Source organism: Pleurodeles waltl, chromosome 8 (genome assembly GCF_031143425.1).
Source record: "Pleurodeles waltl isolate 20211129_DDA chromosome 8, aPleWal1.hap1.20221129, whole genome shotgun sequence".
Classification (NCBI taxonomy): domain Eukaryota; kingdom Metazoa; phylum Chordata; class Amphibia; order Caudata; family Salamandridae; genus Pleurodeles; species Pleurodeles waltl.
Window position 1 is genome coordinate 478,062,206 of NC_090447.1, and position 144,179 is coordinate 478,206,384.

Genomic DNA, 144,179 nt, shown 5'->3' on the forward strand with positions numbered 1-144,179 from the left:
AGATGGGCTGTAAACAGGAGACACATGTTTTAGTCTGCAATTATGCAAGAGGTGGTGAAGGGCATGGAGAGTTTTTTAGTTAGAATTTGACATGTGTCCCAATCCCCATATCAAGGGATTCATCTAACGCTTGGCTAAGAGGCTCTCTTAAGAATCTGACAGTAGCCTGGAATAGAAAGGAGAGAGAGCAGACCGTGTAGTTGGAGGAGAAGATTGGCAGTTTAGAGGTGGTGCTGAAAATAACCTTAGTTGGGGGATAACAGAAGAGAATTAGAGGAGACACTAGAGGCCCTGCAACTGAAGTTTAGATTGAAAATAAAATAAAAAGTAATGCAGCAGTGGGAAGCAAGCAAGGTCAAAGAATCTGGTCGGGCAAAGAGCTGTGGGAAGTTGCTAGCTTGGAAAGTTAGACTTTATAGGAATAGGAACTTCTTTCAGGAGTAGTGGATAAGGTAACAACTTGAGAGTCCAAGACAGTAGTGGTATAGAACTGGCTTTTAATACATTTTGTCAGAAGCTCTATTCCAATAAGTTACAAATGATGAAAACTTGGATGAATGGCTGAGGGCTAAGCAACTACCCAGTCTCACTGTAGAATATCTAGAATCGCTGAGTAGTGAAGTAACAGAGAGGACATTCAGACTGAAATGAATACACAAGAGAGGGAAACCAGGAAGCCTAGATGTGATCCCAAATTAACTCTATATATTACTGGCAGAGAAGGTGATCCTAATCTGGATTAAGTTGTTCAATTCCATTTTATTTGAGGGTTTGCCCATTCCAGAGGCATAAAACAAGTCAGTTACCTCACTGATTCTGAAGCCAGGTAAGAATCCAATACAGGGTCAGTCATGACGCCCAATATCACTGCTCAACTGTGACTACAAGATATTCGCCAGCATTTTAGCTTAACAACTAAGTAAAGTTGTAAGTAGTTTGATAAATGAAGATCAAAAGAGTTTCTTGCCCGGGAAATATATGTGTGAGCTGACACACCCAGTAGTAGGCTCAGTTGACTTAGCAACTACATAAGAGGCTCTGCTGACAATAGCAACATTAGCTGCAGCTAAGACGTTTGACTGTGTTAATTGGAAATACTTCAAGACTGTATTAAGACATTTTGAGATGGATTGATTGTACTAAGACAGAATTACATCTCACCAACTGCTCAAGGTTTGGCCAACAATAATCTCACTGCACAGGTGAAAATAGAAAGGGGGAGCAGGCAAGGCTGCCCTTTCTCACCCATTCTGTTTGGCTCAAAGTTTGAGATTGAATAAGTAAATATTGCCTTTTATGGTAGGCGCACTTTGCTGAAAAATAGTGCTGTATGCGGACGAGCTGATGCTTTACATCTCAGATGATGTGAGCACTTTGGGGACTTCTCAGGATATGAAGTAAACAAGTCCAAGACAGAAGTTATGATGTGGAATTAAGGTTGTAAAGATGTGCAAGATAAGGGAGAGATAAGGTACGTGGGGTTGAAAACATTGCAGGACCTAGAGAAAATCCAATGGTTAACTTGGAGAGGGAGATAAAATAATGAAGAAGTGGCTGCACTTGTCCCTCACCATATAGGGTCACAGAAATTTGGTTAAGTTGTCCATCTTACCCTGATTCACCTATTTGTTTGATAACATCCCCCTAAACGTTTACAAGGAAGCTCTCGCAAAAATAAAGGGGGAAATTAGCTCCTTTATGTGGGTGAGTAAGGTGGTCTTGGAAAACTCTGAGGAGAAGGGTGGAGAAAGGGGGTCTAGTGCTCCCTGATTTAAAGCTGTACTGCTGGGCTTTTCAGCTAAAATATAACAGGATACTCCTACCCTGCACAATTGGCTCAGTTTAGGAGTTAATGTACAATACGCTGCTGTCAGGTTTACCAGAGGAGGGCACCTCTTATAAATTTGGGGTCCCTAAATATTTTAGGAAAGTATGATTAAAGGGTTTACAGGCAGCTATCAAAGGGTGGTATGGTATCAGGTTGCTCTTAAGAATTCAGTATGACGTAAGACCAACTAAGATTATATTTGCCTTGGGACAATAGGAGGAGGGTGAGTTTCCCTTTCAAGTAAAGCAATTGAAACTGATTTTCTACTTCATTGATTTGGTTAGGAGGGTGTTCTGTACAAAAATTGTCCCATCCTCTACCCCCATCCAGGTGTGATTGGTGGAAATCTGAGAAATACTTCAATGAGTTAGACAAGAAAAGCTGGACCAATACAGGAGAAGAAGTGTTCTGGGATCTGTTAAAAATGGATTGGGCAATTTGTGTCCCACGATTATACCTCTCAACTCATCACTGACTGTGGAGGAAATGACATGGAGCAACATCCCAGATAATTGACTGCAATGAACCTGTTATAGGGCTCAAGGGCAGTATAAGACACTGAGGCCCGCATTATAAGCGCACTTTTTTAGCGCCACATTTGCGCCGCTTTTTGAGGCAAAAACGGAGCAAACTTACAAAAAACAATCGTATTTTGTAAGTTTGCGCCGATTGTGCGTCAAAAAACGACGCAAATGTGGCGCTAAAAAAGTATAAATATGGGCCTGAGTGCCTGATTTATTCTTTTTCAGCACCACATTTTCGTAATTTTTCTGATGCAAAAAGTGTCACTCACTTAAAAAATATAATTGAATTTTGTAAGTTTGCACCATTTTGCATCAAAAAATGGCGCAAATGCTGCGCTAAAAAAGTATAAATCAGGCCTAGAGTGTGTTCAACAGAGGTGATATGAGGGCAAAAAAGAGTAAAGAGCTGCTAATAGATCCCAGAAATTAGCATTCAAAAGAGAGGCATGGACCCAAGCCAGTGCACTAAGGCATGGTTACTTTTTCTCGGAAATAGTAAACAGCCATATTTTTAACCCGAGAGTAAGGAGTCAGTCAATACACATATTACCTCATAAAGTTGGATCGCTCTCCTTGAGCAGATCTATGGATCGCCAGGAGTTGGCTCTTTGAGTTTTGCTTTTGAGGACATGTCGGGCTCTTCTATAATTGAATTTTGTCTTGAGAAAGTTACTGATGTCATTGTGTGCCTTGTTACAGGCCGATCTCCCTAACTGACTCTGGCATTAAGGTGATTGAGAGTGTGGTGCTTTTGAGGTTCACAGCCTGGGCAGAAAAATAGGAATATAGTATCTGACTTACAATTCGGTTCAATATGGTTTTCTACCAGGTCTAAGCATGTTAGATCTGTACCTAAAACTACATCTGATCACAGGTAAATGCACTATGGCCAGGCGTGACTCCCTCCATATGGCTTTTATGAATGTAACATCTGCTTTTGGCTGATTCAATAGGAACAATCTATAGACCATATTGCTTAGCTTGGGAGTCAACGTTGAAATTGTTCATTTCCTTCAAGATTTGCACAGGGTCATGCCAGCAGTAGTTAGATATGGCATGGAAGGCAGATGTTCGGACCCATTCTAGCTCAAAGGTAGAATAAGATAAGGTTGCATTCTCTCCCCTTCCTTGTTTACCCTGCACATCAGTCATCTGGAAGTAGAGAGGGTCAGGTTATGCCACAGATTGGAATCCGATCTATCCCTGCCCTGTTATATGTTGATGATATGGTTTTATCAATTCTTTAGATCTGACTGCTACCTATAAGAACTCCAATATCATGATAATGTGTCAAAAGTCTACTAAATCCAGGAGTGTTTTGTCAAGGGTAACAAGATTGCTAGAGTTTAGCCATTCTCCTATTCAGGGAGTTTGTTTCTTCTTAAGGGTACCTGTCCCCTCTTATTACTAGCAACAATATTTGATCTAGATTAACTTTGGCAGTCCTAGATTTTGCAACAAAGCTGAGGAACAGACCAATTCAAGCATTAATTCAATTTCTATTAGATGAAGTGCATTCCGGCAAGCTTCTATGAATGTGATATGTGGGGGTATATAGACACCTCAGATCAAGTGGTGAAATAAATCTTTTAAGAGGATTGTCATTGCTATCCCAGAGAGTTTTAACCTTCATTGTGCATAAAGAATGTGTGTTGGGTTACATCATAAACACTCTTGCGTTGCACCCATTATGGCGGTGGCTTAATATCTGGCTAAGGAAGGAGTTGGAGTTCAAGCGCTCCATGTTAGGATATTGTTTAAGCAAAGTTACCTTGGACAAAAAAATTATTTAAGTTGTTTGCTCAAGGCGAAAGAGAAAGGAGTGATCTGGGTCAATCGATGGTGGACCCAGACTCTCTTTTGAGAGCCAACTTCTTCATGGAAATGTATTTATCTTTTGTAACTGTTGCAAAACATTGTCATTTGCTAAGTAGATTTAGATAGAGGGCCTGATTTAAAGTTTGGCTGACAGGGTTACTCTGCCACAAACAAGACGGACATTTTGTCTGCCGTATTAGAATTTAATTACAGCCTAGGGAATTCCTTATATGGCTGACTTGATAGCCAGCACATTTGTGACGGAGGGACCCATCCAAAAAACGTTATTCTAGGCACTAAATCTGTTCCATTGTTTCTAAGAGAGCCGGAGTGGTTAGTACTCTATGGAAGATTTTAGGACCATGTCATTGTGATTCATTTTCAGATCAAATGCCATTCATTTTGAACTGCTTTGTGGTTTTTATGATGACTTACTCTCCAAATCTATTCTTCTATTGATAAATGGCTTGAAATATATATTCAGGCTAGGCAAGCACTGCATTGTTTGTAGTTGCTTGCCAAAGATTGTGTCTATTTTAACATTGCTTGTTTTTTAAGTGGTCCTATAAGGAAAAAGCCTATATTTAGTTTTTAACTGTTATCTTTTGTTTTTATGATAGAAAAGATTTTAGGTCTGTACTTTTGTGTTTTTTATTGCAAAGCTGAAAAAATATTCTTTGATGCTATTGATGTATCCCATTCAATTATTCCCACCGCATGTATCTTCATTAATTTTAACCTTTTGAAACATAGCCACATATGAAAATTATCTGACAATCATTGTTCCAAAATTAGTAGCAATGCAAAAAAATAATTTTCAAAGGCAAGTGAGTCTTACCCAGAAGTCCCTCATGCATGAAATGGTGGATGACCTCAAGGAGATGGGCAAGCATCAAACCTCCTTCACAAAAAACTTCAGAAACTCACTGAAAGAACACAGAAAGAAATCCATTGAAAAATTATAGTTAAAGTATTATTACAGTTCTACTCCAAAATCATAAAAGCCCTGAAATTGACCATTTATGGTCTACTGCACAAATCCTCACTCATGTCCAAGCCACCATAACAATAACCCCTTTAAATCTTAATTTCCTAGTCATCCAGTGCATAATTGTGATGACACCGGTGGATTGGTGAAATCTGTTGTGTTCTGATTGGCTAGTGATCACAGATACAGTACTGTTGCAGCTGCCTTTACCCAACACAGTGCAACTGCAATGAGCATTGTATGGAGAAAAAGAAAAGGGGCATAACGGTGTAGGGTAAACTTGCCCCGATCCCTGGCACATGTTGAAAGGTTTTCCAAATAGAAATCTACAGCAATAATAAATGACCTACTAAAATAATTTTGTTGCTGGATTCATACATTCTGGACCATCCCTGGACCTGCTGACCCTTCTGAATCTAAGGATTCACAAATTTAAAATAGGATCCAGAGATCATGTGGACACAAAGAAAAAAATAATTAATTCTATGAATGCTGCACTTGCCCTTTGATCGCACATGATCATGTGTGTGCAGAGGCTGGCATCCGCTCAGCTCCTATGGTCAAAACTCAACCATGTACAGTCAAAGGTCATGTGCAGTGGAGGATGGCCACCCTGGGAAAGTCTGGTGCAGGTGTGGTATAGAATAAACCCTAAAACTTCACAGAATTACAAAGGTTAAACTGAATTTATGGTTACTAATTAGAACTGGAAAATAAATTAAATTCACAAGTTAATGTTAGAACCATAATGCATAACTGAAACAATTGCCATGTGAACCATAATGTTTATGACATTACAATACTTATGCTGATAAATAACATTACCTAAAAGCAAAATATCATTAAACAACAAATAATCAAACTAATAAATGTTATTATATTCATATTCATCTCTGTAACAAGACCTCTGTGACTCCCTAGCCACCTTCTACCACAAAATCACAGACATCCTTGACAGCTTTAGCAGTCAGACCCCTTCAACCACCGACACCACAGACTCACCACCCATCAGCCTCCTGCTCTCCTGGACCCAAGTCAATGACAACAACACCATTGAAATCATGAACACCATCCACTTTGGCTCACCATCCGACCCCTGCCCTCACCACATCTTCAACAAAGCTAGCTCTGTCATCGCACCCCAACTCCAGAAGATCATTAACAGTTCCTTTGAGACCGCCTCCTTCCCAGAGAGCTGGAAACACGCCAATATCAATGCCCTCCTTAAGAAACTCAAGGCAGACCCAAAGGACCTCAAGAACTTCCGGCCCATCTCTCTCCTCCCCTTCCCAGCAAACGTCATAGAGAAATTTGTCAACAAACAACTGACCTGTTTCCTCGAGGAGAACAAACTCTGGACCCATCCCAATCCAGATTCCACAGCAACCACAGCACCAAAACCACCTTCATCACCGCCACCGACGACATCAGGACCATACTGGACAACGGCGAAGCCGCATCCCTCATCCTCCTAGACCTCTCAGCTGTGTTTGACACTGACTGCCACCACACCCTACACACATGCCTCAACAACAATGAAATCCATAACAGATCCCTGGACTGGGTCACCTCCTTCCTCACCGGCAGAACTCAGAGAGTCCACCTCCCTCCATTCCACTTTGAAGTCACCAAAATCATCTGCGCCATTCCCAAGGGATCGTCCCTCAGCCCGACCCTCTTCAACCCTACATGGCTCCGCTCGCTAACATCGCCCGATCTCACAACCTCAACATCATCCCATATGCCCATATGCCGATGACACGCAGCTGATCCTCTCCCTCACCAAGGACCCTGCCAACGCAAGACCAACCTCCATGAAGGAATGAAGGCCATCGTTGAATGGATGAAAAACAGCTGCCTGAAACTGAATTCTGACAATACTGAGGTCCTCATCTTCGTCTCCACCCTCTCCACATGGGACGACTTCTGGTGGCCTGCCACACTGGGAACCGCACCGACATCCACCGACCATGCATGCAACCTGGGATTCATCCTGGACTCTTCACTATCTATGACCCAGCAAGTCAACACCATCTCCTCCTCCTGCTTCAACACCCTCCACATGCTTTGGAAAATCTACCAATGGATCCCCACTAAAAGCAGTCACCCAAGCCCTCATAAGCAGCAAAGTGGAATACAGCAAAGCCCTCTATGCAGGAACCATAGCCAAACTCCAGCAAAGACTGTAACACATCTAGAACACCTCTACACGTCTCATCCTGGTCATCCCTGCCACTGCCACATCACAACCCACCTGAGAGACCTAGACTGGCTCCCCGTCAACAAGAGAATCACGTTCAAACTCCTCACCCACACTCACAAGGCACTGCACAACACCGGACCAGAATACCTCTCCTTCTACACCCCGACCCCACAGCTTTGCTCCACCGACCTTGCCCTCGTCACCGTCCCACACATCCGCAGAACAATCGCAGGTGGCAGATCTTTCTACCTCCAAAAGGTGGAACACTCTTCCCACCCACCTGCGTCAGACTAAGGACCTACTTACCTTCCGAAGACTTCTCAAGACATGACTGTTCGAGCAGTAGCAACCCACCTCAGCGCCTTGAGACCCTCACGAGTGAGTAGTGCGCTTTAAAAATTCTATGACTGAATAATTTACAGCATTTTTAATAGCATTTGTTTCAGTGAGGATGAGCTCGTAAGCACAATTATAGTTAGCATGTTTCAGTATTTTTTCAGATTTAGGGCTATATTTATATCTTGGCAGATGAGATACTCCATCACAGTGATGATGGGTATCCCATCCGCAGAAATGTAAATCCCTTTGGATATAATTGGATTTATATTTCCTCAGATGGGAAGTCTGTTACTATTGCTACTATTGTGACGGAGTAACTAATCTGCCGAGATCTAACTCAGGCCCTAAATTTGCAGCCATTAATGCACTACAACTGTGTTTGATGGACAGATAGCTAGATAGGTAGATAAATAGATAGATCTCAATTCTTTTTTCCAATCTTTATCACAGCGTATGAGAAATGTACTTTGTATTTCCAATCTAGGCTAATGTTCCTCAGTCCCAAAAATACAACCCATTACTTTCAAAGATCTTTTTAAATGGCTGTTCATCTTGTTTTTTGCCTTCTACTCTGAAAGAATTTTCTTAACCAGCTTAGGCGAGCAGAGCGGATGAATGTCACCTCTCTCCTTCTTCCCCTAGTCCGTGTTGCACGCTTCTTCTTTTTGATTGACAGCTATTAATAACCTTCCTGCCCTAAGTGCCATGGAGACACTTTATTAGGACAAACAGCCAAGGAAATCTAGGAAGGAAGCCAAGTCTACAGTGAGTTATTATCCGGCCTGTATTTATCTCAGCTTTGTAATTTTTTCAGTGATATGCAAATCCTGAAATAGATCTTCTGTTGAAGGACAGGTCCCTCTGTTAATTGATCCACTGAGATTCAGCCTAACCTCTCGCAGCTATCATCCGGGGAAACATGGTACATAAAAGACGCTCAGCACTGTGTACAGCGCACATAAATTCAATGTGCGTTCTACAGGGAGAGCTTCCAAACACGAAATACAGACTTGGTTCACGGACGCCGAACACAAGCCGGTGCTATTTGCATAGCTTCATAAACATGCACTGCCTTCCGCACTTTTATAATTTTGCAGTATTTAAGAAAACTAACAAATGCCATTTTTGATTAGCCATATTTTTTAAAATACCCTGACATCAACTAGTGTATCTTTTTCTATTCATTACAACACATTCATTTGAAAGAATGTTTTGTACATTAAGAGTCTGCACACGTTCTAAATGTTTTAAATTTGGCTTTGTAAGAACTGCTCAAGACATACTGGGTAGACAGCACTGCTAGCTTTAAACATGACTAATTTGTGTGGCTATAGAAGGTCAATCGGCCGACGAAGTGAGTTTTTTTGGTATGAACCTGAAACAAGATTAATAGATTCTTTAGATGCACAAATTGGTGATTCTGGCCCTGCCATTTCTACTGTTTAGCAGTTGCTAGGTATTTTCATTGCGGGACTTTAGGGCTAGCAGTACAAACGTCAGGGACTGCAGAGTTCCTCCATCAATTTCTCATTCATTTAAATATTCTTACCAACTTCCTACCATACGATCCCAGCTATCAAACTCTGGCGCCCACTCATGCAGCTCTTTTTACATTTGGGTATTTGGGGGCACATTTATCAAGAAATCACTCAGCGCAGCACAGCACAGCGCAGCACGCTGTCTTGCTGCGCTGCGTGATGGAGAAGGGCAGGAAGCACTGTATTTTACATTATACTTTGCATTCCTGTCTTTCCCCCTGCTGGTGCATGATGTGCAGCCAAGTGCCAATGAAGGCACCCTTGCACCACGGTGTAGGGGTGCCTGTGTTGCAGACACGACTGCTTTTGTGCAGGAAGGGACACATTCCTTCTTAAATACAATCCTCTGAGGCTTTTTTCTCTTTCTATGTGTGTTGCAGAATGTAGCACAGATAGAGAGAGGAAAAAATGGAGGAGAAGTAAGCATATTTCTCCTCTTCACACCTCCCCTGGGGAGGCGTAGCATTCTGACAAATTTCCAGGACTTCTAGTAATGGTAAATCTAGAAATATGACAAAATACATGAGCTGATGTATGGGAACACCCACACTCCACCCATGAAACACCTCCCTGGGGCCCAGTGACGCAACACAGTCATTTCTGCTGCATTGTGGTACTCTGGATTTATCAAGCTGTGCAGGGCCAGGCAAGATGGCCTTGCACAGCTTGATAAACCCGACTTACTTGTGTGGCACAAGGGGGATGCAAAACCTACACAAATTTGCTCCTTAGTTCAAATCATGTCTGAAAATCCTTGGATTTTTTAACAGAGTTCTAAATTCACAATACACAGAAACAGGATTGCTTATTTTTTACACTTGTTTTCGCCCAATGATGTGAGGCTGAATATTCAGATTAGCACCATTAATGGTACAAATGTGAACAGGGTGTTGTTCATAGTGGAACAGAAACTAGAAACCATTAATTCAAAAACCTTTCCAAATATGCTTCCTTCCCAAATTGCACACTTTAAGTTAATGCCAGAAAGTGTGTAAGTCAATAAATTGAAGGTGCAAGAATTTTAAACACTGTCACATTTTATGAGGGTGTATGGAAAGGTTTTCATTTGGTAACATGTTCGTCTGTCAAAAATGGACAAAAAAAGTTCAACTGCATTTGAACCTGGGATATTCATGCTAAGGCCCATATTTATACTCAGTTGGTGCCGGATTTGCGTAATTTCTTTTGCGGAAATCCAGTGCAAACTTAACTCCATATTTATATTTTGGTGCTAAACATGTCTAACACCAAAATATTGAAGCTAACAACATTTTTTGCCTGTGGAAAACTACCTTGCATCAATGAGATGCAAGGTAGGCGTTCCCTGGCAAAAACTGCCTCAAATGCCCTAGTGCCTTATTTATCCTCCCGTGAAAAAATCACGCACGGGAGGAGGAGGAACCTAAATAATGGTGCTAAGCCTGCTTAGCGCCAATATTTAATGCCTGGTTATGGGCAGTAGTAAGGGGACCTGTAGGCAGATTTCCGTGGTCAGTGACCATGGAAATTGCCCACAGGTGCCCTTCCCCATCCTCATGGACACCCCCACCCACCCCTACCCACACCAGGAGGTCACCTACAGATGAGATGGGGGACCCATCCGAAGGTAAGTCCAGGTAGGTATTTTATTTTTCTATCCAACCCCGCTCGGGGCCCTGACTTGGGGCCCCCTGCATGGCGCTGGCCCCATTGGCCATGCCCAGAGGACATCTGTCCTCTGGGCATGGCATTTAGGGTGGTGGGCATGGCTCCTGTCTTTACTAAGACAGGAGCCATGTCCATGGGGCATGGGCACCAGAAAAGTGTAGCGCCATAATGTGGTGTACAAGCCCTGATTCCCCCTACGCCTCCCAAGCCCTGTTTGCTTCCTTTCAAAGAACGCTAACAGGGCCTTAGCGCCAGCTAGCACCATTCCTTAAAAATGGTGCACAGCCGGCGTCTAGGAATGGAGCTAGCCGGCACTATCCTTTTTGCTCAAAAGTATAAATCTGTCCCTAAATTCACCTAATTTCTGCTGCTGTGATTTCAGGTGGGGTAGGGTTAAACATGTATAGTATTCGATAATTTTACAATATTTAAGTGCAGAGGTTGAGGAATGCTTTGAATCACATAAAACGAGTACAAAATCTTTTGCATGAACCTATAAATCATAGCGTTATTATTTCCTCCTAAATTGGCCACGGGTAGCTCAGTTATTCTGCATTTCTCAGATTCATACAAAACCACGGTCAAAGCCTTAATCCAACATATGAAGAAGAAAGATAACATAGATGCTTCTATACCAATTTAACATCGAGATAGCATTGTTTATTAACATCAGTGTATGATTAAAAATGTGAGAATTACTCACATCTACATCATGGGTGTCAGTTCGCCAACATGACAGGGGTAGAGGAAGTGACATCACACACTCTTTGACATTCACTTTCACATGCACATATATTCACAAAACAATGTGAATGGCACCAGTACCGGATTAAACCATGTGGAGGCCCATGGGCAGTCAAAATTGCGGAGCCTCCACTGCAAATTATCGCATAAGTGTTTTTAGTTTCACCAATCAACGATTTAAAAAATATATATATCACACAAAACTAAACATTAACAATTATTTTTATTATTGTTATTAAACCAAAAATCTGGTTAATTTTAATGAACCAACAAAATGTTAAATATCCACTTATCTCTATTTGGTTGAGGTGAAATCTTTCAGGATATTTTAAGTCTATCTTTTGCAAGACGTTATATTCAGTTGCCATAATGGCGAGTGAGTTCAGTCATTCTTGTTTAATTGAAGATCAATGATAACTTCGAAAAGGTTTGTTCATCAGTAGCGTTCCTGATCTTGAGACACCTATAAATTCATAATGCTGTCATAATACACAATGGCGGTCATTCTGACCGCGGCGGGTGGCGGTCGCCGCCCGCCATGCGGTTACCGCCGAATGACCGCCCCGCGGTCAAAAGACCACGGCGGTCATTCCAACTTTCCCGCTGGGCCGGCGGGCCACCGCCAAAAGGCCGTCCGCCGGCCCAGCGGGAAAGCCCCTGCAACGAGGAAGCCGGCTCCGAATGGAGCCGGCGGAGTTGCAGGGGTGCGACGGGTGCAGTGGCACCAGTCGCGATTTTCACTGTCTGCTAAGCAGACAGTGAAAATCTGTATGGGGCCCTGTGAGGGGGCCCCACAACACCCGTTCCCGCCATACTGGTTCTGGCGGTGAAGACCACCAGAAACAGGCTGGCGGGAAGGGGGTCGGAATCCCTGTGGAGGATTCCCTGGGCCAGGGGAAAACCGGCGGGAAACCGCCGGTTCCCCTTTTCTGACCGCGGCTTTACCGCCGCGGTCAGAATAGCCCAGGAAGCACCGCCAGCCTGTTGGCGGTGCTTCCGCTGCCCTCCGCCCTGGCGGTCATGGACCGCCAGGGTCGGAATGACCCCCAATGTGTTTTTCCTTTAAGCAATAGAGTTTTCTGCATGTTATATTTTTTCCATAATCCTTACCACACCTGTTACAACATTACAAGTTTTTTTTTTTTTTTCCAACAATGGTTTATTGACATTTTTTGATAAAATATATGGATATTCCACATTAGAATTAGGCACATTGTGGTAAAAAGTACTAGAAATTCATGAAGTATTATTTAGACTATATCAAAATAGACAATGTGAGAGGCACGTTTTCATATTGGTGATGAGAATATGACTGAATTAGAATACAGAACATTAGCAGAAGAAGCATGCAAAGATGAAAGAAAAAAAGCAGTTGCAATGTTACATTGTAGCCCAGTAGATCAGGATTAGATGAGGCCTGATAAATGACAATTTTCCTAGCTCTGAATTCATCGAGTAAATGATGTAATTAAAAAAGTTCACTGACTTCAAGATACACTACACCATTTCATGCACTACTAAAGCAAGGTTACCAACACTATATTGCATCATCTGAATCACAGGTGTTGGAAACCTTTGGAGAACTAGGGTAGCATAATCTGGATTTAACTGGGACAATGGGTTTATGACCCAAGTCCATAGCGGATCTATCCTGGAGGTTCCTGTCCCCTACACGGAGTCAATATTTTCTCAAAGTTTGGTACTTTATGCCGTAATGCAGTGGATTGTATATCCATACGTCAAGAGTGGGTAAAGTAAATGAGAAGACTTCCAAAATTGATCCAGAGTCACTTGGGCTGCAACCAATAAGTAAGTGATAAATTTGTCACTCAAGGTGCTTAATGGATATTCTAATTACTCACCCATATCTCCCAATATGATGAGTAGGGGATCCAGTGGCAAATCTAGACTAATGATATCTTTAACTATGCAATTACTACATTCTAGAATGTCTGCATTGTCACATCCCCACTACATGTGATTCATTGTATATTTTTCTGTTTTATATCTCCAGCATTTTGGGGAGGAACTACGCATCACTGCAAGTGGGCAGGAGTGAGTCACCACCTCATAGTCTTTTTTACTATTACCTTTGTATGGTGTGCAAATTGACACTGTATCAATGCTTTCTCAAATATGAAGCCAGGATGCATTGTCTTTCCCAATACAATTCCTTTTCCCACTTAAAGGTGTAGCAAGATTTAGCAGTAGTAGGAGCTCCCACCAAAAATTGGTTTAAATGTGTAATCCCTTTCAGTGTCATGTACTGACAGTAGGGATTCTGTTGGCATCAGGCCATGGACAGCAGCCTGCTTACAATGTCCAAAAGTTAACCAGTGAATTAGTTGTGCATATCAGAAGGAGTCATGGCATACTGATGGATATTGTGAGAGCAGTGTGTCCAATGTGATTACCTGTTCCTTAACAAACATATTTTAATGTGATTTTGGTGTATGTGAACCACAAACAAAAAGCAACATCCTTATCTAAGGCCCTCAAAAGGAAGTTGGAGTCATTCAGTATTGCAGTCATTAGTAATGGGTATATAGAGATCCATCCCAACAAGCTATGGTGCTCAAATGTTCCAATATGGTTTGGGTGATGGAAGTAGGATCCTCATTCTCGGAGGGAGCCATGGAATTATACAGAATGATTTTGAGGAGAAAGACGTCTTGGGCAGCATCAGTAATTTGGGGTGCAGTGTGTTGTGGGTTCTAATTTTAATGGTCATAGTTAGGCAGCTCAGCATATCTTTCTATTTTGGGAAATCTCAAACCTCCCTCATATTTTCCACGATATAGGGCTTTTCTAGATCTGCAAGGTTTATTTGCCCTTCCAAGTAAAGACTAATAACTTTTTCTGGACAGAATGGAGTGTTCCCATAGGAAAGAGAAGCAGTGAAGACGGCACAGTATATAATAGTCTTGGTGTGAAGTTCATTTTGATGATGATATTTTTCCAAGCCATGATATTTCCAATTTTCCCTTACTCTAGAGATCCTTCAAGAGATCATCAATAAGGGAGTGGATATTGGCTTCATATACATTTTGGTGGTGGGCTGTAATTTTGACTCCTAGGTAATCTATGGCTTCCACTGCTATTTGAATATTAGCCTTTTGCAGTGTGTTTCTCCCTATCACCTGTAGCTGTGGAATATCCAGTGCTACAGGCTTAATGTAGTTCATTTCAAAACCAGAAATATTAGACAATTTTTCAATTACATGGTCTAGAGCTGAGAGAGAGCATAGTGGACTGGTGAGAAAGTACAAAATCTCATCCGCAAACAAGGCTATTCTGTATGTTATATTGTTGATACTCATGCCCTCTATCAGTGGATGATAGCATATTTGAATATTAGCCTTTTGCAGTGTGTTTCTCCCTATCACCTGTAGCTGTGGCATATCCAGTGCTACAGGCTTAATGTAGTTCATTTCAAAACCAGAAATCTTAGACAATTTTTCAATTACGTGGTCTAGAGCTGAGAGAGAGCATAGTGGACTGGTGGAAAGTACAAAATCTCATCCGCAAACAAGGCTATTCTGTATGTTATATTGTTGATACTCATGCCCTCTATCAGTGGATGATAGCATATATTTTTACCCAAAGGCTCCAATCCAGGCCAAAATATGCTAGAAAAAAGGGAGCAGCTGTGCCTCATGCCTCTACTTGAATGTATTTGTTTTCTGTGAGTGGTTTGGATCCTAAGAGTGGTGGGAGGTTGAGCAGAATTCACCTTGATGAAACATTTAGTACTGGACCTAAGCCTGTTTTATCCAACAGCTTGAACATACATTGCTAATCTATTTGGTTGAATGCCTTTTTAACATCAAGAGAGAGGAGATGGCCTGCATGCTATGAAACCTAAACCTAGTCATATGTTGATGCATGCTTGGCTCCCTGCCATAAAAACTGGATTGTGGCTGATGCAACAGTATTGGGCAGATCCTATCCAACTATGTGAGAAGTATTTTGGTGTGTATTTTAACATGAGTATTTAGTAGGCCTATGGACCTATAAGAACAACATAATTCAGATTTTTGGGGGTTTGAGAATAAATCATTCCATGCTGAGGATGGCATGGAGCCGTCCTCGGCCATGGTGGGCATGTGCAGAGGACTGCTGCAAGTCATCCTAGCACCCACCCTTTGAGGAAGCTCTTTTGCCCCCCTGTGGCCCTCCTTGTCACATGCCTCCACCAGGGATGGCAGAAAATGCATTTCTGCTGCCACCCTTGACTCCCCTTCTGGCAACCCGATGACATCAGTGGACACACCGCTGTCCGACATCATCAAAACACACTGGGGATGGGCTAAAAGACATTGGCTCCCTGCATGTCCAGGAGGAAGGTACATTTTCCTTCCTGGGAAGAATTGGGGAGGGCAAAGAGGCACTGGGGAAAGGAAAAAGTTGGTGTTTTCCACCTGGTGTCTCTCTACAGTGCATTCCTGCTGCAGGATTGGGGGACCGTGATCGTGCAGCTGGAATGCACAAACTAGCCACAAGTGATTTTCTTCCCTTGTAAGGAGCGGCCCCTTGGATGATGGTCACTTCCTGTTACTGGGGCAATATTTTGGCCATTTTTTGCCCCCTGGGGGCAGAACAGTCATATTTAGGCCGATCTGTCCTGAGGGAGGCAAAAAACAACTACACACAAGGGATTATGTTACTTCTATGCCGGGGAGGGTCAGTTTGAGGAAGTGTCACTACCCATAATCGGGACAATATTTTGGCCATTTTCTAACCCCCCTGAGGAGGATTGACCACATATTTAGGCCGATCTGCCCCCAAGGGGGGGGCGGTGGGAGAAAAGAGCTAGAACCAACTGGTTATAAAAATATGTGAGATGTCAAGGAATGGCCGCTTGAGCAAGGGTGACTGCCCATTATTAGGGCATAATTTTGGCCATTTTCTGCCCTCCCTGGGGGCAGGACTGTCATATTTTTAGGTACATTAGCCCCCAAAAGTAGCAGAAAACCACTAGGCACCAGGGATAAAATTACTTAAGATGTCAGCAAGTGACCCCTTAGGCAACGGTCGCTGCCCATTATTGGGACATTTATTTTGGTCATTTTCTGCCCCCTTAGGGGCAGAGTGGTATTATGTCTAGCCCTATCTGCCCCCACAGTGGCAGAATACTACTAGACAATAAATTATTTTACTTAGATGTCAGGGACTTGGCCCTTGGGCAAGAGCCATTCCCAATTATTGAGGGAGTGTTTTTACCATTTTGTGACATTCTGGGGACATATCAGCCATATTCTTAGGCCCATCTGTCCCCAAGGGGGCAGAAAATCACTAGACACCATGGATTATTTTATTTAGATGTCAGGGAGCAGCCCCTTGGGCAAGAGCCACATCCATTGATTGGGAAAGTGCTTTGATAATTTTCTACCCCCCAACTTGCGGCAGATCAGCCATTTTTAGCCCAATCTGCTCCCAAGTGGGACCGAAAACCAGTAGACACCATGGAATGAGTTGCTGTGTGTGTGAACTTGATGGTCTGCTTGTACTTGCATTTGGCTGGCTATTTGTGTTCTGGCATTTGGCTGGTGGTATGTGTTTGAACTGGGGATTTTGCTGGCAGCATTTGTGGACTGTCTTCTAGCTGGCAATGGGTTTTGCTGGGTTTTAGATTGTGGTGTGTGTGAAGTGGTGTTTGGATAGGGTAAGGGTCACTCCCCTCTAGAGTGTCAATTTCTTGCCTTTGCTTTCTGCTCCCCCTTGGGATAGATCAGATGTTTGTGATGCTGAACTGCTCCTAAAGGGCAGACTTCTTAGTATTTTATATTGTTAACTTATTTAATTATTGTCATTATTTGCATGTGTGATCTCAATGTTTTATTTCTCCTTTTTATTCTAGTGCAAACCTTTCATTTCCTTGGTTGAGACTCCTACTTGTGGTTTCGGTGCTGGTAGTTTTGCAGTTTGTGTAGTTGCAGGTATTTGTTAGGAAACATTTGTTTGTACTGTTTACTTCAAATGAGTATCGTTTCCCTGTATAAAAGTTTTTTTTTTTAAACGGTCTAATAATTACAGCATATTTCGCTTCTGTTTTATTGTGTTTCAAATTCGCTTTTGATTTGTGCAAGATGTAGATTGCTGTTGTCTTGGGTGTAATTTTCTTTAGTTTTTCCTATTTATTTGAATATCCTTGGTGGTTTTCTGTGTCTGTGCAATGTAGGTAGAGGTGATCTTCAGTTTAGTTGTCTCTGACTGAATGGTAGCAGTTTTGAGTATATAGGTCTTTGGGTGCTTTGTATAGACTGAAATTGTCCTCCTAATTACTATATGGCATTAGTTGTACTTTCTGTTTGATAAAGTCACAGTTTGTTTATTACTTATTTTACATAGTGTTGGTTATTGTTGAATTATTTGTTATGTTACTTTTATTGGCAATGATTATGGATAACTACAGGTTGACTACTCAGCAGGTTGTTGGTTTGATTTTTGAATCTTTCTCTGACCATGGTTCTGAGACTGACTCTGTATCTGAGTTAGAGAACAAAGTCCAAGATTCTGGCAACACATTTTCTGTCCAAGAGGAACCATCTGATAATAAAGGCACTGTCAGTGTGCAGGAAGTGCCTCCTCTAGAGGTAGATACAGATATGTCAATAGTGCAGCAAGATGAATCTCGATTGCAGCCTGGGGCTGGAAGGCTTCCCAATGGGAGTGCTGAACTCTGGCTTTCCCCGAACATGGTCAGCCTGTGTTGCCTGTCCTTAGTGATGTCTCAGGGTGTAGGATCAATACTGAACTTTTTTTACCATAAATTTCTCATAGTTGTTTGTGGATGATGTATTTGTGAATGAGATTTATGACCAGACTAATGTTTATGCTGAGCAGTATTTAAGGGAAAACAATGCCAGACTCAAGCCCAACTCTAGAGCTAGCTGATTGACTCCCACAAACCTGGATGAGGTGATGAAGTTCTGTTCTGAGGTTTGACGTTGTTGATGGCATTGATTGGGAAGCTGTCTTCATGTTGGTCTACTAGTCCTTTGATGGCAACTGCTATATTTCCTGCAACCATGAGTCATGACTAGTATTTGCTTCTGCTTCACTGCTGTACTTTGTTGCTAATGCTTCAGCATTGCCATGGGATCAGCCTTATTGTGACTGGCTCTTAAAGATTTGGCCTGTCCTTTATCATTTTGGAGATTGCTTTTCAGAAATCTATGTTTCAGGAAAAGAAATAGCTTTGGATGAGTCTTTGGTCCTCTTCGAGGAATGTTTGGTTTTTAGGCAGTACATTCCTAGCAAGAGGGTATGCTATGGAATTAAGATGTGTATGCTGCCTGAGAGTAGTACTTGATATGTCTATAATTTCAGGGAGTACACCAGTATGGATTCTTATAGTGACCCCCCCTGTTTGTCCATCCACTTTTAGGAGTCAGTGAGAAAATTGTGTGGGGCCTTGGTAAAGGACTATTTAACCAAGGTTGCCATTTATATGTAGATAACTTTTACATTGGTTTACAATTATTCAAGGTATCGTTCAAAGAGGACACTATTGCATGTGGCACAATCCACTCTAACCATAAGGGTTATCCTAAAGATGTTGCATGTAAAAAACTTCAGAGGGGACAGTGCAGTGACTTGAACAGAGCTGCACTTCTAGCTGTGAGATTTTCAGATAGGAAAGATGTCCACATGCTGACAACCATTCATGATGAAAGTAATTCACCTATGACTGTCCCAAGTCAGGTTGCAGACGTGTGCAAACTTGTGTGCATTTTAAACTCCAATAAACACATGGGTGGTGTTCATAGAGTAGATCAGAAATTGGAGCCTTACAGTGCTGTTCGTAAGTCAAACATTTGTCTTAAGGAGTTGGCTGTTCATTTTTTTTCTTTTGGCAACCTTCAATGCTTTTCTTGTATTCCAGGATTGTTCTACTGATTAAAAGATTACTTTTTTTCAGTTGTATTAAACTGCAATAGACAGCCTGGTTGTAGTGGAGCAGGCAAGTGTTCCTATAGTTTAAGTGATGTAAGATGTGGCTACATTGAAAGATCACTACAAACTGTGATGGCAGTGTGTGTGGACAGGTGCTTGGCTGGCATTATGTGTGGACTGGTGCTTGCCTGGCAGTGATTGTGGACTGGTGCCTGGTTGATGTGTGTGTGGACTGGTACTTGGTTGGCAGTGTGTGGACTGGCACTTGACTGGCGGTGGCCCTGGACTGGCGCTTGGCTGGCAGTGTGCATGAACTGGCGCTTGCCTGGTGGTGCGTATGAGCTTGCATTTGGTTTCATTGCACAAACATTGCCAGTCAAATGCCAGTCCACACACTCCATCAGCTGCCAGGTACTATGATTGCAGTGTCAGTCCTGTCGGCATATGACAGTGATGAGCCCTTGAATGGCTCTGTTTGTTGATGTGAGTGTTGTAATGATATGCCCGCGGCTGGCATTATGAACAGTTTTGTGTGTGTCACACGTGAAAGGTATGTGAATGCCTTGTAAAGCGGTTGGTTCCTTGTTGTGGCTTTGTAGCTCACAAGCTGTGAGTCATTGGTTCAGCAATTCTGAACTTTCAATTATTAACAATGAGTTTCATTTTTGTAAAATATTTTATGAATAAAATATACATTTTGAACTTTCTGCTCACCTGAGTGCTAAGTTCAACCAGTATTTGTGGGTATTTGAGGAGTAGTTTCTGTCTTTCTCTGCCAGGGTGTAAACTGTCTCTAGGGAAAGCCTAGAGACTCTAGATATTTTCATGAACTAGATACCAGGGGGACTCCAGGGTGGCTTGCTGGGATCCCTCAAAGTACTGAAATCTGCCAGGAGTCTCAAACATCCTGCCACCCAGAGTCCTGACATTTCTCTTTATAAAAATGGTACTCAGCTGTTTGGGTGGGCCTAGTGTCCATAAAAGTACAGGGTCCAAAATGCAATTTGGCAACATCAAGAAAAGGGAGAGCTGCATTTTTTGAGCTTGGGTTGAGCAGCCGCCCAAGAAATCCTATCAAACTCATACATTTCAGAAAACTAGACTCCCGGGGCACAATAGGATGGTGCGCATCTTGTGGAACCCATACAGCTTTGTTAACCACAATGTCCTGAAAACCTTGAAATTTGATTACAATCACACATTATTCCTGCATTTCTGTACCATATTCTTCCACAACCAAAATAAATCCACATAATTGCTAACAAACAATGTTTCCTCAGCTATCCCAATAAAAATGCTGTACCATTTGTGTGGATGGGACTAGCATCCACAACTGGAACAGATCAAACTAACATCAATGGGAGTCCTTGAAAAGGGACACTAATTGAACTAGGTGTGATCTTTTCCTTTCATGAGCACTTGGCTCAGCCACATGAGTGGGGCAGAATTTGTACAGAGATAAGTGAGAGAATGCTGGATGGAAAGAATTGTGTGGATTCACGCTGATTCCAGAACTTTCCAATACAGAAATGTGAGGAACATGTGTTTTATTATTTAAAGTTTGAGGTTTGCAAAGGCTTCTGGGAAGGAAAGCCTGGAGGGAGCGACACTGGTCATCCCTTACGGCATTTTCATAGGTGTTTAGCTTTAAAAAATGTGCAGGTTTCTTAGGTTTTGCTTGTTACTGGCAGAGCTAGGTCCCAAAATCTACAGACAGCCACATTGTGAAAAAAGGATAATTTTTCCATGGAAAAATATGGTGTGTCCATGTTGCATTTTGGTGCCTTTCGTGTTGCGTCCACTTGATCTACCCACACAAGTGAGGTACCATTGTTATTGAGAGACATGGTAAAATGGTAGTTAGTAGGAAATTAGTTCCCTGCAGATTCCTGAACTTTCCAATACAGGAAATGTGAGGAAAATGTGTTTTTCAGTCAAAGCTTGAGGTTTGCAAGGGCTTCTGGGTACGAAAACCTGGTGAGAGCCATGCAAGTCACTCCATCCTGGATTCCCCCAGGTTTCTACCTCTCAAAATGTACAGGATTGCTAGGTTTCCCTCAGTGCCGACTGAGTAGGGACCAAAATCTACAGCTAGGGATATTGCAAAAAAATGTCAATTTTCAGTGGAAAAATGTGCTGTGTCCCTGTAGGTTCCATTTCTGTCACCACCACTAGCCCCACTCACACAAGTGATGTACCATTTGTATCGGGAGACTTGGGGAATGGTAGGTGGTAGGAAATGAGTAGATCCCTGCAGATTCCAGAACTTTCTATCATAGAAATGTGAGGAAAATGTGTTTTTTCTGTCAGAGTTGGAGGTTTGCAGAGGCATCTGGGTAGGAAAACCTGGTGGAAGTCATGCAAGTCACTCCACCCTGGAGTTGCCTGGGTGTCTAGTTTTTAAAAATGTACAGGTTTGCTAGGTTTCCTTAGGTGCCGGCTGAGCTAGGGCCCAAAATATACAGCTAGGCACATTCCAAAAAGGGTCAATTTTCAATGGGAAAATGTGCTGTGTCCATGGTGGTTTTTGGCAAATTTCATTTCGCGGCCACTAGCCCTACCCACACAAGTGAGGTACTATTACTGGGTGATACTGAAGGGAACACAGAATAGTAGAACAAGAGTTATTACCATTTTTAGTTCTTTATGTTTCTGCCTTCCAAATTTAAGCCAGTATATAAAAAAGAAGACAGTTTGAGAAAGTCCTCTAATTTACATGCTAGTATGGGTACCCACAAATTCAGAGGTGTGCAAGGTACCATTGCACCTAAACTCCATATCTTGTGTCCATTTCATAAATACATAGGTTTCATTGTTCACCCTGGTATAAAATGGAAAACAATTACAAGTTGTTGCTCACATATTGTCTCTTGAAACCTCCAGTACTTGTAAAACCTACAAACCCAATATGTCCCCACAACAGAAAGGATATAGCAGATGTTTTGGTGTAATGCTTTGGTGAATTGGACATTGTGTCAAAAAGTTACAAATGAAAACGTTGACACAAATAGCCATTTTCTTCCTACTAATTTTTCAATATTTTTTATTTCAACGCTTACGTTTTTTTAGAAAACCTTGAAGGATTAACACAAAAGACACCTTGCTGACTTCAAAATGATGTCTAGATTTAAAATATGTATAGCTTTCCACAATCCACCACAGGTTTCATACCCATTTCTACCACAAACTGGAAAGGGGTTTAAAGCACAAAAAATAGGAAAAATGGGCTCACAGTAAAATGATGAAAATGTGTTTTTCTAAATCAAGTCTGCCAGTTCCTGAAAGCTGTGAAGATAGTGATTTTAGTACTCTAGACCTTCTGGCTCAATCATCGGCCAAAAGGGATACCTGTAACTGCCCCACCCCCCAACTAATCAACTAATGAACCCTTTGAGTGTAGTCACAGGCCAAGGAGCCGTGTCCCCCTTGAGCTGCAAGACCAAAAGAGAACAAAAGAGGTACTCAGCAGACCACAAGAGGATGGGACCTCCACCATCTCCTGCTGTGGAGACTCATATTGTAGTACCCATTAAACAGTCACAGAAATACTTCACCAGCTGGATGACCATCACCCCAATCAGCAAGCCCGGGGAATATAGTATATGCAGCATTTAGGCAAGTATACCTCATTTCAACATTTCAACTTGAGTGTGGGCAAAGCACCCTCCTCACCTTACCAGGATATTTTGCCTACCTGTGTGTCAAGGTCCACATTACATTCACAACATTATTTGATTACGTTCATCCCAGTACCCTCTGGCTGGGAGGACAGGCATCTTCAGTCAGACCACCAGAACTGGACTCGTCCCCTTAACAGAGCCCAAGGTGTCTAGCCTGCATCCGTACTGTCACTCATTTTGTCCGGCACTAGTCTGATTTGTGAAAAAGCGATTTGCTCCAGTGGCCCTGGCACTTCACGGCTCAAAGTTCTGTTCAGGCACAGGATGCAATCTCTGTCACGAGTCCTTGATCTCCACTGGTCCCCAGTGGCACCCATCTGTTCCTGTCAGATCATGTCACTGGACGGGCATGGGTCTCCTTCTGTCTGGGCATATCAGTAGCACATTTCTGACCCAGAGTGTGAAGCCAGTCCAAGACCTCCTAGTGGGATTCATAGAAGTGTACACAGAAATCATGTTGAATTCTTAGCTTGGCGGGGAACAGTGAACTATACTTGATATTATGATACCTCAATGTTTTCTTAATGGGCAGAAAGCTTTTGAATAAGTCTTGGACCCTACGGGTATAGTCAGCATATATATATATTTCCTTATCCTCCAATCTAGGGGAGCTATGCATGCATATGCATTACAGGATGGTATCATGGTTGCAGTGATTGAAAAGTAGAGTTATGAATGCCATAGGCACAGAACTCCCACCAATGCACTATGGGCCCTCTCAATTGTAAAAAAGTTAGACATGTGGGGGTTTGAGTGTGTTCATGATCCAATCCTCCATAAAGAGTTCCACCAAGGTGCCCTCTGCGTGCTCCGGGAATCCTACAAGGTGCATGCTCTCAATGATTTCACTTCCTGTTTCAGGGCATCCACATCATCTTCAACAGCTGTGGCATGATACACCACCTTCCGTAGATCCATTTGCAAGTCATTTATCTTGATAGCCATCAAATCCATTTTTCTCTCCACTATAAATTGGAACCCTGGATGGCCTCCAGGAGCTCTGCTGTAGTGGGTGCAGAACATCAGACCTCTGCATGTTGATTGTTCCTGAACATGGTTCAGGACTGGTGTCTTGGACCTCAAGACTGTGCAGTGATCACCAATTTTGCCCCCTTATCTTCACCTATAGTGGCAGTTCTGTGACAGGCTGGGGTGTCAGTCACCAGCAGGCAGATAAGTTTGCTGTTATGTGGGTTGTGACTGTATTGCCTTCTATTTCCCCAACACCAGGTATAAGAGCCTTAGGGCAGTCAGACCCTGGGATACGCAGATTGGGCGGCACACAGAGTGGTGTCTGGTGCCCTTTCTTCTCTGAATGAACAGTCACTGAAACTCAGGGACACTTCCAGGGAAACCAGGGTCCCCCCACACACTGTCTGGGCAACCCAGCACCTGCCCTCATCTCAGCGAGTCTTAGTGTTATTGCCGTCTGGTAATCCTTTCATAGGGCCTCCAGGATTTAGGCATCCATAACTTCATATTCTGTGTAGATCTGCCACTTTACAATTCCCAGCAGGGATCAGCAGTCCTTCAGTTCATTGCCAGGAGCCAGTCGCCACTGTCACCTTGGTTCTGACTAGGCCCCTAGCTACTGCAGCCACTGGTCAATGCCACTGGGGCCCCACACTCAATCACCAGGTAATTAGCAGATCAATGCTGCCCCCCTCACTGTACGGCAGGATGTTTCTTCCAGTGCCAAAGGCTCCAGCATCTGCTCCTGCATCACCTAGATCCTTGCCGGCACTTCAACTATAATGAAGAATGCAGCCTATTCAGTGATGCGTCGAAATGTCAGTTGGGCCACTGCGCTCCTGCCAGGCCATCTGCCAGATCAGGCCTCTCTGCTGCAAAGCCTCAGGGTTCATACACCACCTGGCCCCCTGGTTTCTGCACAGCAGTGTGGATCCGCTCAATCCTTTGTATTGTGGCTGTTGTGCAGCAGTTCGCAGGTGCAGCTCCATTGGCTCTTCCCTGCAGCCTCACCAGCTATGCAAGCCAGTGTACGACTCGTATCCATCATTACATGCTGCCAGCGGCTTCTGGGTGACTCTGCTACCCTCCTGGCAAATGAAGCCTTGTAGGGTATGCAGGCTGCAGGAGGTTTTTAGGCTCCATAGTGGGAGCAGCCAGGAGTCCCGTCTAGGTGCTCATTTTGACTAGCCACACTTTCAAGAACCCTCAACTTTGCAACCATTGTAAAAAGAACATGTCAAACTTCCAAAATAAAATATTATAACAAGAAGTATGATACAAACCCAAGACAAGGGGGGAAGCATCCGAGCACTCCCCAGGACTGGATCTTCCCAGGATTTGCTTAGAGGAGCAATAAAGATAATAAAAGAGGATCTCCAGCATGGCAATGGGCAAATCAGCACACACATATGGTAATACTTTACATCATCTAACAGGAGAGAAACAACCTTTACAGTCTTTCAAGTTAGGGGGAAACCAAGCCCCTGCTCCCCAGGGGCAACAGGTAATAGCAGTGCTAAGGTGGTTCATAAAGAGCAGGAGGAACTGCAAACAAATTTAAAGGGAGGATAGACAGAGTATGCATATCATGTAATGAGATCAAAGCCTGGGAACTTGAAGAAGCCAGTTGAGGCATTCTGAGTCAAATGGGAACCCAGCAATCAGTCATCTTCTGAATGTGCACTAGTCTGAGGCCAGTCTTTTGATTTTAAAGGTGTCATGGTAACTGATGATTCCATGAGGTTCTTTGAAGTCACTAGGGCTTCCCCTTTTTTGTCATCCGATCAAGGTCCTCCTGAGTAGCAATTTCATTGGGTTTCCCCAATTGCCTGATCAATGCGGCTTCTTCTAGTGGGTTGACCTGCTGCCATTGCTGTAAAAAAAGAAGCACAAGCAGAAAGGGACACCCCAATGATGTGGTGTTTTTTGTTCTCTGAGCTAGGTTGGGATATGCTTGTTAGGGTATAAGAGAAAGTGTCTTGAAATATTAAAACATCATCTGCCTCAAATTGTATTTTGTCCATTTTGCTATAGATGAAGAAGATCTCCTCCTTTTGATGGAAAAGTGAATGTGTGTGAGGATATCTGAAGTCAAAGTCCTATTCTTTTTCAATTCAGAATACACATGATGTATCATTCTATCCAACACAAATCTATTCTCTGTGGGAGGGCTCCCAGTATCACGTAAAATAATTTTTGGACATGTGTTTTGAGTTGAGCGTTTGGGATAGCAGGATCCACACCCCTAATCTGTAGATTATTCCTTCTGGATCGATTTTCCCCATTGTTTACTTTCTTCAGGAGGGTGTCATGTTCCTGATCTCATTCAATAGCAGACCCATCAAATTGTTCGATAAACTCCTCAAGTTTATTCACATGGTGGTCCAGTTTGCTGATAGACTTATTGATGTCTATTTTAATGGTACACAGTGCTTTGTGAAATTCCTGCATTAGTTGATGAAAATCACTCTTCATGATGGGGGGGACATTTCCTGTGAGGGCAGTAGGGGGCAATTCCCAGACGGTTGTTGCTAAGTGAATGACTTTTCTTGTTTTTGACTTAGAAAACTTTCTTCTATTGAGGGTTACTTAGCCGTCTTTTCCTTTACGGATGTCATGGCCCAGTGCCGGGTTTAACCCTGCGGCGGCCCCTAGACATTCAAAATATCTGGGCCCCCCTCACAAATGATCTCCTAATGTATTTTTAATTTTACCAAAACACAATTTTAATAAACACATTCTATTACATCAACAAATATTGATATTAAACAAAACATTTTTTTAATTTTAATAAACCAACAAAACTTTAGATATTTACTTTCCTCAATTTGTTTGTGTGACGTCTTTCAACATATCCTGGAAGTCTACCTTTTGCAAGACGTTGTATACAGTGGCCAAAACGGCAAGTGAGTTCAGTCGTTCTTGTGTCATTAAAGATTGGTGACAATTTTTAAGCCGTTTTATCTTTGAAAAGGTTTTTTCACCAGTAGCGTTTGTTATCACAACACACCTATAAATTCTTTACACTGTCATAACATTTGGGAATGTTGACTGCACCATATTTTCAAAAGTGAGTTTGTACAATTGCGATCCTGCCACTGTTTCATCAGAATCTTCTAACTATGATATGAAATACTTGAAATGAACCATTTCATCTGCAAACTCCAACTTGATGCCCTCAGGATGATTCTCTCTAAATCTTCAGGATGCTTCTTTAATTTTGGCATCTGTCTTTGATAGGAACTCAACAAGGAACCCAAATAGAGAATAAACTGTGTTACATGCTTCCATACAATGGGAAAGCTCTGCACGTTATTTATCCAATATAACTTCATTATAACTCAGAAAAGCGAACTAACTAATGCAGATGAGACGTCGGGTATATACTCATCAGTGTTCTCAAAGCTTCTACTTGTGATTATTCTACTAGAGTCTGGAATCGGCAGGAACTTGCGACACACTAACTCACAGAAGGTTTCATTTCTGGAGGTTAGAGTCACTATATTTTACAGAGTACTACAAACAAGGTCCTAATGTGTAAGATAGAGAGGGAATAATTTTTGACCCAATATGGTGTTGTGAAAATATCTAATTGTGATACCAATTAAAAATGAAATTGTTTAACAATACATTTTAATTCACGTTTAAGGTCCTCTGTAAAATGTAGTGACTCCACTGAAGGTTTTTCATGCATTTGCTCTAGTGGGATACAACCTTGAATTAAGTAGTGTCCACATCGGTCACTAGATGGAGATATCTGACCATCACTACTGTACATTACATTACAGGTACGTAGTTTGCAACAAATATTTTTACAAACTGACAGCTGACAGAAGTTGAGCTTTTAAGAGACAAAGGTTTATGTGAATCTGATGTCTACGGTTTATGTACTTTTAGTTGTTGATGGGTACATTACATTAACACAGTATATCCTTCTACAGAGTCTTTAATGTAAAGTGTTTTTTTCTTTGAGTTGATTCATTTTTTTTATCATTTAGAAGCAATTTAAGACAGCTTAATTGTGATTTTATTTCAATATCAAATCAATATTATTTTGATCCATTGTCGTGGGGTCCCTTAAAGGAATAGGGCCCATTGGCTGGTGCCTATTTTTCCTGTCTGGTAATCCGAAACTGCCATGGCCAGTTAGCATTAGTTACAATAATAATAGGAGGAGGATATTAGGGCTTCATAAATGGTGTAGGATGTCTGTAAGATGAATCTGTGGAGGCAGCAGGAAACAGAGGCCACACTTAGGCCGAAATATAGCTCTATGCAGTATTGGGAGCCTCAGGTGTTAGAAAGCGCAGTCACCTCCTTAGCAGTGGAGTCTTGTAGCCCAGAACTCCCTATCCTCTATGGCAGCCTATGGTGATGAGATCTGCTGGGGGATGGGAGCACCCAAGCATTTTTTGAGTGTGCATACTGCATCTCAGAGCCAGTGACCCCTCTGCTCACAACCTCGGTCAGGTGTTGCACAGCTAAATAACATCTACCAAAATCAGTTGCAGTCACTGTGGCTCACATTACCAAGCTCAGTGCTCCACCAGGAAGGTTGTTCTGCAGGAAAATTCAGTTGGCCATCTTGGGCAAATATTTACTAGAAAATTACACAGCGTAGTGCCGCAAGCCAGCTTGCTGCACTGCACCATTAGGAAAGTGCAGGGATGTGTCATATTTACACCAATATGACGCATCTCTGTACTTTCCTCTGCACTGGTGCACAACTAGCAGCCTAGCACCAACGCAGGCAACATTGCACCCTGGTGCAAGGGTGCCTGCATTGTGTGCAGGAATGGAGACATTCCTGCACATAAACAGTCAATAATGGTGTTTTCCTCCTTCTGTGTGTACTGCAGAAAGCAGCACAGGAAAAATAAAGTTATTTTTCCTTGATTCACCACTTTTACACCACCCTTGCTTTGGCGTAGGAATCTGATGCACTTCCAGATTTACAAAATCTTGTAAATCGGGGAATGCATCAGACACCATGGGTGTTGTGTGGAAACACCCACATCAACACCCATGGAATGCCCCTTTCACGCGAAGTTATGTATTAAAGTGGGCCTTATTTACAAGACCATAAAAAAGACTCAAGTTGCTTTACATGGCCTTGTAAATATGTGCGGGCACACTGCGTCACTGGAGCGTCATGCCCGACTGCTGGTCAAATGACTAGGAGCAGCCCTCCACACTACGGGCTCCAAAAGTAAGTATTTTCAATCAACATTTGCTACTTGAAGGATGCAACTGGGGACCTCTTCAACCCCTGTCCTGATTTAGGATTCTTCCGTTACAACATTATGGATATCCTGACTGCATTATAACAAGTTATAACATATGAAAATTGTAATAAGGCAGAGGAGATAGCTGTCATGCTTGTGCCAGAGTATCCATTCAACAAACTAAAATTCAGGAACTCCGTATGTGATTTAACTGAATCATTTGGACCTTCAGACTGTTCAGGGATCATGTCCTTTCTCCAAATATCCCCTCATCCCTTCATAGAGCTCTGAAGTGACTGAATTGTGGCTCCCAGAGCTTTAAGAAAAAAAAATGTAATTAGTATGAAGTGTGCTCATTTAAAAATGCCGCCCAAAGCTTCAATACAGTAGAGTATCAAAGAGCCTTGTTAAATATTTTTTGCACTGCCATTAACTAAGGCTAAAATTATCATCAGTGTTTTAGAATGCACGCAATGGTGTTTGTCTTGATGCATTTACATGCACCCCAGGCCATGGCTGGCCATTTTAAGATGGCTGCAAAGAGATATGCAGGCATCTGTATGTGCTGTAATTAACCCATGGTCACTTTGTCATGTTTAATTTACATTTTCAGCCTGGCAGATAGTAAACTAAAAGTAAAAAAGTAAACAAGAAAGTAAGAAAAAGAACAACAAAAAATAAACAGGAAAAACTGAAAGTAGGGACAATGACAGGGAATTTCGAGAAATGCGGAGGGGACAAATATAATGCGAGCAGGGAGGTCTTGGGATGTTAAGAGGAACAAATGGGGTATGGTTAATGATAAGATAAGCGCTTGCATGGAATGGTGAAAGGAACAACAAAAAAGAGTCTCCTGAAGTCATTTTAGGAGAAATAAAATGTATCCAGTTATTACACAGTGAAGCTGAAATTCTCCTGAGCAGGACAAATACAAGAACAGATGAGATCTAAAAATAGAACCTAGGTTGTGGGGCAATAAACTGTAAGGACTGAGATTGTTTCCCCTCCGATGTCAAGAATAAGTTGACTTTATCAACCATAATTAGCAGATAAATCAATAAAGACAGACCAGTGATGCTACTTTGTGAGTTATAAAGAATGCCTTTTACAATTACATTTCTAATAGCAAAGACATAAAGAAAGATCAATCATCTACATATACCTGTTATGCTATGACACTATAAAGAAAAGATAGATAGGAAAGAAATGGGTAGGAAGGGGGATAACCTCTCTCTTCATACAACATAAATAGGCAAGGAAACATGGGGCCAAGGAGGACAGAAAGGTCACCCTAACAATGTATAGCCTTTTCACATCCTTAGCTACATCAGAAACTCCAAACCTCTATGGCCTTACAGAGCAAGTATTTCCGTGCCACTAGAGCAAACGTCAGACATTTGGAAGGTCCATGGCCATGGGGTAGTTTTTATCGAAATAGAATATCAAGTTAGTTGGTTTAGAAAAGTGTTCCTCATTCAATTAAAGCTGGTGCTTATTGTTCCTTGGTTAGCCAAACCATTTTGATATACCAGAACTATGAAATGTGGTTGTAAGACATTGAATTCCATTGTGAGGTGTACTGTTTTCAATTAAAAAATCACTATGAAGATTGTTAAAGTGAAACCCAGTCCACAGGGTGATAATGATCATACAGTGAAGGCAGGCTGTGTAATAGTTAAGATCCTATTTTTATTAGATAACAATTCAAAAGGGTAGGGTGAGATTTAATTTATAGACAATGTAAACAAATGTCGTAGTAGCAAATATTTGGCTTCCCTCAAGAAAACGAGGAATCTAATAAAGTGTAGAACAAGTAATCAACCTTTTAGTGCATTCCAAAAAGGAACACATTTGGGCCAAATTTGTACTTTTTTGATGAAAAAGCGTTGCAAACGTACAAAATACAATTGTCTTTCGTAAGTTTGTGCCGATTTGCATAAAAAAGCAGCGCAAATGCAGCGCTAAAAAAAAGTATGAATATGGGCCTTAGAATGGCAGTATGTGTAAATAAATGGCCCGGCTTATGGTTGTCAAAGAGACTGCTGATTAAATGGTGCTCAAGGTGATGCATGGCATTGCCTACCTTGTCTGTTTTCCTCGTCTCAGTCCTTACCCTGGAGCAGTTTGTGTCACACATGCAGAGTTCACCGAGAGATAAAAATAAACAAAATTTGTCCCAATCAATACCAGGAACTTAATCAGCCATGACCTTTAAAGGAGAGGTTAAAGAGAACTCACTTCTTGTTTTATCAAGCAAAAAACACATTTTTTCATTCTTCCCAATCCCCATGGAAAGAAGGTGGGAACCCAGGACTGGGATGAGGAAGACTATGACTCAGAGTAATGAAGATTGCCAGTTAGTAATCAAATCATGCCTTTTCCCTCACACACACAATTTCTGATTTTTGGAAATGGTGCTGCTTATTGGGTATTTTAAGTTATTTTAACTACTGACACAATTTTAAATGTCAACTTTACATTTTAAGGGCAAGAGGCCAATTAATCTACAGTTTGCACAAGATGTTTTTATCCTTCCTCCCACTGCAAATGCTGTAGTTTTTCCTAAGTCTACTGTTAGCTAGTGAATAGGTATTAATCATGTATTAGACACTTACTTGCTTGTTGAAAATAAATACCTTTTTATGTCAAACTTCAATAATTTAGATTTGGGATATTCATTTGTGGAACACCTTGCTGCTTACCCTCCATTCTTTTGGGATTCTAACTAATGTGCAGCTTTATCTCATTTTGGAATATCAACTTTTTGATTAATTTAATCAATATTAATAATGACTAGATTTTGAAATACCTACTGGACAAATGATTGATTTGAACCCTTTAAACTCGTACTAAATCTCTTTGTGAATTCCTGTGAATAGTAGTTGAAGTAAATGATAGCTCCTTATCACTTCTCCTTGCTGACTAACAAAGGTCCATACAACCAATGGCAGGGGTTATTTGATAATCATACTCAACAATGAAGCTAAAAGAATACCCTTTCTGGCAGACTCATAGAAGCGGTTACTAACAACAGATCATATTACTCAAACAAGTGTGTGAAGGATATGCCTGTGTCCTGGGTGCTGTTATGTGGCCATAAGTAGCCTTACACCTCTTGGGCTTCACAGTAAAATTTACCACAAATGTTTATCACAAAAACTCATTGAATCAAGAAGATAGACAAGTTGAATTTTTGGATGCATACTAAAAAATCAATACACATTTATACAATGTGTCTGAAATATAAATGTTTCATTGCCTCATAACTTTTTATTTTTGCATAAATCTAAATTTATGTGTTTTCCACCTTCAGCTTATCAATATTTATTCAGTATCTATTATGCAAATGTATGTGTTCCTTGTTGCTGTCTTTTAAACTACTTTTGTAAAAGACAGAGGTGAGATGCCATGGAAATAGATAATCAGACAAGCCATATTGGGGTGGGGACCCTAGAGTGGGATAGGGAAGCCCGAGACTATGGTGGGGCAGACGAATTAGATAGAAATTAGGAAGAGATTCTGTGGTAAGGTATACTCTACAATGGATTGCTATAATCCAAATAAAAAAGAGTTCCCTGGCATCAGCAGTTTATGGATACAACTCATTCAGTCAAAGCACTGGGAGGCCTAAATGCTCAAGGACGTAGAAATGTTCAGCGATCAAAGGCACCACACGATTCTCGCCAGTGAGGAACCCTCCTTTGGTGCAACATCCAAATTTCTCCAACTCAGCGTTATCCTATAAAAAGTAGATGGTTTCAACAGGAAGTCATCCAGGGGCTATCTGGAATCATGTCGCCCTCTTAGGCCACAGCCTTCTGGCATGCTCTACTGAGAATTTTTGCCTTCCATATTAGAGACTAAGGGCCTGATTATGACCTTGGCAGATGGGATACACCCTCACAAAAACGTGACAGATATCCCATCCAACGTTTTACAAGTTCCATAGGATATAATGGAACTTGTAATATGGTGGACAGGAATATCCATCACACTTGTGGCAGAGTATCCCATCTTTCAAGGTTGTAATCACGCCCTAAGGATCTCATTATGAGGTTGGTGGTATGACCATTGGACTCCCAAGCTCCTGGGGTGAGGCTGCCATCATACCAGCGGCCTCACCCTCAGTCATAATATGATGTGTCTAATGGGCTAACCAGAGGAAACATCGTATTAATACATTTCTGCTGGTCAGCCTGGGAGAAACAGTGCCACAGCATTGGCTCCTTTAAGGGAGTCGAGGCCAATGCCATTGCACAAAAGTACCCTTGGAATGCGCACTGTCTTCAAGGCAGACAGTGCACATTCTAAGGGTGCTGGCAGGGGGCCCCTCCACTGCCCATGGAGATTAACTGTACCACTAATCTATTTTTTATCTTCTTTATTTCTTACATCAGCACCAAAAGGCAAGAAGAGGGGCACCACAGAGGCAGGTCTGGCAGGAGCTGCAGAGGTGCCGACCACCAGTGCCGATGCTGCAGGCTATGCTCATCTCAATAAATCCTATTATTTAATGTTATTATTATTTCCCTAACTTTTAATTCTGCCCACTACTATACTACTTTTAATTTTGCCCTGTTTACTTTTTTTATACAGTCTCCTTTTTTTCAACTCCCCTATCCAATTTTTGTTTAATTCCTGCTTTACCTTTTTTTCAGTCTGTTTATGCCTATTTTTATTTCTAATTTTCATTGCACCTAGATGATTCTGAATTATCATCATCATCATCATCATCATTATCATAGAATATAGCTCTGCCCCTCCATTACATAAAGTTTTTGGCTGGCTTGACTACCTGGCTTCTCTAACATTGTGAACCAACAAAATGCCCAGAATAATATTTTGATGGGCGATATGGCAGTGCTAACCCGACTGCAATGTGTATTGCAGTTGCATTTTTAAAAAATTTTATTTAAAAAAATTATGGGGAGGTATACCTTGCATCTAAAAACTGTATGATTTTTTTTTCTAGCCACAACAACCACCAGTGAAGCCGGCTCAAGTCCAGCTGCAGGACCAGATGGCGTATGGGGAGAAGCGGTGGCAGGGATGGGCAGTGGTGAGTCACATTGCTTGCTTATTCACAATTGCTATTACTCACTAGCTTCAAGGCCGTTGTCATGATCGTGAACCCCCTACTTTACAGCTACAGTGGTGGCTGGGTTTCTTATGGCCTCTTCTATGTGCAACTCAGCAAAAACACACATAATGTACACTAAAAATGATGGTTTGATGGAAATGGGAAAACAACAGAACGTTAAAAGAAAGGATGGGTGAAATGAGCAAAAAGAAAGGATGCAAGGGTGAGTGAAAGGGTGTGTGGGTGAATATTGGGTTAATGGATGGATGGGTGAAAGGATGATTGAAAGAAAGGGTGGATAGTAGATGCTAAATGGGTGGATATGCATTGTGTTTTGCTGACAGGCTGGATGAGAGAAAGTAAAGCTTACATCATGGTGGCTATGGGTGAATAATATAGTGGGGAGAATTAAAGGTTGATTGAATAATTGTTTGGATGAATAAACAATGGAGATCTGTCGAGGTGTATGCTGCTCATCTACTTCACTTACTTGATATTTTATGGTTATCAAAACTATGGTTCAAAGTGTAGAGTAATTTAATTTGTGTTCTAATACCTTGACTCACTGTATTTGTTAATTGAGGCAGATAAGTATTCCACCCATCAACATCATTTGTCAACCCTCTCCCTGCCCAGGGCATGTTGCCACCCATGACAGAAAAAGTGCACTATGGTTCATTTTGTGCCTGCAGTGTTTGCTGTGCAATGTCATTCTGCTTCAGTTAATGCAGCATTTCCAAAGTTTTGAAGGCATTGCAAACGAAACACACAAGGGGTGCTGTTTTCCCTTCGCTCAATCACCTCTTAGTACTTCATTCCTTTATTCTTTCCTAAGTTCTTCATCCCAGCCTACCAAACAAATTGGAAACTCCATTCTAGGCATGTGCCACATTTTTATGGCTAAGTGAAGTGTTTCCAAAATATATTTCATGGTTTCCCATGGTAGATTTATTTTATGTCTGTTCAGATTTTTCCCTTTAGACTTCTGTCTTCAAAGTAAATGAATAAGCCAACGCTTAGGCACATGATGAATTGATGATCATTGACACCCCTCTATTCTATAGCAAAAGAAATGCCTACCCACCTAATCTCTTTCCCTTACAGCTGTATTAGAGTAAGTTACGTTGCCTTTCCTTAATGCCCAGCACATGAATTTGTTGGAAGGAATTTGTGGTGGTGGGTGAGGCCAGTGTGTAAAGTGGGATTAGTAAGTACATGGTTTGATTTCAGGTTTGGTGTAAGGGATACTCTTTCTAATGGGGACTTTGGTTGGAAGTCAGGTTACCCCCTGTCCAAGCAATGACCCTCACTCTGGTCATGGTAAAGGAGAATCACCCTTAGCTAATCCCCGCTCACCCTCTTGGTAGCTTGGCACAAGCAGGCAGGCTTAACTTCAGAGTCTAGGTGTAAAGTATTTGTAACAACACACAGAGTAACTCAGTGAAAACACTGCAAAATGACACGACACAGAAAAGTAGGTAATATTTATCTAAACAATACAAGACCAAAACGATAAAAATCCAACATACGCAAGTCAAGTTATGAATTACTAAGCAAAAAGAGTCTCAAATCCTTTAGTAAACAGTGCTAACACTGTTTTGCATGAAAATTTACCTGGGTTGCATCAAAATAACACCACACGGGTAAGTGTGCGTCGGAAAAGGCCAGCGATGCGTTAATTTCTCACTCGCAAATGAGACCATGCGTCGTTGTTCCTCCTCTGATCGGGTCGTTGTGTGTCAAAAACCCGGTTGCACGGTATCAGAAAAACGCGCTATGTGTGGTTGTGATGTTATCAGCCTCCGTTAGCGGGTGTTGCGTGTCCTTTCTCCAGCCGTGTGCATTGATCTTCCAGCCACAATGCAGGTGGAGCATTGGTTTCAGCCGCGAAGCCGGCAGCGCATTGTTTCTCAGCGGCGTCTCGGAAGCTGCATCGAAAATTTCCTGCATGGTGGTCTGTGCGTGGATTTTCAGTCTTTGTCTGCCAGCTTCACCTTTCAAGGGCCCAGGAAAAGGATAGAGCATTACTTGGCAGGACAGGAGTCTCAGCAGAGAGTCCAGGTGCTGGCAGTGGAAGTCTTTGATGGCCCTGAAACTTCAACAACAGGAGGCAAGCTCAGGTCAAGCCCTTGGAGATTTCTTCACAAACAGGAATGCACAACAAAGTCCAATCTTTGTCCCCTTTCACAGGCAGAAGCAGCAACTGCAGGATAGCTCCACAAAGCACAGTCACAGGCAGGGCAGCACTTCTCAGCTCTCCAGCTATTCACCTTGGCAGAGGTTCCTCTTGATTTCCAGAACTGATCTAATTTTTCAGGGGTTTTGGTGTTCTTCTTATATCAATTTTGGCCTTTGAAGTAGGCCTACTTCAAAGGAAAGCCTTTCTTGTTTCTGAGATCCTGCCCCAGATGCACACCAGGGGGTTGGAGAATGCAATGTGTGTGAGCAGACACAGCCCTTTCAGGTGTAAGTGACCACTCCTCCCCTCCCTCTTAGCACAGATGGTTTATAAGGATATGCAGGCTACACCCCAGCTCCCTTTGTGTCACGGTCTAGAGAGAGGTGCAAACAGCCCAACTGTCAAACTAACCCATATATGGAATCCACAAACAGGCAGAGTCACAGAATGGTTTAAGCAAGAAAATGCCTACTTTCTAAAAGTGGCATTTTCAAACACACTATCTCAAAACCAACTTTACCAAAAGATGTATGTTTAAATTGTGAGTTCAGAGACCCCAAACTCAATATCTCCATCTGCTCCCAAAGGGAATCTACAATTTAATCATATTTAAACATAGCCCCCATGTTAACCTATGATGAATACAGGCCTTGCAACAGTGAAAAAACACATTTTGCAGTATTTCACTGTCACGACATTTAAAACAAATAAGTGCATGTCCCACCTTTAACATACACTGCACCCTGCCCATGGGGCTACCTAGGGCCTACATTAGGGGTGTCTTACATGTAAGAAAAGGGAAGGTTTACACCTGGCAAGTGGGTACTCTTGCCAAGTCAAATTAGCAGTAAAACACTGCACACACAGACACTGCAGTGGCAGGTCTGAGCCATGTTACAGGACTACTAATGTGGGTGGCACAACCAGTGCTGCAGGCCCACTAGTAGCATTTGATTTACAGGCCCTGGGCACCTCCAGTGACCTGTACTAGGGACTTACCAGTAAATCAAATATGCCAATCATGGAAATCCAATTACACATATATTTTACATGGGAGCACTTACACTTTAGCACTGGGTAGCAGTGGTAAAGTACCCAGAGTAACAAAAACAGCAAAAACAGAGTCCAGCACACATCAACAACCTGGGACACAGAGGCAAAAAGTTAGGGGAGACCACCCCAAGGATGTCAAGTCTAACACGTGTCCCCCCAGCTGCAAGTGGGGAGCAACTACCCAAGCTCATGTGAGTTCTCATCACTAAGGTGGAGGAATCTGTACAGACCATCAGCATTGGGGTGTTCTGTACCAGGACGGTGTTCCACCGTAATGTCCATCTCCTGTAGGGAAATGGACCACCTCAACAGTTTTGGATTCTCACCCCTCATCTGCATTAACCATCTGAGGGTCCTGTGGTTGGTCTGAACCCGGAAGTGAGTCCCAAACAAGTAGGGTCTTAGCTTCTTCAGCGCCTAGACCACAGCAAAAGATTCATGCTCTATGGCACTCCACCTAAGTTCCCTGGGAAGTAATCTCCCGCTAATGAAGTCTACAGCTTGATCTAGGCCCTCTTCATTAAGCTGTGAGAGTACTGCTCCTATGCCATGCTCTGAGGCATCTGTGTGCACAACAAACTACTTGGAATAGTCAGGTGCTCTCAGCACAGGTGCTGTGCACATGTCAGCCTTCAGGGCATCAAAAGTGGTCTGGCAAGCCTCAGTCCAGATCACCTTCTTTGGTTGCTTCTTGAAAGTCAACTTAGTCAAGGGGGTAACCATGATGCCATACCCCTTGACAAACCTCCTGTAGTAGCCAGTGAGGCCTAAAAAGGCTCTCACTTCAGTCTGGGTCTTGGTAGGCTCCCAAGCCGGAATCTTATCAATCTTTGGCTGTAGGGGTGTCACCTGGCCACTCCCCACCTGGTGTCCCAAATACACCAAAGAACCCTGCCCTATTTGGCACTTGCTTGCCTTAATAGTGAGGCCTGCATTTTTCAGGGACTCCAACACTTTGCAGAGGGGTTGCAAATGCTCCTCCCATGTGGAATTAAAGACAGCAATGTCATCCAGGTAGGTGGCACTGAATTTATCCATCCCAGCCAACACCTGATTGACCTACTTCTGAAAGGTGGCAGGGGCATTTTTAATCCCAAATGGCATCCCTTTAAACTGAAAGTGCCCATCTGGGGTAGAAAATGCAGACCTCTCCTTGGCCCCCTCAGTCAAGGCAATCTGCCAGTACCCAGACGTTAAATCAAACGTGCTCAGGTATTTGGCAGCTCCCAACCAATCTATGAGCTTATAAGCTCGGGGGATGGGGTGCGCATCAATCTTACTGACTGCATTGAGTCCCCGGTAGTCCACGCACAATCGGAGTTCTGGAGTGGCACCAGGTGTAGCGGCCTTATGGACCAAAACCACAGAGCTGGCCCAGGGACTGATGGAATGCTCAATAACCCTTAGGGTTAACATCATGGATACCTCATCCTTGATGCTAAACCTGACCCCATCAGTCACCCTGTAAACATTTTGTTTAATGGGTGTACTGTCCCTAGTGTCCACATCATGTGTGCACAAGTGTGTGACCCCAGGAATCAAGGAGAACAGTGAGGCAAACTGTACCAGCACCTGGCGACAGTTCCTCTGCTACTATGCAGTCAGGGAGGGGGATAGGTTCACTCCCTCCTAAGACCCATCTTTCTCTCCTGCACACAGGAGGTCAGGAAGAGGCTCACTCTCCTCCTCCACCCCATCATCTGCCACTAGGAGCATGGGCAATTCAGTCCGCTCAAAGTGTGGCTTGAGTCAGTTCACTTGAAGGACCCTCAAAGGGTTACTGGGAATCCGCAAGTCTATAGGGTAGGTGACTTCACTCTTGCGTTCTACTACCTCAAATGGCCCAGTCCACTTGTCCTGGAGCACTCTAGGCTCCACTGGTTCCATCACCCACACTTTCTGACAAGGTTCAAACTCGGCCAGAATGCCATTCTGATCATACCAGCGTTTCGTATCGTCTTGGCTTGTTTCTAAGTTCTCCTGTGCGAGACCCCTGAAGTGGGCAGTCTGGTTTCTCAAAGCCAGCATGTAACTGAATACAACCTGGGGTTTAGTAGGAGCTTTTTCCAAAGCCTCCTTCACCAGTCTCAGAGGTCCCCTCACAGCGTGGCCATAGATCAACTCAAAAGGACTAAAGCCAAGTCCCTTTTGAGGCATCTCCTTATAAGCCAACAGAAGGCATGGCAAGAGGATGTCCCACTTCTGCCTCAAGGGCTCTGACAGGCCCATTATCATACCCTTTAAGGTGAGGTTGAATCTCTCAACCAGACCATTGCTTTGGGGGTGGTAAGGTGTGGTGAACGTATACGTTACCCCACACACCTTCCACAGAGACTTCATATAAGTAGATATCAAGTTGGTACCCTTATCAGATACCACTTCCTTGGGGAACCCCATGCGGGTAAAAACCCCATCTAGGGCCGACCCACCACAGGGTAAGTGATTGACCTTAGAGGAGTGGCTTCTGGGTACCGGTTGGCATGGTCTACCAAGACCAGGATGAACCTGTTGCCCGTGCCTGTCTTGGGATCCAGAGGCCCCACAATGTCAATACCAACCCTTTCAAAGGGGGTACTAACTACAGGAAAAGGTTGGAGGGGAGCTGTACATTTACCCCCACTCTTGCCGCTTGCCTGACAAGTTTGGCAAGACCTACAAGGAGCATCTGAATGCCTGCACATTAGGGGCCAGTTGAAGTGGGTGACAAGCCATTTAAAGGTCTTGTCCTGCCCCAAACATCCTGCTAAAGGGACATCATGAGCCAACCCCAGTTGGAAGGCCCTGAGCACTGGGGTACCACCAGCACATGGGCTGACCCAGGCTCAGGAACCTTAGGCTCACTATACAGGAGGTTGTCCTCCCAGTAGATAAGGTGAGATCCTGGCTCCTTACCAGCTGCCTGGTCTGCAGCCTGCTGCTGCAAATCCTCTAGAGTAGGGCATGTCTTCTGTGCCTCGCAGAATACCTCCCTGGTAAGTCCCCCTTTCTGCTGCTACTGTGACAGTTCAGGGACCTCAATCCAGCTCAGCCACCTGTTTCCCTGTAGGCTCTGAGGTATCACCCTCAGGCTCCACCTCCTCCCGAACAGCGGGAACTTCTGGAGACGGTTTCCCATGCCCCCTGCCCTTCCTCTTTTTGGCAGTTCCCTGGGCCACTGTTTCACGCTCCAGTGGCTCTTGACCACCCTAACGTGCTGCTATTGACCTGGTGGATATGTATACCCTCCAAGGAAGACCCAACACCTCCAAGTGTGACCTGTGTTCCACCCCCTTCCAAGAGGAATCCTACAGGCCATTGCCAAACAAACAATCTACAGGCATGATTGGACTCACAGCTACCTTCAAGGAACCTGAGACCCCCCTCATTCAAAGGGAACCTGCACCACTCTGCACAGGCGCTCTGAGTTTTCCACTGCAACTACTTGGTGAAGAACCTGGTGATCTATCTGCTCTTACGACACCAGGTGACTCCTCATACTAGTCACACTGGCTCCTGTGTCTCTCAGAGCCTCCACCTTCTGTCCATTGATGGTCACCCAATGCCTGTACTTCTTAGTGTTCTCAGGCACTAGGGTTCTCTGGACCATCTCACTGTCGCCTAGTGAGACAAGGTGTAGGAAAGTACCATCTTGTCTGGCATGTTACCCCCACTTTTACATGTATGTCAGTTTGTTTTTGCCTGTCTCACCAGGATCCTGCTAGCCAGGACCCCAGTGCTCATAGTTTGTGGCCCGAATGTGTGTCCCTGTTTAGTGACTAACTGTGTCACTGAGGCTCTGCTAATCAGAACCTCGTTGCTTATGCTCTCTCTCCCTTTAAAATTGTCACTATAGGCTAGTGACCATTTTCACCAAGTCTAATTGGCACACTGGAACACCCTTATAATTCCCTAGTATATGGTACCTAGGTACGCAGGGTATTGGGGTTCCAGGAGATCCCTATGGGCTGCAGCATTTCTTTTGCCACCCATAGGGAGCTCAGACAAATCTTACACAGGACTGCCACTGCAGCCTGAGTGAAATAACATCCACGTTATTTCACAGCCATTTTACACTGCACTTAAGTTACTTATAAGTCACCTATATGTCTAACACTCCCTTAGTGAAGTTTAGTAAAGGTTAGGTGCAAAGTTACTAAGTGTGAGGGCACCCTGGCACTAGCCAAGATGCCCCCACATAGTTCAGGGCAATTTCCCCTCGGGAACTGCCAAACCAGCTCTCTGGGGTTTACTCTGCAGTTACCGCTGCTGCCAACCCACAGACAGGCTTCTGCCCTCCTGGGGTCTGGGCAGCCCAGTCCCTGGAAGGCAGAACAAAGAATTTCCTCTGAGAGAGGGTGTTACACCCTCTTCCTTTGGAAATAGGTGCTAAGGCCTGGGAAGGAGTAGCCTCCCCCAGCCTCTGGAGATGCTTTGAAGGGCACAGATGGTGCCCTCCTTGCATAAGCCAGACTACACCAGTTCAGGGAACCCCCAGTCCCTGCTCTGGCACGAAACTGGACAAAGGAAAGGGGAGTGACCACTCCCCTGTCCATCACCACCCCAGGGGTGGTGCCAAGAGCTCCTCCTATGGATCTCAGACCTCTACCATCTTGAATTCAGAGGTGTGCTGGCACAATGGAGGCCTCTGAGTGGCCAGTGCCAGCAGGTGACATCAGAGATCCATCCTGATAGGCGTTTACCTCTCTAGGTGGCCAATCCTCCTCTGAGGGCTATATAGGGTCTCTCCTGTGGGCGTTTCCTCAGATAACAACTTGCAAGAGTTCACCAGAGTTCCTCTGCATCTCCATCTTCAACTTCTGCCAAGGATCGACCGCTGACTGCTCAAGTACGCCTGCGAAACTGAAACAAAGTAGCAAGAAGACTAAGAGCGACATTGTAGCGCCTATTCCTGCTGGCTTTCTCGACTGTTTCCATGTGGTGCATGCTCTGGGGGCTGTCTGCCTTCACCCTGCACTGGAAGCCAAGAAGAAATCTCACTTGGGTCGACAGAATCTTCCCCCTGCTCCTGCAGGCACCAAACTTCAGCGCCACCGGTACTCTGGGACCTCTCTCATCCTAATGAGTGTGGCCCCTGGAACACAGGTGGTGGACCCTAGTGACCCATTCTCCAGTGGTCCAACTGTCCAAATTTAGAGGAGGTAAGTCCTTGCCTTCCCTCTCCAGACAATAATCCTGTGCACTGCGTGAACTGCAGCTGCTAGGGCTTCTGTGCACTTTTGCAAGGAATCCTTTGTGCACAGCCTAGCCCAGGTCTGCAGCACTCCGTCCTGCATTGCTCAACTCGCTGAGTTGACCACCAGCTTCGTGGGACCCTCCTTTGTAGTGTTGAGATGACTGCCATTCTCAGTTTTCTTGAACCTGTGGTCAAGTACTTCTGTGGGTGCTACCTTGTTCTGCATGGGCTCTCTGTGTCGGTGAGGACCCCCTCTGTCTCCTTTTCCAAGTGGTAACCTCCTGGTCCTTCCTGGGCCCGGGCAGCACCCTTTTTCTTCAACTGTGATCTTTGCAGCCAGCAAGGCTTGTTTGCAGTCTTTCTCCAAAGAAACAACTCTGCTTCCTCTAGCACTCCGTGGGACACCTTCTGTGCAAAGAAGAAGTTCCTGGCATATTCTGTTGTTGCTGAATCTTTAGCTTCTTCCACCCAGAGGCAGCCATTTTGCACCTTCATCTGGGGTTGAGTGGGCTCCTGCCCCCCCCTGAACACTTCCGTGACTCTTGGACTTGGTCCGCCTTCCTTTACATGTCCTCAGGTCCAGGAATCCGTCTTCAGTGCTTTGCAGTCTGTTGTGGTCTTTGCAGAATCTCCTATCACGACTTTAGTGTGTTTCTGGGAAAGTAGTATCATTTTACTCCTACTTTTCAGGGTCTTGGGGTGGGGTATCTTGGATGCCCTTAGTGTTTTCTGACACTCCCAGTGACCCTCTACACACAACACTAGGCCAGGGGTCCCTTAGTGGTTTGTATTCCACTTCCTTAGTATATGGTTTGTGTTGTCCGTAGGCCTATTGCATCCTATTGTATTCTACAGTGTTTGCACTACTTTTCTAACTATTTACTTACCTGATTTTGGTTTGTGAGTATATTTTGTGTATTTTACTTACCTTACCTCCTTGTCAGTAAAATAAAGTACCTTTATTTTTAGTAACTCTGAGTATTTTATTTCTTATAATATAAGATATCAGTGGTATAGTAGGAGCTTTGCATGTCTCCTAGTTCAGCCTCAGCTGCTCTGCTATAGCTACCTCTATCAGCCTAAGCTTCTAGAACAGTACTAATCTACTAATAAGGGATACTTGGACCTGGCACAAGGTGTGAGTACCATCAGGTACCCACTATAAGCCAGGCCAGCCTCCTACACAAGGGTCATCTAAGCTGGCTCCCACCCACCTGGAACCAACTCCTCCCCACGTACTATACTAGCCAGACCCTGGGACTGCGCACCAGTGGGTGCCGGTGTACCCTCGGGGCTTTTGGGGTCCCCCTCACATGACCCACCTGGTCACATCCAAAACACTTATGTAAGTGACCCCCTTCCACAGGTCTCCCTTTGGAGAACCATGGCTTCTTTTCACTGGGGGGTTGGGAATCCTTATCCTGGGAAATAGGTTAGGGCCCTTTAGAGAACTCCCCCTGTTTACCCTTACCTCTCCTTTCTTCTGAGAGGGAACCTGCCCACCCTTGGCGTGCTCTCCCCATACCTCTTCTGGACCCTGGTGCTCTCCCAGCAGTCCGCTTCTTGCGTAAGCTTCCTGGGGTCAGTCAGCTTGCTCTCAATTAGGTGCTGGCGCAGCTCTGGAAAACATAAACTGTACAAGTGCTCCCAAGCAATCAAATTATGAAACGCCTCATACATTGTCACCTTACAGCCCTTCACCCAACGATCCAGTGACCTGCAGAATAAATCAACACATTCCAACCATGTTTGGGATTCCTTCATCTTATAGGACCTGAACTTTTCTTTATACTGCTAAGGGCTGAGACGATAGCTTGTGAGTTTTGCTTCCTTCATGCTAGAGTGGGTGAGTCCCTAAGGATCCCCTAAGGATGTCAGAGTATACCTCCCCTCTACATCAAAGTGCTTCCACAGCCCCAGCCCCCAATGAGCTTCAGGGACCAAGTTCATATGGAGAGCAGATTCATACCCCTTGAACCACAAGACTAAGTCATCCTCCTTTTTGTAATCCTTCACAAGATCCTTAGGAATGTACACTCCCCTCTCAGGCTGCTCTGTGATATTGCTGGCACCGCCTCTCCTAGACTGGCTCCTCTGATCTAGCTCCCTCAAGCAAAGCTCATGAGCCAGCAGTATCTTCATTTCCTTAATGGCCAACTTTCTCTCTTCCCTCTCCCTCTCCATCTTGAACTTGAGCTTCTCCAGCTCCAATTGGAAGACCGTTGGAGGACACGCTGCTACCTGCCCTGGAGACTCTCTCCCTGGACATAACAGGCCCACCAGCTAGACCACTGTGAATGGATTGCACCTCCTCCTCCTCCTCATCATCATCATCCTCCTCCTCTGTGAGCTTCCTTGGCTGTTACCCAGGCCCTCAGTGCCTTCTGCAGCTCCTCATTCCTGGTGGAGCATTTAATGGGACAAGCAAGGTTTTTGAAGAACTGCTTTAACTGGGCAACTGTATAGCTCTCCAGTTTCTCTAAATCCAAAGCAGCTCCAGCTGATGCATCTCCAGACTGAGATATGATGAAGAGTTAAGAATGCAAAGTTCCAAAGGCAAAAAAAAACAAGTTCCCAAATGAAGTAAAAAAAAAGTCAATCATGGGATCAGAAAAATAATGAAGTAGAACAAAAAGAGTCCCAAAAGAGAAAAAGCAAAAATCACAAGACAAGTAATATGTGGTCACATAGTGGTCTGCACTAAAAACAGTAGTGTACACTTAGGCGGTCATTCTGACCCTGGTGGTCATAGACCGCCAGGGCCGGGGACCGCGGATGCACCGCCAACAGGCTGGCGGTGCATCCAGGCCAATTCTGACCGCGGCGGTAAAGCCGCGGTCAGAAAAGGGAAGCCGGCGGTTTCCCGCCGGTTTTCCCCTGGCCTGAAGAATCCTCCATGGCGGTGCTGCAGGCAGCGCCGCTATGGGGATTCCGACCCCCTTCCCGCCAGCCTGGTTCTGGCGGTTTTGACCGCGAGAACCTGGCTGGCGGGAATGGGTGTCGAGGGGCCCCCTAACAGGGCCCCACAAAGATTTTCAGTGTCTGCATAGCAGACACTGAAAATCGCGACGGGTGCAACTGCACCCGTCGCACCCTTTCCACTCCGCCGGCTCCATTCGGAGCCGGCATCCCTGTGGAAGGGGGTTTCCCGCTGGGCGGGCAGGCGGCCTTCTGGCGGTCGCCCGCAAGCCCAGCGGGAAACTCAGAATGACCGCTGCGGTCTTTTGACCGCGGTACGGTCTTCTGACGGTTCCCGCTTGGCGGGCGGCGGGTAATCACTGTATGTCAAGTACAAGTACATGTCCAATCCCAACCGCTGATCACCAATATTAGAAATGGGGTCTTTGGTTGTCAGTCAGGTTACCCCCTGTCCAAGCAAGGACCCTCACTCTAGTCAGGGTAAAGGAGAATCACCCTTAGCTAACCCCCGCTCACCACCTTGGTAGATTGGCAGGAGCAGACAGGCTTAACTTCAAAGTCTAGGTGTGAAGTATTTGTACCAACACTCACAGCAACTCTGTGAAAACACTCCAAAATGACACAACACAGGTTTAGAAAAACAGATAATTTTTATCTAAACAAAACAAGACCAAAGTGACAAAAATCCAACATACACAAGTCAAGTTACGAATTAAAAAGCAAAAATTCTTAAATCCTTTACAAAACAGTGCTAACACTGTTAAAGTGAAAAGGTACCTGGGTTGTGGCAAAATAACACCGTACAGATGAGTGTACATCGGAAAAGGTCAGTGATGCTTTGATTTCTTACTCGCAAGTGAGACCATGCATCGTTCCTCCTCCGGTTGGGTCTAAGTGCTTCGTTTTTCCTCTCTGCAGGAGAGAGATGCATCGATCTGGACAGGCACTTCGGGCCCGGGCAGGCTTTAAGTTGGTTTTCCATGTCCAGCGAGGTTTGCGTCGAAAATCCAGTTGTACGGTATCAGAAAACCGCGCTATGTGGGGTTGCGACGTTATCAGCCTCCTTTATCAGGTGTTGCACATCGTTTCTCCAGCCACGTGCGTCTATCTTCCAGCCACGATGCAGGTGGAGCGTTGATTTCAGCCGTGAAGCTGGCAGCGCACGTTGTTTCTCAGCCAGGTCTCGGAAGGTGTGTCAAAAATGTCCCTGCACGGTGGTCTGAGCGTGGATTTTCAGTTTTTGTCTTCCAGCTTCACCTTTCAAGGGCCCAGGAACAAGATAAGGCACCACTTGGCACGGCAGGAGTCTTAGCAGAGAGTCCAGGTGCTGGCAGGGGAAGTCTTTGATGGCACTGAGACTTCAACGACAGGAGGCAAGCTCAGGTCAAGCCCTTGGAGATTTCTTAACAAGCAGGAATGCAACAACAAAGTCCAATCTTTGTCCCCTTTCACAGGCAGAAGCAGCAACTACAGGATAGCTCCACAGAGCACAGTCACAGGCAGGACAGCACTTCTCAGCTCTTCTCCTTGGCAGAGGTTCCTCTTGATTTCCAGAACTGATCTAATTTTTCAGAGGTTTGGGTGCTCTTCTTATCCCCATTTTGGCCGTTGAAGTAGGCCTACTTCAAAGGAAAATCTCTCTTGTTTGTGAGATCCTGCCTTGCCCAGGGCAGGCCTCAGACACATATCACTGGGTTGGAGACTGCATTGTGTGAGGGCAGGCACAGCCCTTTCAGGTATAAGTGACCACTTCTCCCCTCCCTCCTAGCACAGATGGCTCATGAAGATATGCAGGCTACACCCCAGCTCCCTTTGTGTCACTGTCTAGAGAGAGGTGCAAACAGCCCAACTGTCAAACAAACCCAGACTGGGAATCCACAAACAGGCAGAGTCACAGAATGGTTTAAGGAAGAAAATGCCTACTTTCTAAAAGCACACAATCTCAAAACCAACTTTACTAAAAGATGTATTTTTAAATTGTGAGTTCAGAGACCCCAAACTCCACATGTCCATCTGCGCCCAAAGGGAATCTACGCTTTAATCATATTTAAAGGTAGCCCCCATGTTAACCTGTGAGAGGTATAGGCCTTGCAGCAGTGAAAAAACACATTTGTCAGTATTTCACTGTCAGGACATATAAAACACATAAGTACATGTCCCACCTTTAACATACACTGCACCCTACCCATGGGACTACCTAGGGCCTACCTTAGGGGTGTCTTACATGTAAGAAATGTGAAGGTTTAGGCCTGGCAAGTGGGTACACTTGCCAAGTCAAATAGGCAGTTAAAAACTGCACACACAGACACTGCAGTGGCAGGTCTGAGCCATGCTACAGGACTACTAATGTGGGTGGTACAACCAGTGCTGCAGGCCCACTAGTAGCATTTGATTTACAGGCCCTTGGCACCTCTAGTGCACTGTACTAGGGATTTACCAGTATATCAAATATGCCAATCATGGAAACCCAATTACACATATATTTTATATAGGAACACTTGCACTTTAGCATTGGGTAGCAGTTGTAAAGTACCCAGAGTAACAACAATAGCAAAAACAGTGTCCAGCACACATCAACAACCTGGGAAACAGAGGCAAAAAGTTAGGGGAGACCACACCAAGGATGCCAAGTGTAACAGATTCTCTGTGACGAATGTGCCAAATACAATCTACAGTAAATAACTCATTCCTTTTCCTGTAGTGCAGTGCATTGTTCACCCCACTGTCTACTTATGGCAGATAGGATACATAATATATCCATGTTTTATACATGACTGTGTGATGTATCTTTTTTATTCATCTGCTTCTATGAAGTTAGGGTAGAAACTAAGTGAAATGCATTTGGGGAGGGCAAAGCCATTGGAACTAAAGATAGATAATTGTCAACCACTGCTGCCCTACCTGCAGACAGTAGTAAAGTACCTGAAGTGCTGGCTATCATGCTTCCATTAGTTCGACATGACAACTTTTACTCCATAGTGCATAATGCCTCACCCTTAACCTAGATATATGTTATTCAGCTCCATTTTATTATAGTTACAGTAACCACTTTTGCGGTCTTGTTTTATTTTCTATTTATCTAACTATTTTTGCCTAGGCCAGCACTCTGTTCTCAAACAAGACATTCCTGATCACTCTCTGCTTCCAAGGCTACAGCACGGTACATTGCCGGTGAACGTGGTAGAAGTTTAGTCTCCAACATTCGTAGAAAACGCACATCCTTATGTAGGGACATTTTACCAGAACATCAGCTGTGTTGTTATAAAAACACTTCCTTGTCCCTTACACTTTAGAGGGAGATTCCAGCCAGAGAACCACGACTGTATGCTGATTGCTGAATGCGTCGCTACAGATGCTAACGCAGACTATAGGTCTTTGCTCAGGCATGGGGGATGATGTCTTCCCAGGGGAACCTGAAGGGCAGAATTAGAGCTTAACATGCTGTGCTCTATCATGGCTTAGGGAGGAGATAGTCTATTGGCAATAGTGACAGTATGATAAGGTTGTTTTTATGCTTCACTCTTTTCGCCACAATTTTAATATTGTCATGTTGTGTTGTCCTGGTTATTGTAGCTCACGCTTTGCTATCTAAGATGCAGTTCTTTTATTAAATTCATTACTAAAACATATACTACCTCTGTTTGTCGTTTATATATGAGACTAAATGTAATTGAGAGAAACGGATGAGACCTGAGTGACCACGTTTCCCTGAGAATCCAATTATGTTAGGCGCTCGGCTGCCCAATTATTCATATCCTTGGGTAGAAATGAGGCACTGCTAGTTAACCGGAGCACAACCTGCGACAGGTGTCACCCGCAGTGGATTAGACTTAGTCTCCCACACGCGGGTGATTCTGCCACTCAAAATCCAGTAGTCTCATTAGAATAATGAGAGCCTACATGGCACCAGCAATGTCGTGCTACTATGCCACTCCCTACCTACTTTTGAAAAAGTGTTTGTTCAAAGCATTGTTGACAAATTGTATTTTTAGTTTTTAATTTTCTCGACATAGCAACTCCTGCTCGTCATTCACCAACCAGGCAGGAGGTAGTAGCCCATCTTTGGTAGCAGAGGCTGGAAAACATCCAGGCCAAATATTGGTGGCTGGTGGTCCTGAAGGAGGATGAGTATGAAATAATTGTCTCAGATCCAGGACCATGCTAAGCAGTACGCCGGCTCCAGCCTCTAGCCTACCAGCCACTACATCACTGGTGCTGCCGCCAGCTGTCAGGGTCACTAACTGCCACTGCTGCCACCCCTCTTGCTAAGACAATATAATCCAGGTTTGTGTCCTGCAGTGGCTCAACTGCATTGAAAGCTGGCTAGGGAGCATAGAGCAGAGCCTGGACCAGCTCCAGACCCATATGGACAATGCCCTCTACTAAGAACTTTTTTACATTTTTGTTTTGGTGCGAGGGACTTGCTGTGGGTGGAGAGGATGGGAAGGGAGTTGTGACCGTATTTCACTTTGGACTTTTGTTGAACTTTTCGGGAAGGGGGATATTTCTTTGGGGAGAGGACTTCCCCTGTTTTGGGTGGAAATAGTGGGTTTTTGTATTTATCAAAAATAAAAAGGTGATGATTTATTTTACTTGATTTATGCCTTAAATGTTTATTTTGGTGTTTTGATTTACCCTGCAGTCTTTTAGTGTAGCCTGTTTTTTAAATGTGGTAAAAAAGTGTATGTCTTTTACTTATACCCTTGCACTACTGACCTCTGGAAATATATTGAACACTAGGGAATGATTGTAATTGCCTATTTTGCCTACATAATCCTATATACACACAGAGGTCTTCTTCAGTATGTGTAAATTACTAACTAAACCAGTTAACTTCATACCATAGTCCTATTGGCTGAATTGATAAAGGGGGGAGTCTTCTTACTGTAGGGATTTCCCAAGGTGGCATCCTAAGGGGGCAGTAGATAGTGCTAGTAGCAGGCTAGTGCATTAAAAGGGAAGAAATAACGTGTCACTCCTACCCAGGTTATCTCCAACTGCATGATTAATCACAGGGTTATCTATCACTAACAACTACATTGAAAGAAAACAGAGAGCTAGTGGGTCATATGATATCATAACCTTAAGAAGACTGACACCAGCCTACCACAATGACAGTATTTGACACACACCAAAAAATACCTGATAGGATAATAAAAACTAGCAATATCAACTTTCTCTGAGCAATAGTGGGAGCTAGTATTTAAAATCTAAACTTAGGAAATGAAATCATGAAGTCAGGAGAAGTTGGCTTGGAGTCAAGAGTTGATGGACAAGGCTAAGCATTTATACAACACACAACACACAGGCCTCAATTACGATGTTTATCGGGCCAGTGTGGAATATTGCTCAGGTAAGAGAAGATCATGGAGTACGTTTGTTTCGCTTTCAGCACATCTGCCCCAGTAAGTGTGTGATCCATTTATGGTGTAAAATTAAGTGACACTTCAATAAGTCACACAGTGCTGGCGAATAGGGGTAAGTGGCTCGATAAATGGATGGGTAAGAAGATTTGGTGAAAGGTGTGACAAAGACAAACACTACACAAAAGAAACCATAGCAATATTTATCGGGGCTCAGAGCAGCATAACATCATCAAACTGATGTGGAAAGAAACGGTAAGGAGATAAGTATGGCACAGTTCAGTTAAATGCATTGCAAACAGTCCTCCTGCCCCAGAGAGACCCACAATAGTATAACTATAAATGTTATCTCTTTAGGTTTGAAAAATACACATTATGAAGGTTTGAAATTAACCCACACACTTGTAAAAATTATGATTGTTAAAAGAAAAATTATATTGTATTGCCAAATTGAGGGGTATATCTCCAATCTTCTTGGAATGTCTGTTACTCTTGGGTGCCTGGTTGAAACTGACCAGTAGGAAAGCTGATGTTGAGCTTTCTCCAAGTTTTGTTTGCGCAGGAGAGGACTAGGAGAAGGCCTATGTATTGAAAAAAATAGTAACTGTATTATAGAGTAGAGGAGAATTACAAAAATAAGCAAGTTAAGTTTCATGAGGAGTCAGGAGTGTACCAAGAATACCCAGAGGCAGAACAAGAACATAAAGAGGAGTTTCCCGTTTCAGTCAGCAATGCATCCTACACACAGTCAGCAGCATTTCCCAAATCAACACACGTCTTTCTTTGCCACAGAGATGAGTGAACACTAGGCCTTAGAGTCTATGGCATAATCATGGTTTCTCTTTGAAGTCAATAACTTTTTCCTTCTAGCTGTTGAGGTAGCCCTATCCTGAGTCTTTGCATCTTCCTCCTCCTGTTTTGGAGGAACTCCTTCCCAGTCCCAAACTGAGCGAGGTATACCTGTGTAGTCAAGTGCACTGCTGTTGAAGAACAAATAGACAAACAGAACTGGAGTATTTTATGTAGATTTGTGTTTGGTAACTAAAGTAACTAGACTGGTCTGAGGAACCAGAAAAAAGGAGTGGACCCTGCAGGTAAATTTATTGGTGGCAAGTAGCAACTCATTTGAATTTAGCATTAGCAATCTTTTAATCAAAAATCTTCTGGGGCAGCTCTGCTTGGTGATATAAAAAGAGGATATACAATGGCATATGAGGAAGGCCGGCATCATCTCCAATGTCCAAGAAAGAAAGAAAGAAAGAAAGAAAGAAAGAAAGAAAGAAAGAAAGAAAGAAAGAAAGAAAGAAAGGAAGAAAGAAAGAGAGAAAGAAGAAAGGAAGGAAGAAAGAAAGTCCAATGAGGAATATTTAAGAAGTTCTATGGCGGCACTAGCATACTTAGTCTGGGAAGTAGAGTTCGTCCTCAGACTCAGGTGGTTCACCCCAAAGTCGGTCAGCTAACACACTTGATTCTGACCAATCCTCCTCCTCCTATCCTTTGGTGTTTAGGGAATAGTGTAATTAGGTATATATAATGCTGGTTCATTTTGATCATGGTTAATCTCTCCATGATTTGAGGTGAAAGACTGGTCCTTCTCACTGTAACAACTGCACCAGCTGCACTGAACACACATTCAGATGACACACTGGCTACAGGACAAGCCAGGTGCTTTATTGCTAGCCTGCTGAGCTCTGGCCATTGGAGGATCTTCCAATACCAATACACCAAAGGGTTTTAATCCACCACACCTCTTCTGGGTCATCCAAATATTCCTGGAACATCCCCTGAAGTGTCATGGGTGCTGCCACTTGTTCACCCTCTTTTGCTTCATTTCTTCACTGAACTTAAGACCTGCCACTTGAAACCAAGCCAATGCAGAGGTTGGGTCCAATTCTTCTGATGCTATTTCTGCCAGTGTTCTTGTTGCTAGTGTTGGTAGCTGTGAGACAAGACTGCCCTCTCTGGAAGTTTAAGGCAGCACCCCAGAACTGGGAAGTGAGACTCTAAGTTCCAGTCATTCTTCCAGTTCTCTGGCTTGCTCAACAATTCACAGGTTGTATTTTGAAACATCCCCTTCAGAATAAGGAGTGAGGGAGAAAACATTTTTTTGTAGTGATCATCAAGTAGGGTGGCACATATGTACTCTTTAGACAAGAAGATCTCATTTTGCAGCCCTGCATTATAAGTCAAGTGATAGGCTCTCGACCAAGGCATGCACTTCTGGGTTTTTGTTCACACCTCAGAGTGCAAACCTTTCAGATGCATCCTTTATTTGGTCCTATAACAGATGCAACAACGGGATACCTTCGTCCATCAAACTGTCCTTCCTGCTAACTTCCCACAGGAAAATCTCAAAAGGGAGCAGCATCTGTGCCAGGCATTTGACTATGCCCCAATTGTCCACATCCATGACCATAGCTTTCCGAACTACATTCCCTCCTCTTAGAATGAGAAAGTCACTGATCTGTTTGTACTACTCAAACAGATGTGGCACATATAATAGGCTGAGTTCCAACATGTTGGCACCTCCTGTTTCAGTGCTTTAACTGGTACTCTGTTACCATGCTGAATAATCTGGAACCGTTTCTGGGCTTTAAATAAAAAAATGGATGAAATGAGTGCAGATTTGTCTGCAGGTGATCAGTATGTTGCTGACTATGTCTTCTTTTTTTTAGAAAGTCTTGCACAACAAGGCTGATACTGTGTTCCAAACACTGGGCCCTGAAATAGTCACCATCCGCCATGGCCTTGACTGTATTACTGCCATTGTCCATGGCAACAGATCCAATTCGAAAACCTCTGGGTCACAGCCATTCAGACACCTTGCTACTACATTCATCCAAGATGTTTGCAGCTGTGTGAGATGTTTCCATGGTGAACAAGCCACCAAACACTCTTCAGGGCCAAGACCTGTAGATAGCTTCTGCTCTACCCAAACAAAGAGATCTAGTGTGCAGTGATGCACATATAATCCGTTGCCTGACAAGTGGTCAACATGTCTGTCATCAGGTGGCTAGTGTGGACAACACTTTGCTGCAATGCTAGTCTAACCAATTACAGCGCATCATGATGCAGCACTGGAACAGCAACTCTGACAAAAAAGATCCGACTTAGTACCTTCCATTTCAAGCAGATGGCTGCAACAAATTCTAAGAATTCCACTCCTTCCACCAAAGAAAAGGGTAGGAGGGCCAGCTCTAACATTTTTGCCAGCTTCCCATTTTACAAATGTGCCATTGGGTTGTTGCAGTCGTAGGGCCCCTCCTGCCTTTACCTGCCCATAATTTCAGTCTGGAATTTCTTCTTTTGTGGGACCACTGACACAGGTGCCTTTTGAGATGTAGGTGTTGGTAGACTCACTCTGCTTTGTAATGCAGTCACCGTATGCCACGGTATCTCCATCTGACTCTGAGGCCTCGTGTGCCATTGTGAGGTTGCTGGGGTGGGTGATTCTGGTGCACTGCTCGGGACAGGGCTGCTTTGCGTGAGGATGTCACCCTCTTCTTTCTCACCTTCCACCGTGAATTGACCAGTTGTAGCTGATGTTTCACAGCTCTCCTCACCTTCACCACTGCAACCACATTCAGCAATTTGTTTAAGGTGCTCTTCCCACCAGATTGCGCAATGTTTTTTCATATTAGTCACCTGGCTTCCAGTACTATAATGTGAACCAGGCTTACCTCAATGAACATTTGTGTGGCAAATGGAGTATATCCCAATGTTCTCCTCCTGTTTACTAATCATAAGAAAGTCACAAACTGAAGAGGAGTAGTTTCTTATTGGGCCAATGCCTGAAGAAGAACTGGAGGAAGGTGGGTGTGTTGATTGCCTCTCTGCAGTGCATACTTCTACTGAGGTACGGGTTGGTGCAGGTCTCTGTTGGGGCCTTTTACTTATGGGAGCTGGTGGTGCTGCCTTTTTAAAATCCCTTAGGTTGGATAGTAATGTTGTACTCCTCTGTGCCAGTGTCCACAATGACTAACTTATCATCACCCCCCTCCATCATTCTAAGGCTTTCTTGAACTTTTCCATTCCCTTGCCTCTCCTGGCATCTCCCGGATTCTACAGGGGTCCACTCCATGACCCTATCATCATCATCATCAGAAGTAGTGCTTGGAGAAGATGGTGGTTAGCACCCTTCCTTTCTCTTGCTGGAGATCTAGTAGCCACTGATTCCAAAAGAGGAAGTTCTTGCTCGGCAGGAAGCTCAATTTCCTGTTGTGCTCCAACTTTGGGAAGATATACAATTGGTGGCTGTGCCTGTTGTCCACTTTGCTCTTTTTGGTAAACTGATTGGGCATTACTTTCTGAAAGGGACAAATCCATTTCAATAGCACTGCTCATTGGTGATGCCACGATTGCAGTGGGTGCCTCGCTGACAGGTATGGTTTTGGGGTTATGTTGGGGCTTATGTTGGGGTGGTGCTGTTGATACAGGAGTACTGCTTCCAGGTTACTCCCAGGAGGCCGGTGTGGCATGTACACATCTCCCATAAAAGGTTGCAGTTGGCAAGCCACTGGTGGAAAGCTGATTTTTCTGGCCAGTTTCTTTAGAGCAACTTTCTTTTGGGCCATCTTAAGCTTTATGTTAAAAGTAACACTAAGATGCACAAGTGGAAGAGTTTGGAGGACCAAATTAACTGTAATGCCTTCTCTTTTGTAGTACTGTGGGTGATGTGAGGTCTCTTCTATTGTGCACCTAAAAGCAAACAAGCAAGAAAAATATGTAGTTAATGAAATGTGGCATTGTTGCAGATTGAAATAGTAAAGACAAGTGCAATCTTAGTGGGGTTGGTTACCAATGTGATTAACACCAATTTAATCAAACATTTTAAAGTCACACCACCACACAATAACATTTCATTTTAAATAAGACAGTGTAACATGCAGATATAGCTCTTTGTTTTCTCTTCATCTGCTTTCAAGAGGACACCTGGGGTAGTCAGAGAGAGGTGCATGGGTAAATGGAATAATCCTTCAAAAAAACAATGGCAGTAGGGTGGTCATGGGGAAATGGAATAATCATGAAAAAAATTAATTATGCTGCTGATTTGTCTGCAGTGCCCCACAGCCAGGGTTTCAAGGAGGAAATGTTATACACCTAAAGAAACAGAATGCTGTAGGGCAGTTGTGTGTCATTGGTGGATGGATGGAGGAATGGATGTGGATTTATGTATCAAGTAAAAATGCAGAATTAAATAAAATAGAAATTAAAAAAATATATAAAATATTTAAAAAACTCAAATAATCATTATAACAAAATAATGAAAAATTGAAAAAATAAAATAAAATAAAAACAAAAAAATGTAAAATATAAAAAAGAAAAAGAAAAAAAGAAAAAATTAAATAAACAATTTAATTAAAAAAATAATAGAAGAAAAAAAATAGAAAATGCTAATAAAAAATTAACATAGAAACTTAAAATAAATGAATTTTTAATAATTAACAATGTTTGTATGTAACCAAAGACTCATTGGCTGGATGCACAAAATGGTTGCCAGTCACATGGTCAAAGAATAACAAGGAGCAAGGAGGCATGGCACACAAAGAACAGATGCAAGCATATGGCAAAAGACACTGACTGCATGCACAAAATGGCCACCAGCCACATGGTCAAACATCAACAACAAGAAGCAAGGCGGCATGGCAAACAAAGACCACATGGAAGCCTATGGCAAAGGGGCACTGGGTGGGTGGACAAAATGGCCACTAGCCGTATTGTCAAATAACAACAACAAGGAACAAGGAAGCATGGAGAACAAAGAAAGAACACATGTAAGCCTACGGCAAAGTAACACAGGCTGTCAGCAGAAAATGGCTGCCAACCACATGGTCAAACAACAAGGAGCAACAAAGAAGGAACTCATGCAAGCCTATGGCAAAGGAACACTGACTGCATGCACAAAAGGGCTGCCGGCCACCTGGTCAAACAGCAGCAACAAGGAGCAAGAAGAACAAGGCGAACAATGCAAGCCTTTGACATAGACACACTGGTGGGATGCAGAAAATGGCTGCCAGGCCATAATAAAACAATAACTGCAAACAAGGAGGCATGAAGAACAAAGAACACATGCAAACCAAATTACATAGACTGCACAAAAAGGCCCCTGGCAACACAGCATGGAAAAAAAAGACAAATGGTGGACAATGACAACACACACACACACACACTGGCCATAATTAGGAGGCAGGGTAATAACACTGAAGAAGACACTACCATTAATTCAGCAATACAAAACACAAAAATTAATTGAGCTATAAAAAATTTACAACAGCACACACATCCTCTTATGCTATCACACATTACCACACAACATATAAACTTTTTGGAAAAAAATGAAATGCAAAACATTTCCAACATTTTTTATTTTATCGGATGCCATCCCTGCCCCAAATGAAGTTTTAAAAACATATTCCATTGAAATATTTTTTTCATGCACTGATGACAACTAATACTGGGCCTACTGGCTAGATGGCCGTTTGCAAATCCAGGCCACATATTAAAATAATATTGCAAATGTTACAAACCAGTAGAAAAAGTAAGGTACTGAGATCTGCAACAATTTTCCTTCACAAAAGATGAAAAATCTGTGAAATGCAAAAGAAATAGTGACTAGGCACACACTTAAACTCAAGGCCACCCACCACTATAATTTATTTTATTCTGATTAAAGTACAAAGACATACTGGTACATGCCCAAGCAAACAAACAACACCCTTATTCAATAGTTTTTTAACTTACTTGTGCGATTTCACAACATCAAAGGGGCTCAATACAAGTTTGGCGGTCGGAAGAGCCGACCACCAAACTCACAGGGATAAGGCGGCCTTTAACCCGGCTGCCTCAACCCCACCATTTTACGAAGTTTCCACCGGGTTGACCGGCGGGAACATCGTATTGCGATATTCCTTCTGGTGAGCCTGGCGGAAACAGTGCTATGGTATAGGTCTCGGCTTCCTTAAGGGAGCTAAGACTAGCACCTCAGCACAACAGCACCCTTGGAATGCACACTGTCTGCAAAGCAGACAGTGTGCATTCAGAGGGCACTCGGCAGGGGGGCCTTTGCACTGCCCTGGGGTGCCCCTGCTCCTCACTCTCGGATGCCACAGGCATAAGCAGTGCAAGGGCCCCCCAGTAGCCACCAGCACTGTATTTCCGCCAGCCTTTCGTTGGCTAGGTCACCTACATGGCAAGGGAAGGGGAAACTGGAGTTGTGGCTGAGCCCGAGTCTGACTGCCGTTAGCCCGTCAGCAACCATGTTCCCCATGGTGACAATGGTATCCTGGTGTCCATCTGCTAGGGTCGTAATATGGTGGTTGGACCACCTGGAGTGCGGTGGTCCAACTCTCCACCATGAGTTTGGCAATCATTGGACCACAAGACTTGTGATAAGGCTCAAAGTCCATAAATCAAAAGGTATATCCAGCAGAGAAAGAGAATAATCCTTCCACCTCAAAATCCAAGTGAAAAGTGACCAGGATATGCACAAAGCTCTGAGAGCAGCCTACTGGACAACAACAGTAAATTGGAGTCGCTGGTGGTGCTTCCTTCCTGTTTTCAGAAAAAGTCTTCTCAATCTAAAAAGCAACTTGAAGGGTCAACTGGAGATGAAAATTCACTCAAAAATCACTTTTTGACTAGATTTAGATGCATCTGGAGTAGAAACTCTACTCCAGGTGCATTTGTGCTTGCTGGCGAGACTGTTTTGTCTGCTTTTGTAGCCAGAAGCAGCGTGAGTAAATGCAAAGTCCAACACGCGCAGCCAGAAACAGTGTAATCAAACATAAAGTCTTGTGTGAGCTCGCTAGTGGCTCAGCAGTATCTTGGTGCTCACAAGAGAGCGCCAAAAAACAACCTCCTGCATGCTGACAAACTCCGCTACACACAGGATTACAGAATTATTGACCTCCGCACTACTCCACATAGCCCCAGGGTGCTGAATTCTGCAAACTCCACAGGTGGAGCAGATTTCTATGATCGAGCCTAGTGGTTATATTTTTGGCAAGTATTTTAGTATCAATGTTTTTTAATGAAAGTGATCTATATGATGATGATTGGTAGACCTGTTTGCCTTGTTTAATCAACATAATAATTAATGTTTATCGTAGGTTCTGAGGTAGCATTCCACTATCATGTGCCTCCTCAAATCATTTAGGCCCATAGGAGTCAAAAGTCTTTATATACTTTGCAAAATTATGCTGTGATGCCATTGGTGCCTGGAGATATAACACCAATCAGGCAGTTTGCAACTCCTCTCACCTGAAAAGAATATGCAACCTGCATGACCGCATGCATGACAGGTCTGTCTGATGCATGTGTAAATGTTTTACACCCTTCTAAGGAAGCACACAGGATCCTAGCACAATTCTGATGTGTAACATGTCTGGTTGCTGAAGGACCCTGCTTTCGTCCTACCAGACATCTTTCTCTGGGCTGGTTGGTGGTAAAGTGCAGGATTCAAACTTGATTTTAGTGTTTGATATGGGCGGGTACTAGGATTATCCTAGTACACTCCCAGCACACACACACAGTTCTCAGAGCCCAAGTTTAGTGTTGCTAAAGACATCCACTATCTTGAAAATGCTCTGACACATGACATTTTGACCCTGTGTGCAGTAAGGCATACAAGAACTACTGCAAAAGTAGGAAGGTCAGGACCAGAGAAACTTTACATCATTGGTCAAAAGGAGCTAGGAGTGTCTTAGGATATCCCCTACTGACAGACTGGTAAACCCCTCAAAGCTGGACCCTCACCCAACCTTCATCAGAACACTGCTGAACTTATAAACGGATAGCAGGCAGAGTAAACCTGCTGCATCAGGCATCTGTGACCTATGAGAAGGACCTGAGGAGGTTATCCTCTCCCACTTTTATTTCAATGACAGAAATATATCCAAGAATCATAAAGGTGTTCCCTGGGTGGTTCCAGGAACCTAGGAAAGCTGAAAAGGACATCTCTGTGAAGGATCCCAGCTGACCACGGGCATTTGAAATTAGATTAGACTTTGCTGTCGCCCTCTACTTGACACCTGAAGAGTCTCTAAGTGTGCCACATGGGGTTCTGGGTGCTTTGTAATTGAACTCCTGTGGTTGTTTGGGCACCAAAGAAAATTTGGGAACTTTTTCAAAAGTTTTGCTCAAAAGCTCTGAGGTTTAAGTGGACTGAACAAGAAAAATATCCAACTGGCAATTCCATGGTATTCAATTAAATCTCATGCTGGTTTTGTCCCTCTTAAGCCTGGGACTTAAAAACGTTTTTGAACTTCCCTAATTTCACGCCCGGGCTGGAGTGGGGGCAATCTACTGGTTCTATCTGGCCCAAACTCCATTGTGGTTGTCCTTGAATCACAACTAGGTTCTGATCTACTGACAGCATTGACCACAATTAGCACTTTGTGCTTCTTGGTGCTATTTTCTCTTAAGACTTCATCAAGCATTGGCAAAGCCAATAGGACGATTAAAAAAATAGCTTTTTAAGATTTTTAGGCACTCATCAAAACATATTTCAGCTGTTTCGTGCGAAGGTTATAGCATAATCCCATATTGTTTAGCATCATGCAGTCTTGAATAATAGGAAAATAGGTATAATAAAAGTAAAATATTTTTCAAATAGTGGGCCTGAAAATATGCCTTACTTGGCGCACAAGTCCTTAAAATGAGACTAGAGAAGGAAGGAGAAAGCAAGAGATAGGAGGTAAAGAATAAAGGAGAGAGTAGAAGGGAACAAAAGGAAAGCAGGGGTGATAGATGGGAATGCCAGAACAAAAATGGTATCAGTTTTGACTAGTCATCTGTACCAGAAAAGGAAGCACAAAATGAGGTTTAAGTAGGAATGTCACATGTCAACGTTTCCCAAATTTGAGAGAATGTCTGACTTTCAGTAACCAGGTAGTAAAATCAATATAATTGATGCACGCTTCACTGTGTATGAGATTGTGTTATGTTCTATACACAACATGGACAGATGCAGTCTGTCTTTCTAACTTTATTCATGACTTAAAAATAACAAACTGTGCCTGAACAGCCAGAGCTCCTTCCTGCAGCTGTCCAGCTCCTAGCAATCCAGATTTTCTAAATATTCTTCAACAACATACTTACTTTCAGCAATTCATGACAAACACAACATTAAAATGTAAAGGTGAACACAAGATGTGTATGTGGTATAAATGCAAATACTAGCTACATAAATGTATACCAAGAAAGGAACATGGGGCCAGATGTATCATGAAATGGCCTTGCGAATCGCAAATAGCTATTTTTAAGAAATCGCTATTTCAGAGTCACAATAGGCCATGTATCATAAGTGCGAATCGGAATTAGCGATTTCTTAAAAATCCCTATTTGTGGTTTGGGAGGCCAAAATACTGAGTCACAATTTGCATTTTCACAAATTGCGATTCGGTAATTGAAAATCGCAAATTGCGAGAACGCACACCTGGAGGAGCCTGATGACATCACAAGCAGGAAGTGAGTCATCCCAGGCAGTTTGCAGGTGCCACCCCCAAACCAGCACTCAGAGAGAGTCGGCCCAGCCACACTGAGCAAGTCTCTGAAGAAGGCAGCACAGCAGAACCAACATGGACACCTCTGACCAGGGAAAGGAGAAGGGAGAAAGGAAGCGCAAGCTGAAGTTTAGTGAGCAAGAACTGGAGGCGCTCACAGAGGAGGTGGTCAGGAGCCATGACCGGTTGTTCGGCAAAAGCTCACTCCAGGTGCCTGACGCAGACTCTGGGCAGATATTCAGACAAAGATCTGCACTGTTGGAGTGGTGCAGTGCTCTGTTGAAGAAGTCAAGAAGAGGTGGTATGACCTGCGGTCCCGTGCCAAGGAGAGGGTGGCAAGAAGACTGCAGGAGGCCAGGAGCACAGGAGACGGACCACCCACAGAGACACCCTCCACCCCGATAGAAGACTTAGTGGAGTCCACACTCCTCCCAGAAGCAGTCAGTGGGATCACTGACATTGACACATCCGGCACACCAATTACAAGTAAAGGTAAGTGCAATATTGAAATGTAACCCCATATGTGTATGCACAAAAGCCCCTTAGGAATTAGCAAGTAATTTAAAACATTGTGAGAAATAGTCCATTCCACATCTTAGAAGCAGCACAACAATGCCTTATGGGAGTTGTAGTCCACAACCCAGAGCTGAAAGTAGCACATACAATGCAATAGGCAGAGCGACACACAGAAGAACACAACACCCACAACATAGTGATGAGAAGTAACTGTACCTTTATTACCATTGTGTGACATTTATTGTAACATACATAACTGACATGCTGCATATTGTCGATGCAGGTGGCCCAGGCCCTGCAGCTACAGCATGTGCCATTGCAGGGGAGACAGACACACATCCTGCTTCAGACTCCAATACGAGTGAGTAACAGAACATTGCGCCACTCTGACGCAGGCCTAGGGCACTGCCACTGCCAGAACTGAGTCAGGACTCTGATGAGCAGCAGGAAGACTCACAAACACCATCCCCAACTGGCAGATGCACACAGATGCAGGAGCCCCATTCACAGCAGAGCACAGCACCCCGTAGGATACCTACATATGCAGGCACACAGGCTTTTGAGGCAGGTGAGAGAACATCGTTATTTGGTGGCCTGGAATCGGCTATGTTAAAGCAGCAGCGCCTGCAAAATAAAAAAATCAAAGCATTACAAAGGCAGATGCAGCAACGTAATGCAAACATGGGGGGCCTGCATCGCCAGCTGGAGTGTCTCAATGCCAACATTGACAGGTCCAAGCATCGCAGGATACGAGGGAGCTGACTACTGCTGTGAGGGAACTGTGTCAGGAGCTGCGCCACAACAGGGTAACCCACCGCAGGCAGGAGCGATGCCTCATGAGCACGTTTGGAGGTTTCTGTCACTCTGTAACTAGGCTGACAAATTCTACAGCCCTAATATTACATTGTGCTGTGGCGGCACAGGTTGAGGCAGCACACAGCAGCAGGGATGTGGCCCAAGGACTGGTAAAGATCACAAATGTGATTGACAATATAATGGGTAAAAGGTCAGCCACACCTAGTGAACTTGGACTGGGGGACACGGAGGACACATCGAGCCTCAGCAGCCTAGCTGTGCCCACAATGGACACCAGACGTCGCAGTGCCAGGCATAGCACTGCCACAGAGGCAGACACTTGAGGTGCCAGTGAGGCAACTGCACACTCGAGTGGCATGAGTGGCCGAAAGAAGTGAGTGTAGTGGTCACAGGGGACTGTATATACTTCTGGCATGAGGACACTATGAAGGAATATTGCTTCACTATTAACTCCTTTTGTTTTTTGTCACAATTACTTTTGTTGGTACTCGTGGAACTCATATTACCTGACATTAAGGTAATAAATTTACTTACTACAGGTACATTTGTCAGTGGATTTATGTTGTTCATACTTACCTCTGAAATGGTTGTGTGTGATGTCAGCACACCTTTGCCTGCCCTCTGTTGCACTGGTCCTGTCTGCTGGCAGTAGGGGTGGTATGGGATCATCATCCTCATCTGATTCAGAATCAGATAATTCCACAGGTATGCCCCTGGTGGTAGCTATATTGTGCAAGATTGCACAAGTTGCCACTATTCTACGTGTTGTCTCTGGGCTGTACAGTAGTGCCCCTCCACTTTTGTGGAGACACCAGAAGCAACTCTTCAGCAGGCCAAAGGTGCACTCCACCACATTGTGGGTCGCCCTGTGTGCTGCATTGTATCTCCATTCAGCAGGTGTATTTGGATTTAGGTAGGGTGTCATCATGTAGGTGCGCACTGCGTGGGCACTGTCTCCTGGAAGGAACAGATGGTATAATGAGTAACTGAGCCATATGACGTCACACTGCCATCAATGCACCAGTGTACAGAGGGACAATACCAAGTAGATATCCTTCACCAAACTCCCCAGCTAGCAGTCTTGTGTGAATGCCGCTGTGGCGAAAAATGCATGAATCATGGGTGTCTCTGGGTACCTGGCCACGAGATCAGTTATGATGTATGAGGCATTGTAAATCACCTGTATATTCATGGAATGTTGGTATTTCTGGTTGTGGTACACATACTCTGTGGCTGATGGTGGACAGATTGCAACATTTGTCCCATCTATGGCACGTAGGACATGGGGGAACTGTGCTATCTGGTACAAATCTATTTTTGTCTGCTGTAGTTCCTGTGGGGTGTGGGGGAATCGGATGTACTGGTGTATTCTGCTCAGCATGGCGGTGATAAATGCATTGAAAAATCTAGAGAGGGTACTCTGTGAGACCCCTCCAGCTGCTGCTATGACCCCTTGATAGCTCCCTGAGGCGAGTAGGTGGAGGGATCATAATACCTGCACATGGGTGGGGATGCTATGAGTCCTATGTGTTGTGCGCTGCAGTATGGGTCGTAGCTCAGCTATCAGGTCGAGTATCATGGCAGAGTTCAACCTGTACCTCTCAAATATTTCCTCCTCTGGTCAAAAAGTGTAATGCGCACTCTTAAAATGCGCTCCTGTCTCCTCCTCCCTCTCCTCAAACCTGCCAAGATCCTCATCCTCCTCGCCATGACTTAGAGTGCAGCCATTGTGGAAAAGAGTCAGAGGAAATCTGGGCCTCTTTATATAGGTTGCACCTGGTTACCACCTGCTTTCACTTAGTGGTATTTTGCATGTGTAAAATGCCATTCTGCGAAAAATCGCAATTTGCGATTTTTTGATGCATCGAATTGCGACTTGGTTTTGTGAGTCGTATTTTGCGCCTCGCAATTTCCTACTCAAAATACCGAATCGCAAAATGCGACTTGCAAAACCAGGTCACAATGCAAAAAATCCCAATTTTTTTTATTTTTTATTTTTGGTCTGCGAATGCCTTTCGTGCATTGCAGACCCCGTTTTTGCATTCGCAAATGGCCAAATTTTGCATTTTTCACTGTTTGTGAATGCAAAAACTTTTGCTACATCTGGCCCATAATGATCAAATCAGCAAGTGGCTGTGCAAAACTAGTTTAGAACAGTAAATCGCACAGACACTTGAAACTAACAAGCGAGAGCAGACACAAATCACATGCTGCTAAGACTGTCCATGGGGTTATCTCAGCAGGAAACAATCACTTACCTAGCGCATTACATAATCAACTTGTGAGAACGGCTATCACTAGAGTCAGGATTTGGTCGAGATCAAAGAGGTACACAGTCTTCACCCAGAGAGAAGAAAAATAATTCAGTATGTGAAATTGAACCTGGAGGTACGCCAGGATAACGCTGCATGTATTAGCAAATTCTTTAGCAAAAAATTACGTTTTACAACACGTGGGGCCAGATGTAGGAAACTCCCAAATTGCGACTTGCAATTTGCGAGTCCCTGCAACTTGCAAATTGCAAGTTGCAATTTGGGATGCAGAAAGGTGTCTCAGACACCTTCTGCGAGTCGCTATGGGGTCGCAAAGACCCACCTCATTAATATTGATGAGGTGGGTCGCAATTTGCGACCCCATAGCGACTCAGGGCACTCACGGGGATGGAGGCCTGCTGGGAACAGCAGACCTCCATGTCCGTGACTGCTTTTAAATAAAGCAGTTTTTTTTTTTTCAAAGTGCAACCCGTTTTCCTTAAAGGAAAACGAGCTACACTTTGAAAAAAAGGAAAACGAGCTACACTTTGAAAAATAAACCGAAACCTTTTGTTTCGGTATTTTTCAGGGCAGGTAGTGGTCCATTGGACCACTGCCTGCTCTGAAAAATTATTATTAGGTCCAGTCACAAAGGGGAAGGGGTTCTATGGGGACCCCTTCCCGTTTGCGAGTGGGTTACCATCCACTTCAAGTGGATGGTAACTGCAAGTCCATTTGCGACTGCTTTCGCGGTCGCAAATGGAATTGCATACCACTGCGACTCGCAAATAGGAAGGGAACACCCCTTCCTATTTGCGAGTCGGAAATGCATTTTGCGAGTCGCTTCCGACTCGCTAAACGCATTTCTACAAACCAGATGGGGTTTAGCGACTCGCAAACGGCTTTTTTCGCCGTTTGCGAGTCGCTAAACCTTTCCTACATCTGGCCCTTAGTTCTATCTTTTCAAGCATTCTGCAGTACCAACAAGAACATTCAATAGTTTAGCATAGGTGTCAGTGCCACCCCCCAACAAAAATCGAACCACTGCATCAGAGAAAGAACACACCCAAAACCTGCTTCTCTTGGAGGAGCTTCACTGAAAAACAGTGATGTGTTGAAAGCCTTACTTAATATCAACCAATGCATTCCATAATTGTTGACCGTGGTGATTGCTGAAAGGGGTTCCCTGTTCAGCTAGGCAAGATAATTGGAATTCGTGACATATACTTTCTCAGTTGCAGTAAATGATCCTGTGCTATCTAAAAACTGCTTTGCATAGTCTGCCTTATCACTGCTCTACTTAAAGTTAACACCTTTTGAACATTGTCCTGTGAGCCAATGTTATTGAACATGCATGTTAGGTACTCAAGCAAAGCCTGTGTTATGCAAACTGATAGGCTACTGGTTAGGAATGGTTTAATTGCAAAATGTATGTACTGTGATGTCTATTCCTACAGTCCCTTGATTGCGTCAACCCATATGTGTGCTGCAATGCCTACTGGGACAAAGAAACACCCAGCGATCTAACTTTTTGACTCACATACAGCAGACAAGTTAAGTGGAGAAGTGAACACTCATCACGGTTGTTGCATAAACCCTTATTTTATTTCTCCAAGAGGCAGTACAGAGACATATAAAGGTAGGCATGTATTGTTACTAACTTTACACAGGGCTTTTTTTTAAAGTCCAGGGTTTATACAAAAGTGCAGATTTTGGTATTTAAAAAGCATAAACCACACATTGGGCCTTATTACAACTTTGGAGGAGGTGTTAATCTGTCCCAAAAGTGACAGTAAAGTGACGGATATACCACCAGCCGTATTACGAGTCCATTATATCCTATGGAACTCGTAATACGGCTGGTGGTATATCCGTCACTTTACCGTCACTTTTGGGACGGATTAACACCTCCTCCAAAGTTGTAATCAGGCCCATAGTGTGCATTTGATTCTGCATCAGAATTGCCACAGTTCAGAAGATACAGGGATATGAGGGTGCATTTGGGGGACAAGAAACTAGTGTGGAAGGGGGAGGAAGAAAAAGGAATGGAGTGGGGAGAAGTTATAAAATGCATCTAGCGCTGACTGCATCATATTGTTTAAAAAAAAAGATATAGTATTTGCATCACAGCATGAGAAGCAGATGGCCATTTGAGGGACACCTAATTACAAGTAATTAATGTGGGCTTCCCCCTTAATGCCACCAACATTGAATGCAGTGATGTATGCGAAGTGCTATCCAATTAGAAAGTAGCAAAGAAGAGTAACTACAATGCAAATTAATGGTTAGCAATGGACAGACCCCAAGCCCATTATAGTACACAAGAGTCTAGCAAGTAAGGGCGCTTGCACTAGCACATGCTGTCGAAGGCTTGACCTAAAACACATATCTCTGGATTTCCTCATTAGATTTTTGTTGTTTTCATATCAATTGTTTCATTAAACAAAAGATTATTTTTATAAATTGGAATGGGATTTTTATTGTGCTGTGTTTCTGAATTTTTACAGGTTGTGATACTTTTCACGTAGTCTCTTTGTTAAGCTGTTTTCTATGTGTCAAAGCTACCAGGGTTTGCAATCAGGTGTAAATTACTGAAATCCTTGACTGGACTAAACAAGATAGTGACGTTATTGCTTGTTGAAGACACTTCTCACATTAGTAAGTTATATTTAAAACATTAACATTGGTGGGAGAAAACCTATATATTCAACCTTAATTATTGTCCTTCTATATTATTTGAGTCATCGTATTTTAGCCACAATTATACAGTTAAACAATAGTTTGGGAATTAATATTTAGGAGCCATGGCTAGTGACACCTGTACATGTGAAGCAGAATGAGTTCATATGAGGCATTAGTAAATGTGAGTAGCTGCTGAGAATGAAAGGGTAATATTTGGTGTTTAGTCTCATCCATATATTAACAAGAGAGCTGCCAACTGAGGACAAAAAATGTTTATAGACCTTAGATTAGTTGTAATAAATTAAAAGATTTTTGGTGGAGGCATAATTGTTGTCACGATATGGCGACTCGTGGATGAGACAACTCTAATATGAGTAGTACTACTACTCTTCTACTTTAATGGGCAATTACATTGCCAGTTAAAGTAGTGGGCTGAGTTAATTGTGTGAGTTTGGTCCCACTGAAATGGTAATTGCCATCTCTCTCTATTTCAGAAAGGAGGAATTTAGCTGACAAGAATCACACTAGTACTGGCCAAGACCTCTTAAAAGTATTATGCTTGAAAAACTGAAGTTGAGACTCATTGATTTACATCTGAAAAGTTCATAAATCAAGGACTAGACTAGCCCAGGGGATTCTTTGGGTGCTATAACGGACAATCGAAAGACATTAAGAGGGTGGCTCGTTCATGTTCGGCAGGAGTGATTTAAACTATGCAAGTGGGCTTTACAAAATTGAGGGCTCCACACTTTTGTTTAATCCTCTAATAGGCTGTAAACAATACCATTATAAAAAATAATGTATTCTAGTACAAAAATTTTAAATATTTTAGAAATACTTTTTAACTGACATTAGCAAAATATTTGTGCCTCAGCATTTCCAAATGATGGTGTATTTTTTGGTTGATTTGGCACTCCTATTTATTTGTTCTATTTCATGTTTCTGAAAATGGCGATGTTTGATTAGATAACCCAATGAGGAGAGCCCCTTTCTGAGTGTTGTATTATTAGCACGCAGGCCTTATTAAGTAAACTTGCAAGGGAGATGCGTACACTTTTTTGACTCGCTTTGAGGTTTTCCCATCATATATCCAATACCAATACAGATCAATAACATCTACAATCAATAACATCAATAATAATTAAGAGTCAGTAATTTCCACTCACCATGACCTCTCAGCCATGAATAACCACACCTTTATGTAGAAGTTAGAATGTTTATTGCCCTATATAAACAATGCTAATGTCACATAACTCAACCTCAAAATCAATTGATAAACATACAGAAATAAAACTGGCTGTCCAAAGCAGCGAAAGAATCGCAATCTAGTCAAAGCTTGAGCTACTACACATTCTAATGCTACAGTACAAATTGATAGCAAGAATAACCATGGAAATGATATTGCATACATTTAGATTCGGCAAAGAAAAGGCATCAGCTGTTATTACATGTAGCGATCTTCATCAGTGAGAACCCTAACTAACATCAGATTAGCATAGAATGTTTGGCCTTCATGCAAAACAACTTAGTCACACAAATTTGGAAAACATCTAACTATGTCTCTATCAAAATAAGCGGTTGGTACCTAGAAACAAAAGCAAGTAGAAATAGCACTTAGTAATGTCAGTCTATACCTGTCCTCAATAGGGTTCAGCAAGCTGTGAGTCTTCATCCGCAGGACTTCAGTTTGGTCAGCTAGACATCAGGTTCAGCATCAAAGTTCAGGAAAAGAAGCCTCTCTAAGCAGTTCGAAAGAATATAGTTAATAGCCTAAACTCTCAAGAAGAATGGAGAAAATGGTGTATCTCCTCTTGGTGCAGTCTGTCTAAGTTAGATTTCTTAAAACTACTTCCCACATCCTAATTAGTCAGGGGTCGCATGTTTACATTTTGTCCAATGAACCTAAGCCCTCAAATCTACAATTTTACTAGTACATTGTTCACATGTCGATGATTGGTTCCTCTTGTCCCGCTCTCATCATTCGGATTGTCAGGTATCAATATTGTTGCAGCTTATACTTGAATCAGTGCATCCATTGTCTTCACCTGGGACAGTCAGTTTTACACACATTATATTAAACTTTGTTACACTAGCAAGGACATCATCTTCTAGCAAGTAGTTTCTCATGAGAACAAACTTCAGCTACGAGTACATGGACACTACAGTGGAAAATCACAGTTTAATTCTCTAAGCATTCATTTTATTGGTTGCCTAAAAAATGCAACTTGACATGAGGCCGTGGAACAAGGCCAAGACCTCACTAAGTAAAGGCAACAATTAATAAAACTAATACATAATTCAAAACCCTTAATATGACACATTACTACATTAATCAAACATAAGCTCAACATTTCATATTAATAAGCCACTAATAAGTACACTTCGTGAATGTTGGCAGCCACTCTGGTAGGCGCACTTTCAAATGCGTGCATTATTTTTCTCTAAGTTAATATATTTTCTACACAAATTCAACACTCAAAATACATGAATATTCATTAACAAAACTCATTAATATTCTGTGTCAACAGTATAGTATAGCATGCTAGTTCTTTAGTGTAGCAAGAACCATTGCCCTATAAGCCAATAAATACCACTCAGGGAAGGCTATGGGACAGATTTGTCAATACTTTGAGTCATGCAAAGTCACCAAAAGTGATACATACCGGAGCAGCGCTGAGATGGAATTTACTTTCCAATGCAAACCTTGATTTCTGCTGGAAAGTTGCCTAAAACTAAGATAAGCAGCACTTTTCATTGCTTTCATCGTGGCAATGGGGCTTCCCAAGGTTGGTAAATGGGCATATCCAAACAATTAACCATGGTTTTTGAAGTACAGACCTATCTACTAACAATTTCAGACTAGTCATTATGCCAAATATTCACTCCTCCTTGAAGCAGAAGCAAAGAATAATAATAATATTGTTTATTCGGTCTGAATTTAAACCATTAAAATACAATATAACAGCCATACATGGCAATAGTAAAAACTCGTAACCATCGCTAAAGCAGATACAGTTGGTACATTCCTTAAAAGACTAAAACAAGTAACAGGATCAGTTTGTGGGCTAATATATGTCTTATCGTATCAATATAATTTATAAAGTGCCATACGTTTTAAACTAAAAGTGCATATATAGAAACTTTTAAAACCACAGCTTCTCGCATGAAGTCGATCCTAGGAGATAATTTGAACGCCGGCATTATAAAGTACAATGTGCTATAGTAATATGATATAATTATTAAAATATACATTGTTTCAACCTTGGGACTAAAAAGTTACATAGACAGTTGTATGAAGTAATCTACTGTTTTGAACTACATTCAATGCCAATAAGGCTGCACAGCAGATAAAAAGAATAGTAAAATTGCCAAAACCCTGGGTTGATGGTAATTAGAAATAAGATATACATTCCAAAAATCATAGCCTGATAACCCCCGATATTCCTAGACCATAAATCAGCGTATAAAAGCAAGAGAATTTTTAAAATCCACACACTAGTTAGATAAAATTCCACATCAGGGTTAGAATACATATCACATCGAAAACCAAAGAAGAGCAAAAATGAATGTCTATCCAACTCAAAGACCTGAGGCTAGGGTGAACCTATGGCGAATGGACCAAGCTGCTGACAGGTATTTGGTGACCGAGCTTACTACCAACATAGATGGATCGTATTTATATATTCTATAGGCGCTAGCTCGGTTCTGCAATAGCAGAACTTTGCACAAAGGGATTATCCACTTTCCTCTAGGGCTCTTGTATAAGGGACAGAAGAACAACACGTGCTCAGGTGTTTCCTTGCATAGGTGGCAGTTTATACATCTGTCAGTCGTGGGATTACTTATCGACCAACAAGCTGTAAAACTATTAACAGGTAAGGTGCCATATCTAAGCTGAAGGAATAGAGCACGGACGCGTGCAGGTATAGGGAGGTCCAGAAAATTCTCAGGCCAGGGTTCGTGTTTAACCAACAGAAATTCTGCTGTTAACCGACCTATCCCATTACAATGGAAGGACTCATTGTTGGTTTTTCCCAAGTATCTCCCTTTGACAAATTGTCTGGCGTTAGCAGGGATCAGCTCGGGGTTCTTCCAATAATGAGGGAAACCCAACTTATCCCAAGCGGATTTCATCTCCCTCAACCAACAAACTTTTTCCCATCCCTGTTGGGGTGTTATTAGATCTCTAATTGCCACCCTGAATGGTTCAAGTTCTTCTGTTTTACATAATCGGATCCAGTATAAAAGCGGTCTCAGACCCGCTATGTCTTTAATGCTGTTTAATCCTAGATCGAGTCTGAGGGGGATCATCGGTGTGCCCTTCCCTAACCTGGATATATGTCTGAGAAAGTGATTTTCTTTGGTTTGTAAGATATCCAATTGTCTATAGAAACCCCAAAGTTCCGTTCCATACAGGGCCGCAGCACGGATTTGGACTTTATATATCTCAGATATGAGGTTCAGAGGGGGACTGACTGCAACTCTTGCCTTGCGTTCTAGTGCCCCACCTCTTTGACTTGTAATGAGTGCCCCTTTTCTAATAGCTGCCTCCCATCTGCCCGAATCCGTTAGCCTAATGCCCAGATAATCATACTCTGAGACACTTTCCAGGGCGATTGCGTTCATTACTATTTTTGCTTTTGTGCTCTTTTTCGAGGCACTATGGGCCAGATGTAGGAAGCCTTTTGCATGTCGCAAACTGCGAAAAACGCAGTTTGCGGCATGCAAAAGCCGAACACGATGCTCATCCTCAAATTGCGAGTTGATACCAACTTGCAATTTGAGGATGCGACTTGCAAATAGGAAGGGGAGTTCCCTTCCTATTTGCGACCGCATCGCAATGCTGAGTTGCTTTGTGACCGCGAATGCGGTCGCAAACCAACTCGCAGTTACCACCAGTGTTATACTGGTGGTAACTCATTCGCAAAAGGGAAGGGGCCCCATGGGAGCCCTTCCCCTTTGTGAATGCCGAAAAATATATTTTTTCAGAGCAGGCAGTGGTCCTATGGACCACTGCCTACTCTGAAAAAAACTAAACCAAATGGTTTCGGAAGTTTTTTCTTTTTGCAACTCGTTTTCCTTTAAGGAAAACTGGCTGCAAAAAGAAAAAAAAAATACTGCTTTATTTAAAAAGCAGTCACAGACATGGAGGTCTGCTGACTACAGCAGGCCACCATCCCTGTGAGTGCAGAGACTCGCTATGGGGTCGCAAACTGCGACCCACCTCATGAATATTAATGAGGTGGGTCTTTGCGACCCCATAGCAAGTCGCAGAAAGTGTCTGAGACACCTTTCTGGATCCCATTTTGCGAGTTGCCATTTGTGAGTCGGTCAGACTCGCAATTTGCAAGTCGCAAAATTTTACTTTACTACATCTGGCCCTAAATATCATAAGTTTTGTTTTCTTAACATTGACATCCATCCCATAGTCTCTACAGATTACACAGAATTGGTTAACCAAATTTTGGATTCCCATAGATGTTTAGGCTAGCAGGATGGTATCGTCTGCATAAAGCAGACACAGTATTTTCTTCCCTGCCAGCTTAGGCGAGTCATTAGTACAATTTGCTAACTATTGGATGCAATTGTTTATGTATAGGAGAAAGAGGGTGGGGGCTAGAACACAACCTTGCCTGACTCCTCTTTGGATGGCTATTGGGTCTGTCAATTCGCCATCCTTACCACTCCTAATTTGTGCATAGGTATTCTCGTGCAATCGAACAATACGTTTCAGAAGACCTTTGGGAACGCCCATGTTAGATAGTGTCAGCCATAGCAAGTTCCTGGGAACCAGATCAAATGCAGCTCTAAGGTCAATGAAAACCACATTCAGATTCCCCCCCCCTACTTCTACGGTCTTCCATTTGATTGGCAGGAACCTCAGGACTTGATCTATGGGACTAACCGCTGGTCTAAACCCTGCCTGTAGATCGGAAATGGCTTCGGACTCTGAAATCCATTTTCAACCAAGCAGGGGACGTGGATCCCACTATGGTCTGCAATCAATTTCCAAAACCTATAGATATCATTAGCTTTTGCAGTCTCCAGGATGGCTGCCCATCTACAAACATTTAGAGAGAGCTCCTGAACAAGAGCAGGTGAGTCAAAATTAATGACAACACAATCCCCCGTACCAAGCTTCTCCAGTGGACCCACCCAACCCACCCTCTTCACCATCAGTATTGAAGGTACCATATGAAATGCAAATCTGGCATTTATGTGTAGCCAATGTATAACCTTATTTTTCAGTTTCAATGAAAGATTCCGTTTTGTTGGTTTTAAGTTTAGGGACGTTTGTAATAACAAGAATGTATGGACATGATTCCGTTGGAAGGTGTAAAGCTCTTGACCTAATCCCACTGTTAGTCTGCACCTTCTCTGGGGAGCCTAATTGATGGTGATCATGAGCGGAGTTAACTTTACGAATTTTTGTTGCTGTGTCATTACAAAAAGCTGTTCCTCCAGTTCCTTTCGAAAGGGGGGCGGAAACCTTGGAATGCATATCCTTAGGGATGATGTCCACTCTGTTAGTTAGGTCCCCCTCAAGGTGACGTAGAGCATCAGGTCGTTTCTTCGAAGGCATAAAACCCTTTCTCATTAATGGGGGAAGTCTGCCATCACTAACACAGGGTTGACTCGAGTGAGAGGGATGGCAATAAGATTGAGGGTCTGTTTGGGGAGGAGTGACCAGCAACTGAGACTTAGTAAGCCCTCCCAGTTTCTCCTCAATCGGTTGGAGACAAATTACTATGGGGTGGAGAATCTTAGTAAACTCTTCTTTTATACATTCTATTATATGGTCAATTACCGGTCGTTCAATGGCGCTTTCTTGGGGTATTATATTATCTTTGTTCCCAAGAGCAAGGCCAGGATTAGAGGAGCTCGAGGTGCGAGCTTGTTTGTTCCTTAATTCAGTCTCCCTATGTTTCCTTTTCCCTTTATTATTGGAGTCTAGAATGGGCATAGACCCACCCTTAGAGGGGCCCGGAATCGGCAATACCGGTTCGGATATTACAGTGGAGTCATCCAAAGTTTCAACTGTGTGCTCCTGGGTGTTTCTGGAGAGGGTGGTGGGAGGGGTAACCAAGGCAGTCTGTGAGTCTTGTAACTGTAGTAGCTGTGAAGGTTGACAGCTGGAGGACGAGAATATGGGGGCAGTTAAACGACGCTGAACCATTTCTATCTCCTTTTCTAATGCTCCAACAGCCTTTTAGAGAAAATCCATCTAGGGTTTTGTTGTTGCCATGTTTTTCAGGGGTCCTGCCCCCTTCCGTCTGCCCATCCTTTCCCCTTTTTTCCACCCGCTTTGCGCTTTCCTGAAAACTCCTCACTCGGGGAATTGCTTATACACTCTTAGCACCTTTATTCCCACCAACTGGGACCCTACCAGCGCACTACAATGGGTCACCTCGCCTGCAGTAAACGTGAACTCCCCAAGCCACGTTGTTATCAATTCGAGTTCTAGTTACTGGTCCCAAGAATAGTGAAATAAAGAGATGTGGCCCAGCCCGGCCTCTTCCAGTCACTGACGGGTGCAGGACAGGCCCGTCCTTGGACCGGGCTTCGCCCGGACACGTCCCACAATGCGGACATGCGATGCAGTCTTCAAGGGGGCTCAGGTCCCAGCCCTGCCGCCTCTCACAAACAGCGCGTCCCGAGAAGCAGGCGCGCGATACAGTCTTCAAGGGGGCTCAGGTCCTGTCCCTACCGCCTCTCACAAACAGAGCGTCCCGCGAAGCGGGCGTGCGATACAGTCTTCTAGGGGGCACAGGTCCCGCCCCTGCCTCCTCTCACAAACAGCGTGTCCAGGAGCAAAGAAGGTGAAACATTTTCTTTCCTCCAAACCTTTCTTACTTTGCATGTGTGTTGTACTGCACAGCACACATGCAATGTAGGAAATATAAGTACATTTGCCCTTTAGCTTTGTCTCCCTTTCCTAAGGACAGACACATTGTAACATAATGGTTTTGTATTTTTTGTTGGTTGGTAACTCCTTTCTGGTCAGCTCAATGCAGATAATTTAACCACTCGGGTGCCTTGGACGAGGTCACTCGTCCTACACCCGGGAACTAGGGGGAGTGCTAGTGCTCCCCCCCCTGTGCTCCCCACACACCCCCCCTAGGCAGGGATGGAAGGGGAAGCCCTTCCCCTTCCACCCCCGACCCCCCCACCGCCCCTGTGACGTTAGCGTGCAAGCACGCGCTGACAATCACAGAGCCTCCCCCATCGCGCTGGAAGCTCATCTTCCAGCGCGATTGAAAGAGAAATGCAAAGCATTTCTCTTTCGATCATGTGGGGGAGGCCCAGAGAGGCTTCAAAGGGAAGGAAAATAATTTCCTTCCCTTTGAAGTCTCTCTGAGCGTTTCAAAAGCCGGATTGCTTGCAATCCGGCTTTTGAAACGCCCACTATACACCAGGGATTTTTTTTTTTCATGAAATGGACATAAGGGAGTGCCCCTTGGGCAAGGGTCACTCCCAGGGGGGGCTTTTTTTTGGAAGGCCTTTTCTGCCCCCCCTGACCTCTAGGCACCAGGGAGTTTGTTTTTTTCACATGAATTTCACGCAAGGGGAGCGACCCCTTAGACAAGAGTCGCTCCACTGGGGGGAAAATTTATTTTAGGCCATTTCTGCCCCCCCTGGGGGGCACATCAGCCTATTTTGAGGGCGATTTTTGCTACGCCAATCTGCTCCCATAGGGGGCAGAAACCACTGGGCACCGGGTATTTTTTTGCGCCAATGTCACGCAGGGGGAGCGACCCCGTAGGCAAGGGTCGCTCCCGGGGGGGGGAGGGTTGGGGGGCAAATTTATTTTAGGTCATTTCTGCCCCCCCCAGGGGCAGATCGGCCTATTATTAGGCCGATCTCCTCCGGGGGGGCAGAAACCTCTAGACGCCAGGGCACATTTTTTTGTTGTGTTTTTTTTTTTTTTTTTTTAGAGATGGGGACCGACCCAGGATGTTACTTTTGTGTTTTTTTTTGTTTGTTTGTTTTTTTAGAGATGGGGAGCTACCCATTAGGCAAGGGTCGCTCCCCTGGGGGCAAATTGTATTTAGACCATTTCTGCCCCCCCTTGGGGGCAGATTGGCCGATTTTAGATCAATCTGCCCCCAAGGGGGCAGAAACCACTAGGCACCGGGGATTTTTTTTTTTGCCTCCAATGTCACGCAGGGGGAGCGACCCCGTAGGCAAGGGTCGCTCCGGGGGGGGATTGGGGTGGGGGCAAATTTATTTTAGGCCATTTCGGCCAACCCTGGGGGCAGATCGGCATATTATTAGGCTGATCTGCCCTGGGGTGGGGCAGAAACCTCTAGGCGCCAGGGCAAATGTTACTTTTGTGTTTTTTGTTTGTTTGTTTGTTTTTTTAGAGATGGGGAGATACCCATTAGGCAAGGGTTGCACCCCTGGAGGGCAAATTGTATTTAGACCATTTCTGCCCCCCTTGGTGTCAGATTGGGCGATTTTAGGTCAATCTGCCCCCAAGGGGGCAGAAACCACTAGGCACCGGGAATTTTTTTTTGTGGCTCCAATGTCGCGCAGGGGGTGCGACCCCGTAGGCAAGGGTCGCTCCAGGGGGGTTAGGGTGGGGGCAAATTTATTTTAGGCCATTTCGGCCCACCCTTGGGGCAGATCGGCATATTATTAGGCCGATCTGCCCTGGGGGGGGGAGGCAGAAACCTCTAGGCGCCAGGGCAAATGTTACTTTTGTGTTTTTTTTTTGTTTGTTTGTTTTTTTAGAGATGGGGAGCGACCCATTAGGCAAGGGTTGCACCCCTGGGGGGCAAATTGTATTTAGACCAATTCTGCCCCCCTTGGTGGCATATTGACCGATTTTAGTTCAATCTGTCCCCAACGGGGCAGAAACCACTAGGCACCAGGGATTTTTTTTTGGCGCCAATGTCACGCAGGGGGAGCGCCCCTGTAGGCAAGGGTCGCTCCCGGGGGGGGTTGGGGGAGTGGGGGGTCAAATTTATTTTAGGCCATTTCTGCCCCCCCTGAGGGCAGATCGGCCTATTGTTAGGCCGATCTGCTCCGGGGGGGGGGGGGGGCAGAAACCTCTAGGCGCCAGGGCAAATGTTATTTTTTTTTGTTTGTTTTTTTAGAGATGGGGAGTGACCCATTAGGCAAGGGTCGCTCCCCTGGGGGGCAAATTGTATTTAGACCATTCCTGCCATCCTTGGGGGCAGATTGGCCGATTTTCGGTCAATCTGCCCCCAAGGGGGCAGAAACCACTAGGCACTGGGGATTTTCTTTTTTTCTGCGGCAACGTCACGCAAGGGTAGCGACCCCGTAGGCAAGGGTCGCTCCCGGGGAGGGTTTGGGAGGGGTGGCGGGGCAAATTTATTTTAGGCCATTTCTGCCCCCCCAGGGCCGGCTGAGCTAGAGGCCAAAATCCACAGGTAGGCACTTTGCAAAAAACACCTCTGTTTTCTGTGAAAAAATTGGATGTGTCCATGTTGTGTTTTGGGCCATTTCCGTTTGTGGGCGCTAGGCCTACCCACACAAGTGAGGTACCATTTTTATCGGGAGACTTGGGGGAACATTGGGTGGAAGGAAATTTGTGGCTCCTCTCAGATTCCAGAACTTTCTGTCAACGAAATGAGAGGAAAAAGTGTTTTTTTGGCCAAATTTTGATGTTTGCAAAGGGTTCTGGGTAACAGAACCTGGTCAGAGCCCCACAAGTCACCCCATCTTGGATTCCCCTGCATTTCTAATTTTTAAAAATGCGCTGGTTTGCTAGGTTTCCCCAGGTGCCGGCTGAGCTAGAAGCCAAAATCCAAAGGTAGGCACTGTTTTCTATGAAAAAATGTGATGTGTCCACGTTGTGTTTTGGGGCATTTCCTGTTGCGGGCGCTAGGCCTACCCACACAAGTGAGGTATCATTTTTATCGGGAGACTTGGGGGAAGGCTGGGTGGAAGGAAATTTGTGGCTCCTCTCTGATTACAGAACTTTCTGTCACCAAAATGTGAGGATAATGTGTTATTTTAGTCAAATTTTGAGGTTTGCAAAGGATTCTGGGTAACAGAACCTGGTCAGAGCCCCACAAGTCACCCCATCTTGGATTCCCCTCGGTCTCTAGTTTTAAAAAATGCACAGGTTTGGTAGGTTTCCCTAGGTGCCGGCTGAGCTAGAGGCCAAAATCTACAGGTAGGCACTTTGCAAAAAACACCTGTTTTCTGTCAAAAATTGTGATGTATCCACGTTGTGTTTAGGGGCATTTCCTGTTGCGGGCGCTAGGCCTACCCACACAAGTGAGGTATCATTTTTATCGGGAGACTTGGGGGAATGCATGGTGGAAGGAAATTTGTGGCTCCTCTCAGATTCCAGAACTTTCTGTCACCGAAATGTGAGGAAAACGTGTTTTTTATGCCAAATGTTGAGGTTTGCAAAGGATTCTGGGTAACAGAACCTGGTCAGAGCCCCATAAGTCACCCCATCTTGTATTCCCCTTGGTCTCTAGTTTTCAAAAATGCACAGGTTTGGTAGGTTTCCCTAGGTGCCGGCTGAGCTAGAGGCCCAAATCTACAGGTAGGCACTTTACAAAAAACACCTCTGTTTTCTTTAAAAAAATGTGATATGTCCACGTTGTGTTTTGGGGCATTACCTGTGGCGGGCTCTAGGCCTACCCACACAAGTGAGGTATCATTTTTATTGGGAGACTTGGGGGAACATAGAATAGCAAAACAAGTGTTATTGTCCCTTGTCTTTCCCTACATTTTTTCCTTCCAAATGTAAGAGAGTGTGTAAAAAAGACGTCTATTTGAGAAATGGCCTGTAATTCACATGCTAGTATGGTCACCCCGGTATTCAGAGATGTGCAAATAACCACTGCTCCTCAACACCTTATCTTCTGCCCATTTTGGAAATACAAAGGTTTTATTGATAGCTATTTTTCACTCTTTATATTTCAGCAAATGAATTGCTACATACCCGGTATAGAATGAAAACGCACTGCAGTGTGCAGCTCATTTATTGGCTCTGGGTACCTAGGGCTCTTGATGAACCTACAAGCCCTATATATCCCCGCAACCAGAGCAGTCCAGCAGACGTAACAGTATATTGCTTTTGAAAATCTGACATTGCAGGAAAACGTTAGAGTAAAACATAGAGAAAAATTGCTGTTTTTTTACCTCAATTTCAATATTTTTCTTTTTCAGTTGTTTAGGAAACCCTTGTAGGATCTACACAAATGACCCCTTGCTGAATTCAGAATTTTGTCTACTTTTCAGAAATGTTTAGGTTTCCGGGATCCAGCATTGGTTTCACACCCATTTCTGTCACTGACTGGAAGGAGACAGAAAGCATAAAAAATTGTAAAAATGGGGTATGTCCCAGTAAATTTACAAATTTGTGTTGAAAAATTGGGTTTTCTGATTCAAGTCTGCCTGTTCCTGAAAGCTGGGAAGCTGGTGATTTTAGCACCGCAAACCCTTTGTTGATGCCATTTTCAGGGAAAAAACCACAAGCCTTCTTCTGCAGCCACTTTTTCCCATTTCAATGAATAAAATGAAATTTTCACTGTATTTTGGCTAATTTCTTGGCCTCCTTCAGGGAAACCCACAAAGTCTGGGTACCTCTAGAATCCCTAGGATGTTGGAAAAAAAAGACACAAATTTGGCTTGGCTAGCTTATGTGGACAAAAAGTTATGAGGGCCTAAGCGCAAACTGCACCAAATAGCCAAAAAAAGGCCTGGCACAGGAGGGGGAAAAGGCCTGGCAGCGAAGGGGTTAAAGAAGGTATACCTAATTATGAATTGTTTTTTAGCTTGGCTGATTACGGTTCTTGACTTTATTTGCTATATAATAAAATCTGCAACTAGATTTATAGGGGAGCTGATTAACAAAAAAATATTATGAAAGTGGGAAATATATATATATATATTTTTTTGTCCTCATATTTCTTATAGTACTTCCATTATGACCAGACCCGGTATATACTCCAATCCTTTTTGGATCAGGTGAAAGGCCAGTCCCATCTGGAAGACTCATAGCGGAAGGATGGGAATGACTGTATGCCTCCCTTCCCTCTGAAATAATCATTGGACAATTTGCTTAAGAACTAGTGCTCGGAGAAAACCAATTCACCCAGGATTGCCATAATTCTTTAACATCATTGGATCCAGTTCTACAAAGATCTAATTAACAGATTTTCATTGCAGCATCCACCCATTCCCACAAAGTTGGAGGAATAGAAGAAATCCAGTGCCTGCAGACCTCCCGCCTAGCCAAAAGTATTAAATAAAATATCAAATTCCTATGAACACTTGAGAGGTTTAGCGGTTCTAAGGTGCCACCAAATAAAACTAAGACTGGGGAAGCTACCAGTGGGGTCTGCTTTACAGAAGATAAAGTCTCAAACACATCCCCCCAGAAATTTGAAACCCGAGGACATAGCATCAACATATGAGTGTCATCTGCCCCCACTAACCCACACTTTTTACAGGCTGCATGGGCATTTTTGTTGAATTTGTTTAACTTCTTTGGAGTATAATATGCCCTATGTAAAACAAATAAATGATTCTTTCTAAGAGCGACAGCCTTGACCACCCTATAAAGACGTTGCCAAGAACCTGCCCATAATGTGTTAACCTCCTCTTTACTCACCTCCTCCTCCCATATTGAGACACCGAAATTCTTTTGTCATCTAAACTATCCAGACACTCCAAGGGTATTCTATAATTGACAGCAGCTTCCTTCTTGCATGGCTGATTCCTATGTAAAAACTCCACTAGCTCATTGGTCTCCTTTTCCGCTATTCTTAAAGATCTTACCCATGCGTGTAATTGATAATATTTAAACCTAGATATTGAAGACTGACTCACAGAGGCAAATGTTCCCCAGGGTTTCAATGCTCCGTCCTGAAAATACTTGTCCCCATTCCACGATACCTGCCTGCTTCAAAGGGCGAGCTAAGGCACCTTTCAGACAATCCGGGATTCCAGGGGAGTCCCAGATAGGAGCATAAGTACTATAATACAATAGGTTCGTGATTTTTCTTATTCTTGCCAACAAAAAAGCCACCGCTTTTAGTGATTTCAGTCTTACTTTTTTGTAAAATCTTGGGTGGCCAAATTTATACAGGAATTTCCGCTCCCCTTTCCCTTCACCACTCAGCATAGCCTTCTTCTGGGGGGAGACCTCCTCTGCTACAAATAGATCTTTAACATATTAACTGGAATGCCCATGCATATAACTGGATATCTGGGAGGGCAATCCCTCCCTTGCTATAACTTCTACGAAGCCTCTTCCTGGCAATCCTGATTCCATTGTAAGCAAAAATAAAACTATCGATCGTTGATTGTGAATCTTGTATTCTTTATTCCGCAAATTCCAGCGGAATCATATTAAAGAGAAAAGTGAGCTTCGGAAGAATAAACATTTTTACTAAATTTGACTCCTGTATAGAGTTGAAGGAAGATGTACCCAGCTTAATAAAAGTTTATCTATCTGATGCGCCAAACATTTCAAGTTTACAAACGACGTTTTCTCCAGGTCCTGTGGTATCTTTACTCCAAGATATTTTATCTCCTCTTTTATTAGCTTATGATAAACATTCATATTCCATGTCATGATTTCCGTCTTTGACATATTAGTTTGATATTTCAATACCTGGCCAAAGTTTTGTGTTATCCCTTCCAATCTATCTAATGCCGCAGGGAGATCTGTGGTAAAAATTATAATGTCATCAGCATACATGGATACCTTTTCCTCCCACCCCATGTAAACAAAAGGTTTTATCAAGGCATCCTTTTTAATCATACAAGCAAGCGGTTCTATATACACATCGAAGAGCAGGGGAGAGAGAGGGCAACCCTGTCTGGTCCCTCTAGTAATGGAAAACAAAGAAGTTAGACTCCCATTTATCAAAACTCTTGCTGATGGATTGGCATAAATACTTTTTACAGCCCCTAAAAACCTTGGCCCGAAGTTCAACTGTACTAAAATATGATTTAAGTAGCCCCAGTTCACTCGGTCAAATGCCTTGTTAGCATCAAGAGTAATAACCGCCAGAGGGAGACCTGATACAGATGCCATATCAATTGTCCCAATTAATTTGTGGGATAATTGATACATGTGCCTGTTTTTTAAAAACCACTTTTGATCTTCATGGATCAGCGGCGCAATACCCTTCCCTAATCTGCTGGCAAGTATACTTGTAAATATTTTATAATCATTATTCAGTAGGGAAATTGGCCTGTATGATTCACAAAGCGAGGAATCTTTCCCAGGTTTTAATATGACAGTTATTATTGCTTCATTCGAAGACCCAGGTAATTGGGATTCTCCCCTCCAAATTGTGTTAAAAAGATCTTTAAGCAGAGGGGATAAGCTACTACCTAATTTTACATAGAACTCCGCGGGTAAGCCATCAGGACCCGCTGCTTTCCCTTTCTTTGCTTTGGAAATAGCCTGTACTATTTCTCCCTCCGAAAACTCCTCCTACAGAAGAGACAGCCCTTCCTCATCAAGTTTCCCTGGCATTAATTCTTCTACCTTTGGCATCGCGTTTTCCACCACTTCTGGTAAATCTTCTTTATATAAAGCTTAAAAAAAAAACTGGCATGCTCTTTGAATCGCAGAGGAGTCCGTTACAACCACCCCTGTGACGGGATCTCTTATCTCTGAAATCTGATTTCTGATGAGATCAGATTTTGTTTTCCATGCCAATAGTTTCCCCGTGCATTCCCCATATTCAAAATTTGCGAATTTGCTTGCTTCCCTTTTTTCCCTTACTCGGGTCTCTATTAATGCTGAAAGGGCTGCTCGCTTAGTCATTAATTCAAGCATGATTGGGTCTTCACTTCTCCCGCCCAAATGTGCCTCAACCAATTTTGTCTCCAAGCTCTCTAATTTTTTCTCGTTATTCTGAATGCCTGATCTGTACTCCCTGTTTCTCCGGGCAGAAATGGAGATCAGACCCCCCCAATATTAAGCTTTATATGGGAAATATTATTGCTGGATTTCTCTTGTTCATACTCTTACATGCCTTTGTTAGTTGGCCGAAAACCTCCAAATCCCTACTAGCAAAAGTGCAGAGAGGGCATAGCCGTGTGTCCGTGTGCTAACTGCATTTGAGTGGTACCATTTTCATGTCTTAGATGTCTTGTGGCCAATTCAATGTGTTTAAGAGAAGGTAAAAGAGTATCAAAGGAGAATTCTCTGCTGTACTCTTAAATGATTTTGTGATAGTCGTGCAAGCTCCATACAGTTTTATGTTTGGCAAACTCAAAATATTTAATGAGTCAGGAGTTTGGAAAAAAAGAAGGTGAGGTATTCTCTTTTCATTTACGCTGAAATGTAGCGGTTTAGGGTTTTTGCATGCAGATTTTGTTCAGCCCAAGAGGTTGGTGTATGAGCACTTTGCATCTAGAGTGCTTGGTGACTGATTTCGAATTCTGGTGCAACTGATGTGAATTTCATATGCATTTGGTCACCCGAATAGCACAGGCAACTCCCTTGCGACTTAAGTACCACACGCATTAAAACCGGCTGAAATATGAGCGGGGTTCATTATTGATAAGAGGCTTTGCCGTGGGTCATCCAGCAGTCTCTACCTTTGCAGCGTTTTCTTTCACAACTCTGCAGCAAGCAAGAGATAACCAGCCTCTCACTGGTGTCACAAGCCCTGTTGTTTTCATCAGAATGGGTGAAGTTTCTTGACCCCTCTTCACTGGGTGCTTTATCAGCGAGCTAGTAGGTTTGAATGCGCACCGTGAAAGGGCCTTTGTTTGCACCTTTGTCTCTTTATGGCGGTGGCATTACATGGGAGCTACTTGAAGTGCAGGGTCCTCTCCCGTGTATTCCAGGGGGCTGTCACTAAGCTGTTTGTTCTCTTTATCTGTCTCATCTTCAGTAAGCTTAGCCTGGCTTCTTTCTTTCACGGGGTAGTGTTTCCTTCCTCACCAGTTGAAGAGTTCACTTCAATACGTACTGAGTTACAGAAGAGATACGGAACATCGGTCGCTAAAGTTATTTAAATTCAAATAAAGCCAGACTTGGGTTCCTGGAAGGTCCTGTTTAGAAGTGGTCAGAACTGAAACCTGAAAAAAATATCCCCAGAACAAAATTGCATTTCTACAAAACACAATTTAATTAAATGTATAGCACCGCACAACGTCTAATTTATTTTGTGGCGAAGGTTGCCTCAAACATCCGGTTTCTCAGAGATGTAAAACAATTTGGCGCGCGAATGTTGATCACAGTTCTAAATAGAACACCACAGTTCTAATTGTATTAAATGTCTGTTGATTCACAACGGGCATCGCAAGCCTGTGTAAGTTTGGAAATACGTGTTTTTATGTGTGGTATCTGTAGAATAGTGGAGGAAATTCTATGGCACCGGGTTGGTATGCCTTAGGGCTGCAAATGCCTAGGCAGTCGTTAACTCAGTGTTGTTTTGATGAGCTCAAATTGCCAAATACTACACACAAATAGTGAACCACTAAAGGTGACCTTGACAGACCATGATTCAGAGTCTTCAAGAAACATTAAGGTTTCACAAAGCTAAAAGCAAAGACTAGAAGTATATCAGCATATCAAAGGTTCAATTCTGCAGAAGGTCCTGCCTCTTTGATGTGCCTGTGAACCTACTACACTGAGAGCCAAATTTACAAAAAAGTGGTGCAGCGTCATGCTGCGCCAAAATATACAGTGCCGCACTGCGTCACTTTAGAAATGCAGGGATGCTTTGCATTTATTAGAAAACGTTGCACCCTTGCTTTTCCCCCTGTGCTGGCGATAAATTGAGCTGCCTAGCATCAAAACAGGCATCCATGCACCATTGTGCAAGGATGTCTGCATTGAGGGGTGTGATTGTTTATGTGTGGGAAGGTGTCCCTTCCTGCACATAAACAATCACCAATGGTGATTAGGCACTTCCGTGTTGTTTATGTGCAGGAAGGGACACCTTCCCACACATAAACAATAGTTTCTGCTATTTTGCTCTTTCTATGCATGCTTCAGAATACAGCACAGATAGCAAGAGCAAAAAACGAGGAGGGATACAAGTATTCCTTCTCGTTGCGCCCTGCTAATGCCACCCCTCGGGTGGCGTTAGATTTTTGTGCTTCCTCAGGTTTACGAAAACTCATAAATCTGAGGCAGCGTCAAAATGCAATGGGTGTTGCTATGGCTCGCCCACCGCAACACCTATTGCACATCCCTTCCACTCAAGGGGCTGCATGTGAAGGGGCTGTATTTCCAAGGTTAAGCCACAAAATGTGGTTTAAGGCCACCTTGTAAATAAGGTGCAGGGCATTGCGCCACTGGAGTGTCAAAAAAAGTGATGCTCCGTTGGCACTGGGGGCTCTTAAATATGTCCCTGAGTGTTCTAACTCAGCAATGGACTACCAACATGCACAGTGAATGCCCACGCAGTGCAGGGCTGGCTTTAAGGCGGTGCCACTTCACTGGGCACTGAACTCAGGGGGTGAGGGTGGTGGGGGAGTGTTTGAATGCTGTATATTGTGCCTACTGCAAAGTATACCATGCAGACCATTTAATTGTTTTATTACGTGCATAGTGCTGTGGTTTACTGATTTTGTCACAGAGAGCCTTTTGTTATTTGCAGTTCATAAGTCACATCCTAATATAGAAGATTGAGCTATGAACTAGCTTCAAAGAGCTGCACGCAAACTGGCAGACATAGGTTAGAAACGTATGTTTTTATTTACCAGTCTTTCACCATCTTAAGGTTGCTAAAAATGGTTTGTTTGAGTAGGAATATATTCTTACTACTAAAACTATCCATAACCACTAAGTTACATTTTAAATCTTGAGTTTGTGCTTCTCCAGACCAAGTACTCTTAAAAAAAATTGCCTTCCTTCATAAATGACCCCTCACATGGTAGTCTTCGTTGTCTAACCAAAATGTCCTATACAATGATTTACACACAACTCTGACTCCCTACATTCAGGGTTGGATTGGGACCAACAATAGGCCTGGGCAACCAAAACAGTGCCCCACATTCGAGGGGTACACACTGTCATAAAACATTGCTTGGTTAGTATCAGGACACTATATTTTGGAGATATGTGTGCTACATTAAATATTTCAAATCATGAAGGTTGAGTAGCACTGATGAAGAGTAGAAACACTGTAGTTGTAAAAACTGATAATTCACTTTCAGTGTCAACATTTGGTTGTGAGCATCTCGCTCCCAATTAACTGTGTTCTCAACTCTGATTATAACATAAATCCGAAATCTTTAATTTTCAGTGACTCTGTCCTGTTTATGCCCCCTCTTTCATAATATCAGCAGTGAATTATAATCTATTATGTACTAGTGGTATTAACAAAAAATGTGCCCACTCTCGTCGTAGCCTGAGTCAGCAAATCTGCCTATAGCTGGCACAGGCATGCAGAGGTACCCACACCAGCCATCAGAGAGATTAACCAGGACTAGCAAAGTCCTAGCATTGGCCTTAGGGTCCTGCTAGGCTTTACGTCCCCCCCATTAGTGGCCCGTTGTAGCATCACTGGTACTGGTAGCCCTGGGTGCTTTTGCTTTAATCCCTATAATATCCAGAGCTACCCATCAATCATGCTGTTACCTCATCCTCTCCCATCGCATCACATTGGAGCGGTATTGGCAAGAGTCAAACTCACTGTACCCCACCTTGTGACAAGGAAGAAGAAGGTGAGGTGAAAAGGCTAGAAACTGTCAGCTAGAAAACTACACATTACTGTGCAGACACAGGCCTTCCGCTTCAGTTCTTGAGGTTGATAGAAGCTCATCCTCCCATGAAAGTCTAGCCAGTACAGTCAGCTGAAGCACAAAGGCTCAGCAAGTTAAAGGAAAGTCAGTAAAGTGAAAACCCTGTAAAGTAGTGTATGTTTGTGTGTATGTGAGTCATAGTGTACCTTACTGAGAATGCTGTCAGAGTGAATGAGAATAAATGAGATTAAGCTAGAAGTAGAGAATGAGTATAACTGAGTACATTTGAGTGTGAGCTAGTGACTGAGCGAGTGAAAAAGAATAGGATTGAGGGAGGTAATTATTGGCATATGAGGTGTCAGGGCAAAAATTAGACATATAGAATGTAACGACTGCCATATGGGACACTTGTGGCCAAATGCTGGTACTGACATTCTGATGAGACCTCAGGGGTGATTTGCCATGCTTTTTAAATCCTTGATTGATTATAATTCTCCATATGAGAAAATACTATGACTAAATGCTGCCACTGGAATAGAGAAGGTAATTTTTGGCATAAGTTGTGAGGCAGCCATGGCAACTTGCTGGTGCTGGCACACTAATGATAACTTGTGGTACATGGGACACCTGTGGTAAAATGCTGGCACTGGAATATTGGAGATCATTCTTGGCACTTTGGACACCTGTGCAAAATGCTGGTACTACCATACTCAATATAATTATTGGTATTAGCGAGGGCAACCAAGGCAACTTGAGTGAGACAACCATGACAAAATTCTGGCCTAGAACATACTAGTGGTAATTTTGACCTATGGATCACCCAAGGTATATGGGATGCATTCTTACCAAAATTCTTGCCCTGGCACAATAGAGATAAATATTGGCATGCAGGGGCACACACTACACACTTTGACTTAAATGGGGATGAATCCTGAAGTTTATCCATCTTTATTGATTTAGCACACATTTAAAGAGCTTCAGCATTTAATAGGTGCCCTTTCAGAGCCAGCATATTTTAGCAAATGTAGGTGAATATTGTGCTGTAAAATATACTATTTGACCTTGTTTTTCTAAAACTGTTTTAGGTGTAAAAATCCACTGGAACCTTCCCAGAACTTGGGTGTGCTCTCTTTGCTCTCTCACTGGAATCGAGATAAAGCATTACACCACCTCCCACTTTAAAAAATGACTAGCTTTTACTGCATATTTTACAAACCTTAATTCTGCTTAAAGGCATTGCTTACTTTGTAAATAAAAGTGCTGGTGCCCAAAGCTCTCCTCTGAAACATGGGCTGCTGCAATTAAATGTGAGAGCACAGAATACTGAGGCAGCCTAATTGTAAAGCCATCTTGAACATCCTTAATCCATTTGTCACCCCTGGCCCCTTCAGCTCATGCTTGCAGTTTCTGTTTTATCCCTTTTTGACACTTTCTCTTTTTTTCTCCTCCTCTGTCTTTCCCATATGTGTCTTTTGCTTGCAGTAAATGCTTGAGGCAGTAAAATAAGTGCTGACCCTCAAAATGAAGTGCCAGAGACACCCAACGGAAGCCAGCAGCTTAAATTAAGCACTGCTTAAAGGTGATTTAAAATTGACAGTAGAAGAGGTTATTTGGAGTTCTTATTATACTACATGCTCAATGGCTGTAAGTAGTACTGTCTGTGTGTTGGAATTTCTGGCTGCTTCATAAACACCGCAAAATGGGGATGCACTGCAGACTGACTTACTGCAATTGAGTATTGCCTATCCTTAAGAAAAGGTTGATAGCTTTCTTCCCTGTCTCCAGTCCTGCTAAACTGGTGAAGATGGCAACTCAGGAGGTGGGCAGGTCAGTTAATGCTAGGCAAGGCTTGAGTGAGGAAACAGTTCCTGAGGTGCAACTGAGCATCAAAGTTGGCAGTGTGTGAAAAGCAGCCTGCAGGCAAGGTGTGAAAGCACAGGTAGAAGGAAGACATGGACTCCAGCCTATAGAAGGTCACTGAGGTAATGGCTGGGCCAGGTAAGTCCACCTCCAACCAATACGTGGCTTCTGTTTTTTTTCTAGTTTGACCTGCACTGGCTACCAATTACACTTTAATGCACAGGAAAGGCTTTCCTTTAATGACATCTTCACAGCATGAGCATAGTCTCATAATAAGCATAGTCTAGCGATACAGTGGGCTAATCCATCCACTACAGGTTTGACCTCATGGTCACAGATTCAAACTCCGACCGGTACACTCAGACATTCATAGTACTGAGGTTAATAAAATGAGTACCATTGAGTTGGGTACAGTGCAGGAAAAGAGGGAGATCTAGCTGGTTCATGGAGATGGCAGCTGCCATTGAGACAAATATGGAATAAAGGCTGGCCTCAGTGAAATATGTTGACTTTGTTCTGGTGTAATTCACCAATGCTGGAAAACATTCATCAGTGCTTGCAGGTTGCTTGATTTCTGCTCAGAGCAGCAACCTGCAATAGGTGAGGGAGGGTTCTTATTTTCATGTCCAGCATGTCTATCAGAAAGGTTCACTTTAAGGGCCATCACCTTTCCTGTTGTTGGCATCTCAACATAGTCAGGTGATTTCTGGAACCAAACACCTAGATGCCACTGCAATGGAGGGAAATAAGGGTGTTCAGATTATTATAATATCACAACTGCGTAAAAGAAAGTGTAATTTGGGGTCAGGTTTTAGACATTTTTCACCCACTGTATGTAAATGACATGCATAATTAATTTTTATTTACTTTCTTTTGTGGAGCTATTTGTCCCACTGTAGAGTGTCAGAGTTTTACATCACACACATTTATTGTACGCAGTCAGTGAATCATTCAGATATGTAATCAATTTATAGGAAATTACATAAGAGTCTGAGGGTTAGAAGGTGGAGGAGTCAGACACCTTCCATACTGGTTGGCACCACACGTTAAAAATGCTCAGCCTGGAGGAAAACAGCAATTTTTAAATACAGTGCAGTGGTTGTGACTGCCTGCACTAATACAACTTTATTTTTACCCACAGAACCTTTTTTAGCAATCTCAGAATAAAGAAAGATTGATTAAGAAAAATAAGTCTCTAAATCCATGCTCTGCATTGTGAATGAAGATCCTTTGTTCCAGTTTAGAGGTCAACCCGCTGCAGTAGGTGGATTAGAACTATGGTCACTAGAATTATGAGATTTAGTGGCAGCTGCATTTCCCTCATAATTATGGATTTACCACATCTGCTTGATTTTATCAAAAAATGTGTTTCTTACTCATTCGCTTCAGAAGTTACCACAAATATGGCAACACACGTTCCTGAGCATTGGATGGCTCTTCACAAAGATTGACTGATAATTTTTTTCAGTTGCTTCTTGCTGTATTTGGTTGTTAAACCGGTACTAATAAGGTGAAACATTTGCCCAGACAGAGTTATGGTCCTTAAAAACCCACAACTTGTATTTCCCTGCAGCATAATTTGGTCCTCCCCTGTTGCATTATTTGGTCCTCACCTACCACATAATTCCAGTGGCCTTCATCATAAGTTATGCGCTGCAAGTAACAAAAAGATTTCGATAACAAAAGAAGTACCTTGCTGACCTATGAAATATAACTGTGATCTGCAAGCTACACGTTGTGCTTTGCAGCAGGCACACTAACCCTATGTGCTATCTTATGATGAATCAAAACTGTGACCTGACAGAACACAGATCTCTCCAGCTTGGGTGTGCCACTCTCACAGAACAGTAGGACACTATGACCCTCTTTACGACCTCGGCGGTCTTTTTCGTAAGACCGCTGAGGTTCCGCCATGCTGAAGACCGCCAGTGGTGGTGGTGGTCTTCCGCACCACGTATCATAACCGCTGGCAGCCCTCCGTCCTTTTCCGTACGGAAAGCCACCAGCAGGCATACTGGCGGTCGGCGGGAAAGTGGGGGCTGCTCAATCTCCACCGCCACGTCAACAGAACACCGCCCACAGAATCACATCCCATGATTCGGTGTGGCGGTGTTCTGCTGACGGTGTGCTCATGGCGGAGCTGCCCCAATGGATCCCGTCCCCTCCCGGAGGACCAACAGACAAGGTAAGTTGATCATCCATTAGGGGAGGGGGTTGGGGGGGTTGATGTGTGTTGTGTGTGTGCATGGGGGTATGCGTGTGAGTGTGTAGAGGGGGTGTGTGAGTGCGTGTATGTGTGCGGGGAGTGCTGTGTGTATAGGACATGTATGCGGGTCAGTCGGTGTGCATGTCTGTTTGTATGTGTGCGGGTATGTGTTGTCGTGATATATGTGTGCGTGTAGGGGTGCCTGCATGTGCATGTTGGGGGTGTGTGCATGTAGGGGTGTGTATATGTATATATGTGCATGTTGGGGTGAGGGTGCGGAGGGGGGTTGTACCACCTTTGGGTGGTGGCAAGGGGGTGGGGGTGTGGGGGGAGGACTCATGGGGGTAGCTGGGGGTGGGGGAGACCCCTATCAGTGCCAGGGAAGGAATTCCCTGGCACTGATAGTGCCTACCGCCATGGATCTCATTGCGGTTCCCAATCACCCAAAATCCATGGCAGTATGCAGGGTCCTGATACAGTTGGCGGTCTAGTGACAACCACCGGGCTGTAGACCGAAATCTCCAGCCCAGCGGTCATCACCGCCATGACGGTCGGGTGAAGTGGCGGATGACCTTGCGGTAACTGCCGCAGTCATAATTCCATTTTTTTTTCTGCCGGCCTGTTTGCGGTCTTACCGCCGCTTTACCACCGACCGCCAGGGTCGTGATGAGGGCCAATGTGTATTTGGCAGAGGACTTAGGAAAAGCGCCTGTTTTCACCTGCCCAGGCAGTGTAACCCATGAAGCAGACATGATCTATCATGTTTGGGCCAGGGTGAAATTTGCATTATGACCTCATAATCTTGAGTAATTTCTGTCATTTCACAAGGTACTTGTTATGTGAAATGTCAGAAATTAAGCAGTTATGCTTCAAAACTCTTTAATAATGCAAGGTGGGTGTTGTCAACCAAAGCCATTGCAAAAACAATCCAAGGAAATGTACTAATTTAATGCACAGTCATACAATAGAATGCATAGGTCAAATTCTATGAAAACCTGTGTGTGGTCCTACAGGTGCAAAACAAACAGTGAAATTGCATTCATCACATACTTTACCAAACATGTATTTGCAAACATGGAAATTTTAATTTTGAGAATTAACCATCCTCTGTGACACCACAATCTTCAAAGTTTTATCATTTGCTGTGGAAGACTATAGCAGTAATACACCAGTGGATGCACACTTTTAGGATTGGCTTTAGAGCTTAACTGGGAGAGACCTAAAAAGAGAGTTAAGAGCTGATTTTCTCAGTTGAAATATCTTTCTCACTCTATCTCTCACACTCTTCTGAGCACACATGGTTAAAGAGTCAAGACCTAAAGAATTTTGAGGATTGAGCAAGGTATTGTACTTAGATATCACTTTCAATTTTCTACAACCAACAACTGGAAAACCTTTCCATTGTCTCAGATGATTATTTCACCACAGCTTGATCGCAAAGATGAATGGAGAAATCATTGCATGCCCTAATGTAATAGTGGGCAGAATGGGATGACAAGTGAAAACCAGAGGAGTTTGCACAAATTCAGAAACCAGCTTGTGCTCAGCCACACCAGAAAAATGACAAAGCTTGCCCAGGCACCACTTAGCATCATTGAAAATGCAAATTGTTTCTAACCCCTACAAGATGCTGAGTCTTTGACAGTGCAAATGATTGCAATGGAAATTCTGGACTCACCAAAACTGAAATCAAACTGTACCCAAAAAATGTGACTGTGGATTCCACCCATCTTTTCGAGGAATATGACAACTCACAACAATCTAGATAAGCTTCTGGAGGAGCATTGTTCTTCTACTTACACAATGAAGCCATGGCAGGACCATACCAAATTCTTGCTCGCAATACCCAAGGGCTATAGGAGTGTGACTAATGTACTTACTAATCAGAACCTAGAATACCATATTGCTTTGTCACTGGTGAAGACCCAATGTTTTGTTGTATGAGGACTGGCAGTAAAAGCATCAGTGGACACAGCATTGAGTGGAATGCTTTGGTGTTACCTGCTATTTCCATTGTGTAGAACGCCTTAATGAGTGACAGTGCTTCCGTAGTATAAATTCAATTTTTACCAACTGTGCCTCACTGTACATTCATTGGTTACCACAAAAATCCATTTTGTATCCATAATGCTTCCATACGCCAGCCTCCGTTGCTGCTTTTCAAGTAACCTTTTCATGTATTGGCTTTTACATGCTGAATGAAAACAGTCTGGTGGTGTTTTAAAATAAAGGCTAAAACATATGTCTGAAGTCTACGTGCTACAGATCGGTTCTCCTTTCCTACGTCCTTTATATGCTGCTCTCCAGGCCCAGCCTTTGTGTACTGATGTCCCTCACTGAAAGGTAGTTTCCAACTCGGGGTACCCACAATGAAGTGACAAAGAAGTATGATTGTTTACATTGGCAGACAGCACAACTGAAAGTATGAGTAAGGAAGTGAAAAAGAATGCGCACTCCCCCAAGGGTCCCTTTCACATTGAGCAATACAACAGAATCTGCAGTTCCCTCCCTTGCCTCTCCCAAGTACTAAAGGGGAAGCTTCAGGAAGCCCAATCAGCAAAGCTTCATTGAATTTCAATGCCTGGATCTCCATTCTTCAGCCACAGCAATACAGGCAATACAATTCCACTGTCTGGGGAAGCTGTACTCATCCTCCATTGTGTGCCATGTCAAGCCAGAGGTATCCAAAATGGATCCCACCTCACTTTACAATTCATACAGTGTAATCCAAACTTGACATTATATGCACTCCAGAATTTACAGAATCTCCCTTCAAGTCTGTGTCCAGACATTATTTTAAGCTTCCAACCCCTGAGTTCATCAGTTGTCCTTACTGACGCAGTAGTCTAGTGGTAGCCTAGTAGTGCACAGTCTGTTTGACTGATTCTAGTGCCTATCAAAAGTACAGAATATATCTTCACATGCAAGAAATGTTGATTTTGGTAGTTGATTATTTCCTCAAATTGTCCCTTTCTTAAAAAGCGTCCCCTTTATTCATATAAGCTGACACAAAAAAACTAAACTTTTAATTTTACTTAAAACTTTAACTTGCCACCTCTCCTTTTTCCTTCAGATGCCCCTCTTGTTTCTTTCCCATCCTTTGCATTTATTATCTTTCTGGGCACAACTTTCTCTAAGTCACTTACATGTTTGCCTTAAACATTATTAATGTATTTCTGCAATTTGGCCTCAACTCTTTTCAAAATCACAAACTCTCCTATTTTGTGAATCATACCCCAGTAACCTTATAACATCAAACCTCCTCTAGCCCACATGTTAATCCCACCAAACATCTGAACTACACCCCCCATTCAATAACATCTAACTGCTGATAATTGATTCTACTACAAAGACCTGGAGTAAATGCATGGAATGGTTACCACTTGACTTAGGCTCCTAAGCAGCGTGTGCCTGGCCTAAAGTTCTTCAGTACCTCATCAGTGGTAGTAAGCTCTATATAAATGCAATTACAATTAAAATTACAAAAACGGAGGAAGGAGAGAATCTTTCAGCAGAGAAGTAGCCTCATAGTTAAAGGGAGGAGGAAGTAATTAAATATTACCAACTAAAGAAACTTAACATCTTTGCCTTACTGGACAAAATTGAACCCACTTTGCAATCCAGCACTGGGCGCTCAAATGCAGTACTAGCACATATGAAGCTACTGTCAGTTTTCCATCTACTTGCATCTGGATCATTCCAAAGCACTTGCACCAAGGTGGCTGGTATTTCCTAAAGTGCACTTTTTTCTTTCTTACTAGCTGTACTAGTTGCCCTCATCATCAAAATTGCTCCTTATTTTCCAAGTACACTTGAACACCAAATTCAGACCAACTAATGATTTTATCAAAAAGCACAATTTAAGCATATATTGGGGACATTACACTGTACCCACATCAGATTAGTATCACCAACAGCAACCGAACACCTATAAAGGAATCGGAAGCACAATTACTCCATCAATGTGAAAGCTTTGGTGGATTCTTAATCCATTTTCACTAATATTCTAGCAACATATTCTGGATTTACCCATGATTCATAAATCTTTAGGCACTCCAGAAATAAGTACCACTTCCAGACTGGAGTATTCAGAAACTCTCAATTAATTGGTAAGAATTTTTTTATGTGATTGTATTCCATTTACTATTTATGAAACATAAATTTCAAATTGTTAAAACATGAAGATATAATAGTAGATCTTAGAGCATGTATGTCATGTTTCTATAGATAATAAAAAAATACCTGTATGTTCTTCCATTTTGAAGTAAATATGTACACATTTACATTTATATTTTATAAAATTGGTTGTGAGCAATTGTGTAACATGCAGCAGTGAGTGCAGGACAATGTGCTTTCCATGGTGATACACTACCCTCCATTGTGTTTTTGAGATATCTGATGTAATAGCGGTCATCTTTGTACCTTGTGTGGAAGTGGAAAAAGGTTTCCTAGACTCATTCTATATATAAAAAGTCTGATGTTAATTTTGATGGTTGCCTGAAGAATGTTTCTATCATTTCTTACAACATCTTCTGTATTGATATATAATATTTTCTGAATACATCTCAATAATGTACATGTCGTTCAACCCAGTGGTTTACTTGTTGTTGATGGTTACAATCAAAAACAAAGAATTCTTAATATGTAATGCACAGTCTGATATATTACAAAATGGCCAGCATTCTTTATTTCCATTTCGATATGGTAGATAAAGATGCAGCTAATATGTGTTGTATTGTTACAAGGATCAGAGATATCACCACAGTCTTTATGGTGCCTGGATTGTACACTTGTCAGACAGGTGACATTTGGTTAACAAAACAGAATAATCAAATCTTATAAATAAATATATATTGTCATTTATGCAAAGTTACCTAAAATTAAATGTTTGTGTAATTAAATATAAAAATAATGCAGCGGTCCGACTGCTCCATTAACACCCTGCCGGTTGGACAGCCAGGGAACCTCCAGCTCCGCCAGGATCTTGGATCCAGGTGGAGTGGCAGAGATCCCAATCCGCCAGGGCAGAACTGCATGTAGCACTGCCCTGGGGATTACCACCTCATTCTCCACTAGCGTTTCATTGCCATAGCACTGCCATGAAAAGGCTGGCAGAGAACAGGTATAGGGGGCCACAGGGGGACCCTGCAGTGCCCGTGCACTTGGCATGGGCAGTGCAGGGGCACCTCTGGCCAGCACCATCACAATGTTCACTGTCTGCAGGCAACAGCATTGCCGCCAGCTTGATTACCATCCGGAGACAATGCTGTAACCTGTTTCCCACTAGGCCAGCCACCCACCAACCTACCAACCTACGAGGAAACCCATAATAGCTCAGGCTGGAGGTCGCTGAGTAAGTGGTGGTCATCCCATTGTGAGTCTGGTGCATAGAGTTTTCCATCTGCCAAACTCGTAATCAAGCCCATAGTTTGGCATTAGTTAATCATACAATAGTAATGGACAGTCATTTGGAATTTTTAAATCTTGACTTTGATGTTTGGATCAGTCTGGAGGTGAGCAGCTATACACACCAGAGTTGGTGTGGAAAGTGATTGAAGTATGTGCCATTCTTCACAATATTGCCGTCAGAACGTCTATTGATTGGGAAGCAGATTTGTCCTATACTAACAAAGAGAGATTTAATGCTTATAATTCTGAAAATGAAATGGATTCTAAGAAGGGACATGTGAAGTAGTGACATAATTGCAATTATTTTCAAATGCATAACATATTATTTAATTGGCATTTCTATATTTCTTTACCCAAATAATTAAAGAGATATAGGATTTATTTCTAATAAAAAATATTTCATACAATATGTATATAAAATAATTTGTATAAAAGTACATTGCAAATGTCCACTATTTCATTACTGGGGTTAATGAAAGAAGCATAGATAGCTGATTATCATTTTAGCCTTTCTATCTTAATTTGTGTTAACATTTTTCCTAATCCCTTGTGTTTTAAAATGTGAAATGTAATGCAATTTAATCCTAATATGCACCACCAAATATTGCTCTATAAGATAAATGCAATGTGTTAGAAATTGGGTCTCTAGTTGGCAGAGGTATGCACCCTGTCCAAGTAGGGACCACAATCCTAGTCAGGGTAAGTCACAATGCAACCTAAATTACCCAGTGCTCACCCATGGGCAGCTTGGCACTGAGCTGGCAGGCTTAATTTAGAAGCAAATGTATAAAGTATTTGTGCAATAACTCATACAGTAACCCAGTGAAAACACCACAAAACGTACTCCACACCAGTTTAGAACAATATAATCTGAATAAAATAAGACCAAAACAACAAAAAAACAATATTCACAAGTCACAATAGCATATTTTAGAGGTTTAAAGAAGTCTTAATCCACAAGAATCAGTGGTTGTATCCTCTCAACACACAGGATCTGGGATGCGTAAAAAATAATGAAAAAGGGGGCCGCAGAGGAGGAGTTATATCACAAAGTAAAGGGATACATTGATTTTTCCAGCGCGGCCAAGGCAATGCATCATTGATTTCCAAGCGGGAAGGTGATGCATCGATTTTCGGGTGTGCAGCATTGGTTCCTCACTGAAGTCAAAGGATATTTTGATGCCCAGGGGTGATGCGTAGAAAATCTAGAATGCAATGGTAGGATGGAGCAGGTGCTGTGTCGATCCGGTAGACGATGCAGCGATTTGTCAATCAATAGGCATGTGCTGCATCAATTTTTGCCGGCTTTGCATTGATTTTGCAATACACTGGATATTCTCTCTTTGTTGAAGTCTCCGATAGCCCTGAGACTTCAGAACTAGAGGCAAGCTCAATCCGAGCCCTTGGAGAGCACTTGGTGGGGAAGTCCTTCCAGCAGAATCCCGGGCAAGCAGGCAGCAGGGCAAGAGGCAGGAGAGCAGTCCTTCCAGAAAAGCATTCCAGATGAGTATTTTGGGCAGAAAGGCAGTCTGTTTGACAGAGTCCAGTTGTAGGTCCAGAAGTGTCTGATTTTAAGGGGTCACAGACCCAGTATATATATACAAATGTGCCTTTGAAGTGGAGGAACATTTCAGAGAGTGGTTTTGAAGTGCACCAGTTACCCTTTCAACCTAGTCCTGCCTGCCAGGAGATCTGTGGGGGCATATCAGTTATTAGGGCGAGGTCAGGCCATTTTGGAGTGTAATGGAGAGCCCCTCCACTCTTCCTGCCCAAGGAAGACCCATCAGTATGCAGATGTATGCAGATGCAGCTGAATGTCCTGTGTTTAGGGCTGTCTGGGTGGGATGCCCAAGGAGAGCTGTCAACCAGCACAGACCAGACATTGATGTAAGGCAAGGAGACCAATAAGTGCAGAGAAAGTACTACTTTCTAAAAATGGGATTTCTAAAATAGTAAACTTCACCAGTAATCAGGATTTCTCACTACCATTCCAACCATACGAAACATAACAATGCCACTCCTATCAGATCAGAAATTACCACTTAAAAGCATATAAGGGAATTTCTAATGCTGTCCTAAGAGAAAAGCAGGCTTCACAGTAGTGAAATATGACTTTTGGGGATTTTCACTACTAGGACATGTAAAGCTTACAAGTACATGTCCTGCCTTTTACTTGCATAGCACCGTGCCCTGTAGGCTATCAAGGGTCTACCTTAGGGGCTATGTATATATAATAAATGGGGAGTTTAAGTCTTGGCAAGTAGTTTCAATCCCTTCCGTACTAAAGACAGCCAGGGGCAGTCCTAAGCCACTATGCTCATGTGCTGATGATAGCCCCTGACTTTTCTTGCACATAAGCCAGGAAATCCCTCTGGAGTAGGCACCGAAGGGATTCCCAGCTTCAAAAAGTAGCATATGGAGGTGGGGAACAAGTTCCCCACCTTCCCAATGCTGTTTTGGTTTTCCTTGAAGTGACAACCAGTGCGTGCGGACCGCTGATATAATTTCGGTGAAAATGAAAATGAAATGAGGCTATCAGCTCATATCACTTTCCCTGCCTCGGTGCATAAGGGGATATCTCAGCACCTGAGCACCAAGGCAGGCAGGAGAGGTATCATTGGAAAGAGGAGAATCTTTCCTTTCCAATGGCACCCCTGCCATATAGATTCTTGTTTAGAGATCACCAAAGGTGGGCGATCCCCAAGAATGTGTGATCCCCAAGCATGGACCCACCCACTAGGCACCAGGGAAGGGGAAACAGCCCCTTGGGCAAGGGCTTTTGCTCCCCCCAATAATTTTGGTCATAGTCAGTCTTTCTGCTCCAATCCGTGGGCAAATAGGGGGGGAAGCAAGCCACTAGAGTGCCAGAGATTTTTTCTTTGGTTAGTATAGGGATCGTGGTGGGCCACGATGGCCCTATCAATGCCCCACCCAAAAAATAAATGAGCACAGTCTTGCCCACTTGCATGCCAGGGATTTTGTTTTTATCATTAGTGTAGGGGCGGGCTAGTCATAATGGCCTTGTCAATGCCCCCACCCCAAAAAAGTGGGCACAGTCTTTCTGCCCCTCCTCTTTGGGGGCAGATGAGGGCAATTGCCCTCAATCTGCCCTCCAGGGAGCAAAAAGCCCACTAGAACACCAGGGACTTTAATATTTAATTAGTGTAGGGGTGGGGGAAGGCCATGGTGGCCCTGTTAATGTCTCCATCCCACAAAAATGGGCACAGTCTTTCTGGCCTCCCTGATTGGTAGATGGGGGCAATAGCACCCGATCTACCCCCCGGGGAGCAGAAAGACAACTAGCACACTGGGGATTCTTTTATTATTAGTGTGACTGGGCTGGCCATGATGGGCCTGTTAATGCCTTCACCCCCAAAACTTGGGCACAGTCTTTCTGCACCTCCTTGAGGCCTGTTATGGGCAATAGCCTCTGATCTGTCCCCAGGGGCAGAAAGCCTACTAGGCAAAAGTATATTTTTTTTATTACCATAGGGGTAAGGGCTGCCCATTATGAGTATGGCAATACCACACCCTAAAAAAAAATGGGCACAGTGTTTCTGTCCCCCTTGGGGGACAGACGGGGCAATAGCTGCTGATCTGCCCCCCTGGAGGGGGCAAAAAGCCTAATGGGCACCAAGGACTGTTAGGGGTGGGGCCTGCCCAGAATGGGCATGGCAATGCGCCCCACAACCCAAAATGGACACCATCTTTCCTCACAACCTGCTGACTAAAGCATCTCATCCCAAGGCAAGGAAAAGGAGATTGGACTCTTTTGGGTGTTTATTTCAAACATGGGCCAGCAGAGCTTGGCTAACTTCCAAAATTTTCCCACTTGCAATGCTGAGTGGCTGCACTTTTTTGAACTTGTATAGACTGCTACCTGGGAAAACCTACCAGACCCAGTCACTTCTGAAAAGTAGACATCTGAGGAAGTCCAGGGTGGAATGCTTCAAATGCACCACACACCATTGTCTTACCCACAATGCCCAGCAAAACTCCAACTTTGCCTGATGTCACGTAATGTTTCTAAATTTCTGTTATGGAAACTTCTGGAATCTGCAGAAATCCACAAAACTTCTCCCACTCAGCAGTGCACCGATAAAAACTCTGCACCACTTGTGTGGCTGGGCATAGTGAGGAAAACACCTTTTCCTTACTGTTTGAGGTTTGAAAGGGATTCTGGGTAGGAAATGTGGGGAGAGCCATGCAAGTCAGTCCACCCAGGATACCCCAAGATGTCTAATTTTGAAAATTGTACAGCTTGGCCAGGATTCCATGAGTGCCAGATGAGCTAGAGCCGAATATCCACAGCTAAGCACATCGCAAAAAGTCAGTTTTCAGGGAAAAAATGTGATGTGTCGACGTTGCATTTTGCAGCATTTCCTGTTGCTGACACTAGGCCTACCCACACAAGTGTGGCACCATTTTTATTGGGGCACTTTTTGTGCTTGTATAGACTGTTACCTGGGAAAACCTACCAGACCCAGTCACTTCTGAAAAGTAGACATCTGAGGAAGTCCAGGGTGGGATGCTTCAAATGCACCACACACCATTTTCTTACCCACAATGCCCAGCAAAACTCCAACTTTGCCTGAGGTCACATAATGTTTCTGAATTTCTGTTATGGAAACTTCTGGAATCTGCAGGAATCCACAAAACTACTCCCACTCAGCAGTGCACCGATAAAAACTCTGCACCACTTGTGTGGCTGGGCCTAGTGAGGAAAACACCTTTTCCTTACTGTTTGAGGTTTGAAAGGGATTCTGGGTAGGAAATGTGGGGAGAGCCATGCAAGTCAGTCCACCCAGGATACCCCAAGATGTCTAATTTTGAAAATTGTACAGCTTGGCCAGGATACCATGAGTGCCAGATGAGCTAGAGCCGAATATCCACAGCTAAGCACATCGCAAAAAGTCAGTTTTCAGGGAAAAAATGTGATGTGTCGACGTTGCATTTTGCAGCATTTCCTGTTGCTGACACTAGGCCTACCCACATAAGTGTGGTACCATTTTTATTGGGGCACTTGGAGAATGTTGGTTGGAAGGACGTCTGTGGCTCCCCTCAGATTCTAGAATGTTGCATCACAGAAACATGATCAAAATGTGCTGTTTGGACAAATATTTAGGCTTGCAAAGGCTCCTGGGTGACAGAACCTGGTAAGAGACCCAAACATCAACCCATCCTAGATTTCCCTTTGTGTCTAGTTCTGAAAAATCTACAGCTTTTTTAGGTTTCCCTGAGTGCTATCTGAGCTAGTGCCCAAAATCCACAGCTAGACACTTTGCAAAAAAAAAAAAGTCAGTTTTCAGTGGAAAAATGTGATGTGCCCACGCTGCATTTTGGGGCGTTTCCTAATGCAGGCACTAGGCCTACCCACACAAGTGAGGTACCTGTTTTATTGTATGACTTTGGGGAATTCTGGGCAGAAGGAAGTTTGTGGTTCTGCTGAGATTACAGAACTTTACATCACAGAAATGTGAGGAAAATATGTTCTTTTAGACAAATGTTAAGGTTTGCAGAGGATTCTGGGTGACAGAACCTGGTGAGAGCCCCAGAAGTCACCCCATTCTGAATTTATCTTGGTGTCCAGTTTTTTAAAATGCACAGGGTTGCTAGGTTTTCATGGGTGCTCCCTGAGCTAGTGCCCAAAATCCACAGCAAGGGAATTTGCAAAAACGAGTCAGTTTTCAGTGGAAAAATGTGATGTGTTCAAGTTGTGTTTTGGGGCATTTCCTGTTGTGGGCACTAGGCATACCTACACAAGTGAGGTACTATTTTTATCAGGAGACTTTAGGGAATACAGCATAGCAGAAAAAGTGTCATAACTAATTGCCTTTGTCTGCATGTGCGCCTTCTCAATGTAAGACAGTGTATAAGAAAAGAATCATTTTGAGAAATGCCCTGTAATTCACATGCTAATATAGGTGCCCCCAAATTCAGAAATGTTCAAATAACCACTGCTTTTAAACTCCATCTTGTGCCCATTTTGGAAATAGATAGGTTTCCTTGATACCTATTTTTTACTCTTGCTATTTTACCAAATGAATTGCTGTATGCCCGGTACACAATGAAAAACCATTGTAAGGTGCTGCTCAATTATTGGTTACTGGAACTTATGGTTTTAGGTAAACTTTCAAGCCCTATATATCTCCACAACCAGAAGGGTTCAGTGGACGCAACGTATTTTGCTTTTGAAAATCTGCCACAGTTAGGAACAGTTACAGATGAAAATGTAGACACAAATGGCTGTTTTTTCAAATCAGTTTCAACATTTTTTTATTTCAACTTTTACTTTCTATGAAAAAAAACCTTGAAGAAGCTACACAAATGACCCCTTTCTATACTCACAATTACGTTGACTTTTCAGAACTATATAGCTTTCTGGGTTCCACCATTGGCTTCATACCCTTTTCTACCACTAAGTGGAAGGAGGTTTAAAGTTAAAAAAATAGGAAAAATTGACTATATCCCAGTAAAATGCCAAAACTGTGTTAAAAATGTGGTTTTCTGCCTGTTCCTGAAAGCTGGGACGATGTTGATTTTAGCACTGCAAACCCTTCATTGATGCCAATCGCAGGGAAAAAGCCAGATGCTTACCTCTGCAGCACTTTTTTCAAATGTTTTCCTCAAAAAACACTTTTTAGCTGTATTTTGGCTAATGTCTCAGTCCCCTCCAGAAGAATCCACATACTTGGGTACTTTTAGAATCCCTAGGATGTTAGAAAAAAAGAACACAAATTTGGCGTGGATAGCTTCTGTGGAAAAAAGTTATGGGGCTTAAGCGCAAACTACCCCAAATAGCCCAAACATTGCTTAGTGCAGGAGGGGGAAAAGGCTTAGCAACAAAGGGGTTAAGTGCCAAGTCGAAGTGGCAGTGAAACTACACACAGAGGCCTTGTAGAGGCAAGCCGGAGACATGGTTAAGTGGCTGCTTATGTGGGTGACATAATCAGGGCGGCAGGCCCACTAGTAGCATTGTATTTACAGGCCCGGGGCACATATAGTGCAGTTTACTTGGAACTTATAGGTGAATGAAATATGCCAATTTGGTAGCAGCCAATGTTGCCATGTTTAGGGGAGAGAGTACAAACACTTTAACACTGGTTAGCAGTGGTAAAGTACGCAAAGTCCTAAAACCAGCAAAAACAAGATCAGAAAAATGGAGAGAAGCAGACAAAAAGTTGGGAGAAGACCACCCTAAGGCTGTAAGGTCCAACATAATGTTAAGAATGAGGCAGATTATTTACATCAATCACATACTTATTAATAATAAAAACTATACAGTATAGCTGCTAAGAAATTAAATCTAAAGAATCTACCTTTACAATGCCCTAAACAACTTCTATCTAAAATTATCTAACTTTGCCTAAACTGGTCTGCTCTATAATTTACACATATAGCTAATTCCATCAAGAAAAATATATACTACAGTCATCTAAAATATAAATAAACTATTCTCAGAGCTCAGTGTACAATACTATGCTAACCATTTAGTATTACATATATTCACATTCAAAAATCTTTCCTCCTACCTGTAATCCACACCTCTAAATAATGCTTCTTGACAGTAACTCAAACTTGTCATTATTTGCCTCCATTGTCTGTTAACTCTTTCAGTGCGGAGGACGGCCCCAAGCCATCCTAGCACATGAAGCAAGAAATCTCTCTGGTGCGGGCATCAGAAGGATTTCCTCAATTTTAAGATAGCATCAGGAATTGGGGGAGAGGTTCCTCAACTCCCATGACTATTTTATTGTATTCTCTGACATGATGATCATTTCAGAGAGGTGAAAGTGAAATGAGCCAATTGCCTCATTTCCCTTTCACTGCTTTGGGTGCTTGGGGCATATCCGAGACACTGAGCACAAATCACATGGGAGAGGTATCATTGAAAAAGGGAGAATATCCCCTTTCTAATGGCACTTTTCCCCCCAGTGGATCCCTGCTTTGAAATCGCAACAGAGGGTGATCCCAAAGGAGGGATCCACCCAATTTTTCACCAGAGAGTTTTAATTAGTTGCAGTGAGCAGTCACTTCGGCAAGAGTTGCTCTCCATTTTTGGGGAATTATTTTGGCTGTTTTCTGTCCCCTAGGGGCCAGATCGACCATATTTTAGGCCAATCTGCCCTCAAAGGGGGAAGAAAACCATTAGCCACCAGGGACTTTTACTTTAGATGTCAGGGAGCAGTCCCTTGTGCATGGGTCACCCACCATTATTGGGGCATTATTTTAGCGTCCATTTTCTGACTCTGGGGTGAAGATCTGCTATATTTTTAGGCCAATCTTCCATCAAGGGGACAAAAAAACCATTAGACACCAGGGATTTATTTTATTTAGATGCCGGGAAGTGGCCTCTTGGGCAAAGACCACACCCCATTATTGGGTAAGTATTTTGGCCATTTTCTGCCCCCACTGGGAGAAGATTGGCTGCATTTTTTAGGCCCATCGGCCCCCAAGGGACCAGACAAACACTACAAATCAGGGATTATTTTATTTAGGTGTCGGGAGAGGCCTTCTTCGGCAAAGGCCAACACTCCTCATTGTTGGCAAAGTAGTTTGTCCACTGTTTGCCCCTTAGGCAGATTGGCCATATTTTTATACTCATCTGTCCCCAAAGGAGGCAGAAAACCACTAGACACCAGGGATTACTTATGTAGATATCAGGGAGTGCCCCCTTGGGCAAGGGCCACTCCCCATTATTGGGGAAGAATTTTAGCACTTTCAGCCCCCCTGGGGGCACATCAGCCATTTTTCAGTCCAATTTGCCAACAAAGGTTGCAGGAAACTACAACACACCAGGGAATGTTTCTGGATGCATGTGCATGAATTGGAGATTGGCTGACAACCTGCAGGTACTGGTGTTTGGCCAGCGGGGTGCGTGGCCTGGCGCTTGTCTGGCAGTGTGTGTGGACTGGCACTTGGCTGGCAGTGTCTGTAGACTGGTGCTTTGTTGTTGGTATGTGTAGGCTGGTCTTTGGCTGGTGTGTGTGGTCTGGTATATGGCTGGTGATGTGTGCGTTGTGACAAGCAGTAAGTCACTACACACACCACCACCACCAAGATGTCAGTCAGTACATTCCACCAGCTTTCCAGGTTGTGTGATTCTTGTGATTGAACTAGCATCTAGCTGATGGATTGTATGGTCTGGCAGTTTGTTGGTGGCTGGTAGCCAGTATGTATATTGACTTGCTTGAGGTGTGTTTGTAAGTTGTCTTATGTTTGGGTGTTTGGTGGTGTGACCGGTGTGTTAGTCCTGCTGGTGTCTGAGACTGATGGGCCCTTAAATGGCGCTGTTTGCAAATGTAATGTTGCATTGTGTTGGGCCTGCAGCTGACAGTGTGATTGGTTTTCTGTGGCTGACGCATGAAAGGCGTGTACATGCATTGTAAATCGGTTAGTGCCTTGATGTGCCTCTACAGCTCGTGAGCTGTAAGTCAGTAGTTCTCCATTCTGATATTAAAATTATTAACAGTAGCTTTTGTGAATTTTATTTTGCGAAGTCATTGGTGAATAAAGTTTTTTTATGAACCTTTTACCTACTCTCAAGCCAAATCTAACCAGTATGCCTGTGACTGACTAGTGGATGGGTGTGTAATAAGGTTCTGTTAGTTTTTTACTTTGCTTTTTATTTTCAGCGTATACTCTCTCTATGGTAAACATCTTCTGCTCTCTCATCTTTTTGGAAACCGTGCACTAAGGCAATAATATGTGGTATGTTTTGTGTGGATCCCACCGGGTATCCTTACCCAGAAGTCCTTGTAAATTGTATTTATTCTTTGACAAATAAATATTTTTCCTCTCATTTCTGTGTCGGAGAGTTGTGGGATGACTTGGTCAGCACAAGTTTCCTACCATCCACTGTGTCCCCAATGCTACCTTACTTGTGTGGATGGGGCAAGTGCCAGCAACAGGGAAAGGCCTAAAACATATTGTGGAGACATCAAAATTATCTAATACAAAATGACCTGCTTTTGAAAGGGGACACCTGTGTTTTTGGTTCCGTGGTTGGTGGCCATTTAGGGAAATCTATCAAGCCCATATATTTATGACAAATAGACACCTGTGGGAATCAAAGGAGGTGTGACTTGTGTGGATCCCCCAATATTTTCTTACCCAGACTACCCTGCAAAGATGTAACTTTGAATAAAGACACTATTTATCCATGCATTACTGTAACGTAAATGACAGGAATGTGCAGCGATCCATAAACCTCCTACCACCCAGTGTTCCCTCACTTGTCCTAATGAAAATGCTACCTCACATGTGTATCTGCGCCTGGTGCCTTTTCAGTAATGGCTCACACAAAGGTCAACAGGAGTACTCATGCACGGACTACCTTTGACCGTTCATGTGATTTTATAAGAAGACTTAGGGGGAATGCTGAGTGGAAGGAAGTTTGTGCCCCCCCAGATTTCAGAACTTTCTGTCACAGAAATGTGATGAAAATGTGTTTTTAGTCAACGGTTGAGGTGTGCAAGGGATTCCAGGTAACCCAGTCTGGTGAGAGTCATGCAAGTCACTCCATGCTGGGCACCCATAGGAATCAAAATTTCAAAAATGTTCAGGTTTGATAGGTTTTCATAGCAGCTAGCTGAGCTAGGGTCCAAAATCTACAGCTACCCCCCTTGGCAAAAAAAGGGTCAGTTTTTTTGTGCGAACATGTGATACCCCTATGTTGTGTTTTGAGTTCTGTTCTTTCACAGGCACTAGGCTTAAGTGAGGAACCATTTTTATGTGAAGACTTAGGGGAATGTTAGGTGGAAGAAAGTTTGTGGCACAAGCTCAGATTCCAGAACTTTTCATCACAGAAATGTGAGAAAGGTGTTTTTTAGTGAAAGTTTGAGATTTGCAAGGGATTCTGAGTAACACAACTTGGTGAAAAATGTACAGGCTCCTTAGTTTTCTCTAGGTGCCAGCTGAGCAAGGGCCTAAAATCCACATCTAGGCATATTGCAAAAATGGGTAAATTTTCAGTGGAAAAATGTGATGTGTTCATGCGGTTTGGGCCCTTTCTTATCTGTGCACTACTATTACCCTCTATTGTGGTACCATTTTTATTGGAAATCTTAGGGGAACACAAAATAGTAGAACAAGTGTAATTACCAATTGTATTTCTCTGCATTTGTTATGGAGTCCTAATTGCAAACTACCCCAATTAGTCAACAAAAGCATAGCACCTGGGTGGGGGTAAAAGGACTAGCAGCAAAAGCATTATTACTGCAATTTGTTGAGAATTATTTATTTTTAGCACTTTATATAGCCTCCTAATAGATCATTGTCCACACTGTGTAGCTGCTGGTGCTGCAGCACAAACTTTTGATATTTGTTGTGGCAGTGACAATGGTGGTTAAGGTGTTGTGGACTGGAATCAGAGTGGACTGCTTTATGTTCCACTCAGTCTCACTTTTATGTGGAACCACCAGTGCTACAGAAACCTTGAGCAAAGATTACATTCTTCCATATCTGATCTACCGAATTCCTCTTTGGTGCCTTTCCTCTACATTCATGTTGTATTAAAAACAATTGTAAATTTATAAACCTTTATTACCTGATCAAAATTCTAATTGTATATTGAAAAAACATAAAATTGTAACTAGCAAATAAGATATTTACTTCAATATGATATAGGCAACGAATATGTGTCCTTATATGCCTTCAAAGGTAAAGGACACATTTTAACAATTTGTTTAAAAATTGGACAGCATATTGCAATAATTCACCTCCATATACAGATATTTTTTACTTTTGTTTAATGCACAAAAATGCTTCCATAATCTGACATTGGCCATCATTTTTAGTTGCTGCTTACGTTTGTCTTTTAGTTATATCTAAGGATCTGACATACTGCAACGAGATGAATTAATTATGTTGTAAATAGAAGCAACTTTGACTGATGGCCATTACATGGAAGTTAGAGTACTATGCTAAACAGAGCACCATGTATAATTTGCTATGTGCTTTAAACATTTTCTAATACACATACAGTCCCTTCTACTCCAAGTATGAGTCTTTAGCATTATTAAGGAGCAAAACAAATCACGAACAAATCCCGCAAGGTAGACAGTAGAACCTTGACACAAGGTATGCTCCAATGCAATATTTTATTTAAGAATCACAAAGGTGATGTTATTTGCAAGGAGACCCTGTAGCATTCTGAAAAGGTTTCTTCCTCCTGCGCAGTGTACATCAAAGTACAATGTTTACAAAGCAGACTTCAATTGCAAAAAATGTAAACTTACATAAACCAATTATTTTTATAAGGTTAGTCCACAAAACATACCCTCATAAAAGATATCTTATGGATTAAATAAGCCATAGTAAAATTTTCTTACCTATTATGAAATATACGTTTTTTAAATTAATCTTTACAATTTCTGTTTATTGTTTCCTAAATTGAAAATATAAAAAATACTGGGTATGTGATCAGTACATTTCATTGCACATCGGGGACAAAATATTACTTTCCTTTCTTATTCATGCACATGATTAACATAACTACATGGGCACCTCAGTTGTACATTGCATGAGTCACATATCAGTCTGTTCATGCAAAAGGTATTATTTACATACCTATCTACCAATCAGTGAATACATTTTTTTAAATTAAGTCTTGCATACTTGTTGGGTCTTGGGGAGGAAAGACAGAATGTAGATTGGTTGGGAATGCAATGTTCAAAAGGTTGTCAGTTTTTTCTACCTGGCTTCCCTGCTGGTTAGTAGAAATAACCCGTATGCATCTTTGTCTTTATATACTTAGCATTGTTATGATAAATAGTTTCTAGGTATAAAGAATGTAGTATTTTGGAAATTTTGAAGATGCAGCAGTCCGTTATGCCACCTGCCCCATTTCTAGCACTGCTTAGCTTGCCACCTGTGGACTGGGAACAACAGAAAGAAGGCTTTGAAGCCTCGATAAAAGCCATTAAAGATGAGGTATTTACACAAAGGAAAAAAGTGTGTTATTAAGGCCCTTGCTAGGCATGGAAGGTAGAAAAGTAATCAAGCATTTACCACCATCTGTTGTATTAGGGGATGATGATGAAGTGCTTAAGTATGCATTGGCAATGAAAGCTTTGGATTTATGTTTCAAGAAGAAAATAAATGTTATAATGGAGCGGCATACATTTTATAGAAGGCAACATTTACCAGAGGAGTCAATAGAAAACTTTGTAAGTGGTCTGAGAATGTTTGCATCCACTTGTAATTTTAAAGCATTTTAAGATGAAGTAATTCATGACCAAGTTGTGGAAAAGTTGAATAGTGCAAAGTTTCAGGAAAAACTATTGATAATCTGACCTTAGACAAAGCCATAGAAATTGCTAGTGGTATCAAAGCAACCACTTAATTTATGGAACAAATGTGTTTCAGTGCTGAGGTGCATGCATTGTGGTCTCAAAGCAAGGGGAGAGAGAAAGAAAGGAAGAAGTTTCCTTATGTAGAGGATAACAAAAATGTGCTGGATTGCTATAGATGAGGTAGCAGAAAATACTTAGGAAATTCACCCGCGTGCCCTGCAGCAAACAAATGGTGTAGCAAATGTCCAAAGAAGGGGCGTTTTATGAAAGTGTGTACAACAAAATGGGACAAAGTTATAAAAAGTGATATCATGCTTAATACTGTGGGAAACAGTTCTGATCAAGAAAATGATTCAGATGAAGAAAATGTGTTACTCATGGTGGAGGAAAGGGAACACGACCAAGGTTCTATAGAAGAGAAAGAAATATTATCATTGAAGGGATGTACTATTAAGAAACCTCAGTGTGGAATTGGAATCACTGGAATTAATGTTAAGATGCTGGCAGGTTCTGGATCATTATTCACCCTGATAAATGTAGATGAATGGAAAAACTTACAAAGTATAAGGGTTACGTAAGTCCAAAGTATAACCAGTGATATATGGAGGCACAGCCATTGATGTAGTAGGTGAATTTAATGCAAAGTTGCGCTTTTAAGTGAATGAGTCAGAGGGCATGGTCTATGTGGCAGCAGTATGATCAAATTTGTTGGGTTGGTCAGACCCAAGGAATCTTGGTATCATATTGGATCCCCACAGCTGGGAACAGGTGATGTTATGGAAGGATATAGTGGGACAAATATACGAAAAAACAGAAGTGTGGATTGAAAGCTTTCTGGAAGTATTCAATAACAAGTTCGGGAAAATTAAAGGTTTCAATAATCAAATTCAGTTAAAGTCTGGAGCAGACCCAGTAGTTGAATACATCTATGCATGTTCCTAAACCTATGAGAGAAGAGTTGAAACTGTAATTGTAGGAACTGTGTAAACAGGATCTAAAAGAACCTATAGAAAGTTCATAGTGACTTTCACTTTTTGCCTTGCCCAGGAAACCTAATGGAAGTTTGTGGATATGTATCGATTTATGAGACATCAATGAAACAATATGGGTCGACAGACATCCTCTACTCAATATCATTGAAATACTGTCAATGTTCAAGGGTGCTGAGGTATTTACAATACTCGATGTATCCTTGGCATATCACCAAATTGCATTACACAAAGGATCTCATCATTTGACATCCTTTTTCACACTCAATGGAGCATTTAGGTTTAAGGGTATGCCTTTTGGGTTAGCTTCGGCTTCATCAGTTTTCCAATGAGTAATGGAAGCCATTTTCAGGGTGTGGACAAAGTGAAATGCTTCCAGTATGATATTTTGGTTTTTGGAGACAACATAATGGACCATGACAAAACATGGGCATTAGTTTTACCCATATTAAAGGAGAAGGAGAGTCACGCTTAAAGCAAGCAAATGCCATTTTGGTGTGACTAGTGTGGAGTATTTGGGGCATAAACTATCTGAGAAAGGTGTAGAACCTGAGGAGAGTTAGGTAAAGGCTATATAGGATTTTCTGGCACCCCAAATGAAAGATCAGTAATGTTCATTTTTGTGATGTTGGAGTTTTATGCTTGTTTCATACCTAATTGTGAAGAATGAACAAAAAGTATGAGAACATTACTGAAGAAAAATGCCAGATTTGAATGAACAGGAGAAATTAAAGAAGAATTTTGTAGGATAAAAAACAAAGTGGCGGATGTCATTCCCTTAAACCTTGTGATACTCATGATAAAAGCATAGTAGTGGTGAATGCAAGTCAATATGGATTGGGGGCTATACTCATGCAATCAAGAAAAGCTAGAGATGATGTGGTGGTGTTTGCATCATTAACATTGAAAAGAGCAAAAGTAACACACTGAGTCATAGATTGGGAAGCCTTAGCATGTTGGTGGGGCATAAATCATTTTAGGAAGCATCACAGTATGCATGGACAGTAAACTTTTAGTGAATTTGTTTTCCATGCAAGGTGCTAGCAAGATAGCTCATTGAAATGCCAAGTGGCACTGTAGGCTTCAGGAATTTCAATTCACTTTAGAGTATATACCAGGAGTGCCAAACGTTTTAGCTGAATGTTTGTCACTATTGCCTGTGTATGGAAATGAGGAAGATGATAAAACGGATGAGTTTTATTTTGTGGCTTGTACTATGATGGATGAGAAGGAATATATAGGAGAAGATGATTATAAGGAAGCCTTAAAACAGGATAAGAAGATGAACGAATTGATCTTGTGGTTAGACAAAGGATGAAGGTATTTAAGGAAGTTTTTGAGATATTAAGTGTGTCTGAATGAGGTTTGAGACAGGCTAATTTACTTGTGGTGTCTCAGGGTATGAGAACGAAGATATTGAACTTAGCCCATGAGAGACATGTGGGAATGAGAGCTGTAAAAAGAAGAATTTGGGACACTTTTTGGTGACCAGGATAGGACAAGGATGTGGAACAATGGGTGAGAGAATGTATTGCATGATTGCATGTGCTGTGACTGACAAATCACAAATGAAGGTGCCAAGTCCTATAAACGCGGTGCCTGTTCCACAGAAACCATGGGTTAAACTGGGTATGGACATAATTGGACCAATGAATATGGTGAAAGAAAGTTGCAAGAAAGGAATTGTGTTGGTGGACTACTAGTTACACTAGCCAGAGATAACATTTGTCAGAAAGATTGACAACAGGGGAAGTCAAAACATTTTTGCGGGAATTATTCATAAGAGTTCTTTCTACCTGGCTGCCCTGCTGGTTGTACTTTACTCTTTTGGAAGTAAAACTTATCTTGTAGTTTATTGTAACCCACCTCTTCAATGCTTCATCCTGGATTGAGTGTGTAGAAATGTAGTTCATAATTTATTTATAAATACATTTTTTCAATTACTCATACACTACATATATATTTTGACGTACAATGTTTACACATGAAGAGTCCACTTCTTTCACAAAACAAAAGGCAGACCTAACACACACTTGGGTGTGCATGGTAGCTTAGAAAATATAGGCCCTCATTACAACATTAGCGGTAAAAGCCGCATACCGCCGTGCAGAAGACCGCCAACACACCGCCGCGGAATGCACCACAGCAATTATGACCCACAGTTCTGAATCCGCCAAAATCTAGACACCCATACAAGTCCGCCACACCAAAGGTCAGTGATAAACTGGCGAAAACTAAACCACCACCGTCACGCCAACAGAAATGCGCCCACACTATCACGACCCACGAATCCACGCAGCGGTCTTTCAACCGCGGTATTCCATTGGCGGTACACACCTCTGCACTCAAAATACACACACATTAGCAAAACAGCCACATTGGACAAATCGAAATATACACACCTGATACACATACACACACTACTCCCACACACCCAATACAATATAAAACACACACCCACATCACCCACAAACCCCTCCAACATATCATGAACGAAAGCCAGAGAGAGACAGCACCAGCAAGAACAACAGCATCCACAGGCACAGAAAACCATCACCCACACAACTTCCACGCACCTCACACAACACACCACTACATATCAGCACACTTATCACCACACACTCCACCCCACACATCACCTACACCACCCCATGGCACGGCAAAGACACCCCAGGTTCTCGGAGGAGGGGCTCAGGGTCATGGTGGAGGAAATCATCCGGGTAGAGCCACAGCTATTCGGATCACAGGTGCAGCACACCTCCATTGCAAGGAAGTTGGAGCTATGGCGAAGAAGAGTGGAAAGGGTCAACGCAGTGGGACAACACCAAAGAAATCGGGATGAAATCCGGAAGAGGTGGAACGACCTACGGGGGAAGGTGCGTTCCGTGGTCTCAAGACACCACCTGGTGGTTCAGCAGACTGGCGGCGGACCCCACCTCCTCACCCACAACTAACAACATTGGAGGAGCAGGTCTTGGCGATTCAGCATCCTGAGGGCCTCTCAGGAGTAGGTGGAGGAATGGACTCTGGTAAGACAAATCTTAACTATTACATCCCCCATCCTACCTGCATGCCAGCACATACCTCCACACTCACCCTCACCCCCAGCACTCCAACTCCTCACATATGTCCCAACATCACAAACCACCCATCCCAACACCAATCCCTTCATGCTACAACAAAGCATGGACACCCATCACTAAAGCATGACCACTGCACATACCCATACACCCCCCTAAACCATTGTCACACAAGGTCCCACACAGGAATGCAAGCACTGGGGTACACGGTCACCTACCCATTGCACACCATGCCACACACAGATGTAATAAACATTCTTTTATACCCCTGCAGGACCCCTACCCAATGTCACCGGACAGGAGGGTCCACACATGGCCACACCACCAACAGAAGAGGCCCACAGTGATGACAGCAGCTCTGTCCAACTGGATCTAGATGACCAGCCCGGCCCATCGGGGCCTCGGGACAGTCGGTTCCCATCAAACAGTCACAGGCCACTACAGAGCTTCCCCCTCTGGAAACACCAGCACAGCACCCACCCAGCAGGCCCATACCTCCGTCCCCAGGACACGTCAATCAGCTGTGAGTCCACCACTACAGGGAACCCAGGCTAACCCACCACCCCAACAACAACAGAGACCTGGGGGCAGTGGCAGTGGCACACGGTCCAGGGGACGGAGGCCCAGTAACAACAGGGGAACTGGGAGGGCTGCTGTGCCATAGGGGGCGAACAGGCCAAGGGAACCCAATCTCCACGAGGCCCTCTCCTCCATCATGGGAGCCTACCACCACTCCCAGGAGACTACGGCAACGGTACTGGCCAAGTTTCAGGAGACCCAGCGCCTGCAGGAGGAACAGTATATGGGCTTCAGGGAGGAACTCAGAACCATCAGCTCCACCCTGGGCACCATCATAGGGGTGCTGGAGGAAGTGCTCAACACCAGGAGGGACACTGTGGCACTACAAGGGGCCCCTGACACTAGCATGGAAGATGAACTGCCCACCACCTCCGCCGGAGCTAGTGGACAGGAAGCCCCGCAACAGGAACACCACACCAACACCCCACCCCGCGCAAATGGTCCCTGAGATCCAGGACAAAGACAGAGCACAATGCCAAGACCCCCGCCAAGAAATGAGACCACCCTGATTGTCATCCTACTGTACCACTTTGTCACCCTGTCCATACGTAAACTGCCCCAGCTCCACTTCCTATGCCAATATGGGCAATGCACCAGTGAGACTAATAGGCTGGACTCTGCCATGGACATTCCTCCGCCATCACCCCTCACCATTTTACTACCCCCTCCAATATTGAGCACTTTAATAAACACACTTAAAGCACAAAACAATCTGGAATCTGTCTGTGATTTCGAAATAGTGTATTAGCAATTAAAGTGACAAAATGCTATTTTAATTGTAATGTCAACATACCTATGTCACACAGCTCTAGTCCATGAGGAATCTAAGCAGATGTCATACAGTGGGACCCACATCTGTGAAATCGTAAGGGGAAGTCACAACTCAGTGACCATACACTGGGTGAAAACTACAGACAGTAGAGAGGCAGTAGTGTATAAGTACATGTAGTAGGCAGGTCTGTACTCTTACCTGTGTCTCACTGGAAATATTGCTGGATCACTGAGTCCCTGTTGTTCATGTCTTCTTTCTCCGCTTCCTCGTCTTCACTGTCCACAGGCTCCACAGCTGCCACAACACCACTATCTGGACCATCCTCCTGCAGAAAAGGCACCTGTTTTCGCAAAGCCAAATTGTGAAGCATACAGCAGGCCACGATGATCTGGCACACCTTCTTTGGTGAGTAGAATAGGGATCCACCTATCATATGGAGGCACCGGAACCTGGCCTTCAGGAGGCAGAAGGTCCACTCGATCACCCTCCTAGTTCGCCCATGTGCCTCATTGTAGCGTTCCTCTGCCCTTGTCCTGGGATTCCTCACTGGGGTCAGTAGGCATGACATGTTGGGGTAACCAGAGTCACCTGCAAATGGCGAGGGACAACTGTTAGACACACACTAACCTGTAGGGATTTCCCCAGACCCAGACAACCATTCCCACTGTCTTGCTTCCAGGTGCTCACCTAATAGCCACACACGGTGCCTCTGGAGTTGATCCATCACATTAGGGATGCTGCTATTCTGCAGGATGTAGGTGTCATGCACTGAGCCAGGGAACATGGCATTCACATGGGAGATGTGCTGGTCTGCCAAACATACCATCTGTACATTCATTGAATGATAACTCTTCCGGTTTCTGTACACCTGTTCACTCTTGTGGGGGGTGCCAAAGCCACATGTGTCCCATCAATGGCACCTATGATGTTGGGGATATGTCCAAGGGCATAGAAATCACCTTTCACTGTAGGCAAATCCTCCACCTGAGTGAAAACGATGTAGCTCCTTATGTGTTTCGGCAGGGCAGACAACACTCTGGACAACACGTCGGAAAACATAGGCTGGGACATCCCTGATGCTATGGCCACTGTTGTTTGAAATGACCCACTGGCAAGGAAATGGAGCACTGACAGCACCTGCAGTTGAGGGGGGATTCCTGTGGGATGGCGGATTGCTGACATCAGGTCTGTCTCCAACTGGGTACACAGTTCCTGGATTGTGGCACAGTCAAGCCTGTATGTGATAATCACATGTCTTTCCACCATTGTCGACAGGTCCACCAACGGTCGGTACACTGGAGGATGCCGCCATCTCCTCACATGTCCCAGCGGACAGTGCCTATGAAGGACAACAGTGAGCACAGAGTCAAACAACTCAGAGGTACGTACCCACAGTTTACACAGAACACTATTCATATACAAAAAGTGGCCTGTATGTGTGTTAAGTCTACGCCTAAGTATGTGTGACGCAGTTGAAAATGAAGCCATGTGGACACATGAAATGGCGGCTGCCTGACCTCTAAAGTGGGACAATGGGATGTGAGGTAACTGCGCTGGTGTTGTACACCGTCGCAGTAGGCAGTCGAAGACCGCGGCGCAATGCTGCATTGGTTAACATTGGACCCTATGGGTCCCAGGAGCCAATGACGATGTACGCCGGCGGTGACGGTACGCACCACCGCGGATGTGACCGCCATTTTCAATCTGTTGAATCACTCGATACCTCATCTTCGACAGGACAGGACCCACACTGCAAGTGCTGCTGTGACCTCGGTCTGGAAGAGACAATGGCTTGAATGTCTGGGGAAAGGGCCCCTTCCTTCACATCGGAGGAGTTGGAGAAACTCATGGATGGGGTCCTCCCACAGTACACGCTACTCTACGGTCCTCCAGACAAACAGAAAAGTACACAGGGAGCATGATGTATGGGCTATGCCTGTGTGGAGAGGGCTGGATGTAAGAAGGAAGGGGGGAGAGTGCGGCGTGCATAAAACGACGGTGAATGCATGTGCCACATGGCAAGGGTAGGGATGGGGGCCAATCACTTTAACGATGCAGTTGGTAATAACTTACTCTTCCCTCTGTACATTTCATGTAGGTCAGCGCCCACTAGAAAAAAGATATTTGGCGTGCCATCGCCAAGGCTGTCCGGACCCTGGGGGTCTACCACAGACGGAGCACCCACTGCCGGAAAAGATGGGAGGACATTCGCCGCTGGAGCAATAAGACGGCAGAGGCTCAGCTGGGGATGGCCTCCCAACGTGGGAGGGGTGCCCAACCAACCGTGACCCCCCTGATGTTCAGGATCCAGGCGGTGGCCTACCTGGAGTTGGATGGGCGCTTGAGGGCATCACAGCAGCAACAAGGGGGTGAGTACACTCTCATTCTGCTGACTTTGCACGCAGTGGAGGGGTCTGGGTGGGGGAGGTGGGCTGTGGGTTTCCCTAGGCCAGGGCGAGTTCCGTAGGCAAGGTCCCTCTGTAAGGCAGGCCATGTGGTACCCCACCCCACATCTGTAGAGTGCCAAGTACACCTAGTCATGCCCTTGTGTCATCTATGTGTGCAGATGTCGTCCATAGCCTTGTAGGCCATTTCCCAGGAATTGAACAGTGGAGCCCAAGAGCGCGGCGTAGTGCAGGGGGCTTCTGTGTCTGTCCTGTCCGCCAACGGTAGCGGTAATGCATGCACTCAACATGTCTTTCTTCTGTCCCCCCCCTTTTTGTGGTCTCCCTGTTTTGTGTGCATTAGCATCATCAGGCGGAGGAGCAGGTGCACTGGAGCAGGAGGGGGCTGCATCCCACATGGCCATGGAGGGCCACACAATGGACTCGGATTTCACCAGTGGGACGGAGGGCGAGGGGAGCTCCTCGGCGGGGACAGGAGCTGAGACCAGTGACACGGACTCGTCCTCTATTGGGAGCTCCCTTGTGGTGTCGGCAACATCTGTGCCACCCCCATCTACAGGTACAGCTGCCACCACCCCTTCCAGCACCGCCCTCCCAGCAGCCCCTCAGCCTTCGCCCCGTGCCCGCTCACCCGAGAGGGTGGGAATCACCTTCACCCCTGGCACCTCAGGCCCTGCCCCAGTCACCCCTGCTGCCCTCAGTGAGGAAGCCATTGACCTCCTCAGGTCCCTCACTGTTGGGCAGTCCACCATTTTGAATGCCATCCAGGGTGTAGAAAGGCAGTTGCAACAAACAAATGCATTACTGGAGGGCATTCATTCTGGCCAGGCGGCCCTTCCACGAGCTTTTCAGACTCTGGCCTCAGCACTGATGGCAGCCATTGTCCCTGTGTCTAGCCTCCCCCCTCCAACTTCCTCCACCCCGACCCAATCCCCTGTACCCCAGCCTATCCCAAGCACACCTACAGACCAGCATGCACACACGTCAACACACAAGGGAAGCTTAGGCAAACATAAGCACCAGAAATCCCACAGGCACTCACGCAAGCATCACACACATGTAGACACACCAACATCCACTGCCTCCACTGTGTCCTCCTCCTCCTCGTCTCCCTCCTCCCTCCCTGTCTCGTCTACACTCACACCTGCATGCACTACCTCTACAGCCACTATGTCCCTCTCCAGCACACCCACCACCACACCCCGCTCACGTGCAGTCAACACCCCCACTACCATTCACACGTCCCGTGTCCTCTCCCAGTGTGTCTGTGACGCCACCTCCCAAGATACACAAACGCAGGCACACACCCACCCAACAACCATCCACCTCACGACAGCCTCCAGCGCATTCACCTTCACCCAAAGTCAGCAAATGAACACCTCCTACAACCACCACCTCTTCCTCCACTCCCAAAACCCCCTCGAGCTACCCCTCCCATTGTGTCAACAAAACTTTTCCTGTCCAACCTTGACCTCTTTCCCACACCTCCCCCACCCCGTCCGTCTCATAGGTCCCGAACTAGCACCTCAGCCACAACATCTCCGGGACCATTAGTGCCTGTGGTCACTGGAATCTGGAGTGCACCGGCCACCATGGCAGCAAGTGGGCATGGAGCCACTGCACAGACAATCCCTCACCTGTGAAGCATCAGAAGTTGGCCAGTGCCCGGAGGGAGAGGGGGAAGACTCCAGCCACCAAAGCCGCTCCCAGGGGTCATGGTGGGAGTGTGGAGTCAGCTGTGGCACCTTCCAAGGTGGGGAAGGGCCACAAGAAACCTGGCAAGTCTGGGAAGAGCAGCACAGCAGGGAAGACCGCCATCATCCCCGCTGCCCGGGAGGCCACCTCCAGCACCTGCCCAGGACAGGACCCCCAGCACAAGCCCAGCTGCCCAGGGCAGGACCGCCAGCCCCAGCCCACCTACCCAGGACAGGACCGCCAGCACCAGCCCACCTGCCCAGGACAGGACCACCAGCACCAGCCCACCTGCCCAGGACAGGCCCGCCAGCACCAGCCCACCTGCCCAGGAGGCCACCGGCAGCACAAGCCCACCTGCCCAGAACAGGCTCGCCAGCACCATCCCACTTGCCCAGGACAGGACCGCCAGCACCAGCCCACCTGCCCAGGACAGGACCGCCAGCACCAGCCCGCCTGCCCAGGACAGGACCTCCAGCACCAGCCCAGCTGCCCATGACAGGCCCGCCAGCACCAGCCCAGCTGCCCAGGAGGCCACCGCCAGCACAAGCCCACCTGCCCAGGAGGCCACCGCCAGCACAGGCCCAGCTGCCCAAGAGGCCACCGCCAGCACAAGCCCCACTGGGTCATGAAGGACTGCCAGCAATAGCCCCGCTGGGCCATGAAGGACCTCCAGCAGAAGCCCCGCTGGCCATAAAGGACCCCCAGCAAAAGCCCCGCTGGGCCATGAAGGACTGCCAGCAGCTGAGTCCCTGAAATGGAGAACGCCGCCTCAAGAACCGCTGAACAGGGCACCGCCGTCTCATGCACCGCTGAACAGGGCACCGCCGTCTCAAGCACTGCTGCACAGGGCACCGGCGTCTCAAGCACCGCTGGACAGGGCACCGCCGTCTCAAGCACCGCTGTACAGGGCACCGCCGTCTCAAGCACCGCTGAACAGGGCACCGCCATCAACAGGGCACCACCGTCTCAAGCACCGCTGAACAGGGCACCACCGTCTCAAGCACCACTGGCCCATCAGCGGCAAGGGCACTGACGCAACTGAGTCCGTCACGGGGTGAATGATGCACTCTGGGCACAAAGCCCCCTCCAGAACCAGTGGAGAAAGGCATCCACTTCCTCTGTCCTTAGCAGGATGAAGCACTCTGGGCACCATGCCCCCTCCAGAACCAGTGGAGAAAGGCATCCACTACCTCTGTCCTTGGCAGGATGAAGCACTCTGGGCACAAAGCCCCCTCTTGAACCAGTGGATATTGCCATCCACTACCTCTGTCCTTAGCAGGATGAAGCACTCTGGGCACAAAATCCCCTCCAGAACCAGTGGAGAAAGGCATCCACTACCTCTGTCCTTAGCAGGATGAAGCACTCTGGGCACCATGCCCCCTCCAGAACCAGTGGAGAAAGACATCCACTACCTCTGTCCTTGGCAGGATGAAGCACTCTGGGCACAAAGCCCCATCCCGAACCAGTGGATATTGCCATCCACTACCTCTGTCCTTAGCAGGATGAAGCACTCTGGGCACAAAGCCCCCTCCAGAACCAGTGGAGAAAGGCATCCACTACCTCTGTCCTTAGCAGGATGAAGCACTCTGGGCGCCATGCCCCCTCCAGAACCAGTGGATATTGCCATCCACTACCTCTGTCCTTAGCAGGATGAAGCACTCTGGCCACAAAGCCCCCTCCAGAACCAGTGGAGAAAGGCATCCACTACCTCTGTCCTTAGCAGGATGAAGCACTCTGGGCACCATGCCCCCTCCAGAACCAGTGGAGACTGTCATCCACTTGAGAGACTGTGGCTTTGCACTCCCCAGGATTGAACAGTAGGCAAACCACCCACTGTAGAGACTTGAGAGACTGTGGCTTTGCACTCCCCAGGATTCAACAGTGGGCAAACCACCCACTGTAGAGACTTGAGAGACTGTAGCTTTGCACTCCCCAGGATTGAACAGTGGGCATGTGGCCCCCTCGTGGATTTGGCGTCGTGCACTCAAACAGCTGAGGTGTCCCCCCTTTCCTTCCCCCAGAGGTGCCTGTTTAGTTGCTCTCTGATGCCCCTGCAGTGTTCTCTCCATCATGATCGGGGATCTTGTGTGGGCCTCGCCCATACCGTGTGGTCCCAGTGTTCCACAGACTTTATTAGAGCACTACCTGGACTACTATGCTTGGTATATATTTTGTACATGGTGTATATATATATATATTTCAGCCTACTTGCTTTTAATATATTACAATGGTTATACTCATTTTCTATTGTCTTTGCATTCTTCCGGGGGTGTAACTGTGATGTATTGATATGCATTAGTGTGTGTGTTGTAGTGGGTGAGGGTGGGGGTGCTGCATGTGTGTGTCCCTGTTTTTTTCCCTCTCCCCTCCCCTGTGTGTGGTAGGTGCAGTACTCACCGTGGTCTTCGCCACCGGCGTTCGTGCTCCTGGTAGAGGAGCAGGAAGACTATTGCAGGTAGAATTTGGAGTTCCGGATCCATGGCGTCCTCGTTCCTCATGGGGTGTGTAGAGGTGAGCGTTTTTCCTTCGGTATTCCTGTTTCTGCCGTGTTTTTATCCATGGTGAATCCACCCCGGAAAAGGTGGCGGATTGGCCTGTTGTGATACTGTGTGGGGTACATTGTCCTCCGCCTGTCTGTTGGTGGTGACCGCCAAGCTGTTTGTTTGTACCGCCGTGGTGGTCGGAGTGTTAAAGTGGCTGTCTTTGTTGGCGGTTTCTGCCACGTTCGTAATTGCAAAAAAAATTCTGCCGGCCTGTTGGCGGTCTTACCGCCACTTTATCACCGTCCGCCAGGGTTGTAATGACCACCATAGAATGGGTAGAAGGGAAACTTTCCTGAAAAATAACAATTAATAACTTATTTAATTAGTTAAAGTTGTGTTGGTGTACTAAGAAAGCTTGCAGTAAAAAAAGTATATAAATGCATTTGTTTTTGTCCAGGGTCAAGTAAGCAACATTATGGTACAGTGCATACTGTTGTTACATGTTATTTGATATGTTTTTCCAAAATCCATAACTGCAAATAAACCCCATGTGAAAGTTCACCTTTTTTTACTATGTTTCTTCATTACACTCTCCTTTGTCTTTTTCATGATAAAATGATGAATAGCCTTTGCAAGTGATTTGAATAAAACATATATAAATATGGATTGATAACTGCGTTTTGTAATCAGATCTGCACAAAGCAATTATAAATATGGTAGTTGCTTACTTCTAATGGGAAAATATTTGTTACATCTCAGTAACTCTCAAAAGGCAATGACAATTCAAATGTTGGTAACAAATTTGTACTTTGGAACATTCTAACTTAGAAAGAATTTACAGAGACTGAAAGGATTATTGAAAATGGAGATCTCCAAATCATCACAGGTCTACTTTCAAATCGAATGTATGGTGTATATATATATATATATATATATATATATATATATAAATATATATATATATATATATATATATATATAAGTATATATATATATATACTTGTCAATATTACTTTTCATTATTTGTGTTACTATAATAGTTTTAACATTAGACAGTGCTTCACTCGTTATTTAAATCAGATAGGTTCAGAGTAAACAAATATGTCACATAGGAATGAACAAACTTTGTATAGGCAACTATTCTTTTCTATTACATACGTCCCCTTGAATCTGAATTCTTAGATGGTGAAGACGTTCTTCTCATGACATCATATCAGCATATCTTTGCTATACTTGTTTAATGTATCTTGAGATATTGGAGACATCAGCTAAATGAAGGGCTACCCTCTCCCATCTCTGCATCTAATTACTAAATATGTTATTCCTATTCCTATAACTTAAATGCATTACAGCAATTATACAATATTTATATAATTTCAATATAAATGTAGTAATGAAGTCTAATATTGCTTTAAGCTAGGGTTTGTTGTATCTACTGCTATAAAGTGCATATTAATTTACTGAATTACTGACGTAAACTTTAAACTGTGACATATTATTTCAAGATTACACACTTAAATATGCTTTGTGTAACAAGCAAAATTTGAGTTTCACTCCCCAGGGCCATTGCAGCTCCTTGAGGGAGGCAGCTCGGCCCCCCTCAATGTAGGCATAGCTCTGGGGTTGTGGTGGTTCCTAGGGCTAATGTGGGTCCATAACCGACACCCTTTAGATTATTAGTCTGTGCCTCAGAGAGGTGGTCCCCAGCCCTGTGGGGGAGGCCATGGGCCTCCTCCACATATCAAAAGCATTTTTGTCCCAAGGGGTGGTGGTCCCTGGTATGTGCGGGGGGCCACGCAGCACCCCGCTCATATTTCATTCTAGCCCTGTGGAGGTGGTGGTCCCGGGACTGATGGGGAGGCCATCAGATCTCTCTCACATATTAAAAGCATTTTTGCCCTGGGGTGGTGGTCCTGGGACCTGGTCCAGCAGGCACTTATTTATAAACTAGCACGGGAGCCTGCTCTTGTTTTTTTTAAAACATTTTTACTGCAGATCTGTGGCCCTGTCATGAAATTGTGGTAAAAAGTTTCTAAAAAACGCTTTTTAGCCCTCGGGCTCCATTTGTGACCCCAGCACCAGAGCTAAGGGGTCAGGATGTTCAAACTCTTCCCCCTTTTGTATATTTTATTGCTTCTTTCTGGGACCGAGTCCCAAGATGGCTGCCAGCACTTGCTAGTTGAAGTGTTGGCAGCCAATGAGATATGGAGGGATCACAAATCATCCGTGTCCCTAGACATACACATTTGGATTCCCTTAAATTTCTCAAACAACTACAAAGCGGATTTAGACCAAATAACAAAAAGGTTTTTTTTTGGACCAAGAGCTACCTTTGGGCCAAATTTGGTGTAATTCCGTTCAGTGGTTTTTGTGCTATTGCTGTTCAATTTTTCCTATGGGAATTAACATTGAAAACAATCTTAATTTCACCCCCCCCTTATCTCAGCCCCTGCACGACAGATGATCTGGAAAATTTCCAAACATTAGCTCACATGACTTTTGAAGTTTTTGGGAAACTTTCATGAAGATTTGTCAAGTTGTGCCAAAGATATAGGTAAGCAAAAAAAACAGTTTTTCCATGTAAACTAGGTCCTGGTCCACTGGACGGAATTACTCCAAATTTGGCAGGAAGCTAGCTCTTGGTACACAGATTGTGCTTTTGGGTGTTCGGTGTAAATCCATTCTGTAGTTTTTGAGATATTAAAGGGAAAATACATTTGTATATCTGAGGTCCCGGATAATTCCCAAATATTCATGAATTTTCACAAATGCGTGCATGAATAGAAGCGCTGCAATTGCCTGCCCATAACCTGAACAGAAAGCTGTGGTTGTCATTTTACGGTCTCATTCACTCCTACATGCACACAGACTAATGCACCCACTAAAACATCCACTCAGACACCCATGCACCCACTCAGATCTACTCTGAGATCCCAACACCAACATTCAGACCCACCCAGACACTCATACAACCACTCAAAAACCCACTCAGACCTGCTTGCACCCAGTCACAGACCCAGTCAGACACTGGTGCACCCACTCACAGACCCACTCAGACCCTCATGCACCCACTCACTGACCTACTCAGACACTCATACACCCACTCTCAAACCCACTCAAACCCTTACGCACCTAGTCACAGACCCACTCAGACACTGATGCACCCATTCACAGACAGACCATCTCATACACTGACACACCACTCCCAGCCTCACTCAGACCCTCACACACCCAGTCACAGACCCAGTCAGAGACTCATGCAGCCTATCACAGACCCACTCAGACACTGACACACCCACTCACAGACCCCCTCAGACCCTCACACACCCACTCACTGATCCACTCTGACACTCACACACCCACTCAGACAGTCATGCACCCACTCACAGACCCACTCAGATACTGACATACCTACTCACAAACTACTCATGCACCCATTTTTACACTCAGATAGACACTCTAACAACCAGAGACACCCTCTCACACCTATTCTCATAGGAGGAGAGACAGATTTTTGACTATGCATGGTGTGGGGGTTGGGTGATTATGGGGTTTGCCTGCAGTGCCACACCCCCACTGTGCACGGCCTGCACAGCACAGGGCTGGGTGGGTATTAGAGTTGGCCTTGTAACCAACTTCTGCTGTGTACGGCGGAAGGTTGTGTGCAGCGTGGATTTGGGTTGTTGTAGAGGTTGGTGGCCGGGCCCCGTGACCATCCTCCACCAAGCATGGCAAAAGGCCATGTGCGGCAGTGGTTGGATTTACGTAGAGTAATGAAAATTACTTTTCATTTAAAAAAACTTAAAAATACACGGAAAAAAACAAAGGTTACAGAAACATTATAGTTAGGAAATAGAATTTAACACCTTAGAAATTCACTGGACAGGGACGTTATAGATAGGATACAGCTTTATAAAACCTTTAAATTCACTGAAAAAACAACGGTTACAGGGACGTAGTCTAGTTTGAGTTATTTCAAGTAACTATAACTCACGCTCTAAGGTACCTATAAGTTGCACTCTCATCATGCACTGCTAATTGCCCCAGATAGTACAGCAATCATGACAACTTCCTTAACATCCTTAAAACTAAAAATGAAACATTAGCAGTCAAACATTTGAAGAAAAAGCTGTGCATGGCGAGAGCATGAGTTAGAATTACCTGAGGCCACGAGTTATAGTTACTTGAAAGAATTCTAATCATAACTGCTGAATTTCTATGGTTTTGTACGAGAAAATTAAGAACCTACCTATAATGACTCTGTAACCTTTAGTTTTTTTACAGTATATATATATATATATATACATATATATATATATATATATATATATATATATATATATATATATATATATATATATATAACAACAACACTGACATTAACTATTGCTTTTACTGAAGGAAGAAACAATATGTATTTTTTTTTATATTACAGTTTTTAAATTTCCATCTTGATAAACACGGAAATTATAACAAGTGAATAATACTATAAAGGGAAATGCAATTCAAGAATTGTTGTTACTATACAACTATATATATTATATATTATCCATGAAGAAAGCTTAACATAAACACAGGAAGATCAGTGTAAAATGTCTGTTTGTATGCAAAAGATGACATGATAAGTTCAGGATTGAGGAAAACACTGTCTAAGATTGGCTCAGTAATGACTATTGTGCAACACTGCCACACAAAATATGTATACTTCCATCATCTTCCTCCAATAAATCAGCAGGCCCCATGCTTGAGTTTGTAGGAGCAAACAGATGTTTAAGCAGTATGCACTGATAACCCACAAGAGGAAAAAGCTGTAGGTCTCATGATGCCTAAGACCTCAGTAAGTGTAGTGAATCCTACACTCAAACCCTGGCAAAGTACTCCTGATATGTTAATACAGAAACAGTATTTTGATTCCACACTCTAATAACTGATTAGAAGAGTCTATCCTTCGCTCCAATCCTTGTAGAAATGTATTATTGGAGGAACTGATGTTCTCTAACAGATTTTCAGTTGAAGCCAAATTTGAAGTTCGATCTGCCTCATGTTTAATTTCTTTGATATATTAGCTAGAGAATCATTGATTCTTTTGAGCCATGAATGCATGAATTTTATGTTCAGAGCCAAATTTAAATGTGAGCTCATGCACTTTCTGATTCCTTATAGTGTGTCTGTCAGTGTCTCCATCCCCTTCTTGACTTCTTTAACAAGTGTTGCTGTTTCCCATGGATTTGTCTCTCAAATATAACTCCATGATCAATCACTATTATCCCCAGGAGCATGTTGATTAGTTCTCATTAGTGAAGAAGCAGGTTGAGGCACTTTCAGTATTCCATTATGACAATTTTAATAAACCTGAGAGAGTAACATACATATTCCAAAATATATATAAACCTGCAAAATATATACATGTTTGGTTTCATATAACTTTCTTTACACTGTATAAGCTACAACATACATTTTTTTTGTGTTAGCATCAATTTAAACACATTAGTATTCTATTCCACATTTATTTAAAATAACTAAATTGGTATGTGATCATTTACAATGCCACAGAATCATTTCAGTGCCCATAATGCAGTACAGTACAGCTTTTGAAGATAAACTATTCTAGATTAGTGCATACAGCTCTATTTAAAACAATTCTATCAGCACAACACTGCACATAAATACACATAATAGATAACATGTAAAAATATGTACAACTCACAAACTGTGACTGCTTTATGGAAGAGATATCAAATTAGGTTTTAAGAATCCGCTTGTAGTTTGAATGTAATATTTACTGTTACATTGCTCTAAATATGTGCTTTGTCTCAACATACATACACGCACACACACCTCAAAAATTATTTCACAATTGTGAAGGAAAGAGACTTAAAAAAGAAAGAGATGAAAACTAATAACGTGTCCTCAGTTATTTCAATCTGTGTCAATTAAATTATGCTGGTTAGCTTTAGTGGGCCCAGACATTGTAAATTATGTGAGTTACTACCATGGTGATCAATATTAACAGACAGATGTTATTTGAAAAATATATGCACAGTGTCTGTCATGAGGCTTTTCTCCCAGTCAGACAGTGACCAACTAATAGCCAATCAAAATTCCCAATATTCATAGTGCATAGTACTCTTCTCACTGACTTAATAGAATAGAACCAGCACTGATACTGACAAAACCAATTGGCATAGCATGGGCATCCTGGTGCAATGTTATTTTATTTTTATTTTTGTTAAAAGCATATGTCAAAGAAAGCAAAAGACTAAAGAAAGAAGACATGTCACCACAAAATGATTGTCATAAAATGTTATATTGTAATGATACCCATTGCATACATTTTAGTAGAACTTCACTGTGTCCTAACAGATAAGCGTACTTAGAATAGAAGAGCACTTAGAAAGGATGCATAAAGCCTTTTTTTTTTTTTTCACATCACAGGAAATTATGCTTCTCAACAGAATAAAGAAAGGGTACTATGGGATTTGAAGTATAGAAACCGGAAGACTTATTTTAAACACACAATAATGGCTAAAAATGGTAAAGCATGGAAAGAAAAATTGGAAATAGGTATGGTTTATGCTATGGTGCACAGAAGCAAAATGTGAATGGCCACTGTACAGTCCAGTGGCTAAAGAGTGTTGTGCAAAAGGCCCCTCAACATAAATATAAATTCATGATGTAGGTTGTTTAGCAAAGGAACCAGGACCACAAAATATTTAGTACAAATAATCTACAGTGTAATAACTGCACGTTCTACATAAATGAGTGTTTATTGATTTGGCTACAAATGCAACACCCTATCAAAAATTTACATAAACTCTGTTTTATGTTCTTTTGTTTTTCATTTTTATTCTTTTTTATATGGTATTGTTATAGTCACCTTTGCTGAATGTGACACAGTTGACAGACTTACAAATGTTCTAGAAGCAAAGAAAAATAATGTTATTTGTTTGTGGCTTTGTTCACTGCATTCTTCGTTCCCGCCTTTCTTGGTAGAGCCACCTTGAGATTGAGAAATTAAAAAAAATAAGAAATGTTACGTAATGGCACAGAAAAAAACAAACACTTAAAGATATATCTTTCATAAAATAGATTTTGACGTGTCTTCCTCATGGTGTACATATATGCAAACATGATAAGTTCAAACCTCTCAGATTTAAGTGGTATCCCTCTGCTCTAAATGAGACGTAGGGTCCGATTCACAAGACAGAACTATAAATCTGCACTTGTAGTACTACTCTGAACCGATGCATACTTTCAGCATTTGAGACTTTGCAGTCTTTCTTTTTCAAATGTCTTGAAAGCTGTGTTCGGCTTACGTTTCCAGGCATTCTACTGGGGATGTCAAATGACATGCTCCTCGGACTCTCAATTCCCCAACATGTAATTAGACAAAGGGCCTCATTATGAGTTCAGTAGAGGGGATCACCCGTCCGCTGAACTTCTGACATGGAGGTTTCCGCCATTATGGCTACGTCCTCACAAGGCCCATTACAACTTTCCGACTGGGCTGACAGGCAGTAACCAAAGTTTTCGGTGATTGGCACAGCTGGAAAGTGCCGCCGCAGGGTGCACCAGCACCCTTGAAATACTCACTGTCTGCACAGCACTGTGAGAGTGCAGGGAAGGGGGATCCCTGCACTGCCCATGTCAAGTTTCTAGGCAGTGCAGGGGCCCCCCTGTAGCCCCTTGCAGCTTTTCTCTGCCAGTCTTTTCATGGCAGCGAGGCTGGTGGAGAACTAGGTCGTAATCAGCAGGTCAGCCCGTCGGAATTACTGATCCTGGTAGAGACGGAGGTACCCTGGCAGTTTGACAGTCATGGTCTTAATGTGACAGTTGGACCACCACAGCAGTGGCAGTTCTGGTGGCCACTGTGCGGCTGGCGGTCTCAAGACCACCAGCCTCATAATCAGGCCCATAGTGTACAAGTACACAGTGGAGAAATGCAGCTGAATGAACAAGTCCATATTTGTCTATTTTCTTGTTCTTTTCTTTATGGAGGAAACATTTTTCTTTTCCTGTACTCCTTGTCGACTTGGTGGTGATCCTTAACTTCAGCATCATGGAAGGAGGGTACTGCAGAACTTTGTTGAAGTAAAACTCTGACCATACAAAATACTCCGTGATAAAGAAATTCACACTAGTGACACCTCAGTGTCGCTCTCTCAATTGCTGACAGGCGTAAATGAAGCTGTTCTTTGTTACCAACCAAAAGTGTATTTGTGAAACTCGTACCAACATTAGGTCAATAATTTACAAGTCATATAGCTTTCCAAGGTGGTTGACAAGCAGGACTGGGCGAATTTATCACATTTAGACTGGGTAAGTTTGTGGAAATTCGCACTTTCTATAAAGTGTCAAAATCGCCAAGTGTGTTCCCCTACGCTACCTAAATAAAGTCTTCCTGCAGGATGATGTCCTTTTGAAAAATATAGGAAATGTTAGCAGCAGGAATTTGTTCGCTCACACTCTTTTAAATACAATGTTTGTTAATCAGAAGCTCTCCACAATCCTGGAAAACCCTGGTAGGCCATCAGGAGCCCGAAGTTCTATATCCCGAAATCTGACATTGTGGAATGCAGATTGAGATGGCATAGCAGATGGCATGTACTACTGCTGTCAGTTCATGATGGCAGGGATAATTCTCACTGACACACAAAAGCAGGACCCTTTCTTGGCAATATTTTATTTTGTTAAATAATTTTTCAGCTTTGCACTTAGTAGGAAAACGTCTAGCTTTAAATCTGTCTATAGTTATCACCAACAAACACGGAAAATGGTTTATCAGAGAGAACAATCACCCATAATGTCTCTTTAAACGCATTTCCCAGCTTATAAGGGCACTTGCACGTTTTCTTTAGAGATTTAAGCACTCAAACATCAAATGCTGTACCCCAGAAAGGCCAGGCTAAAACGGGGAAGAGAATTCAGGGAGAGAAAAAGTACAAAAGCACATGTATTAACCAAGTAACTGAACTACAGCCCCCCTCTCCGTCTCTGCCAGAGGAGATTACTAGCTCAGTGAAAGATGCCACACTATTAACACCCTACACTGACACCTCAACAGAACACGCCTCAAGAGCACTCATTCAATCAAGTAACCTGTGCCAGGCTTAACCCCTCCAAGAAAACTCTGGCTGATACCACATGCACAAACACAAAGGGCCATATTTAAATGAAAGTGACACATCGGTCCGATGGGCCACTTTTCTTGCATCGCCCCTGCCCCCACTTAAAACATCATGGTTGCGTCGTATTTACAATATGGTGCAGCATGGCGGTCTTCAGGGAAATAACATGAAAGTTTTGACGCTAGTGCAGCAAAGCACAGGGAGGCCCAGTTATTCAAATGGTTGCGTCATGTTTATGCCTGCTTTGAGCAGGCTTTAAAAATGATGGAACAAATGGCACAGTGAAATGCTGTACATTTCACTGTGCAGTTGTTTTGGGCCTCCCTGAATGGGAATGCCCCCTTGCACACATTATGCCTGGCGCATGCATAATGTGGCACAAGGGTTTACAAAGTGTCCCAATGCAAACATTGTGCCACATTGCAAATACAGTGCGGGAAAAGTCCTAAACACAGGCTGAGCATAAAAAATGATGCTAGGGAGGTGCAAGGTGGCGCTAGGGGCTTGTAAATATGCCCCCCATAGTGTTTCCCTTTAAAGCCCAGCCTGACACTTGTGTGGAATTCAATCTATTCCCTTACCCTCTTTGCTGCAAACTCTTTTCAGACAGCCACTTAAGTTCTTTTCCTAATTTTAAGATTTAAGTGCATTTTTGCTTGATGTCCACTCACAAGCCTCTGAATCTTAGTTACACAGATGACAACATTAGCAAGACTGTGCCATATCAGCGAAAATGCATTAGTGGGTATCCAAAATGTATTCTCCACCATCTGTTGCTCCTACTCAGCATTTGGTGTAAAAAGGTCCCCGAACTCCATGGTCATTTTACTGTTTAATTCCTCAGACTGAATTAGAGATCAGGCCTCCAAGACTGATAGAGAGAGCCTTCCCTGCAAACTGTCACTGGCTTCAGTTTAAGAATTCAGTGCAGTGATGGCCTTGATTTCACCACTCTGGACGAATGCTGAATCTTGATTTGTCCCCAGTGCGTTTCCCCAGGGACAGCATATGCTGGCCAATTTTCTCCTGTTCTCACTCTATACATTTCATTTTGGTGGCTAGAACCTCCATCGTCTCCTCAACAGTTTTCACTTTCATTACTGTTTTCTTCTGTTGGATAGGAACACTAAACAGGGGCGTTTCAGAAACCGACTGCTCTCCCAATGCCTCTGCTGTTAAAAATGAAGTGGCCATCAGACGGAATTGAAAATTATACAGGGAAATGGTAAGATGATAATTCTAAAAACAATAAAAATAATAACAACAAATGTCTTTGAAGACGCAGCTGATAAAGTCATCCTGAAAAAAATGAGAAACCACAATTAGCCCCAAAATCGAAGAATGGATTGTAGATTTACGTTTGATGACCAAGTCATGCTTAGCACTACTAATGAGATAAATGTAAATGAATATAGGCTCGTAGTCACTGAATTATATTTTAAAGTGTACGACATTCTTCTGAATATGCGATGTTATGTCCCCGCCGCTCTCCCAGTGTATATCTATGTTTTTCAGTAATTGGAATCCTATTTTGATAAATGTTCAAAGAACAAATGCAACTTTAATTTAAGTTAATTTATTGTTTTAACTGATCGGTACTGTTAATATTACATTACTACTGGTTTTAATTCTGTTTATGTTTATAACATAATAAAACTGTAATTCACAAAACAGAATAGTTATGCTTCAGTGTTGGGAGTTCTGTAATGTAGAGGGAACTGGATGGATAAGCAGATAGATAGGAATAAGGTAGGAAAGCAGCACCTTAGGAGGCGAAGATAAATAGGGTAATTCCTAAAGGCTGGCATACAGAGGCAGCAAGAGGTAATGACCTGAGTCTACACCCTAGCAATAGAAGCAACATTAGAGACACGAACATCAGTTGACCCGTATTCCATTACGGTCTTAATGTGACTAAATTAATTTGCTAGTATGTGTTATAAAACAATCGAGGAAAAACAAATGATTCTGAAATATGCAATTAAATGTAGGCAACCAAAGGATCCGCCAGTCACGATTTTACAATTTTTAAATGAAGGCAAATAAACTGTGACTGGGCCGCAATAAGGCTCAGGGCTTCCCAACAAATGACTCAGGCCCCCTATTTCTCCTTTTTAATACCTCAATGCCTCTGGCCTCTTTATTGGGATGGCCTTGGGATTCTGGAATTAGAAAGCAGAATACATGGTTAATTTTCATTCAGAACCATTGTTTGGAGGGAGCCTTCTTTGTATTAGCATTCATAATTACTTCGTGACAAATCGGATATGGCTCATTGCGAGTAAATGTAGAAACAAGCTCATGACGGATGTAGTTTAATTAGGGTAGTAGAAAAACACGTCCCTTATGACCATCGGATATAATTATTGTTTTATGTTTAACTGTGAAATGTATATTTACTCAGCTTACCAACGACTCTAAAAAAAAAATAAACTGGCACATTGTACCACGTTTCACATTAGACCTACAGTATTACATAAAGGGCTGCACTACAAAACATTTTGGCTCGTGATTTATCTTGTCCTGCGTGGCAAGTACGGCAGTAATTTGTGCAAAGACCTTTAACCACAACATCATGAAAACAGATTTGGGGAGGTGGTAAAATGTGAGAGGAATATTTGTGCACACTTGCTCCTTTGATTTTTGTAGTAGTATTTTTATTTTTTGTGCTGTTATAGTTTTGTGTTGCATTATTGCATCATGTTGTTGCATTCTGTGGTTTTTGTGTTGCATTCTATTATCATTGTTTTAATTTGTTGTGCCTATTTTGGTGCTTACCGCATGTTACAGTAAATCCCATTCACTTTTTCCTTTTTAAATTGTGGCAGATTTGAACTGTTAAAATGTAATGGAAGGTGAGGTTTGTATTGCAACCAGTAATTACTGGGAGAGGAAAATACTATTATATGGTTCTTACCGATTAAATAGGACTGTGTAGCTGGTTAACATAAACGTCAACATATAGGGACTCAGTCCACACACATATCATCAATAAATGCTGACACGATTCCTAGTTAGTTCACAGTTTCCAGTCTGAACCCCTAAACATACCAATGTACCAGATGGGTTTTGCAACCTGGGAAATTAATATTCTGATTCTCAAGGAAATCATGGCAGCAGACCTATCCTTTTTTATCTCAGAGTACCCAAGATGAGACAAAAGAAAGATGTGGAAACGTCTTTTAGAACATTTATTGCAACCGTCTTTTTCTTGCATAAAGAACATGAGCTGCGATTTTTTGGCAAACAAGACAAAGCATAGTAACCAGCATTACAAAAAGATATTTCAACCATTGTTAGAAATAGGGTTTCTGGTTGGCTAGGGTATGCACCTAAGCCAGGCAGAACCCTTCCACTCTAGTCAGGGCAAGGGAGTTACACACCCAAAATAACCCATGCTCGCCCCATTGGTAGCTTGGCACAAGCAGTCAGGCCTATCTCAGAGGAAATGTGTAAAGCGTTTGCACAACACACACAACACAAGTGACACACTATCCCCACCACAAAGGAAACACAAACCCAAGTTATATAAAAATAAACTGTATTGTACACAACATCATTAGACCAAACACAACATGTCAGAAATACCCTGCGACCTAAGCAGCTGTCAGAACATTACACAGTACTGTTACCCTGCAGAAATCAGCAGTGGTCACATATAACACACAGGTTACTCATTATTCTGCAACATAAGCAGTAGATAGGGAAACATTACTACATTAACATCAACATAATGCCCATATCATTAAATCATCCTAACTGCCCATAACAGGAGTATCAGAAAATATATGAGGCATCAGCAAGAACATACCATATATGTAATGAAAACAATATAAATGTCCATAAAGGGACATTATCAAACACATGACAAGTCATTAGAATCATCAACAATCCCAGTATGTATAATTCACAAATCACATCAGCAGATAGGTCCAGGCATGAGCCTGGAGGCATACATTATGAGTGATTCTGGTGATGGGTTGGAAAAAGAAGGCAACAACATTGCCCGGAGGGTAGAAGCCCCACTACCTCCCCTCCTGGAAAAATCGCTAGTGTGCCAGAGCGCTTTTCTTATTGTGACTGCAGTAGGTATCAGCAAAGTTGGGAAGGCACGGGACCCCTGGTGAGGGTTTCCCTCCTGTCCTGCCAACCTAATAATTCTGCTCCCACACCACTCGGGTGACTTGCCGCTAAGGACCCCCCTTCCTCACACAGACACTGTAACTGGGAGCAGTAAAACGGGTGGACGAGCCTCCTTCTCACTCCGGCTGCCACCGTACAGCTCTCTCCCAGATGGGATACTCGGTCCCTGAAGATCACACGTCTTCAAATCAGGAGAGGAGTTCCTCTGGGAGAGCCTCCTGACTCTGGAGTAATGTGGTCCAATGCAAGTGTTCTGGTCCTCCTGGGGTCGGGAGGACTCACTGTGAACCACTAGTGAGCAGAGTGCTCACGGGGACTATCTCTGCAGCAGTCCAGCTGTGCCGATCCCAGGCTCCAGAAGTGGATGCCTGCTTGTGTCCCAGGGGTGCTTCCTGATGGCCTTCAGCACTCTGGGGCACCACCAGGAGCGCTCCTGCTCTCACCATCCTCTTTCTAGTGCCCCCAGGGCATGCTTGACAGCGAGCTTTTAACATGCTTGTCATTTTCCCAACGTCCGGGTCACACTGGTGATTTCCTGGTGGGAGGGCTCATGAAGCACTTCTCAGAGTGCTAGATAATGGCACAAATAAAGCAAACGGTGGTCTCAAGATGCTCAGGGCAGCAGTTAGAGAGCTTCTCCCACCGCTAGACGTGGCAAGAGGAAACACTATCCAGGTGCTTCAGCAAAGAGCAAGAAGATGTTATGTAATAAAAAGGAAGCACTCCTCATGCTCTTCAAACAGGCAACTGCAGGGGTCATGGGCCACAGGACCCAGCCCCTAGGGACACAAAGATGGAACACAGGGTGGCAGGGCCCAGCAGCAGGCCAGCACAAAGGGGATGCAGACAGTGGCAGTTCCTCCAAGTGACCAAGCAGGTCACAGGTCAGCACAGCAGCAGCAGTCTAAGGTGGTTCCTGGTGAGTCCCTCCAGCGGCATTCTGTGTCCAGGAAGACCATTCAAAATGAAGATGCACCTCTGTGACACTTCCACCCTCCCTGTGCACAGGCAAAAAACCCAGCTGTCCCTCTGCCCAGACGTGGATTGGAGTCAAACTGCAAAACACAAGAGTCATAAGCACAGAGAAATGCTCACTTTCTAGAAGAGGCATTTCTGTAATGATAATCAAAAATCCACCTACACCAGTAAGCAGCATTTCTTACTACCATTAGTGCAGCACTCACAGCAGTGAGAAACTAAATAGGATAGTTGTCACTTACAGAACAGGCCATGCAACTAGGCACATATCCTGCCTTCTACATATATAGCACCCTGCCCCTAGGGTGAGCTAGAGTAGGGGTGACTTACATTTAGTTAAAGGGGAGTTCTGGGCCTGGCAAGTAAGTTAAGATGCCAGGTCCCTGTGGCAGAAAACTGCACACGCAGGCCCTGCGCTAGCAGGCCTGAGAAGGGTATGAAAGGCTACTTCTGTGGGTGTACCACTGTACAAGGGACTTACAGGTAAATTAAATGTGCCAATTAGGTATAAGCCAAACATACCATCTTTTCGAAGGGAGAGCAATGATAAGCAATCATAAGCATCTAGAGCTAACAGCAAGAGGTCAGAAAAAATAGGAGGAAGGAGGCAAAAAGTCTGGGGGTGAACCCACAAAAAGGGCCAGGTTCAACACAACCCCCCATGAGCCTAAAGCCAGGGGAGACCAATCAATGCCTTGATGGGCTTCCCTCGTTGGCGTGATAGAACATGGACCCTGGGCCGCGACTGCAGGGGCACGCTCCAGTTCTACGACACTCTGATCCCAGTTGGGCCCCTCTGTCAATGCTTCCCCGCCTGGTCATTCTCACTCTCGTGGTCAGTCTCTTCACCGCTAACTAGGGGTGATGTCTGGGAGCCTTCCCACTGGGAATCCTCAATACACTCAGGATCCTCTGAGTACCCCCTAAGAACACTCTTCCCCTGGGTATATACCACAAACCTTTCATAGAAATTTAGAGATCTCCTGAGGTCCCCGCTCTCTGTCAGTACTCTTTTTCTACAGAACCCCTTTAATTATTCCTCTGTGTAAAATGGCTGGTCCTCTAGCTTAAAGGTTGGCCCCATTTTGAAAAGGTACATTAAACACAAGTGTAACAGCCCAAATACCCAAGCGTAAGACCTGAAAACAGGAAAATTGACCAACGAGAGAAAATCAGGAGAAATAAAACATGTGAAGGTCTAAAATATTGGTGCAACAATGCGTCACAACGGTATTGTGCAAGTGCAAGTTCTATCCCATCGCTGCCACCAGTGTTAGAAATTGGGTTTCTGGTTTTGTGATTGTGTTGGCGTATTCCTATCTGTAACTACCTAAAAAGCATAGGGGGAGCACTCTCTGCCAGACCTACTGGGAAAACCTGACCCTCCCCCAATACCTGGGTTTAATATATCTGGAAGCCAGGAAGCCGGTCTGGTGCAGTGCAGGCTATCTGTCCTGTATAGGGCAGAGGTCAAAATTCAGGACCAGAGTCAGCCAAACTGCATGCCATATTCCAGGATCATCCCAGTGGAAGTGCTCCTCGGTTGCATATGGCACAGAATAAGCTTTTTATAATCCAAGCACCAGTTGTGCCACATTGTCAAAGGTGCAAACTATGTGCTCTGATATGTCTACAAATACAGAGCTGTCTCCACTGATAATCAGAATGTTTAGGCTTCATGTTCTTTGAGCTCAGCCTTGAACAGAGTATACAGACTAGATGGAATCAATGCTTACTGGGAACAATCAATCAATCAGTCAATCAAAGGATTTATAGAGTGCAGAACTCACCCGTTAGGGTCTGAAGGCGCTGGGGGGGGGGAACTACTGGTCGTAAAGCCATGTTTTGAGGCGTTTCCTGAATATCAAGAGGTCTGGCGAATGTGGAGCGGGAGGGAGTTCCAGGTCTTGGCGGCTAGGTGAGAGAAGGATCTTCCTCCGGCGGTGGTGCAGCGGATGCGGAGGACGGAGGCGAGGGCGAGGTTGGCGGAGCGAAGATTGCGGGTGGGGGTGTGGAAGGTGAGTCTGTCGTTGAGGTAGGCTGGACCTGTGTTGTGGAGGGCTTTGTGTGCGTGGATGAGGAGTTTGAAGGTGATCCTCTTTGATACTGGTAGCCAGTGTAGGTCTCTGAGGTGGGGGGAGATGTGGTCGCGGCGTGGGACGTCAAGAATGAGGTGGGCGGAAGCGTTCTGGATTCTTTGCAGCTTTGTTTGGAGTTTGGCTGTTGTTCCTGCATATAGGGTATTTCCATAGTCAAATCAGCTGCTGACCAGGCCGTGGGTGACAGTTTTCCTGGTTTCGACGGGAATCCACTTGAAGATTTTGTGGAGCATGCAGAGAGTGTTGTAGCAGGAGGAGGAGATGGCGTTAACCATGAGTGTGGAGTCCAAGATGAAACCCAGGTAGCGTGCGTGGGTGGCGGGTGAGGGTGCAGATCCTAGGGAGGTGGGCCACCAGGAGTCGTTCCATGCTGAGGGGTTGGTGCCAAAGATGAGGATTTCTGTCTTGTCTTTGTTTAACTTGAGGTGGCTTGATTTCATCCAGCTGGCGATGGCGTGAAGTCCGTTGTGGAGGTAGTTCTTTACAGTTGTAGGGTCTTTTGTGAGGGAGAGGATGAGCTGAGTGTCGTCTGCGTAGGAAACTATGTTGATGTGGTGGGTTCATGCGATGTTGGCGAGGGGAGCCATGTAAACGTTGAAGAGCGTGGGGCTGAGCAATGATCCTTGGGGGACGCTACAGATGATTCTGGAGGCTTCTGACAGGACCGGTGGGAGGCAGACTCTCTAGATTCTGTCTGTGAGAAATGACAAGATCCAGTCGAGTGCCTTGTCACGGATTCCAGCGTTGTAGAGGCGTGTGCAAAGAGTGTGATGACATACCGTGTCGAAGGCTGCGGAGAGGTCCATGAGGATGAGTGCTGCTGTTTCTCCTTCGTCGAGCATGGTCCTGATGTCGTCTGTGGCAGCAATGAGTGCGGTCTCGGTGTCGTGGTTTTTGCAGAATCCAGACTGGGAGGTGTCGAGTGCCTTTCTGTCTTCCAGGAACCAGGATAATTGGCTGTTCACGATTTTTTCAATCACCTTGACTGGGAAGGGGAGGAGGGAGATCGGCCGGTAGTTCTTGGGGTCATCTGGGTTTGCCTTTGGCTTCTGCAGCAGGGTGTTGACTTCTGCATGCTTCCATCTTTCTGGGAAGGGGGCTGACTCGAAGGAGCTGTTGATGGTGTCCCAGAGGTGGGGGGCGATGATGTTTGCTTTATTGAAGATATGGTGTGGGCAGGGGTACGATGGTGATGCGGAGTGGGTGGAGGCCATGGTGTTGGCAGTGTCTTCTGTGTTGATGGGGGTCCAGGTATGGAGGAGGTGGGTGTTGCTTGGGGCGTTGGGTTTGCGGGTGTTTGTAGTCAGCTGGTGAGTCTAGGGGTTGAAGCTGTTATGGATTGCTTCTATCTTTCGATGGAAGTGGGTTGTGAGTGAGTTGCAAAACTCCCGTGATGGCGGGGGTTTGTTGGAGCAGGTCCTGGGTGTGGAGAGCTCTTTGATGATGCCGAAGAGCTCGTTGCTGTTGTGGGCGTTGGTGTCAATGCGGTTTTTGAAGTGGGTCCTTATGGTGGTGCGGATCTGTTGGTGATGTTTGCGTATTGCATCCTTGAAAGCGATGTGGTTGGAGTTGGTAGGTTCAAGCTGACAGGTTTTTTCCATTCTGCGACGTAGCCGTTTGGATTCCTGCAGGTCTGGGGTGAACCAGCTGGCCTTGATTCTGTGGGGGGTGTTTTTTTTTTTTTTAGCGGTACAAGGGTGTTGGCACATTCTTCTATCCAGCGATGCAGGTTGGTGGTGGCTGTGTTGAGGTCCGGGGCCCCAGGGGGTGGGACCCGGGCAAGAGTGGAAATCAGTTGATCCATTGATATTTTGCTCCAGTTGCCTCAGAGGTTGTGTGCTGTGGTGGTAAGTGACTGGTTTCTGGTAGGAGAAGTGGATGCAGCGGTGATCTGTCCAGTTGAGTTCGGTGGTGTGGCTGAAGGAGACGTGGTTGCTGGCTGAGAAGATGGGATTGAGTGTGTGGAACAAGCAACGTACACTGGTTACTCAGTGCATTATCACAAAAATGGAAAGGCATATAAAAGGTTACCCACAGAAGAGCCATGCTAAATGAAAAATGTGAATTTAAAAATGGAGGCTCTCAGCAGGCCCCAGTATGCTTTACTACAAAACTACACAACTCAAAATTGCAATCCTTGTGCAAACAGAGTTGTGCAGGTATCAGATAACTCTGAATCACTCATAATCAGTGCCTAAGAGCCTGATTCACAAAGGTGATCTTACATTTTTGGGTATGTTTATGATTGTTTGCTATTCACAGAGGATAGGTATTTTTATGTGCAGAGACTCCGCACTCATAAAGATACTATTCGTAAAGAATAGAAAATAATTGTAAATTTACACAAAAGTGTAAGTTTACCTTTGTGAATCAGGTCCCTAGGCCCATATTTATACTTTTTGACGCTAAACTGCGCTAACGCAGTTTAGCGTCAAAAAGTTTTGCGCCGTCTAACGCCATTCTGAAGCGCCAAGCGGGCGCCGTATTTATGGAATGGCGTTAGACGGCGCAATCAGACCGGCGCTGCCTGGTTTGCGTGGGAAAAAACCACGTAGACCAGACAGCGCCGGCGTAGGGGGAAAATGGCGCATGGGCGTCTTAAAATGGGGCAAGTCAGGTTACGTCGAAAAAATCGTCTTAACCCGACTTGCGCCATTTTTTAACGACGCCCATCCCCCATCAACATGACTCCTATCATTGTAAAGATAGGAGTCATGCCCCCTTGCCCAATGGCCATGCCCAGGGGACTTCTGTCCCCTGGGCATGGTCATTGGGCATAGTGGCATGTAGGGGGGCACAAATAAGGCCCCCCTATGCCACCAAAAAAAAATATAAAAAATAAAACATTATACTTACCTGAACTTACCTGAATGTCCCTGGGGTGGGTCCCTCCATCCTTGGGGGTCCTCCTGGGGTGGGCAAGGGTGGCAGGGGGGGTCCCTGGGGGCATGGGAGGGCACCTGTGGGCTCATTTTGAGCCCACAGGCCCCTTAACGCCTGCCCTGAGCAGGCGTTAAAAAGTGGCGCAAATGCGCCGTTTTTAGCCACGCCAACTCCCGGGCGTCTCTTTTGCCCGGGAGTATAAATACCACGTAAAGGCCTGGGAGTCATTTTTTAGACGGGAACGCCTCCCTTGCATATCATTAACGCAAGGAAGGGGTTCACGCTAAAAAATGACGCACATTCCGGGAACTTTGGCGCTATTCGCCTCTAACGCCATAGTATAAATATGGCGTTAGTTGGCGTTAGTTTTGCGTCGAAATTGCGTCAAAAAAAACGACGCAATTTCGGCGCAAACGGAGTATAAATATGGCCCCTAGTGTTTAGCAGCAAAACAATCCTTCATATTTAATGATGAGTTATTCGAACTTGACCTTTATTGATTACAGTACATTTTATATTTAAAACATGTTTGTAACAATACAAAAGGGAAACTAACCATGACTATTAACGCACACACATAGTCTATAAATGGCCTTGTTGATTAGTTTATCATTCTCCTTAGAAACCAAGATACAAGAGTCTGATGTGTGTTTGCAAGTATTCACCAAGGAACTCTATATGCCTCAATCACACAACTATGTGCATGCGTATATTTAGCTAACAAGCAGAAATACCCTTTGTATAACCACTGTTGAAATTTAGAAAATGTGGTTTTACATTAGTAAAAGATGTATTTACATGTAGATTTTATTGTGAGTAGATCTACTGCCTAAAGTAAAAAAAAGATGATTTCAGTGTTTGAATATTTTGAAACTTTTGGAACTCTGACAAATGCACAAATACATGGGTATTAACAATATTTTTCCTGAACCAACTTGGCAATGGTCGGATATATATCCTACCAGCAAGAATCGGAGCCATTCCCTTTCTGGGAAAAATGAGTTCGAAACACTGATTGAGTGATCAGGAATTAGAGGAAAGTGTTTCACCACACAAAGAAAACAAGAAAATAAAAACTGGCATTCTGCAAATTTGATTCCCTTTCTCTCTGCTCAACTGCCCACCATGTGCAACCACTCATGCAGAAAACCCTATTCATAATTGAAGCTGGAAAAAAGCAAATGTTTTCCTGGATTAATCCTCGAAATCTGTAGCTGTTGCCGGTTGCATTTTAGAACGTGGAAAACCTCTGCGAATTGAAAGACGTTAGGAATCTTGTAAACATTGTGGTTGCATATTTCCGTCTTTTTTTAGGTGAATCATGTTCACTCCGTTTTTTCCTCTGTGCCTTCGGGCAGAATTTTAAAGGAATGTTCTAACCTTAAATCACATTAGCCATAAAATGCCACTTCCTTAACACTATAGTTTAGTGAAAGGAAGACATCTCTGAACAGTGTTTTCCATGAAATAGCAGTGGCAACCCTATTTAGATAGCGACTCCAAACTAAGATTTAAATCATAACACTGATTTAGATCTATGGCTAAGTTATTCGCTTTACCCATGTCCTCTTTTGATATTTCTCATATCTGTAAATCCGACAATACATTTCCCTGTGCCAGTGAGCTGAGAACCCGAATCTCAAATTCATTTGCATTTAAGTTTAACATAGGGACACAAATGCCCTAATATATATTTGACCATAGTTTGATTCCTTATTCAGACAAAAGGCCCAACCGGACAAGTGGTGCAGCGTTTTTATCAGAATAAGTGGGGTAATGCTGGGTGCTGTTGTGTTGGCATTTTAGCTATAGTTTAATACACATTATTGTAGCAAACTAGGCCTCCCACTTTGCACTTTAACCTACATATGTTTTATTTTAGCTTTGTTATATTATTTTAACAATAGTCACATTTGTGGTCTTGTTTTATTTCCTCTGTCCATCTGTTCTTTGCCTTGGTCCGCACTGCGTTCTTAAACAAGACATTTCTTTCACTCTGTGCTTTTCTTATGCCTGCAGTAAGATAGGTCACTAGTAAAAGTGGTACGCTTTGTCTCCAATGTTCACGGAAAAATACACACTCTTAAGTGGGGATCCTTTCTTGGAACACTAGCAGTTTTATTATAAAAACACTACTTTGATCCATGTACGTTAGAAGGAGATTCCAGCCAGATGACCACCACTGTATGCTGATTGGTTCGCTGTCGCTACTTATGTAGACTACAGGCCTCTTACTCAGGTATGAGGGATGATTTCTTCCCAGAGGAAATCTGACAGGCAGAATTAGCTTAGGTAGGAACTAGCCTTAAAAACCTTAGTGACAACATGGTAGCGTTATTTTTGTGTTTTACTCTCCTTGTCACATTTTTCATATTGATGTGCTTCATCGTCCTAGTTATTTCAATACATGCCATATTATCTAAGATGCAGTTACTTCAATAAAACTTTATTGAACTATACTCTGCCTCTGACTGTCCTTGCATATGTGAGACTAATGTACCTCATAGAAACTGATGAGATCTGAGCAACCACTATTCCCCTAAAAAGTTATTTATGTCATGCGCCTGGTTGCTGGAGAG